Source organism: Bos mutus, chromosome 6 (assembly GCF_027580195.1).
Source record: "Bos mutus isolate GX-2022 chromosome 6, NWIPB_WYAK_1.1, whole genome shotgun sequence".
Taxonomy (NCBI): domain Eukaryota; kingdom Metazoa; phylum Chordata; class Mammalia; order Artiodactyla; family Bovidae; genus Bos; species Bos mutus.
The window spans coordinates 96965894-97110072 of record NC_091622.1 but is presented as its reverse complement, the minus strand read 5'-3'; the positions used below and the strand labels follow the sequence as shown (position 1 = coordinate 97110072).

Genomic DNA, 144179 nt, shown 5'->3' with positions numbered 1-144179 from the left:
AAATGGGAATAGCAAATTTCTTGCTGTTGCCCCAGAGGCAAGTGATCTCCCTTCTATCTCTAGGAGAGAAGCAGGGTCAACTGTGGGGGTTGTATCAGTTATACGTTGCTGTGTCACAAACTATTCCAGAAGTTAGTGGCTTAAAACATGAACCATTTATTTGCTCACCATTTTGATATCAAGTCAGGATTAAGCATAGTCAAAGCTATGGTTTTTCCAGTAGTCATGTATGGATGCGAGAGTTGGACCATAAAGAAGGTTGAGCGCCAAAGAATTGATGCTTTTGAACTGTGGTGCTAGAGAAGACTCTTCAGAGTCACTTGGATGGCAAGTAGATCAAACCAGTCAATCCTAAAGAAAATTAACCTTGAATATTTATTGGAAGGACTGATGCTGAAGCTAAAGCTCCAAAACTTGGCCCCCTAAATCAAAAAGCTGACTGATTGGAAAAGACCCTGATCCTGGGAAAGACTGAAGGTGGGAGGAGAAGGGGACGACAGAGGATGAGATGGTTGAATGGCATCACCGACTCAGTGGACATGAGTTTGAGCAAACTCCGGGAGATAGTGAAGGACAGGGAAGCCTGGTGTGCTGCAGTCCACGGAATCACAAAGAGCCAGACACAACTGAGTGACTGAATGACAGTAACAGAATTAAAGCTGGAACAGTTCATCCTTGCTCCATGTAGCATCTGCTGGGACGGCTTGACTGGGAGGAGGGTTACTCTCAAGCCAGCCTCCTCCCATAGCTAACTGTCAGCAGAGCGCTCAGCCTGGGCTGGCCACCAGGGGCCTCAGTTCTCTTCCAGAAGGACCTTGGCAAGTGTCCAAGCTCAGGCTCCCTCACAATGTGGAGGCTGGGTTCCAAGAGGAAACTGGGACAGCGTCACTTCCGCTATATTCTTTTGGTCAAAACAGCCACAAGCCTGGCCCAGCATACAGAGCAGCAGAGAAATAGCTCCTACTTTTCAGTGTCAGAGTGATAGTAAGTTTCCTGCCTTGTGTGTGTGTGCGTGGCAACACCAGGTCTTAGTTACAGTACAGGATCTTTGCTGTCTCATGTGGAATCTCGTTCCCTGACCAGGAATCGAACCTGGGCCCCCTACATTAGGAGCACAGAGTCTTAATCACTGGACCTCCAGGGAAGTCCCTGCTGCCATCTTTAATGCCCTACATGGACCATGGGAAAGACCAGCTATAGAATGTCAGAACAAATGGCTATTTAAGTAGAACTTCACAGTTGTCTGGTCCTACCAGGAGGATGGAGAAAGAAATTTGGGGACTTCAATATTCCTGGTGATTTGCTGAGGAGGAAGAAGAGACAAAGGCTGGTTTCATTACTTGCTACTGTAATTCACATGCTTGGTCTTATTCCTAAATTTGTAAAGCCAAGGGGAAAAAATATACATATGTATATATATTTATATATATATATATTTCTAAATTTAAGATTGACATATGAAAAATGATTTAATTCAAAACTATTAAGTTAAAATATTTACTCTGTGCAAGATAGTATAATAGGTCTTATAGTGATTATAAAGTTTTACAGGTCATGGCTTCTGTCCTTGAGAAACTTTTCAGTTTATTTAACAAGCATTAGCCAAGCAGGTGCCAAACACTGTCTAGGTACTACTAGGAAACACCATCATCTCTGCCTTCATGGACTTCACAATCCGCTAGAGGTGAGAGATGAACATAAATATGTCATGTGGCAAGTGTGATCCAAACTCTGTAAATGATAAGTAAAATATGTGTATAACAGAAGAAAAAATCAAAATACTCAATCCAAAATGTTAAGAATGAGACGATGAGTGAGCTTTTGTTTTTGCTTTATACTTTTACTTTTTCAAGAAATGAATTTTCAAATAGAAAAAAAAAAAACTTTATTAAGTGCAATGTGGCGCTGTAATAGAGAAATTCCAGGGTGTTCTGCAAGCTGAGAGGGAGTCCCTAGACTCTCCTGGAAGGAGGAGAGAGAAGTTTATACAGAGGGGGGTGACTTCAAAGTCATGGATTGAAGGGGAAATAGAAGTTGTGGTTGACCTTTGTGTTTTGTGGGGTATAACCTTGCCTAGCTCTCTTATTTGAGAGAAAATCTTTATTGTGTGTGCACTTTTGGGTCTTTAGAGCTTTGTCTCCTCCAGGTAAGAGGCTCCATTTAGACTTCTTTCCTTCTTGGAAGCCGAGGCAGGAGCACAAGCCCTGGGTTCAGCCTGCTAGACTCCCTGCCCACAATATTGAATCTGGTGGCAGAGGAGCAAACTGGATAGAACTCATCTGCAGCCAGTGTGGGCGATGGTACCCACTGTGCTGGCTAATGGCAATAGTGCCCAGCAACCGCGATGGCAGAATCCTGTAGCCAAACAGCTGTACTTTTGGGCCTTGGTCCTCCTTGGTTCCCTGCGCATGTCTGCATTCCAATCTTGGTCCTCTAGCTTCCTGTTATTCCATGAGTCCCTGCCAACAAATTCCTTAAGGAAAGCCAAGCTTGGGTTCTGTTGTTTGAAGCAACTGACTGATACAGGTGAGGGTTAGGCAGGCGGGGTGCCAGGTGTGGGGGGGCGCGTGGAGGAGATAGGTGTAAATCACAGTGTGTGCAGAGATGGAGAAAGAACACAGGTAGTACCTTCTAGAAGGAGAGATGAGATATCTACTCAGATACAACCGTGGTAGGGAAAAACGTCCATGTGAAATATTTTGGAGATGCAGAAGACGGCACGATCACTTCTTTTTAAAACAATTATTTAGTTATTTAGGCTGCATCAGGTCTTTGCTGCGAGGAGTGGGCTTCTCTCTGGTTGTTGCACGTGGGCTTAGGGCTCCAACCACCATCACCCCACCCCACCTCCACACTCCCCCACATCCCCCCAAACCCCCTGCCCTGGCACATAGGATCTTGGTTTCTCAATCAGGTTTCAAACCTGAGTCCCCTGGTTTGGAAGGTGGGTTCTTTTTTAAAGTTAATTTATTTTAGTATTATTATTGATATTATTATTTTGGCTGCACTGGGTCCTTGTTGTTGCCTGTGGGCTTCCTCTAGCTGCATCAAGTAGGGGCCTCTCTTGCTACAGAACACAGGCTCTAGGGGCGAGGGCTTCAGTAGTTGCAGTACACGGGCCTAGCTGCCCTGCAGCAAATGGGATCTTCCCCGATCAGGGATAGAACCCGTGTCTCCTGCATTGGCAGGTGGACTCCCAACCCCTGGACCACAGGGAAGCCCTTGGAAGGTGAATTCCTGACCACTGGACCACCAGGGAAATCCCTACAATCACTTCTTACTGAGTTTATTAGCAAAGATGCAGTGGAAGAAATAGAATTAGCATGATCATTGGAGAAGAGGAAAGAAAAGTAATCACTCCAGGCCGAAGCAGAATTATATCCTGATCGAAAAGATTCATGTGTATTTAGGAATCTCATAGTAAAGTAGTTCAATTTAGCTGATGCATGGGAGAGAAGCAGAGAAGCTTGGGCAGTTGGCGAGTACTAAATTCCCTTGGTGTTTCGTACTAGGATGTAGACTTTGGACTTTAGTACATAACAGGGAAGCATGGAAGGTCTGTGAACGAGGAGTGTTATCATGCTAGTGATGCTTTAAGATGCTGAGTCTGGTGGTCATGGATAGAATGGTCCATTGGGGCTGCTGCAGTACCTTAGGATGAGCTGAATGTCCTGAATTAGGCTGACAAGAGTGGGAATGGAAAGGACCAACGTGCAAAATAATAGTTTGTAAACTGATGGATCCTCTGTTTAAAAAAATCTAATTTTAAACATGCATATGCACACAATCATTGTGTTTATAAATGGGCTGTATTTACATATATACAGAGTATAACATACCACATATGCTGGCTGTAATTCTCTCCAACAAATAGCGTGGTGAATTTATTCTATACATTATGCAAAACAAATAAAACAAATATAGCCAGACAAAGATGCTCTGCATCATTTCATGAATGTGTTTAGAATATATGTTAATGTGTGTGTGCACATGCGTGTGGATTTGGAATACAGCAAAAAGCTTTGACAATGGGTGGAATTCTCCAGTTCCTCTGAGGAATCAGGCCGTTTCCTGTAACTGCTTTTATTGCAGTTGACGTGCTTGTGTGCTCAGTCAATCAGTCACGTCCACCTCTGTGCGACCCCATGGACTGCAGCCTGCCAGGCTCCTCCGTCCATGGGATTTCCCAGGCAAGAATACTGGAGGGGGTTGCCATGTCCTTCTCCAGTTGAAGTTGGTGGTTAATACAATGTATTATTGCTGATGTAGGTGGAAGTTCCCTGGTTTTGTCTATAGAAAAAATTCTGGTATTCCCAAGGACAGTGAAGTTGAAAAGTTTCCTTAATAGATAGGATGAGCTAAAGCAATGATGAGATAGACTGAGATTCACCTTACAACCCTCCTTCTGTCATCCAATTGCATTTATTGATTCTTCCTCCTAATTATATTTGAAATCTACATCCTACTCTAGTTTAACCCCTCACTGTCACCCCAAAATTCAATTCAAAAACACCTTCTTGATGACAGCATCCCTAGTCTAAATCTTAGGTCTCTTGCTTTCCAACAAAAGATATGCATTGGTCACTTTGCTTCCAGACACCCCTTTCTAGCGAGGCGGGACCGTGGCCCTTCCTGAGTAGACAGTAGGCTACGTGACCCTGCCCTCTACTGCATTTGGCCCTGATTCAACATTCACCTACTACATTCTTTTTCTTAGGAATTTGAAATTGGAGTCCAATGACTCTAATTACCTGTAAGTGTTAGATCTGAAGGTCACACAAAGTCTAGAGCTTGGTACCATTTGAGGGAAGCCATAGGGGTTTCCCTGGTAGCTCAGCTGGTAAAGAATTCACCTGCAATGCAGGAGACCCCAGTTCAAGACCCCAGTTCAGGGGGCAGGAAGATCCCCTGGAGAAGGAATAGGCTACCCACTCCAGTATTTTCGGGGTTCCCTGGTGGCTCAGATGATAGAGAATCCTCCTGCAATTCGGGAGACCTGGGTTTGATCCCTGGGTTGGAAAAATCCCCTGGAGGAGGGCATGGAAACCCACTCCAGTATTCTGGCCTGGAGAATCCCCATGGACCAGAAGAAGCTGGCAGGCTACAGTCCATGAGGTCGCAAAGAGTCAGACATGTGCGTCATCCATGGTGAACCTTGTGAAAACCAAGTAATGAGGTGAGTCCAGAGAAAGGAATAGATGCACCAAGGGAAGTGGAGACAAAAGACCCCATTATCCTCAAAGAAATGAAAGAGATAGAGATGGAGAAAGAGAAAGAAATGGCGAGACTGCAAGCTGCTCTGGTTCCTAAGGTATTTCAGATCTAGAAAATGGGCTTCCTGAGTCCTAAGGATCCAGGATACACTTCCTTCTTGGAGTCCATGACATTTCTCTACATCTTTACATGCTGCTGCTGTTGCTGCTAAGTCGCTTCAGTCGTGTCCGACTCCGTGTGACCCCATAGATGGCAGCCCACCAGGCTCCGCCATCCCTGGGATTCTCCAGGCAAGAACACTGGAATGGGTTGCCATTTCCTTCTCCAATGCGTGAAAGTGAAAAGTGAAAGTGAAGTCGCTCAGTCATGTCCAACTCTAGCAACCCCATGGACTGCAGCCTACCAGGCTCCTCTATCCATGGGATTTTCCAGGCAAGAGTACTGGAGCGGGGTGCCATTGCCTTCTCCGCATCCTTACATGAGCCCTCCTTGATTTCAGCTAGTCTGAAGCCATTCCTATGCTTTCCCCTAAGGAAACTTCCCACACACCTAGTCCACGCTCTGCCATAGAGATTACCGTATTACACTATAGCTGTTTATTTGCTGTCTCCCTTTCCTGTTGGGCTTTGATCTCCTTTGAGACAAGAACTTCATCCTGTTCTCTGTTCATCCTTTGTATCCCCAGCACTTAGGGGAGTGATGGGCATATTAGCAAATATTCAGGAAATATTTAGAGAGTACTTCAGAGGTGGGGGTCATCCCTTTCACCACTTGTATTGATTCTGCCTTATTGTAACTCTCTTTTTCCACAGGGTTTTGACAGCACAGACAATATGTACGAACAATTGCTTCTGAAGCTGTCCTGGGAGTCTTAGAGTGCAGAGCTAGGAGCTGGAAAATCCCAGACTCCTGGCCTGAAAGAGACCTGAAGAAGCCACTGTTCTGGGAAAACTGAGAGTTCTGCAGTGAAAGATTAGCTACTCTCTTTATTTAAGAACATTATTTGACTTCACACACACACATACACACAAATATTATAGGAAGACTAATGAAAAACTAAAAAATTTAAAAATTCACCCATGATGTCATCATGACCATAAAATAGCCTGTTTTCATATGTCTACATATTTCCCTGCCAGTCCTTGTCTGTATGCATTTATGTAACTTTTACAGAGTTAATGTCATCATTAAGATAAAAGCATGTTTTTCTTTTTACTGAACAATTCATCATAATTAGGGACTTACTTGGCAGTCCAGTGGTTAAGACTCCTTGCCTCCACTGCAGATGGCCTGGGTTCGATCCCTGGTTGGGGAACTAAGATCCCATGAGCCCCATTTGCTCATTCAGTCATGTCTGACTCTTTGTGACCCCATGGACTGCCGCACACCAGGCTTCCTTGTCCTTCACCATCTCCTGGAGCTTGCTCAAACTGATGTCCACTGAGTTGGTGATGCCATCCAACCATCTTGCCCTCTGCCATCCCCTTCTCCTCATGCTACATGGCCCCTAAAAAAAAAATGAAAAAAAACCCCCCGTAATTCATCATTTTTTCCATGTTGTTACAGAGACTTTCTAAGTTTTAATGGATATATATATATATTATAATATCAGAATTGATTAGATATGCTTTAAATTGCTTAAAAATTCCTATCGTGGAATCACATATTTTCTTTTTCTTTCTTTCCTTTTTCCTTCTTTCCTTCCTTCATTTTTTCCTTCCTTTCTTTCTTTTTCTTCCTTCCTTCCTTTCTTACATTGGACATCTTTGTATAAATTCTTTTCTTCTTTGGTTTGAGTCAGAATAATTCTACCCACAGCCCAGTTACTGGGATCAGGCTCTGTTTTCACTGAACAACAAATATTTACTGAGCACCTACTGCTACAGCTGCTAAATGTTGGGGACACAGCGATGCAAACGATGCCTACCCCTCCAAAACCTCTCTTCCTGGTAATGGAGAGACACATTAACAGAAAAATCAGAATATACCACAGTCAAACACTGTAACATAGATAAGAACAAACTGCTGTGGAAGCCCAGGTGGAGTTGTCTGGGAGGTGCTTGATTTGCTGCATTTCTTTCTAAAAGGATGCCCATGGTCCCTGCCCCCAGCATACATGGGTGTGCATTGCAGTCTCTCCAACCACAATGTCTTCAATAAAGACACTCAAAGAAGAACATTTGCAGCTCTGCCAATGTAAGAATCACTTACTAAGCTCTCATCACGTTCTGGGGGCTTATGGACCTAATACAATTCCCTCAACAGCAATATGAGGTCTTTATTATTATTGTCTCATTGTACAGAATAAGAAACAGAGCCTCAAAGGTGTGAAGGAGCCAGTCTATGGATTCACACAATTGAGATGCGAAATCACATTCTTATTAATCGCCACAGTGTGCTCCTGCACCACACCACAGCAGGAGACTCTTTTACCAATGGAAAGCCCCTTCTCATTGGAGATGGGACTCAGCTGAGCTCTATTCTCCATAAATGCAGTTCCTGCTTTCCAACAAGGAGCTTACTGGAAAGCATTGTGCTTGTTGTACTTGGAGGTCTTGAGGATGAGGTTTTTGATTTTGTTTTAAATATTTATTCATATATTTGGCTGCGCTGGGTATTAGTTGTGGTATATGGGTTCTTTAGTTGAGGCATGCAAACTCTTAGCCGCATGTGGGATCTAGTTCCCTGACCAGGGATTGAACCTGGGCCCTCAGCATTGGGAGTATAGCGTCATAGCTACCGGACCCCTAGGGAAGTCCCAAGGATGGAATTTTGAGTCTACTCAAACCGTTCTGTCTTTTCTTTTCAACCCACACTAACAGGCCCTCTTCCCAACCCTCACCCCAACTTTAGGGGCTAAAGCTGTGCTGGTTCAGCAGATGGTATTTGGATGATCGTCCAGAAGCCCATTCTGATTCGGCTGTGCTGCTAGATCACTTGTGTGGATGCTGCGGCAAAAAAAGCACATATTTTTAGCCTCTCATTATGGGTCAAAACAATCTTCATAGGACTTCACAGATGGCACAAGTGGTTAAGAACACCCTTGCCAATGCAGGAGACATCAGAGACATGGGTTTGATCCCTTGGTCGGGAAGAACCCCTGGAGGAGAACATGGCAACCCACTCCAGTATTCTTGCCTGGAGAATCCCAGGGACAGAGGAGCCTGGTGGGCTACAGTCCATGGAGTCGAATAGAGTCTGGCATGACTGAAGTGACTCAGCGCACAGGAATGCACATGATCTTCACAGCAGGTAATATATTTTATCTTTGACCTGTCTATTTCTAGTCACTGCAGGAACTGCAGACAGAAATATATATATGGCAACTTCCTTGGGTGTCCAGTGGCTACGACTCCACTCCCAATGCAGGGGGCTTGGGTTCTATCCCTTGTCAGGAAATTAGATCCCACATGCAGCAACTAAGACCCAGAACAGCTAAATAAATAAATAAATTTTTTTTAAAAATAAAAAATAGTTTTACTATCTTTTTTTCTAACAAAAGAACTTAACTTTATGAACCTAACTTATGAAAACACATCATTGTCTCATAAATGTTTCCTAGGTGAAATTATTAGCAAAAAACTCTGCATCTAAATAGGAAAAACAAGTTGTCCTTGGTTGGGTTCACAAGAAACAGCTCTTGACACAACAGTTCATGAACAAGTGATTTACTAGGGAAACCCTTTCGGAAGAAGCCAATGAGGGAGTGGGGGAAGCGGGCCAGGGATGTGGAAGATGCTGAGCAAGGACCTGATTTCAGACTATGCTTCTGCTCACACCTGATCCCCAGGGGAGCTCAGATATGTTCATTATTCCTCGGAGTTTGTCTCCGTCCAAGCAAGGAAGGTGAACTTTGGTATTCCAGTGCACAGAATCGCTGCCTTTGGGCCAGTTTATGGGGATGTAATAAACTCTGCACACTGTTGGCTCTCTGGGCTTCAGCAGAGCAAACCCTTGGGAGTCTGAAACTCTCTGAAGAAAGTCCCAGATGTGAGATGCTAGATCAGAAGCATGCAGAAGTGGAGGATGGACACACAGAACCTGTACAAATCATCCTGCTTGGAACAGCATCCAGTCGGGAAATCTGACTGCCCAGGAAATCAGCACATTCTCTAGAAGTAGATGTGGATTTGCATCCCAACCTCACTTGCGAGACATGCAACCAAGTCCTGCTAGACTTTAGCTCTCTCCTTCATGAAGCGGGAACAGTATCTTCTGGGGGAGGAGTAAAAATTCAAGGTATTTTATTTGAAGATTATTTTGATGACTATAATAGACAGGTATTCAATGCTTGCATGCAAGTGTGCTCAGTCACTCAGTCATGTCCAGCTCTTTACCACCCCATGGACTGTAGCTCGCCAGGCTCTTCTGTCCATGGGATTTCCCAGGCTAGAATACTGGAATGGGTTGCCATTTCCTTCTCCAGGGGATCTTCCCAACTCAGGAATCAAACTCACGTCTCTTATGGCTCCTGTATTGGCAGGTGGGTTCTTTACCACTGTGCCACCTGGGATGTTCAGGTGCTCAATAAATTGTTGTTGTTCAGTTGTTAAGTTATGTCCAACTCTCTGTGGCCCCATGGACCACAGCACACCAGGCTTTCCTGTCCTTCACAATCTCCCAGAATTTGCTCAAACTCATGTCCGTGGAGTCAGTGATACCATCTAACTATCTCATCCTCTGTCATCCCCTTCTCCACCTGCCTTCAATCTTTCCCAGCATCAGAGTCATTTTCAATGAGTCAGCTCTTTGCATCAGGTGGCCAAAGCATTGGAACTTCAGCTTCAGCATCAGTCCTTCCAATGAATATTCAGGGTTGATTTCCTTTAGGATTGCCGGGTTTGAACTCCTTGCTGTCCAAGGGACTCTCAAGAGTCTCAATAAATGGTAGTTATTAATTCTGATTTAATATAAAGGTAATTTTTTAAATGTATTCAGCCCAGCTGGATCATATACATAAAAATATCCATTCTCACATCATGAAATGAGCATAGATTATATAAAGAGATGATATATTTTTGACACTACTTTACCTGTATAGACCACATCTTCCCTTAGAGAGAGTCATCAGTCAGGAAATTAAAATTAGCTTATTTTAAACATGCAAACAGGAAGAAAATTTATTCTTGCTCACCGATGCTTTTTTATTTTTACTTTTTATGATGAAAATCTTTGAACAGACACAGAAAGGGAGAAGAGAGCATACTGAACCCCTGGAGAGTACAATATGCCTAGTTTCAAAAATTATCAACTCACAGCCAATCTTCTTTTATCTGTAGCTTACCGCTCGCCTCCCTCCCACATTATTTTCAAGCAAATACTGGATACTGTATACTTCAATATGTATCTCTAAAAGGTAAAGGCTCTTTTGAATTTTACTCTTTAAATGAACACGCAGCACAATTGCCTTTTTGCAGTGTGTATATTTCCATGAATTTTGATGCCTGTGTAGATTCGTGTTACCATTATTACAATTATGGTACAGAAGAGTCCCATTACCCCAGAAGGCTTTTTATCTACAACTACAATCTCACCACCACTTCTTTAAAAACAGTAACAAACAGACTTTTTTAAAGATAAACATGATCCTATTTATCTATAATTAAGAGACAACATTCTAATTCACAATGTCCCTTTTACAATAGAAACGTTCATTTCTAGGCATTCAAATGTACCATGAATAGAACATGTTCTAAGCATCCTTCACCCTTCTCTCCAACAAGTGGTCCAATCCAACATGATCCTTTTGTAACAATTCACTCATTCCCTCCTGCATACAATTACATTCCTGCCCAACACAGATCTCTTTCTTGATAGATATTTCATAACACCTTCAGTTCTCCCAGCTACAGAATTATCCACCTGACCATGATTAACTTTTATAGAACTTACCATGATTAACTCATTCATAGAAGAGTGGAGCTGTCAGTTTTTATTGAATGATACAGCTTTATCTGAAATAATTCAACTACATTTCTCAAGAAAATAGTTTAGAAACTAAGATTTGGAAGAGAGTTCAAAAACCACTCACTGGAATCCCTTCATTTCATGGATGAGAAAAAGCAACTCAGAGATATTTTAAAACTTACGCAAGGCACATATTTGATTAGGAGAGGGGCTGGAGCCAGAACGAGGCATCCTGATATTGAGGGCTCTTTCTATTACACCATATTGGTGTCCATCCTTTTTCCTTCACTTTACTGTCACCTGGGTGTGGGTTTCTGTACCATCTGTACATCCATATGTCATTTTATGAAATGTCCAGAAAAGGCAAATCTATAGAGACCAAAAAACAAACTAGTGGTTTCCCAGAACTGTGGGTAAGAATGAAGATTGGCTGTAGACAGGCACGAGGAATCTTCTGGGGGTGATGGGAGCGTTCTAAAGCTGGATTGCGGTAGTGGTTGCACAACTCTGTAACTAGAATATTATGCTTAACATGGGTGAATTGTATGGTGCTGAAATTAAATTATACCTTAATACAGCTGTTTATTTAAAAAAAAAAAGCAAAACAGCTGCCTACGGATATTTAATTATCTCTTATAACTGGATGTATGAAGTAGGTAATTCTCAGCTTTATCCAGCAGCTCCATGATGTCATCAGACTCATGTCCTGATCTCATTGGCCTCTGATCCTCATGCTCATTGTTTCATGGCCCCAAAACGGGAGCCGCAGCTCTGGAAACAAATCCATATATTCAGCAAGAAGAAAAATGGTGTCTGTAAGTTCTTAGCTCCCACCAGTCTCTTTTATAAGAGGATGTCCCCCAGTCGACTCCTCCTGGTCTCTCACTGGGCAGAACCAGGTCACATGCCACCCCCATATGCAAAAAGAGGCTGAGTACATGAGCACAGAGCGAATGGAGTGGAGTTACCAGGACTGGCCATACTGCCTTGCTGGACTAAAGCGGGGTTCTGTTGGCAAGAGTCAAGGGTGCAGGAGGTGGTGGTGGATATTGAGTGGGCGGCTAAGAGTGTCTCCACATGAGAAAACTACAAATGTGCTAAATATGTTATTCTTTGTTCCGAGGTTTTACAGCATATGGGTTAAAAGCACAGACTCTGGAGAAAGTCTGCTAGGCTTCAATCCCAGCTTTACCTAACTCAATGTGTGAACTTAGGGGACTTCAGTAATCAGCCTGTTGACTCTGCTGTAAACTGGAGATAATAATAACACCTATTCAGAGTTATGTGAGAACTGAATGAGTTAACAGGTAGAACATTCTTAGAACAATGCCTGGGGTATAATAAGCACTGTATTTTATGTTGTTGTTGTTTAGTCACTAAGTCATGTCTAACTCTTCTGCAACTCTTTGGACAGTAACCCACCAGGCTCCTCTGTCCATGGGATTTCCCAAGAATACTGGAGTGGATTGCTATTTCCTTTTTTAGGGGATCTTCATGACTGAGGATTGAGGCCATGTCTCCTGCATTGGCAAGTGGGTTCTTTACCGCTGAGCCACCTGCAAAGCTAAGCACAGTATGAGTGATATTATGTGTGCAAATGCATGTAAATGTGTTGTTTTAGCACATCTTTTATTCAACAAATATTTATTGACTATTTGATATGTGCCAGGCAGTGAGCTAGACACTTGGATAAAACAAGATAGATTGCTCCTGAACTTGCTGAGCTTGGGTTCTGAAGAAAGAAATGTATAATAAATATCAATAAATGCATAAGATTTTAGATTGTGATAATGCGATGAAGGAAATAAACAGAGTGAGGAGATAGAGACTAGAAGAAACAAGTATCTTAGAGCAAGAAGGAGCAACTGAGCTGAGATCTGACCAGTGAGAATGAGTAGTCATGCAAACATCCAGGAGAAGAACTTTCCAGCTAGTAAGAACACTTAGTGCCAGGTCCTGGGGAAGGAAAGAATTTAGCTTGTTCTAAACTGGTTCATAGACCCAATATGGCTAGGACAAGATGAGCAAGGGGGATGGGGCTTAGGTGAGGCTGAAGAGGAGGCCAGGGCCCAGACCGCATGGTGCCTTGTAGGCAGTGGAAGGTTCTTGAGCTTTAGTCTTAGTGCAGTGAGAAGCCATTAAAGACAGAAATGATTGGTATAATGTGGTGTTTTTGTAAACTTTTTAAAAATTAAAATATAGTTGATTTATAATTAGGTGTACAGCAAAGTGTTTCAGCATTTCAGATTCTTTTCCATCATAGGTTTTTAAAAGATACTAAATAGAGTTCCCTGTGCTATACAGTAGCTCCTTGCTGGTTATGTTTTAGACATGTGCTGTGGTCAGTTGCTCGGTTGTGTCCGACTCTCTGTGACCCCATGGACTGTAGCCTGCCAGGCTCCTCTGTCCATGGGATTTTTGACTCCAGTCACGAATACTGGAGTGGGGTGCCATTTCCTTCTCCAGGGGGATCTTCCTGACTTCAGGAATCAAACCCGTGTCTCTTGCATCTCCTGCATTTGCAGGCAGATCCTTTACCGCTAGCACCACCTGGGAAGTTTTATACATAGAAGTGTATATCTCAAATTCCTCATTTACCCCTCTCCACGCCTCTCCACCCCCGCCCCGCCCTTTCCCTTTTGGTAACCATAAGTTTGTTTTCTCTGTCTGTGATAATGTTTTAATCACTCCAGCTGCTTTGTGGGTTGAAGGGAGACAACAGTAGCCTCAGGGAGACCAGTTGTAAACAATGATGATAGATTGAATGAGGATGGTGGCAAAGAAAATAGAGAAAAGTCCAAGGAACTGTGTGTGTAATAAGAACCACGTGTTCCACCATTATGCTGCCTCGGTGGAGGATTTCAAACTGTTCCAGATTTTCTCACCTGGGTCAGGGGCCACTGAATGCCTTCTCAACCCACCATCCCTCGACGTATCCAGAGACCCACTTCACCTCTAAGTACCGCTTCTGGGTGGCCAACAAGGGTCCAGGGCTGTTGAACAGGGAGGGAGTTGTCCGCATGAGGCGGTCAGGGAAGAGGCAAGCATCACTGGCTGAAAGGTGGGTGGGTGTGTGCTGATCACTGACAACTGCAAGAGCTCAGGGAAGGCGACCGGGCGCTGACTTGGAGACCCACTGGTGCTGGTGAGCAGTGAGGCTTCCTCTGGAAGAGGACTGACGTTTCTCAGACTTACAATCTTCTGTCCTCATTATCCTTGCCCCTCGTCCTCTTTTTCAGGGAGCCTTTATTTTCACTGTGAAATAAAGTGAAAGTGTTAGTCACTCAGCTGTGTTCAAGTCTTTGTGACCCCATCAACGTAGCCTGCCAGGCTCCTCTCTCTGTGGAATTCTCCAGGTAAGAATACTCGAGTGGGTAGCCATGCCCTCCTCCAGGGGACCTTCCCGACCCAGGGATCGAACCTGAGTCTACCAGATTCTTTACTGTCTGAGCCACCAGCGAAGCCCGCAGGCCCACAGTAGTGATAGGGAACTTGCTGCACAAAGAGGCATTTGAATCTGTTTTACAGGTAGACTTAATGACTAAGTATTTGCAATCTTGGTTTGCTGTTTCAGAAGTCGTTGACGCCTGTCTCTACCCAGGGCAGGGACAGGCTCTCAGCAGCAAATGGGGAAGAATTCCATACCATGGGGAAGGCTGCATTAACTGATACTTTCAAACAGTAAGCAGACACATATATACACACATGATAAGACGATGGTTAGAGCTGCTCTTTTTCTTTCTTTTTAATATCTATTTATTTATTTTTGGCTGTGACGGCTCTTACTTGCAGCACACAGGATCTTTCATTGTGGTGCCCGGGCTCCAGAGCACATGAGCTCTGTAGTTATGGCCCAGGGGTCCTTTAGTTGAGGCATGTGAGCTCAGTAGCCCAATAGCACATGGGATTTTAGTTCCTGGACTGGGGATCGAACCTGAGTCCCCTGCATTGGAAGGTGGATTCTTAACCACTGGACCAGGGAAATCCCAGGCCTGCTCTTATAGAACAAGAAATTAGTTCCATTGCTCTAGTCTGAAAACTTTGGGATTAGGGAGGAAGTAGGAGTGTCTCTACACTCCCAAGAGGATGGTTTGGGTGGAGCTCCACAGGATTCAAAGATAAGGAAGAAAGCCACAGAATGGCTCTTCCAACTGCAGCTAAAAAAAGCCCCAAGCCAGTCCTACCCCTCTGCCAAAAAGGATGTCTGATAGTCATCTGGCAACCATGATGCTCCCTCCCCTTTTAGTATTAGAAGCTTTAATTAATCACCCAAGTTGCTCTTGATGTTATTTCTAATCAAGTTTCATGTGTGTAAATCTATTAATGGCAAAGGACAAGGGATCCCACAGTGACTTACCTCTGCTCCATACCAAATGGGTGACACTAATCTAAATAATGATTTCCTGGTAGCTCAGAGGGTAAAATGTCTGCCTACAATGCGGGAGACCTGGGTTCGATCCCTGGGTCAGAAAGATCCCCTGGAGAAGGAAATGGCTATCCACTCCAGTACTGGAATTTTTCCAGCCTGGAAAATCCCATGGACTGAGAAGCCTGGTAGGCTACAGTCCATGGGGTCACAAGAGTCGGACACGACCGAGCAACCTCACTTTCAATCTAAATAATAGAGAGCAGACTTGTGGTTGCTGAAAGGATGGGAGGTGGGAGGGAAGAACTTGGAGTCTGGGATTAACAGATACAAACGATTATATATGGGATGGATAGAAAAACAAAGTCCTACTGTATAGCACAGGGAACGGTATTCAATATCCTGTGAAAAGGCATAATGGAAAAGAATATGGAAAAGAATATATATATATATATCTCTCTGAGTCACTTTGCTGTACAGCAGAAATTAACACAATATAGAAAATCAGCTATACTTCAATAAAAATGTTTTATTGGACAGCAAGGAGATCAAACCAGTCAATCCTAAAGGAATCAACCCTAAATATTCACTGGAAGAACTGATGCTGAAGCTGAAGCTCCAATATTTTGGCCACCTGATATGAAATGCCAACTCATTGGAAAAGACCCTGATGCTGGGAAAGATTGAGGTCAGGAAGAGAAGGGGACGACAGAGGATGAGATGATTGGATGGCATCACCGACTCGATAGAATTGAATTTGAGCAAACTCCAGGAGATAGTGACGGACAGGGAAACCTGGTGTGCTGCAGTTCATGGGGTCACAAAGAGTTGGACACAGCTTAGCGACTGCACAACAAAAACAAAAATGTTTTAAATGAAACTAATAAAAATAAATACAGTCATAGTCTATAAGACTTTAATTTTACAGCTGAAGCCCAGAGAATTTGGCTGACTCAAGTTGACACAAATAGCTGATGGCCGGAGAACCATCTTAGACTAACTTAGTCTAACTAAGAGGCTGTTGGGTGGAGTTTAATCAAACTGGCTTGACTCCAGTCAGGAGTCTCACCAGGCACTGGGAGCCTGAAAGTGAAAGTGTTAGTCACTCAGTTGTGTCTGACTCTTTGCAACCCCATGGACTGCAGCCCGCCAGACTCCTCTGTCCGTGGAATTCTCCAGGCAAGAATACTGGAGTGGGTTGCCATGCCCTCCTCCAGGGGATCATGGCAACCCAGGGATCAAACTCAGGTCTCCTGCAGTGCAGGCAGACCCTTTACTATCTGAGTCACTGGGGATGAGAACTCCCATACCTGTTCATAATGCAAAATGGCCTTTTGCTAAGTTGTACTCATGGAGAACTGAACTTAAACTTAGTCTCATTGACTTAAAAGTAGCAGGAGAGCCAAGGGGAAGAATTTGTAGAAGATATTAGAACAAGGACAGTTCTGTTACTTCCAAGTACTGTATCTATAGTGACAGAAACTGTTGACAACAACGGGCAGCCAAGGAGAGGTCCAGCCAGCACTCCTGGGGCAATGATGGGGCCAGTCTGCCTCTCCAAGGCTCTGAATTCTCTGAGGGGAACCTGGAAGACTGGTGCTGTGGAAACAGGACCTGAGGAAGCCAGCAGCCAAGACTGCCAGAGGGCCGGGTTGGATACCTAACTTTCAGTTAGCACATGTGCCATGCTTAGTTGCTCAGTCCTGTCTGACGCTGTGACTGCATGTACTGTAGCCGCCAGGCTCCTCTGTCCATGGGGATTCTCCAGGCAAGAATACTGGTGTGGGTAGCTGTTCCCTTCTCCAGGGGATCTTCCCAATCCAGGGATTGAACCCAGGTCTCCCGCACTGCAGGCAGATTCTTTACCATCTGAGCCACCAGGGGAAGCCCAAGAATACTGGAGTGGGTAGCCTATCCCTTTTCCAGGGCTGGGTAGCCTATCCCTTCTCCAGGGGAACTTCTCGACCCAGGTTCCAACTGGGGTCTCCTGCATTGCAGGTGGATTCTTTACTGTCTAAGCCACCAGGATCAGTTAGTACATATAATGGAGCAAAAGGTGAAGGAGATAATTAGGTGTGTATTTGCAGAGCTGAGCTGCATATAAAAACCTGACAGATTCACATTGTGGTAGCTGTGGCCTGAGACAGCATGGTCTGGTTCTCAGGAACCTGTTCTCCAGAAAGGTACAGTCGAAGTTTTGGTAGTAACTTCATCCTAGGAGATGGGCCCTGGTGAGTCTGGAATCCAGGATGAGTCAGATTCTGTGCAGTCTGGACCTGTACAGCTTCTTCCACTGGGCATTGTGGTTCAAATGAATGTAGAGGCAGCCTTCAAGGAGAAAAGGGCAAGGAAAGATGTTGGAGGGGACTTCCCTGGTGGGAAGACTTCCCTTGGTGGGACTTCATTGGTGGTCCAATGGCTAAGACCGTGCTCCCAGTGCAGGGGGTCCAAGTTTGATCCCTGGTCAGGAAACTAGCTCCCACCTGCTGCAACTAAAGATCCCACATTTTGCAATGGAGATCAAAGATCCTGCATGCTGCAGTAAGACCCTGTGCGGCTAAATAAATAATTAAAATAAAATTTTTAAAAAAATATTGGAGAAGGAAACAAATAGCCTGGAGATAAAATAGGGCTTTGTTAGCAAGAGACAGGCCCAGGTTTTTGAGGGGGAAGATAAAAGTGTTTTTGCAATTTGGAGAGCAATACCTGGGTGCCTGCTTTATATATCAGGAGCTGTGCTGAAGCACTGAGGTGTATCGGGTGCCTGAGGTTAGTAAGGTGAACAAAGTAGGGCCCCCCCCCCTTCCAATGGCCCACACTCTACTCTGAATGCATGTGTCTGAGGCATACTTTTTCCTGTGTATCAATTGGTTCTACTCATCTTACTGCAATCTTCAACAATCTGGGGCCTTCCACAGTCCCTAAAGGAAGAGGGGGAGTTGTGATGGCAAATTATGGGATAGTATAAAGCTGTCAAAAAAAAACTGCTCAACTCTCCTTTTTTTTTTTTTTAAATTTGATTCTTTTATTATATTACACAACTACTTTAGCGCTGAGAGTTCACCATGGTGTCACAAGATTCAAAGTTTGGTGTTATTGAAATGTGCTATTAAATGTGTTTAAGGGTGTGTGATCATATCAGATGATGAGAACTATCTCCTGGGAAAATATTTTATGTCAATGGTTCTTTTTTTTAATTTTTAAAAAATTTATTTATTTTTAATTGGAAGATGATTGCTTTACAATATTGTACTGGTTTCTGTCATATTCAACTTGCCTTTCTTGAGGCCAGATTATCCTAACATCAAAACCAGACAAAGACATCACAAGAAAAGAGTTGTAAATGACCATACTTTGTTAAAGGGTCCTATTCATTTCCTATGTTTACTTGGCTTTTCTTTGCAGAATTTTATCTTGACATACATACATCTAATTTTAGGGATCTAGAATCCATGTTTGTGTTAGTTAACAATGCCTTACATCCCATTTTGTTTAGCAAATACTTATTCATCACTACCATACATGAGGTCTACTGAAAGTATCTACAAGAGCCTTCAGCGCATTGTGTGAAAACCATCTGCATGTGAGTCTGACCCCCCCCACAAGGCAGCATTCACGTCTCACTCAGGCCTGTGTCTCCAGCACCTCACACAGGCCATCCCCACAGGACTAGACACTCAATACATATTTGGAGACTGTATGTCAAAATGTGGATACAGTAGGAGGCTGAGCCAACAAGAGTGCCAATAGAGTGATGGGGATTGGGTGATAAATTCTAGATTTAGGTGGTGGGGGTTTGGGGGAGGGACAACAATAATGGGAAAGAAGCCTGGGAAGTGGGATAGAATCAGATTGCAGTGAGGCTGAAAGCCCATGCTAAACAGATGGAATCTAGTCTTGTATCCATGGGGAAGATTGAAGGGTTTGGGGACAATAAAAGATCATTTTCATTTCAGTTTTTAAAAAGAAAATTCTTGTAAAGCCCATATGTGTATTAGTTAGGGGGCTTTCCATTGAGAGTAACAGAAAAGCTGATTCTCATGAACATAAAAAAAAGGGAATTCAGTGGTTTATACGGCTGAAAATTCCAGAGGTAGGGCAGACTACAGGCATACTTTCATTAGACCCCAGTTTTATTTCTTTATGATTATTTTGGCCTTGTCCTCCTCCATGTGCTGGCATCATTCTCAGACTAGTTTATCTTTATGGTTGCGAGACTGCTGCTACTAAGGCTAGTTGCTATTTCTCCCAGAATTTAGTGAAAAGTCCAAAGTTTCACTCTGATTACACAAATACAGTTCTAGTTCTTCCATGAACGAATTCATCATCCAGAGCCAGAGAAACATGATTAAACTTATGCCCTAGAACAACTGAGGCCTCCCTCATGATCAAGAGTGGATCAATCCATCCGAACTTCATGGCTGCGTCCCAGTAGGACAGTGATGTATGGAAAGCTGAGAAGGCAACCAACAATGTTCACTACAATATGACAAAATAAATGTCTAATTACGAGGACAGAATTTATGCAAAAGAAGACAGCAAAGGAGAATTTGCTTTACTTTATTAAAGTGATCAAAAATAGAATGATGCTGGCACAAAGAATGCAGAAATAAATCCAAATTGGTTTTAAAATTAGTCCCATGACAAATGCTGCAATTTGATGGCAGCTTATTTAATGAAAAGTATTGACATAATTATCAGTTGAACTAGAAAGAGATCAAGTTAGATCCCTGGACATTGCAACATAAGTAAGAAATTCCAAGTGTATCAGAAAGCTAACAGTAAGAAACAAAACAGTAAAAGCATTAGAAAAAAATTGGAAGAAGAAAATTCAATCAGCCACCAATGGCCAGTGATATAATCAATCACATCTATGTAATGAAGCTTAAAGAACCGTGTTCAGAAGCTCCATTTTCCTTCCCATACATCTTACTCTGTTTGTCTCTTCCCTACGGCTATTCCTTAATTATATCTGTCCCTGGTGGCTCATAGACTGGTTCAAAATTGGGAAAGGATTATGTCAAGGCTGCATATTGTTATCCTGCTTATTTAACTTATATGCAGAGTACATCATATGAAATGCCAGGCTGGATAAAGCACAAGTTGGAATCAAGATTTCCAGGAGAAATATCAATAACCTCAGCTATGTAGATGATGGAGAAGGAAATGGTAACCCACTCCAGTATTCTTGCCTGGAGAATCCCACGGACGGAGAAGCCTGGTGGGCTACAGTCCACGGGGTCGCAAAGAGTCAGACACGACTGAGCGACTTCACTCACTCACTCTATGTAGATGATACCACCCTAATGGCAGAAAGTGAAGGGGAACTAAAGAGCCTCTTGATGGAAGTGCAAGAGGAGAGTGAAAAATCTGGCTTAAAACTCAACAATCAAAAAAACGAAGATCACGGCACTTGGTCCCATCACTTCATGGCAAATAGATGGGGAAACAATGGAAACAGTGACAGACTTTATTTTCTTGGGCTCCAAAATCACTGCAGACAGTGACGGCAGCCATGAAATTAAAAGATGCTTGTTCCTTGGAAGAAAAGTTATGATAAACCCAGACAGCGTATTAAGTAGAGACACCACTTTGCCAACCAAGGTCCATCTAGTTAAAGCTATGGTTTTTCCAGTAGTCATGTATGATGTGAGAGTTGAACCATAAAAAAGGCTGAGCACAAAAAAATTGATGCTTTTGAACTGCAGTGCTAGAGAAGACTTTTGAGAGTCCGTTGGACAGCAAGGAGATCAAACCAGTCAATCCTAAAGGAAATCAACCCTGAATATTCATTGGAAGGACTGATGCTGAAGCTCAAGCTCCAATACTTTGGCTACTTGATTCGGAGAGCTGAATCATTGGAAAAGATCCTGATGCTGGGAAAGATTGAGGGCGGGACGAGAAAGGGATGACAGAGGATGAGATAGTTGGATGGCATCATCAATTCAATGGACATGAGCTTGAGCAAACTCTGAAACATATTGAAGAACAGGGAGGCCTGGCTAGCTGCAGTCTATGGGGTTGCAAAGAGTTGGACATGACTGAGGGACTGGACAACAATTGCTGGCTCAGATGGTGAAGAATATCCCTGCAATGTGGAAGACCTGGGTTCATTCCCTGGGTTGGGAAGATCTCTTGGAGAAACGAATGGCTACCCACTGCAGTATTTTTGCCTGGAGAATCCTATGGACAGAGGAGCCTGCGAGTCCATGGGGTTACAAAGAATTGGACACAACTAACACTTTCACTTTTTCATAATAACCAATAATCTAGTAAGTAAACTCTTCTCCTGAGTTCAATGAGCAGCTCTAGCAAATTAACTGAACCTGAGGTGTGGGTCACTGGAATCTCCAATCTATAGTTTATTGGTCAGAAGCACTGATAATAACCTGGACTTGAAGTGGGCATCTGAAGTGGGGAGGGAGGACTTTCTTTTTTTTTTAATAAATTTTTATTAGTTTCTTTACAATGTTGTGTTAGTTTCTGCTTATAGTAGAGTGAATCAGTTATATGTATACATATAACCCCTCTCATTTTGGATTTCCTTCCCAGTTAGGTCACCACAGAGTATTGAGTAAAATTCCCTCTGCTATACTGTAGGTTCTTAATTAATCATCTATTTTATACATAGTATCAAGCATGTATATATGTCAGTCCCAATCTCCCAATTCATCCGCACCCTTTCCCCCCTTGGTATGTCCCCTGTAATCTCAATACTCTTCAGCACTATTTCACTTATGATACCAGACATGTGGGTTTTCCACACATTAAATAGTCCTCTGACACCAGTCTTATTAACTCTATTCTTACTCCTTGGAAGGAAAGTTATGACCAACCTAGACAACATATTAAAAAGCAGAGACATTACTTTGTCAAAAAAGGTCCATCTAGTCAAGGCTATGGTTTTTCCAATAGTCATGTATGGATATGAGAGTTGGACTATAAAGAAAGCTGAGCGCTGAAGAATTGATGCTTTTGAACTGTGGTGTTGGAGAAGACTCTTGAGAGTCCCTTGGACTGCAAGGAGATCCAATCAGTCCATGCTAAAGGAAATCAGTCCTGGGTGTTCATTGGAAGGACTGATGTTGAGGCTGAAACTCCAATATTTTGGCGACCTAATGTGAAGAGCTGACTCATTTGAAAAGACCCTGATGTTGGGAAAGATTGAAGGCAGGAGGAGAAGGGGATGGCGGAGGATGAGATGGTTGGATGGCATCACCGACTCAAAGGACATGAGTTTGGGTAAACTCCGAGAGTTGGTGATGGACAGGGAGGCCTGGCGTGCTGCGATTCACGGGGTTGCAAAAAGTCGGACATGACTGAGTGACTGAACTGAACTGAACTGATAGATATACCTGGAGGTAGTGTTAGATCTCACATGTTAAGGGTTTAGTTCCACAAGAAAGTCCCCTCTCCACCTCTCTACAAATGACCCAGTTTGTAGCAACATGGATAGACCTAGAGACTATTATACAGAATAAAGTAAGTCAGAAAGAGAAAACAAATATTGTATATTACTACGTATATGTGGGATCTAGAAAAATAATATAGATCTTATTTGCCAAGCAGAAACAGAGATACAGACAGAGATCAAACATATGGACACCAACAGGGAAAGGGGGATGGATGACTTGGGAGATTGGGATTGACATATATACACAATTGATACTGTGTATAAAATAGATGATTAATTAAGAAGTATTGCTACGATGGCAATATCCCCTCAACTGATCTATAGGTTCAATGCAATTGCTATTAAAATAGTGGCTGGGTGCAAGCTGAGAATAATTTTTACATATTTAAATTTTAATTTAATTTCTATTTTAGATTGGAATGTGGTTGATTTACAATGCTGTATTGACTTTGGGTGTGCGGCAAGGTGGTTCAGTTGTACGTATGTGCTTGCACGCTCAGTCGCTTCAGTTGTGTCTGACTCTTTGCAACCCTATGAACTATAGGCCCCCCAAGACTCCTCTGTCCATATGATTATCTCTGGAAGAATACTGGAGTGGGTTGCCCGTTCCTCCTCCAGGGGATCTTCCCGATCCAGGGATCGAACCCATGTTCCTCCATTGCAAGCGGATTCTTTATCAGTGAACCACCCGGGAGGCCCATACATTCTATCCTTTTCGGTTTCTTTTCTCATATGGGTTATTTTTGAATATTAATAGGAACACTGAGTGTTTTTTACATTTTTTTCAGCTTTATTATCACTTATTTTTGGATCTTTTTTAAAAATGAAAATTGTAGAGGGAGGTCCAAGAGGGAGGGGACATATGTGTATCTATAGCTGATTCATGTTGATGTATGGCAAAAACCAACACAATATCGCAAAGCAACTATTCTTCAGTTCAGTTCAGTTCAGTTCAGTCGCTCAGTCGTGTCCGACTCTTTGCGACCCCATGAATTGCAGCACACCAGGCCTCCCTGTCCATCACCAACTCCCGGAGTTCACTGAGACTCACGTCCATCGAGTCAGTGATGCCATCCAGCCATCTCATCCGCTGTCGTCCCCTTCTCCTCCTGCCTTCAATCCCTCCCAGCATCAGAGTCTTTTCCAATGAGTCAACTCTTCCCATGAGGTGGCCAAAGTACTGGAGTTTCAGCTTTAGCATCATTCCTTCCAAAGAAATCCCAGGGCTGATCTCCTTCAGAATGGACTGGTTGGATCTCCTTGCAGTCCAAGGGACTCTCATGAGTCTTCTCCAACACCACAGTTCAAAAGCATCAATTCTTCAGCGCTCAGTTTTCTTCACAGTCCAACTCTCACATCCATACATGACCACTGGAAAAACTATAGCCTTAACTAGACAGACCTTTGTTGGCAAAGTAATGTCTCTGCTTTTGAATATGCTATCTCGGTTGGTCATAACTTTCCTTCTAAGGAGTGTTTTTTAATTTCATGGCTGCAGTCACCATCTGCACTGTTTTGGAGCCCCCCGCAAAAAAGTCTGACACTGTTTCCACTGTTTCCCCATCTATTTCCCATGAAGTGGTGGGACATGCCATGATCTTAGTTTCCTGAATGTTGAGCTTTAAGCCAACTTTTTCATTCTCCTCTTTCACTTTCATCAAGAGGCTTTTTAGTTCCTCTTCATTTTCTGCCATAAGGGTGGTGTCATCTGCATATCTGAGATTGTCGATATTTCTCCCAGCAATCTTGATTCCAGGTTGTGTTTCTTCCAGCCCAGCGTTTCTCATGATGTACTCTGAATAGAAGTTAAATAAGCAGGGTGACAATATACAGCTTTGATGTACTCCTTTTCCTATTTGGAACCAGTCTGTTGTTCCATGTTTCATTTAACAGAAAATAAACATTTAGAAAACTGTGCATATTTAATGTAAAATATGTCCACATTGATAGATGAAGAGAACGAGCCATTTGAGGGGGAGAGGTTAGATACGCTTAAGAAAGTCTTGGAAGTAGAATAAAGAATAACCAGTGGTAGAGCTAGGCTTCGAAATAAAGTGAGGAATTTCCTTTTTAAGAGAAAACGACGAGGAGAAGAATCATAGAAAATAAAAAGATGTTTTTTGGTGGAGAGAAGTTGAGCCTCCATCCCAAGCGTGAAATTTTAAATACTTAACAATGAGGGCAGGGTGGACCCCAACTGTCCAGACACCACATGGAGGCCCTCCCCTCCATCCGTGTTAACTCTTTAGTTACTGGTCAAAGCGAGGTCTCAGGGTAGAGGCTGGGGCAGCGGCCGAGGCAGACAACAGAACACGGGGGCTGAAGCAACATCTCCTAGTTGGAAATTTAAAAGACTGAATACAAGTGATTAAAAACAGTCACTCGTGACAAAAAGAATATCATACCGTCATATGATTAATCTTTAGCTCTGTGACTGAGGGAGGGTTTTTTGGTTCTTTTTTTTAATCAAATAAATAATGGGTGCCTTTCACAAACACAATGTGTGTTGGCAAAAGGTCTAAAGAGAGAGGATGAATTGAAATAAAAATTGTTCACAGTCTTTTGGCCGATTTTCTCATAGTGAAGGACAGTCTCATAGTTCAAATGGGGGAAATGGGTGAATTTCAGAACGCAAAATCTGGTGTTTATTTGAGGTTCTTCCTCTGAACACCAGACACAGACCTTTTTGCAACTCTGTTTTCCCACTGGAGGAGGAGAGCAAGATGATAATACCTCGCACTCAAGAGAATACAGGAAAGTGCTCGGGAATTCCCAGATCACAGCTGCCAAGCACATGGTATGGAAACCATCACCAAGGTAATCATGGCAACCTCAGCCACACGTTGATCTCCCTTTACTGGTCTGCATTTCAGAAATGTTTCTCCCTCCCTACTCCAAAGCATTGCAGTCCTCTAGCACAAGATATGCTGGCCTGAGGGCTGCTGGACTGGTGCAACAGAACCCAAAGAATTATTTTAAAAAAATATTTATTTTGCTGCATTGGGTCTTAGTTGCAGTGTACAGGCTTCTCTCTAGTTGTGGTGCCCAAATTTTAGTTCCCCCACAGCATGTGGGATTTCAGTTCCCCAACCAGGGATTGACCTTGTGTCCCCTGCACTGGGGGAAAGGGGGGTTTTCTTAACCACAGGAACACTAAGAAAATTTCCCGAAGAGTTACTTGGTCCCTGATCTAGGGCATGCTGTATGTGGCCATAGCCTTTTCAAAACCTAGACTTTCCTGACTAAAAGAGACCTTTTATCGAACCCCAGGTCTCTCAAAGAGGAAATCACAGCAAAGGTTAAACCAACATTTAGATCCATTCAGATCTTTTAATCCAGTATCCTTAATTCTTTCTTGTTGGAAAGCTTAACTATAATTTATTACACATGAAGGGAATTTCTTGACACATATCAGTTATTTGTAATTCAGATAAGATGGCCACTTGAGACATTCCCAGAGGTTTTAAGGCATAATAGGGAACACATTATATTTGAATATATAGCTGATATATTGACCCAGCGGGACTCATGGTATAATCAGAAAACAGCTCAATGCCCGTCTATCATGCCTGCTGAAATCTGCTCTGTGGGGCTGGTTGTTTTCCTGCCCCTTGTATAAATTAATGTGTAGGTCTGGTGACTTTGGGGTCACTCTCAATTAAAAAATAAATTTAAGGGAAAAAAAAGCCTCTGAAAAAGACAAATAATCACATGATATCACTCATATGTAGAACCTTTAAAAAATGATATTAAAAGACTTACTTATAAAACACAAAGAGACTCACAAACATAGAGAACAATCTCATGGTCATCAAAGGGTAAAGGGGGAGGAGAGGGATAAGCTAGGAGTTTGGGATTGACATATACACACTGCTAGATATAACATAGATAACCAACAAGGATTACTGTATAGCACAGGGAACCATATTCATTAACTTATAACAACCTACAATGGAAAAGAATCTGGAAAATATTCATAAATATGTATAACTGAATTATTTTGCTGTACACTTGAAACATTGTAAACCAACTATGAGTGAGAGTGAAAGTTGCTCAGTCATGTCCAACTCTTTGTGACCCCCACGGACTATACAGTCCATGGAATTCTCCAGACCTGAATACTGGAGTGGGTAGCCGTTCCCTTCTCCAGCAGACCTTCCTGACCCAGGAATCAAACCGGGGTCTCCTGTATTGCAGGCGGATTCTTTACCAACTGAGCTATCAGGGAAACCAACCATACTTCAATTTAAAAAACACACAAAACAAAAGGGCTCTCATTACTTATACTCAAAAATAGGCTTATACCAGGACTTCCCTGGTGGTCCAGTGGTTAAGAATTTGCCTTCCAGTGCAGGGAATGCAGGTTCTATCCCTGGTCGGGGAACTAAGTTCTGGAATCCATGTGGCACAACTAGAGTTCAACAAGGATCCTGTGTGCTACAACTAAGATCCAATACAGCCAAATGAATACATATATTTTTTAAAAAGTCATTAGCTGCTAAAACAGATTGCATATGTTGTTTTAAAAAATAGTCTTATATCAGTAATTAATATGTCTGGTATAGAGTAATGATAAAAACCCCACCCTTTTGTGGCCAAGGGGAGTAATGGTAGGCTCTATCTCAAGCCTGGTTTCTCCCCTTCCTGCACCTGAGGGAGGCTGTCTGCCTCCTCCAGGAGGAAAGTGGGGAAGAGAGAGAGCTAAGGAGGCAGAAAGCTGGCTCCAGGTGGGCAGAACTTCCTCTGGCCGCGGAGGTGACACTGTCTCTCATCCATGCTTTCCTGCGTTTGTGAGAACCACCTTCACCACCACCACCCTACTGGGCAGCCTCTCACCACTCATTTCCTTGGCACGGGCAAGTTCATTTTGCTTCTGACTGGTTGCCTGAGATTCTTTTGCCTGGGTTGTGGACTTCCGGAGGCAAACCTCTGGCTTCTTTCTGCTGAGGTCTCTTTGCCCTTCCAAGCAGTCCTCTTGATCAAAGTCAAGCCCACACTGTCTGTCTCACTATCTTAGACTTGTCTTCCGTGGGTGTAAATTACTTCCCTTACCAGAGTCCCTACCCTGTGTTCAGGCCACTTTTGCTAACGCTGGCCCTTTAGATTTCTCAGGCATGAGCCAGACAATGGTCCATGGCGTTCCCCAAATTGCAGGCATCACACCTCAAGCTCTCAGTTCCTCTCATCAGACTCAAGGCGAGAGAAGAGCCCTCTTCGCCTTCCCGCTAGCAGCTGCACAGGAGGGCCGCTTGGGACACTTAACAACTCCTTCCACAGAAACCCTTCTTCAGCAGCTGCCACCTCAACCCTTGCATACCTTCAAGGTGAGTGAGAGGTTAAGGGAACACTGCTTCTAAGCCCTACTTGGTGGTTCTGCACCTTGTCTGGAATATGAGAGTGGTTGGCATCTATTATTTGGGGCCACTGTCCAAGTGGAAATAATAGCTCGCATTTAACATTCTGTCACCCAATGTTTTCTCATTGGCTTTCCAATTACCCCATGAAATTTTCTTTAATAAGCTGTTTCTGTTGTGTCCGACTCTTTGTGACCCATGGACTGCAGCTTCCCTGTCCTTCACTAGCTCCTGGAGTTTGCCCAAACTCATATCCATTGAGTCAATGATGCCATCCAACCATCTCATCCTCTGTCGCCCCGTTTTCCTCTTGCCCTCAATCTTTCCCAGCAACAGGGTCTTTTCCAATGAGTCGAGTCTTCCTATCAGGTGGCCAAAGTAGATGTTGGTAAAGATCAAATACCATTTCAATGAACTTTGTATGGTTGTTTTTCAACAAAGATGACCTGACTGATCAGCAGCCGGATAAGGCTTGGCAATGATTTTGTTATACAGAGATTATTATTATAACGAGATTCACGGCAATTGAACCAGCAGCAGGATTCCCAGAATCCTGGGAGTGTTATTTATGAGTTGTGCTTCTTAAGTCTGTTTTGCCAACTGAATAAAGAAAAATGATCTGAATCTTAAACAACAATAAATTGGCTGGTGAGAGAAAGGAAATGAGAATATAGAATTTTTTTCCCCCTAAATGTTCTGTAGTGGTTTCAGTTAGATAACAAGTTCTCTTGTATGGAAAGCCACCACCCCTACTCAGATGCAGCATGCCTGTGCTGTGAGTCAGGTCAGTGGACTGGTAGAGCACCCTGGGGTCAGAATCACGGTGCCATGCGGTGGCCCTGGGATACGATCCTGTCCCTGAGTACCAATCACCATCTTACTCACCAAGTTTAAGCTGGCCTCTAATTCCTGGGTCTTAAGCCCTGTTTGCTCTGTTGTCAACAGATTGTGTTAGAATACAGGATGGGACTACCCTGGTGGTACAGTGGATATGAATCTGCCTACCAACGCAGGGGGCACGGGTTCGATCCCTAGTCTGGGAAGATTCCACATGCTGCGGGCACCTAAAGCCTGTGTGCCGTAACTACTGAGCCCTCAGACTGCAACTACTGAAGTCCATGAGCCTAGAGCCTGCATTCTGCAATAGAAGCCACCACAATGAGAAGCCTGTGTGAGGCAACAGAGTAGCTCCCACTCACTGCAACTAGAAAAAGCACGCTCGTAGCAACAAAGACCCAGTACAATCAAAAATACATAAATAAAAATAAAATTAATTAATTAACAACTAAAGAAACTTAAAAAAAGGGGGGATACAGGCTGGATTTTTTTTTTTTCCTAGCTGCACTGGGTCTTTGCTGTGGCATGTGGGCTTCTCTTGTGTGGAGCATGGGCTTAATTGCCATGAGGCAACGTGGGATCTTGGTTCCCCAACCAGGGATCAAACTCCCATCCTCTGCATTGGAAGGCAGATTCTTAACCACTGGATCACCAGGGAAGTCCCAAGGATGGATCTTTAAATACATTTTAAAAAAAGAGGACCAGATCCAGGATAGATTTTTACTTGTATACCCATAGATGATTTAATATATCTAGATTATATTGAGTACATTGTGGATGAATTTTTCACAGGTGAGATGCCAAGACCAATAAAAGAAAGATCAAAGCGTGGATAAACTTCTACTTTGTTTGTCTTCGGTTCTCTTGAAGCTTCACTAGAACTCTCGTGACATTAATGGAATCTGCTTATAACAACCAACTCTCCTTCATAGCCAGCATCTTAACATAATATTTCAGCTGTCAATATCCCAGTCTGGAAGGTAATTTATTCCACTCTTTGAGTTAACATTTGGATGGATGTTTTAGAGGTGAAACTGGCCATGATTTAGTGCTGCTGACAAATGGTGCTGAGCCTGATGCCACAAATTCAAGTTTGTTTCTTAAGCACAAGTGGGCCTGGCTTTAAGTGAAAATGAAAATGTTCAAATAACTTTAACGTAGTGCAAGGGTTCTCAATCCTTCCATAAAGACAAAGAAAAGTCAAGACATTTTACAAATAGGGAACCCTTCAAAGAAAGGCAATAACTTGGTCTTGGGCATGTCAGAATCGCCTTTGGCTCTTTTTAAAAAAACATAGCCTTGCTGAATTTGCTCTTCTTTGCTCAACATTCCCCACCCCAGGTTCAGACTTAGGGGAGTCTGAGGCAGATCAAGGTGTTTCTGTTTTTTACAGTTCCCAATGGTGATTCAAATGTGCAGACAATGTTGAAAGGGACCACTAACTGGATGGATTCAGAAGTTTTCAAAGAAGGGACTGGAATCAAGTGTAACTAGAGGGTTCCTTGAGTTATCCCAGAGAGAAATGATTGGCATTAGGAGAGATGAAATTTGGGGAAGGTCCTCCCTTCAGAGCTGGGGTTCATTCAGGAACTGGCCTCAAGCAATTCTGAACTCTGGAGAGAGATCACTGAGGAGCTGATGAAAGCTACAATCACTCTCCTCAGAAAAATGGGCAGCCTCAGCCTTACAAAATGCAGCAGAGGATTTCAAGTTTTTGGTTTGGCTGTTTTAACTTTAAGGGAAGGGAAAGAGAAGAGGCCAGGTTCCTGGCCTCAAGAAGCTCACAGTTTAGTAGCCAGGAGAAACCAGCAAAAACAAATCAATACACGGATAGTGGTGTATTGTGGGGGAATAGTATATCATGGGGGAAGGAACAGTTCTGGAAGGTTGAATTGGAGGATTTAAACTATGTGCTTTGAGAGGCAGCAGCGAAGAGGCAGGTGTGGTAGGGAGCGCCTGGGGAGACCCCCTCCCCCCGCAAAAGAACGGAGGTCAGCCTATGGCAGGTTAATAAAGGGGGTTCTCTTGTGGGAGCACCGGAACGATGCCTTTGGAAGAGAAGTTAACCCGTGAGCGTGTGATAAAAATAGTTGATCACGCCGCTGCCAGAGGTCAGCGATATGGTACCCTGATAGGCTGCGATCCCGGGTGGGGACAGCTATTCAAACACCGATGAAGACAGTTTTCAAAGAGACGAGACTCTGGGAGGAAGACAGCAAGCTGTCGCTGGGAGGGCGCCCTTGGAGTGCCGCTCATCGCCAGGGTCAGAAGTTGGCCCTGTGTTTGTTCTTCCCGATGAAAGAAAACCGCGGGAGAGCGCCGAGCGGCGGCGAACTGCATTCAGCCGATGGGCACGAAAATGAATTTTAGCTGCTCTGTGCAAAAGCCCTAGGTGTGTGGACCGAAGGGAGCCGGCCAGAAGGTTACAACAGGTCAGAAATAAATAACCGCGAGGCGGAGGATCCCAGATTCCGTCCTTCCTTTTGTTGGGTGAGCGGCGAGCGCCAGGCAATCGCGTCCACAAAGGCGAAAGAAGCGGTCCCACCGGCGCCGCTCGGCTCCAGCCCCGGGTAACTACGCGGGGCCCCTAGGGGTGGTGGGGGTCTGAGACCTCGGGGTGGGGAGAGCGGGGGGTGAGGTGAGTCTCTCCCGGTGGCCTGGCAGCCGGGACCCCAGAATAAGTCGGGGGCGGGCCGCGGTGCGGCGCGGCGGGCGGGCGGGCAGATCCCACCCCTTCCTGAAGGAAGCGCCCTCCTCGCCGCGACTGCTGCTGCCGCCGCCGCAGGTCACGGCCCCGCCAGGCGACCGCGGCCCCGCCGCACCGGGAGCAGGTAGGCGCGGCGCCCCCTCCTCCGCGCGGGGCCGCCGGGCAGCCCGGGGTCATCGTGCTCGGCTCCGCGCCCAGCCCCGAGGCGGAGACCCCGGGAGCGGCGGGCGCCGCAGAGGGGCTCGGGCGGCGGAGTCCTCCCGGCCGCGGGGCCCTGCTCGGCTAAGCCCCCTCCCCGGAGCGCCTTGGGCGCGAGGCCGCCCCCCGACACCCCGCGGGCGCACACCCCGAGCGAGGCGCGGTGGCCGCCGGAGCTCCCGGTCCCGCCGCCGCCGCCGCAGTGCCGTCCGCCGGGCCCCGGCGCCGCCCGCCGGCTGCGGCTCGGGTCCGGTTCCTTTGACAGGTGTCCCCGCCCGCCGCCCCATCGGGTGCCCAGGCCTTCGGTGGTGGTCGGGGGCATGCGGGTGGGAAGCGACCCCAAGTTCGGCCTCCCGGGTCTCCGCGCCGCACGCCGTTCTTCACTTTCCCGTTCGCCGCGGCGGGCTGGCGCGGAGAGCCGGGCAGGGGCTCTAAGTTGCCTTGCCCTGTGCGCAGCCCTCCACTCGAAAACCAACAGTCTCGCCGCCCTTCCCCGGGTGCGCCCTGAGAAAGAAATGGGATTTTCGGTTTCTCCGGCGAGACGCCGGTGAGTGGGTGAAGACCGAGGCTGTCTGATCATTCGCTGCAATAAAAGAGTGATTAGCTGTGGATTATGGAGAGAGCCGTTGTGGAACGATTCTCTCCTCCTTAAAGGAATCCAACGGAGAACCAGAGGGTTATTTTCCCATTCGAAACCCATATTCCCTTTCTCTACTCATCCCTCTCCTCCGTCCACCCCTACCTCCACAGCACTTTATTATATTCCCGACACTTCCCCGATTTTTTTTTTTTTTTGGTCAGGTTTTTTTTCCAACCAGACTGTCTTTCCCGGTCGAGCCAGGATTGCGACTGCAAATGTGAGAACACAGCCCAGTTGGGATGGAAACCCTTCTCCTTGAGTGAACCGGTTCCCACTTCCTGTGGGAGACCAGGAGAGGTCCTGTTAGGCAACCCAATATACTAATTTGTTCTTTTTTTTTAAGTTGTTGGATCAGTTACAATAACACAGCCTAAACGGTAATATTAATTTCTGCTTCTCCGTTTCTGTGCTTGAATCAAAGGCAGATTTTTTAATAATGCAGGGCTGTAACTCCATCCTGGGCTGCAGTTCATCAAAAGGATAGGCAAATGTGAATGTATAAACTCCATGGCAACAGTTAATAAGTTGACCTACTTAAAGTTTTCAAGGAAAAATTATTAGTTTTTTAATCATAAAAAAATATGATATTTGCAGGTCAAAGAATTTTACAATTTCAGTTCTCATGCATTAAATCCCAAACTTTCTCTTCTGTGTGTCCCAGAAACACCATGTTTCAAAGATTAACTATAGCTACCATCTCTTAATGAGCTAGAAATGTGAGTTTAATCTTCGAGGCATAAGCATAAGAATTTTAATGGTGGTTTTTATTTATACAGTATTTAATAAATATTTTGCAAGCTCCCCAGGTTGCAAGTTCATAAACTAGACATGGTAAATAAAATGATAAAGAAGTTTTGCTAACAATAATGACAGTTGGTAGATGTTATGACATTGAATAAACATATTAAAGTATTTGGGAAACGCATGTTTATTATAAACTGCCATTGTGCTGAAGGCAATTTGTTTGGATTATTTAATTGACTTTAAAGTGTCTTTATAGCAGTTGTTTAACTCATGTATTTCTCATCAAATGCCTTTCACCAGTTGCTTTGTGGGGGAGATAGGTTACTCTGTAGTCTTTTTTTTTTTTTTGCATGAACATAGTAATGCCTTATGTTTAGGCTTTGTTCTAGAACTACCACGGTCATGCTTATGATGACCTTGCAGGGTTTTCTTGTACTCATTTTACCTGCTTGTGATCATCAAGAGTGATGGCACTCGACTTGACACTCCTGTGTGTCTTTCTGCTTTGTTTTCCTGTGACCTAGGCCTACCTGTGCAGTACAGTAGCCAGATTAGCAGGGCAGCCTGGAGACACGAAGGACGAAAAGCTAGCTGGCCCCTGCAATCCTAGCCATTTGGTTTCAGCATAATCTGGCCGCTTGGGATCAGTTCAGTAACTGACTAAGCAAGACAGACACTGACAAGATAATGCATGACCTCTGTTTTCCCCTTCAGGAGAAGAATCTACAACATTCAGAGTCCACACTAGAGTGCTGATTAGGTGCTGTGAAGCTCAAATGATATATGAGCTAAATTCTCAACATGTGATGCAAAAACCAAATGTTACAGAATCTGAGTCTAAACTCATGAAAAGGCTAGAAACACACCCATGTGTGTAATAAATACTTTCTTTATCCTAAGGGCATCCCTACTTGTTTTAACTATAAACTTTTATTCTGAGAGCTAATGGTGCCATGTATCTTTATGGTTTAATTTTTTTCCTTCATAATTTGCTCTTAGCACTAGCTCATAAATTAGTAGAACTTTAACAAGTTGTTATTATCACCAAATATCATTTCCTGGCATGTATGTATGAATTTTGAAAGATAACTTGTGGAAGTGGAAAATCTTAATGCAAAGAGATATTTGGCCAATTGGAATGATACTTTGAAATAATAATGAAATCTTTGGCAGTAGCCTTCACAGTCAACCTCACAGTATTTTAAGTCATGCCAGCTCCATTAGGTAGCACTTGGAACTCTTTATGAAGGGAGAAATGAATAATTTTCTTTTTAACATCTGCGAATGGCCTTTCTCTAGATCAGTGCTGTCCAATAAAACTTCCCACAATGATGGAAATGTTCTATAGTCTGCCCAACATGGTAGCCAAGAGCCCCATGTCGCTGTTGAATCCTTGAAATGTGTCTAGTATAATTGAAGAACTGAATGTTAAAGTTTATTTCATTTAAATTAATTTAAATAGGAACACGGGGCTTGTGGCTACCATACTGGCCCTGCAGCTTTAAATTCTGCCCCACTCCTATTTCCTGCAGAGATAGTACTTAATGGCAATTACCCTTAATTAGAAGAAAGTAGAGATCAACCTTAATAGAACCAGGACTTAAGATTTGACTCTAATCCTGTTGTTATGAAAAAATACTCAGAGTTACCCTGAAGAAGGTGTGTCATGCTGAAGTTCAACTCTATTCTAAAAGTAGTTTTTCTTTTTTAATTTCCATATGTCTGCTGGCCACAAAAATAAGCAGCACTCAGATTTGTTTAGATGCTTGGCCCCGTGTGTCTGAGTTCTTAAATTTGTTTTATTATTTGCTTGTTTACCCATTATGGAATCATTCATTCTTAAAGTCAGTTTCTATACTTTTCAGTGTTTCAAGGTGAGGGTTAAATAATTTTATTTATTGCTTTATTTTTGGCTGCGCTGTGTCTTCAATGCTTTGCGCTGACTTTTCTCTAGTTGTGGCGAGTAGGGGGCTACTCTTGTGGTGTGTGGGCTTGTCTTGTTGGGGAGCATGAACTCTAGGCACGTGGGCTTCAGTAGCTGCTGTACTGATGCTCGGTAGTTGTGGCCCACGGGCCTAATTGCTTTTAAGCACATGGAATCCTTGAACCCCCATCTCCTGCAGTGTCAGATGAACTCCCATCCACTGCACTGTCAGGGAAGTCCAAGGGGAGGGGATTTAGAGAGGCAGAAAGTCGCTGCCTCACCCAGCCTAGGTACCTGGAATACCTCTCCCCAGGCCAGAGCTCAGGGTCCTGGGTGCTCCCCTGCTCTGGAAGGGACTCTCCTTCAATCAGTTATTTTAAAATGTGACACAAATGTTCATGCATAGAGATGGCGAATCCATCTGCCATGCAGGAGACGCGGGTTTGATTCCTGGATTGGGAAGATCTCCTGGAGGAGAGCATGGCAACCCACTCCAGTATTCTTGCCTGGAAAATCCCATGGGCAGAGGAGCCTGGCAGGCTACAGTCCAGGGGGTCACAGAGTCAGAAGAGACTGTGTGACTAAGAATGCACAAAATATAAAGTAAATTAACCCCCAATCTTAACACTATAGGATAAGATTTCCCAAATTAGTGTCCATTCCACGAGAGGGTAGAGATGCTCGAGTGAATTTAGGAACTGTTCCATATAATCCACCCCCTTTTTGGAGATTTTCAATGCACTACCTCATGTTAAGTTTCTAAGATGAGATGCATATACTTATTTAACTTTTTTATTGTTGAGGTTTTTCAAATAAATTTTTCATACAGCACTTACCATAGTATTTTTCAAGCCACATGTTCTGAGTCAGAAAATTGATTTAACAGGTTTGTATCAGCATTTAAAATATTTATTTATTTATTTATTTATTTATTTGGTCAGGCCTTGGGCTTCCCTGGTGGCTCAGCTGGTAAAAAATCCGTCTGCAATTTGGCAGACCTGGGTTCGATCTCTGGTTTCAGAAGATCCCCTGGAGAAGGGAACAGCTATCCAAGACAGTATTCTGGCCTGGAGAATTCCATGGACTGTATAGTCCATGGGGTTGCAAAGAGTTGGACATGACTGAGTGACTTTCAATTCACTTCACTTCCCGTCAGGTCTTAGTTTCGGGATACAGGATCTTCCCTTGTGGCTCAAAGGCTCTAGAAGACACAGCCTCAGTAGTTGCTGCGCTCGGGCTTAGTTGCTCCGTGGTATGTGGGATCTTAGTTCTCTGACCAGGAGTCGAACTCACATCCCCTGTGTTGGAAGGCGGATTCTTAACCACTCAGCCACCAGGGAATGAGATGGGATATACATTAGAATAGGAATTATCACTGTGCATCCCTCTTAGTGGGAGTTACTAGGGTTTGATGACGTGTTTGGTTCCCTCATGTATGTAAGTGCAAGGCCATGAGACAATGGAGAGTGGTGGTCAAAAGCACTACAGAATCAAGGCCCCTGGGTTCCAATTCTGACTCTGTGCAGTAAGCACCATGTAAACCTACTCATTGTTCATTCATTTATTTATTTTTTGCTGCACTGGGTCTTCGTTACTGCCAGTGGACTTTCTCTAGTTGTGGCTACCAGGACCTACTCTTGGTTACGGTGCATGGTGTTCTCATTGCAGTAGCTTCTCATGTTGTGGACCACGGGCTCTTAAGAGTGGTCTCAGTAGTTGCGATGCCCAGGCTTCATTGCTGCTTGTCATATGGAATCTTCCACCATCACGGATCAAAGCCCTGTCCCTGCATTGCAAGATGGACTCTTAACCACTGGACCACCACGGAAGCCTTCAGTTCAGTTCAGTTCAGTCACTCAGTTGTGTCCGACTCTTTGCGACCCCACGAATCGCAGCACGCCAGGCCTCCCTGTCCATCACCAACTCCTGGAGTTCACTCAGACTCACGTCCATCGAGTCAGTGATGCCATCCAGCCATCTCATCCTCTGTTGTCCCCTTCTCCTGCCCCTAATCCCTCCCAGCATCAGAGTCTTTTCCAATGAGTCAACTCTTCACATGAGGTGGCCAAAGTACTGGAGTTTCAGCTTTAGCATCATTCCTTCCAAAGAAATCCCAGGGCAGATCTCCTTCAGAATGGACTGGTTGGATCTCCTTGCAGTCCAAGGGACTCTCAAGAGTCTTCTCCAACACCACAGTTCAAAAGCATCAATTCTTCGGCGCTCAGCCTTCTTCATAGTCCAGCTCTCACATCCATACATGACCACGGGTAAAACCATAGCCTTGACTAGATGGACCTTTGTTGGCAATGTCATGTCTCTGCTTTTGAATATGCTGTCTAGGTTGGTCATAACTTTCCTTCCAAGGAGTAAGCGTCTTTTAATTTCATGGCCGCCGTCACCATCTGCAGTGATTTTGGAGCCCAGAGAAGTAAAGTCTGACACTGTTTCCACTGTTTCCCCATCTATTTCCCATGAAGTGATGGGACTGGATGCCATGATCTTCATTTTCTGAATGTTGAGTTTTAAGCCAACTTTTCACTCTCCTCTTTCACTTTCATCAAGAGGCTTTTGAGTTCCTCTTCACTTTCTGACATAAGGGTGATGTCATTTGCATATCTGAGGTTATTGATATTTCTCCTGGCAATCTTGATTCCAGCTTGTGTTTCTTCCAGTCCAGTGTTTCTCATGATGTACTCTGCATATAAGTTAAATAAGCAGGGTGACAATATACAGCCTTGACGTACTCCTTTTCCTATTTGGAACCAGTCTGTTGTTCCATATCCAGTTCTAACTGATGCTTCCTGACCTGCATACAAATTTCTCAAGAGGCAGATCAGGTGGTCTGGTATTCCCATCTCTTTCAGAATTTTCCACAGTTTATTGTGATCCACACAGTCAAAGGCTTTGGCATAATCAATAAAGCAGAAATAGATGTTTTTCTGGAACTCTCTTGCTTTTTCGATGATCCAGCAGATGTTGGCAATTTGATCTCTGGTTCCTCTGCCTTTTCTAAAACCAGCTTGAACATCAGGAAGTTCACGGTTCACATATTGCTAAAGCCTGGCTTGGAGAATTTTGAGCATTACTTGACTAGCGTGTGAGATGAGTCGTGCTTTATTATTAGGTAAATGTCTATATGTATACTGGATTGTGATGTAAAATACTGCCTCTGAAACTAGGGTGTTTCACTTTGGGAAACACCCATCTAAGACAGGACTCCACGCGAAACGCTGAACCTGGGTGTCTGGTGACAGAGTCCATAAAGCTCAACTGTTTTGGCTCACATGTTGCAATGTAGTAGGGATACATAGATGCACATCTTGCAGAACTGTGAGACTCCAACATTGTACAGCATTGCACAAGCACGGAAACGAGCTGACGGCAGTTGTTTTCTGTGTAAGATGAGGCCTGATGAGTGAGAGGGGAGTCGTTGTACATTTTGGCTGGAGGAGACCTCACTGCTGCCGGCCTGTGGCCTCTAAAGTTGAATGCTCTTTAAAGGACAGGCAGTCTGGGGCCCAAAGAAACCCAGATGTCCCAGAAGCTAAGAACTCAGTCTTCTGTCCCTCCTGATCACTTCCTCACTTCTACACACTGCTTTGTAGCAAATAGTCACAACAGGTCTAAATATGTCCGTTCCATACACCCCCCACTTTTTTTACTTGATTCTAAATTATTTCTTTTTCAAAATCACTTTCTGCCTGTAAGTGCTTCATGACCTAGTTTTCAATATAATAAAAGGAGAACAATGTTGCTTTAAGAATTTCATATAAAAGGAGATGTCCTAAAACTGAGGCTAGGAATCTCCTTGTACCCTTCCTTGGCTCCAGAACAATCTGAAAAGTAAAACTAATTTTGCTTTAGAAGCAGAGTTCAGTTTTTCTTAAAGGTCAAACTAAATATGAGCAATCACTTGTTCATAGACTTTGTCAGGTCGAATAGAAAAGGCAACAGCTTGTCATCATGGTTACTTTTCTTCTTTAAAAACTACAGAGGCTGTGTCTAACATCGTGAAAACCCATAAGATATGCAGATTTTGTTCAGGGCTTCAGAACTGTCCATCTCCGAGAACAGTGATACAGGCTCTATCTTTGGAATGCAAAGGAATGAGATGAAGTGTCTTTGACAAGACATTGAAAGTCATGTAATATTTTTAGGCTAATGTAGACAAAGCTTAAGAAGTAATTGTGATTAACTATGGCAGTAGCGGAAATTAGCCTGTAGTTTAAATGGTGTTATTTAACTCTGAAGTAATTATAATGAATTATAATGGCTTTCAACTAAATGTAAACATAAATGTCTCCAAAAATAGCATAGCCTTAGTATTCATCAAGCATTTCATGTATTAGCAAAGTAGATGTCTTCCTGGTTTTTTTACACTTACGATGACTTAGCTGCCAAAGAGATATTTTAAATGGTAGTAACTGGAAGTTTTGAAACATAAATTAAAACTGACTGGCATGCTGCGATTCATGGGGTCACAAAGAGTCGGACACGACTGAGCGACTGAATTGAACTGAACTGATACATAGCTAAAATGAGTATTGTATTTTTTTAAACTGGGCTGGTTAATAAAATAGTCTTCAAGTGATTTTTCATTCTATCGATTCATGAGTGAAAGGTGTTAATTAAGAGGTGTTGATACCATGGTAAAGCAAACCAAATAGAAATATGATTTTTTTTTTACTGAACTTGGAGTGTTTTGTTTGTGAATTATACTTAGAATTATGAAATGTAATTGTTCTGGAATTTCAATGGCAATCTATCTCCTGGAATTTGTAAATTCTACTTTTCACTAAAATTTAAAGTATATTTACATAAACAATAGTATCTAAATTATGCCAACTGTTATAACAGGAATATTAACTTATGGATGACAGTTTTTCTTCTTTGTGGTATTATGTTCCCACATAGCCTAGACTTTAAAATTATGTCATTTTGATGACAGCACAGTGTTTACAAGAATCATATTTATCTCCCTATAATTTTTGCAGCTAATAGAATTGTTCTTGAGAAAGCGATTATCTTTTCTGTGACATTTTGATTGGTGTTTTTCCATTTTAATTTGAGCTTATATGTGACATAAAAATTGATTCTATGAAAAGTAGACCACTTGTATGCCAAAATTTTGATTGTATGAATAAGAAAAATATAACAACCTAGTCTACCATCTAAGAGAATTAGAAAAAGAAGAACCAACAAAATTTTGATTGTATATGTATGCATGTAAAAATAAAGACAACATTTTCCAGTAAACTGATTTGGGGAAAAAAATACCACTGTGATCAAATAGTCGCCCGTTGCGTGTGTGTGTGGTTTTGTTTTTTTTTAAGATCAGGCCACGTGAGTGTTCACTCACTGAGCCATAAATTTTGGCAATTCAGAAATGGTATTCTTTATTGGTTATTGGGCGTTATTTGTGAAATCCGTAGAATGGACCCTGGCCCAGAGTACCTTTTTTTTTTTCACTGTTACTTCCCCCTTATTCATAACATAGGTTTTTTAACTGATGTCATCACATGGAAAATTAAAGAGGATTGTTCTGGATGATAACTGCTCCCCTCTTGAGCATCAAAGAGCTAGAAAAAGCCTTTTGAAGTCACATAATTTATTTCTTAGAGTCTTGGCATGACCGCAGTCATCACAGAGAGATGATGTGTAGATTTTGCATGTGTGTGTGCTCAGTTGCTCAGCGATTCTGATTCTCTGTGACCCTATGGACTGTAGCCCGCCAGGCTTCTCTGTCCTTGGGATTCTCCAGGCAAGAATACTGGAGTGAAAAAAAAAAAAAGAATACTGGAGAGGATTGCCAAGCCCTTCTCCAGAGGATCTTCCCGACACAGGGATGGAACCCGCATCTTCTATGTCTCCTGCATTGGCAGGCGGGTTCTTCACCACTGAGCCACCAGGGAGGCCCTTGTGTAGACTCTATTCTACTTTTAATCTATGAATATTTTACGTTAGTTCTTGACATACTGTTTATCCAGGCTGACTTAAGAGGGCTCCAGCATAGAAGCCAGGCTCGCTTCCTTTCCATATGACTCTTGGTTTGCTTGCTTGTTGCTTATTTACCATCTTTTTCCAATTAAATCATTGTGTGTAGAAATTACTATGCAAATTTTTTTGTATCCCACTGAGCTGTCTGAGAACAGGAGTTAGCAAATTGCACTATTTTGAAAATAGCCACACCCATTGGTTATGAATTACCTGTGACTACTTCTGTACTCCCTCTACAGAGTTAAGTAGCAACTGAAACAGAATCCATCTGGCCCATAAAGCTGAAAATCTCTACTCTTTGGCCCTTTCATTTGATACTCCAAGACTTGTTTATTTGATATTCTTCCTATGGGATTCTGGAAGAAAAGATGAAAAAAAAAGAGCTTATTACAAATTATATATAGTGAATTACTTTCTGTAGGGGCAAATTTCACAGCTGCATGACTAAATGAATGACATCTCTTCTCTCTTCCTGTTTCACTGTCAATGGCTGCGAAAGAAGGTGTTATCAGCATACACTTAGATGTCAAGTTGACCTGTGTAACCTTAAATAAGCTACTTAATCCTTTTAAAGTCATTGTTCCCTCGTGTACAAAGTGGGGATAAGTACGGTACCTGCTGTTGGGAGACAGTTCTTGCGTCCCATGCATTTTGACAGGACTTACAAAGTGAGGCACTGACTCCCCTTTCAGTCTAGATTGTCTTTACAGGGATGTTTATGTAGTAAACAGTCTTGGATGATTGAGATACTGTTTTCCTCAGAAGTGCAGAGCAGGCTTGCTAATATTCAATATAATGGATTTGAGTTCTTGCAGCTCAGATTTCCTCTCCAGTAAAGCTGCTCACTGCTTATGCAGGTGTTATGGCCCTCTCTGAATGCCCTAGGAACTGGAGCTGGGGAATTAGTGCAAGGAAATGCTGGTGCTTTGGCTACTGCTATTGCTATGGATGCTAAAGTCCTTTGTCTCCACCCTGGGAGTCTTGTGTCTTCTGCTAACCTCTGCAAGTAAAATCTCAGTTCTTTCATGGTTCTTGGACAACTGTTCTATGGAGTTATTATGAGAATTGAACAAAGCAATAAATATAGAACATTTAACACAGTGCCTGGCATATAGTAAGTGCCCAGTAAATGTTAACTATTATTATCCAGGTGGCTATTAACTCTGCAGTGTGAAATTCAGTCCCAGTTTTGTGTGGACCACTTATGTTTTAAGGTAGTAGTTTTTCAAACTACTGGCCACCAGAGCTATGAGAACAGTTAAGTAGGTTTATTTTTTTTAATAAAACAGAAAATAGAAAATAATAGAATAATAAAGTATCCAAGTGAAAAATATGTAGTAAGGATAAATACTGATTTGTAAAACTTAATTTCTGTTATATATGTATATACCTGTATACAAGATTATGATGTAAAATATGTATTTTTTACTGTCAGTTGCAGTCAAAAAAGTTGGAAAGCCATTGCTGCCCTAATACATAGGTGGAACTGTCCAGAAAAACTTTTGTTCAAGAGAGCATAGAACTCCTTTCTTTGTGCTTATTCTCGGAAAGGGGTGGACTTCCCTGGTGGTCTAGTGATTAATCCTCCATACTTCCACTGCAGTGGCCATGGGCTTCATCCCTAGTCCAGGAACTAAGTTCCTACAGGCCACATAGTGTGGCCGGAAAAAGAAAAGAAAAGAGGTAAAGGGCCACTGTCGCGCATCTGAAAAGGAATGGCCAGAGATCCAGTGTGTTCACACTGTGCATATTGTGTGGCTCATTTTGCCCATGATTAGCAGATGAACATAACCACATAGATCATTTTCTGAAGAAAGAAATATTTTCGTATCAGCATTTTCCAACAGAACTTTCTACAGTAATGGAAATGTTCTGTTTCTGAACGATCCAGTACAGCAGCCACTAGCTACTGAGCACTTGAATGTGCAGCCGAGGAGCTGGACTTTTAATTAGAGCAATTTCAAGTTTGTATTAATTTAAATTTAAGTAGTCACGTGTGGTTCTTGGACAGCCTAGTTTTAGTTTGAACACCCAGCGGTGGCCTTGTCCAGCACAGCTAACTGTATAAATTTGGCTTGTGTTAAGTCCTAAGGTGCAGCGCCCCTCCCTTGGGTTAGTCAAAAGACCACTGACCCTTGCCCATGGCTGGTTTGGGCAGACATTGGGGTGAAGAAGCGCTTGGTGAACTGCTACCTTGGACAGCGCCACAAGCCAGGGGGAAATGGCAAAGAACCAGAGGGTAATGGTTCTCAACTCTGGCTGTGCAATAGAATCATCTGAAAATCTGTAAAAATGCAGGCTGCACCCCAGATCGTTAAAGCAGACATTTCTAAAAGGCTCACCGGGTCTTCTACCATACTCTTTCACTTGGGAAGCATCACAGATGAGCAAGGCAACCCATAGTATCACAGGGATGCCCAGAATCAGATAGAGAGGGGAGCAGATGCATGAAAGACAGTGGAACTCCATCTTACCTTAAACAGAAAGGCTCCAGCTTACTTTTAGTGTTGGGAGTTGAGCTGTTTTCACACCTGGATGCCCTGGCAACAAGGGCCCTCTTGTTCAGTGGTGTCAAAGTATGAATTTGTGTGTGGCCGAGTTGAACTTCAAAGGAGGAAAAGTACAGGCTTTTACTGACCAACTCACATGTCCAGTACTTTCCATTTGTATATTTGGCCCTCGTGTATGGAGTTCCTACTGAGTGTATGAGATTTGTATCCTTGCTCAGTTTAGTGGGGGAGACCAACAGGTAAACAGTTATCATACAGGAGGGTAAGCACAGCAATAGAAGAATTATAGGTAGCCTTGAGAGCACCCAAGAGGAGACATCAGGGAGGGCTTCCCTGAGGGGTGACACCAAGCTGAGTCTTGGAGGATCAGAAGTAGTCATGAGAAGAGGAGGAGATGGGAAAAAAAGAGAAGATAGAGTTTGGGAGCGGAGTTTGGCCAACATTTTCTGTCCCTTTAGGACTAAATACCATAAGATGGCTTCCTCCTGGCAGAGACCCTACCTGCTATTTTAGCAAACCTCACGGGATATCCTTATCCTAACTGGCCTTTATCATTTATTTGTTCACTCATTCATGCATTCACTCAACAAGTGTGACCTATGGAGGCATTATTTGTGCAGATATGACCTAAGTGCTGGTGAAAATACAGTGAACAAAGCAGACAGCATTCCTGCCCTCGGGGAGCTTTATATGCTAATGGAGCAAGCTAGCCAGAAATAAACAAGGAAATGGTATAGTATACAGCTGATGTGCTAGAGAGAAAAAATAAAACATGGCGAGGAACTTGGAGATTCTGGAGACTGTGCTCTGAGAACCAGAAGTCACATCACATTTCTCTATGAACTTAGTAGCAGCTTGCTCTCTCTCTCTCTCTCTCTCTATATCTATATATATCTCTCTATATATGTAGAACCTATTGCTCAGTTGTATCTGACTCTTTGCAACCCCATGGACTGTGTAGCCTACCAGGCTTCTCCGTCCATGGGATTTTCCAGACAAGTGTACTGGAGTGGGTTGCCATTTCCTTCTCATATGTATATATATATATATATATACGTACATGTATATATTTGGCTGCACTGGGCCTTAGCTGTGGCATTAGAGATCTTTAGTTTCGGCATGTGGGATCTAGTTCTCAGACCAGGGCTCGAATCCAGGCCCCCTGCTCCACAGCGTCTTAACCACTGGACCATCAGGGAAGTCCGTTAGTAACAGCTCTTACCACTTTTCTGAGACTGGATTCCATAGTCATTTTCCCTCCTTTGCTCAAGCCTGGCCATCCACCTGTGTCCATAACCCTATGTCCTTCTGCAGGACCGTAACTTGTGCCAACAGATCAGATCAGTCGCTCAGTCGTGTCTGACTCTTTGCGACCCCGTGAACCGCAGCACACCAGGCCTCCCTGTCCCTCACCAACTCCTGGAGTTCACTCAGACTCACGTCCATCGAGTCACTGATGCCATCCAGCCATCTCATCCTCTGTCGTCCCCTTCTCCTCCTGCCCCCAATCCCTCCCAGCATCAGAGTCTTTTCCAATGAGTCAACTCTTCGCATGAGGTGGCCAAAGTACTGGAGTTTCAGCTTTAGCATCATTCCTTCCAAAGAACACCCAGGGCTGATCTCCTTCAGAATGGGCTGGCTGGATCTCCTTGCAGTCCAAGGGACTCTCAAAAGTCTTCTCCAACCCCACAGTTCAAACGCATCAATTCTTCGGTGCTCAGCCTTCTTCACAGTCCAACTCTCACATCCATACATGACCACAGGAAAAACCATAGCCTTGACTAGATGAACCTTTGTTGGCAAAGGAATGTCTCTGCTTTTGAATATGCTGTCTAGGTTGGTCATAACTTTCCTTCCAAGGAGTAAGCGTCTTTTAATTTCATGGCTGCAGTCACCATCTGCAGTGATTTTGGAGCCCAGAGAAGTAAAGTCTGACACTGTTTCCACTGTTTCCCCATCTATTTCCCATGAAGTGGTGGGACCAGATGCCATGATCTTCGTTTTCTGAATGTTGAGCTTTAAGCCAACTTTTTCACTCTCCACTTTCATTTTCATCAAGAGGCTTTTGAGTTCCTCTTCACTTTCTGCCATAAGGGTGGTGTCATCTGCATATCTGAGGTTATTGATATTTCTCCTGGCAATCTTGATTCCAGCTTGTGTTTCTTCCAGTCCAGCGTTTCTCATGATGTACTCTGCATAGAAGTTAAATAAACAGGGTGACAATATACAGCCTTGACAAACTCCTTTTCCTATTTGGAACCAGTCTGTTGTTCCATGTCTAGTTCTAACTGTTGCTTCCTGACCTGCATACAAATTTCTCAAGAGGCAGATCAGGTGTTCTGGTATTCCCATCTCTTTCAGAATTTTCCACAGTTTATTGTGATCCACACAGTCAAAGGCTTTGGCATAATCAATAAAGCAGAAATAGATGTTTTTCTGGAACTCTCTTGCTTTTTCGATGATCCAGCGGATGTTGGCAATTTGATCTCTGGTTCCTCTGCCTTTTCTAAAACCAGCTTGAACATCAGGAAGTTCACAGTTCACATATTGCTGAAGCCTGGCTTGGAGAATTTTGAGCATTACTTTACTAGCGTGTGAGATGAGTGCAATTGTGCGGTAGTTTGAGCATTCTTTGGCATTGCCTTTCTTTGGGATTGGAATGAAAACTGACCTTTTCCAGTCCTGTGGCCACTGCTGAGTTTTCCACATTTGCTGGCATATTGAGTGCAGCACTTTCACAGCATCATCTTTCAGGATTTGGAATAGCTCAACTGGAATTCCATCACTTCCACTAGCTTTGTTCGTAGTGATGCTTTCTAAGGCCCACTTGACTTTACATTCCAGGATGTCTGGCTCTAGGTCAGTGATCACACCATTGTGATTATCTGGGTTGTGAAGATCTTTTTTGTACAGTTCTTCTGTATATTCTTGCCATCTCTTCTTAATATCTTCTGCTTCTGTTAGGTCCATACCATTTCTGTCCTTTATTGAGCTCATCTTTGCATGAAATGTTCCTTTGGTATCTCTGATTTTCTTGAAGAGATCCCTAGTCTTTCCCATTCTGTTGTTTTCCTCTATTTCTTTGCATTGATCGCTGAAGAAGGCTTTCTTATCTCTTCTTGCTATTTTTTGGAACTCTGCATTCAGATGTTTATATCTTTCCTTTTATCCTTTGCTTTTCACTTCTCTTCTTTTCTCAGCTATTTGTAAGCCCTCCCCAGACAGCCATTTTGCTTTTTTGCATTTCTTTTCCATGGGAATGGTCTTGATCCCTGTCTCCTGTACAATGTCACGAACCTCATTCCATAGTTCATCAGGCACTCTATCTATCAGATCTAGGCCCTTAAATCTATTTCTCACTTCCACTGTATAATCATAAGGAATTTTATTTAGGTCATACCTGTATAGTCTAGTGGTTTTCCCTACTTTCTTAAATTTAAGCCTGAATTTGGCAATAAGGAGTTCATAGTCTGAGCCACAGTCAGCTCCTGGTCTTGTTTTTGCTGACTGTATAGAGCTTCTCCATCTTTGGCTGCAAAGAATATAATCAATCTGATTTCGGTGTTGACCATCTGGTGATGTCCGTGTATAGAGTCTTCTCTTGTGTTGTTGGAAGAGGGTGTTTGTTATGACCAGTGCATTTTCTTGGCAAAACTCTATTAGTCTTTGCCCTGCTTCATTACGTATTCCAAGGCCAAATTTGCCTGTTACTCCAGGTGTTTCTTGACTTCCTACTTTTGCATTCCAGTCCCCTATAATGAAAAGGACATCTTTTTTGGGTGTTAGTTCTAAAAGGTCTTGTAGGTCTTCATAGAACCGTTCAACTTCAGCTTCTTCAGGGTTACTGGTTGGGGCATAGACTTGGATTACTGTGATATTGAATGGTTTGCCTTGGAAATGAACAGAGATCATTCTGTCGTTTTTGAGATTGCATCCAAGTACTGCATTTCGGACTCTTTTGTTGACCAAGATGGCCACTCCATTTCTTCTGAGGGATTCCTGCCCGCAGTAGTAGATATGATGGTCATCTGAGTTAAATTCACCCATTGCAGTCCATTTTAGTTCACTGATTCCTAGAATGTCGACTTTCACTCTTGCCATCTCTTGTTTGACCACTTCCAATTTGCCTTGATTCATGGACCTGACATTCCAGGTTCCTATGCAATATTGCTCTTTACAGCATCGGACCTTGCTTCCATCACTGGTCACATCCACGGCTGGGTATTGTTTTTGCTTTGGCTCCATCCCTTCATTCTTTCTGGAGTTATTTCTCCACTGATCTCCAGTAGCATATTGGGCACCTACTGACCTGGGGAGTTTCTCTTTCAGTATCCTATCATTTTGCCTTTTCATACTGTTCATGGGGTTCTCAAGGCAAGAATACTGAAGTGGTTTGCCATTCCCTTCTCCAGTGGACCACATTCTGTCAGATATCTCCACCATGACCCGCCCGTCTTGGGTTGCCCCACGGGCATGGCTTAGTTTCATTGAGTTAGACAAGGCTGTGGTCGTAGTGTGATTAGATTGACTAGTTTTCTGTGAGTATGGTTTCAGTGTGTTTGCCCTCTGATGCCCTCTTGCAACACCTGCCATCTTACTTGGGTTTCTCTTACCTTGGGCGTGGGGTATCTCTTCATGGCTGCTCCAGCAAAGCGCAGCCATTGCTCCTTACGTTGGACGAGGGGTATCTCCTCACTGCCACCCTTCCTGACCTTCAACGTGGGATAGCTCCTCTAGGCCCTCCTGCGCCACAACCTCTCAAACCCACCTGCCCCCCACCATGCGTCATGTCTTGTATTTTCACAGTCTCTTAGCATCATCTCTTCTGGTCCTCTGTTGATTTCCCTCCCTCCCTCTTTTCCTCTTTGCCCCAGGGTGAGTAAAGTTCTCAATCTTTTGGCTGATTGCTCTGTCACCCTCTTCCAGAGGTCACTGAATGAAAAGGCTTGTTGTCTTCAACTTTGAGGCTAAATGTGGTCAATCACCTTTCACTGTTTCTCACCACTACTCTCCATCCAGCTTCCAGTCACTTTCGTTTGTTGCCTGAAAAACTGAATACCTGGTCTTCCCGTACCTCCCTTTCCTGACTGGTCATAACCCTTGGGGACAGCACTATCCCAGGTGATCTAGTTGTGAATCTGGCCTCAAAATCACTAGACCTGTTCAGTGAGTTCCTGAGAACCTCAGCTACTCACTCCCAACCCTCCACCCAGATCCTTGTCCAACTGGTAGTTTTTCACCTTCAGGAATTTTAACCTCAGTGTCTTATTTCTGAACATAGCTGTGTATCCTTCCAACTCTTTCGCGCCCTACTTCTCTACCTCTTTATCTTCATTAAGATGTTACCTCTTGACTTCTTCAGTTACCCAGACTTTTCTCTACACGTGCAAATATATTCGTGGTGGTGGTTTAGTCGCTAAGTCATGTCTGGCTCTTGTGACCCCATGGACAGTAGCCTGCCAGGCTCTTCTTTCCATGGGATTCTCTAGGCAGGAATACTGGAGTGGGTTGCCATTTCCTTCTCCAGGGGATCTTCCCAACCCAGGAATCGAACCCAAATATATATATTCGTACTCATCTTCATTTCCTTTCCTCAAGAGATGTGGTCCATTTTGACCCATGTTTAAGGTTGGCCCAATACTTGAACCCTGAATGCCATCTCTTCATGCTATCTTTGTGGGGTTTTTTTTTTTTTTTGGTAGTTGTTGTTTCACTTTTGTTTTGTTTTTTTTAATAAGCATGGTCTTTAAAAAAATTTATTTGGCTGTGCCAGGTCTTAGGTGTGGCACACAGGTTCCTAGTTGAGGCTTGCAGGATCTGGTTCCTTGACCAGGGACAAACCTGTGCCCCCTTGCACTGGGAGTGGGGAGTCTTAACCACTGGACCACCAGGGGAGTCCCCTCATGGTTTCTTTGGAACTTTTGCTCTATTAATATTCCTCTCTCTTCTGTGGTCTTGCATCTTTCTTAACGCTTTACTGGCTCCTTCCCATCAGCCGTCATGGCTCCTTCCTATCAACCAAGACTTTGCAGGTTTCATCCATCTTAAAAAGTAATTCTCCTGGGTTAAGTAAATTAAGGTAGATCTCTACACTAGAATTAAAAGCAGGAGGAGAAGGAAATGACAGAGGACGAGATGGTTGGATGGCATTACCGATTCAATGGACATGAGTTTGAGCAAGCTATGGGACATGGTGAAGGACAGGGAAGCCATGGGGTGAAGTGTGCTGCAGTCCATGGGGTTGCAAAGAGTCGGACACGACTGAGCGACTGAACAACGTTAGAATACTATAGAGTTATCTGAAATATTGATAGCGATATACACTGCTGTTGGTATTTCCAATAATCATGTGGAAAGGTGATCACAAAAAAATGAGTGAAAAAAGTATTAAAGTAGCTTAATGAGTGAATTTCTTTGTCACATTTTATTTATTTTTCTTTTGTGTGGTTAAAAAAAACACATAAAATTTACCATCTTAATTGTTTTTAAGTATACAGTTCAGGAGTGTTAAGTATATTCACATAGGTATAGCCAATCTCCAAAATCTTACCGTCTTACAAAACTGAAACTCTACCCATTAAACAACTGCTGACTTTCTCCCCCTTCTCCCCCAGGCGACTGTCACCACCATCTACTTATGCCTCTATGAATTTGACTACTCTAGGTACTCAGAGAAGTGGAGTTGTACAGCGTTTGTCTTTTTCTGATTGGCTTATTTCACTTAGCACAACGTCGTGATGGTTTATCCATGTTGTAGCATGTCAGGATTTTCCTTTTTTTCTTTTTTAAGATTTTTTTGACTTGGACCATTTTTTTTTAAAGTCTTTATTGAATGTGTTATAGTATTGCTTCGGTTTTATGTTTTGTTCTGTTGTCCACGGAAGCCTGTGGAATCTTAGCTCCCTAACCTGGAATCGGACCTGCACCCCCTGCATTGGAAGGTGAAGTCTCAACCACTAGACCACTAGGAAAGTCCCAGAACTTTCTTTCTTTTTAAGGCTAAATAATATTTCATTGTATGTATATGTGTGTGTGTGTTAGTCACCCAGTCATGTCCAACTCTTTGCAACCTCATGGACTGCAGCCTACCAGGCTCCTCTGTCCATGGGATTCTCCAGGCAAGAATACTGGAGTGGGTAGCCATTCCCTTCTCCAGGGGATCTTGTTGACCCAGGGTTCAAACCCAGGTCTCCTGAATTGCAGGCAGATCTTTTACTGTCTGAGCCACCAGGGAAGTCCACCACACTTTAAATGATTTCATTTTTAAAGAAAAAAGTATTTGTTAGTATAGGTAAATATGCGCTTCCCAGGTAGCTCAGCTGGTAAAGAATCCACCTGTTGTGCAGGAGACCCCGGTTTGATTCCTGGGTCAGGAAGTTCCCCTGGAGAAGGGATAGGCTACCCACTCCAGTATTCTTGGGCTTCCCTGGTGGCTCAGACTGTAAAGAATCCATCTGCAATGCAGGAGACCTGGGTTCAATCACTGGGTTTGGAAGATCCCTTGGAGGAAGGCATGGCAACCCACCCCAGTATTCTTGCCTGGAGAACCCCAGGGACAGAGGAGCCTGGCGGGCTACAGTTGACAGGGTCACAAAGAGTCAGATATGACTGAGCGACTAAGCACAGCACAGCATAGGTAAATATATAATATATAAACATATTAATACATACATATATGTATAAAAGATTGTACATCAAAATGTTAACAGGCCCTCCTTACAGTGGCCCAGTGTAAATGATTCCCCCAAAGTATCTGAAATGTTTAGCCAAAATGATTGATGACAGGGTATTTAATATTTGAAATGATTGGTTTTTCAGTTCTAGACTATGGGATTTGGAGCCCTTTTCATCTTCTTTTTCCTGATGTGCACCTTTTAAAGTATTTGCAGTGAGCACACTTTTCTGTTGTAAATGCTGAAGGAACCTTCAGTGGAGCCACATCAGCTCACTGTAGCCGTCCGCCTTGCCAGGTGCTGCCCTCCTCCCAGGGTCTCATTCACCACTCGCAGCCTGACCCATTCTGCTCTGAGCACCACGGAACTCTGCTTCCTGTGCCCACAGGGGTGGGATGACCTGCACGGGCCTCCACAGCCGCATGGGAACCCCCTGCATCCCTGGAGACAGCTCAGAGCCATTTCCTCCTCACCTACCCTCCCCTTGCCCTCAGTGCAGAGTCAGCTTTCTCCCTTCAGGGCTCCCTAATCCCTGTTCCCATCTGTCACTGCACTTGTTTCCTGATTGCCTGTGGGCCGCCTGGGGGTGGGGACTGTGCCTTCATCTTTGTATCTGCAGCCCTTAGCATGGAGCCTGGACAAAGACGCTGGGCAGCCTGGGGAGCCACTGGTTGTTCAGAGGGGCTGGCTCCCTGGCTGCTCAGAAATGAGGCTGCAATAGTAGGTGGAAGACTCCCTCAAGGCCCTTCGTGCTACTATACCCTTCGTGAACAGTGCAGAAGACATAGGAGTTGTGGGTTCAGTCCCTGAGTCGGGAAGATCCCCTGCAGAAGAAAGCGGCAACCCACTCCAGTATTCTTGCCTGGGAAATCCCATGAACAGAGGAGGCTGCTGGGTTACAGTCCATGGATTCGGAAAAGAGTCAGACACGACTTAGCGACTAAACAAACAACAACAAAAATAGATATTAAAATTGTTGAAATGCACTGCATTTATGTCTTACTGATATTGGTCTCCTGTTGTCTTGGGCTCATAACACACATTTGGTAAATACCTGTTGTTTTTCAGTTGCCCAGTCATGTCCGACTCTTTGCCACCCCATGTACTGCAACACACCAGGCCTCCCTGTCCCTCACCATCTCCCGAAGTTTGCCCAAGTTCATGTCAATTGCATCAGTGATGCCATCCAGCCATCTTATCCTCTGATGCCCTCTTCTTCTTCTGCCCTCAATCTTTCCCAGCATCACGAACTTTTCCAGTGATTTGGCTGTTTGCATCAGATGACCAAAATACTGGACTTCAGCATCAGTCCTTCCAACAAGTATTCAGGGATGATTTCCCTTAAGATTGACTGATTTGATCTTCTTGCTGTCCAAGGGACTTTCAGGAGTCTTCTCCAGTATCCCAAGGACAAATACCTGTTAACCTCCTTAATAACCCTAGTAGCTCCCCGTGATCAAACTTCTCTTCCTTAAATTTGGCTACTTTGAGAGGCTGGGAGGGGGGTTATTTAGGGGCCTGGGAAGCCATTATTATCACCCTCCAAGTCATATGGTCGTGACTAGCTGCCTACACCGCATGTATGATTGATCCCAGTCAGGACGATTTTGAGAAAAAACAAAGAAGTTAAAAGATCTACTACTGGCATGGCTTGAGTGCAGTGTTTAAACATCCTGTGTGTAAAAGCAGCTAATGAATCCTTGCTGTACTTGCTGTTGCCAGTTACTCCTGGGCCAAGAGGGGCTTAAAGTCTTACTGTGTAATGTTCACTCTGAAAGCTGTAATGGGCCAAGTTTTGTGAAACAGATTTTGCAGGCTGGTATAGTTAGGTCGTTTGGGACAATTCTCTTACATATGAAAGAAAGGTTCTAGGCCTCCTTTAGGGAGCATTAAAAGAGCAGAAGGAAAAATGAAAAAGTTATAATTACTGTGCAACTGACTCTTTTGGGGTCATCTTTAGCTTCACAGACCACAAAAATTTACCTTGATTTTCCTTGAGAAAAGTGGCCCAATGTAAGCGATTCACCCAAAGTATCTGAAATATTTTTAGCCAAAATGTTTGATGATAGGACAATTAATGGTTGAAATGATAGGTTTTCCAGCTGTTGAAACAATTTGTAAATTGGCATAGGTGGTCTGTGCTGTTTGCATCAGAATCACAATAGCTTGGTTTAATGTTACCTTCTTACCAAGATCAGGCTCTTTTTATAAAAGTTGAGTTAGACTAGATTGGCTTGGTTATGATATTGTTGTTTTGTTTTCTTTTGTTTTTGCCTAGTAGGCCAGCAAAGGAAGTAACATCATTACCTGGAGTAATTAGACTCAGAGATGTGATGTCAGCATTTAAACCCTGGCCTGACCACTCTCCAGCCGGCTGTGTGCTTGGATAAGATATTTAATTTATGGAAGCTTAGAGTTTCTGTTGTTCATCAGGAAAATGGATTATCTGTCAGTTTTGCTTAGTAGACTGTAAGCTTCTTCAAGTAGGGGTGGTATGGTTCATCCATCATTGGAAACTCAGTGTGTGGTATGAGGCCTGGTGAGTAAGAACTCTATAAATATTTTTCAAACAAATCAGATTCGTCTCACTTATTTCATAGGTTGTTTGAAAGAGCGAGTAGGATGAGCAGCAGTAGAGTGTAGTGTTAAGAGCACAGTCCCTGGGCCCTGGTTCTGGCCCCAGGAAGTAGCAGTAACTCTCCTCTGGGCATCTGTGAAAGTGGATGATGCTACCTACTTCCTAGGGTTGTAGTCAGTGTGCCTGAACACTGTAAGTGCTATATGAAAGTGAAAGGAAGTGAAAGAAAGGGAAAGTGGAGTTGCTCAGTCGTGTCCGACTCTTTTCGACCCCATGGACTGCAGCCTCCCAGGCTCCTCCATCCATGGGATTTTCCAGGCAAGAGTACTGGAGTGGGTTGCCATTGGCTTCTCCAGGGGATCTTCCCGACTCAGGGATTGAACCCGGGTCCCCACATTGCAGGCAGACGCTTTACCCTCTAAGCCGCCAGGGAAGCCCCTAAGTGCTATATACGTACCAGCTATTGATATAACATGTGAATGGGCTTTGCAAAGTGCTGCTCACATAAACGTGGTACTTATTTGCTGAAGTCTTAGCAAGTGTTTGGCACACTGTGAAATACTTGTAAGTATTTTACACCAAAGAAAGTACTGGGTCTTTCTTTACCTTAACTGAATTAGTGGGAATTGTAGAGCAAGGCAGGGCTACTATTGCTATTATGGGACTCATAAGTCTCTAGTTCTTGACTTTTATAATGCATGAAACTTTGACTATTTCTGTATATCAGCATTTCTTCATTATTAAACCATGGATAGGCAATAGAATTAAGAGCCAGAACCCTGAAATCATTGAAGTACATAGTTGGAATTCAATAATTATTATGGACAGATCGGTTTGTAGTTTATTTTTGGCTCCTCAATGATTTAGTCTGATTTAAAAAAAAATTAGTTTAATGCAGGTGGCTCATTTCATAAAGAATTTCACAGGCACTGAAGACAGGGAGCAGTTTTGTGTCTGCACAACTGCGAACCTTATGCCTGCTGCTGCCTGAGCCCTAGAAAGGTCAGTTCACCTTTCTGTACTCACATAAAGCTACTACTTATTTGATAATGTCTTACCAAGTGTTGGGGGCTTCCCAGGTGGCTCAGTGGTAAAGAATCCGCCTGCCAGTACAGGACACACAGGAGACTCGGGTTTGATCCCTGGGTTTGAAAGATCCTCTGGAAAAGAAATGACAACCCACGCCAGTATTTTCACCTGGGTAATCCCATGGAGCTGGGTGGGCTGCAGTCCATGGAGTTGCTTGACATGACTGAGCATGCATGCATGCTTACCGAGTGTTGGACACACTATGAAATACTAGTACTGGATCTTCCCTTATCTTAACTGAGTTAGTGGTCATTCCATTTCACATTTTCTAAAGCCCACTTAGGGTGTCTTTCACCTGGACCCTTTTAGTGACACACATGACCACTGGATGCAAAGTACAGGTTCAGAGAAGGCCTGACCTGGGGCTTCCCCGGCCTGGCACTGCTGCCTGCTCTGTTTTTCCACTGTTAGCTTTGTGGAAAGTGAGTGAAAGTGAAAGTCACTCAGTTGTGTCCGACTCTTTGTGACCCCATGGACTGTAGCCCGCCAGGATCCACTGTCCATGGAATTCTCCAGGCAAGAATACTGGAGTGGGTTGCCATTTCCTACTCCAAGGGATCTCCCCAACCCAGTGATTGAACCCAGGTCCCCCACATTGCAGGTGGATTCTTTACCGTCTGAGCCACCAGGGAAGGGCTATGTAGAAATAACTGGTCAATTCCTAGGCAATAGGATTTTTAAGATGATGTTAAATAATACTGATTTCTTATGTGCAAACACTGCAGTAGCTTCCACTTTGGTTTCTCTGCCTCTTGGCCATTAGAGTCTCCTTCACACAGCACTGTCTTCATCTCCCCATTATTTCATTCTTGCCAGGTCTCCCCAGGCCAAGAACTCTCTTGAGATAGTATCTTACTGCAGGATCAAATCCAAGCTCCCTGTGTTGCCTTTCAAGGCCATGCATAATCTGAGCCCATTTTATCTATCCATGTTTCACTTCCAGTTTCTCTCTAATGTAGAATTTTACTTCCCACTCACTGGGGTCTATCTTTTTCCTGGTGGCTCAGACGGTAAAGAATCTGTCTGCAATGTAGGAGACCCGGGTTCCATCCCTGGGTTGGGAAGATCCCCTGGAGAAGGGCATGGCAACCCACTCCAGTATTCTTGCCTGGAGAATCCCATGGACAGAGGAGCCTTGTGGGCTACAGTCCATGAGGCCGCAAGGAGTCAGACACAACTGAGCAATTAACACTTTCTTTCACTTTCGCTTGTGTTCTTTTGTTTTCAAGGTCCCCACACTGAAATGCCCTCCCTGTCCCTTCTATTTACACTTAAATAGCTTTTAAAATTTTTATTTTGTTTTTATTTTTTATTTTGGCCATACCACTCGTCACTTGGGATCTTAGTTCCTTGACTAGGGATCGAACTCATGCCCCCTGCAGTGGAAGTGAGAAGTCCTAACCACTGGACCACCAGGGAAGACCTGACACGTGCCTGTAGCTTTAAGGCCCTCCCCCCACCTTTTCCCTAAACCCTGTCTCCTCCTGAACATTGATTGGCATCTCCTGTATTTTTGCATTTGATTATATTTAATTTAGAGCTTTCTTCGGTACCATTTTAAAAATTAGTATCTTCTCATAATGACTCAGATAATATTAAAATTATTGTAAGCTTACCAGTTAGGCATTCAGGAAAATTGTACCTGTTTTATATGTAGTATAAGTTTTTAAAAAATGTAACCTTCTCCTCTTGGCAGCTATAATTCCACCCCACTGCTCATAAATAAAGCCCTGGAGTCCAGGCCATATGCAGGAAAACAAAATAATATTGTAGAGCAAGGCAGGACTACTATTGCTATTATGGGACTCATAAGTCTCTAGTTCTTGACTTTTATAATACATGAGACTTTGGCTGTTTCAGTACATCAACATTTCTTCACTATTAAACCACGGATAGGTGATAGAATAAAGAGCCAGAACCCTGAAATCACTTAAATACGTAGGGGAGTTCCATAATTGTTATGGACAGATTGGTTTGTGGTTTATTTGGGGCCCTTCAATGATTTAGTCTGATCTGTATATGTCCATTTACCTTTCCATACTAATTTAGTAGATCTGCTAAAATATTAGACTTTTATTAAACTTAAGCTGTAATGTGTTGGGAAGATCCACTGTAGAAGGAAATGGCAACCCACTCCAGTGTTCTCGCCTGAGAAATCCCACGGACAGAGGAACCTAGTAGGCTACAGTCCATGGGGTCACAAAGAGTCGGACACAACTGAGTGACTGAGTGCCATGCACCACCATAATGAAATAAAATTTATTGCTGGAGTGCAAACATGCTACGTACATTGTGAGAATCAACTTCATCTTCTGTCCTTTCTCCCTCCCTCATTTTTCTTTTCTTTCAATCAATGGGCATCTGAAATGCAGACAGCATTGGTCTCGACGGAGCTCTGCAAGTAAAACATGGCCTTCTCCTGCTAAGAGATCACAGCCTAGCACTGGAAACGTATGTGAACAACAGTGGTCTAACGATAATGAGATTGGATTAAATAAGGGTAAATAGTTACATTTGAAAACTGGGTAAATACAGAGATAGAAGGCCAAGCTTAGAAAGTATATAAACATAGTTAATCACACTTACTAATTTTCTAGTGTGTGCCAAGCTCTGTGCTAGGTTGTAGTTATGTTCCTATTAATATATCCTCCCGACAAATATTTGAGTTGGATATATTAATCTACTTTTCAAAAACAAATAAATTGAAGCAAACTGTGAAAGAAGCAGAGCTGTGATTCAAATATAGCCCAGTCTTTTATTATACCAGCCTGTCTTTATGCCAGTATAAAAATAAAGTTTAATATGTAAATAAAAATGTTTTGCTGGGTACTTCAAAATGACCACAAAGCTTTGCAGAGGTTGGCATTTCCCAGAGGAAATTAGCCAGGATAAAAGGGAATAAAGTTTAAGATATAATGCACAAGGGGAAAAAACTCTTTAAAGAAAATATCCTTCAGTTTTGAAACCTCCTGAGTAATGAATGGTAATATCTTCTCTATTAATTTGACACTAAAAGAACAGGTAGAGATGTTAAATGATTATTTTGTGAATCTTCAAATAAAACTAACTTTCTCTAGGCTTATTAAGTAGATTGCAAAAGGGGACTTAGACACGGTTTTTATATATAGTTGTGTATTTCAGCAGTTATTCCGGATGAACATTAAAAACACTGTCAAATTCCAAATTAATCCCCTTGCATTTTTTTCTATTGAATTCTTTGATATCTCTAAATTAATTTGGTGAGAGTGACTTTCTTCACAGCGTTCTAATTAACTCTCCAGCAGCGTTTATTCAAGCTTTTCTGTCTCAGAATTTTGTGAGTTTTTTTCATGTACATTTCTCATCACAGATAGTTCTAGATAGTTTATGGGTTTTGTTGCTATTGTAAACCTATTATGTTTCTTTCTTTACTGTATAATAAAAAACTTTGGATTTTCATCTTTTATCTAACCCTTTATATGAATGCTCATAAATTCAAATAGTATTTTAATCAATTCTCTGGCTTTAGTGTTGCAGATAATTCCATTTCTGCGTGTCTTATATTGAAGCCCCTTATTTCTGTTTCTTTTTTGATGAATTGGTAAAACCTGCCCAAGCAGTGTTGATAGTTGTTTTCTCAAAAAAACAATTCAACTGAGTAAAATTTAAAGACCTTGCTGGCTTTATTTAATGCTTCTTGAGTTGGGCATCATCCCATTTAGGAGATAGAAAGGAGTTGCAAGAAGCTGTACAAAAAATGGAAGACTGTTATAGGCAGAAGGAGGCAGGACACGAAATTTATTCCAGCACAGGGTGGATTGTTTCAGGCAGTGTCCCCTTCTCTGGGGAGAAGACAGGGGTCTGTCAAGCAGATTACTGTGCCAGTGCTAACCAAGTAATTCCAGACTGACTGGTTAAAGGTTATGTTGTGGGAGAGGCTGAAATAGCAGCTAGCTTTGGTATTAACTCTTGGTTTGGTGATGTGGGCTTAGTACAAGAGACTCCATTTTGGGACTGTTGTCTCTTTTTTAGCATCATCATCGATTCATCCTAGTTTTAATAGGAAAGCTCCCTTTTCATGCCCAAAAAATAATATTGGCTGTTGGCTTATGAGAGATATACCCATTATAAAATCCTTCTAACCCTAGTTTTCCTAGATATTTTGAAAGGGATGAGCACTGAATTTGGTCAGCCTTTTGAACATCCTTATAGGGTTAATCTTATTTGACTCAATAGTGTACTGCATTATCTTCATAATAATAACTATTTATTTCCTGAGATAAACTCCCCTAGGCCATGATTTGCTTTTCTTTTACTTTATTGTTGACTTTATGTGCTATTTTCTATTTAGGACTTTTTACTCATGTTGTTCATCACTGTTATTCAAAAAATAAATATGTGTATTATATACAGTTGTATTTGGGGAATGACATTGTACATATGCTTTTGTATCCTGAATTTTACACTTAAATACAATAGCATTTTCCTATGGCATTAGAAGTTCTTCAAGACATATTTCAATGGCTGCACAATATATTACGGTTTATCATAATTTCCTTAATCTTCCTGTTTTTTTCATTGCTTTAAGTTTTTGCTAATTTTGGACTGCTACAAACTGTGGGAGATAGTGAAGGACAAAGAAGCCCTTTGGGCTGCAGTCCATGGGGTCACAAAGAGTTAAACACAACCTAGCCACTGAACAACAAAAGTTTAAATCATGCAAAGGTGAGCATCTTTATGTGTAAACTTTTGTTCTTACTGCTGATTGTTTCTGTAGTGTGTTCATTTCCAAAGGCCACCACTACAAATTATACAAACCTACTAGCTTAACTAGGGCTTTTCAGGTGACGCTAGTGGTAAAGAACCTGCTTGCCAGTACAGGTTTGATGTAACAGACATGCATTGGATCCCTTGATTGGGAAAATCCCCTGGAGGAGGGCACGCAACCCACTTCAGTATTTTTTTTTTTTTCACTTCAGTATTCTTGCTTGGAGAATCCCATGGACAAAGGAGGCTGATGAGCTACACTCCATAGGGTTGCAAAGGGTTGGACTTAGCATGCATGCACAGTAGCTTAATCCAGCAGAAGTTTATTTTCTCATAGTTCTAGAGACCAGAAATTCAAAACCAAGGTGTTGGCAGGGCCATGCTCCCTTTGAAGGCTCTAGAGGGAGAATCACTCCTGGCTTCTTCCAGTTTCTGGCAGCTCCTGGCGTTCCTTGTGGTATCATCACTCCAGTCTCTACCTGTCTTCACATGGCCTTCTCTATGCATGTCTCTCTGTGTTCCCTCATTTTCTTATAAGAACATCAGTCACTGAATTTAAGCCATGTTTTAAATCTATGATGATTTCTTTCTTTTTTTAATTTTTGGATCATATGATAGCTTTATTGTCAATTTTTTGAGAAATATCCATAGTTGTTTTCCATACTGATTGCATCAGTTACCTTCCCATCAACAAGGTACATGGATTCTTTTTTCTCTGACACTCCAACATTTGTTATTTCTTATCTTTTTGATAATGGCCATTCTAATGGGCATAAGGTGAAATCTCATTGTGTATTTTGATTTGCATTTCCCTAATAATTAGCAGTGTTGAACAATTTTACATTTGCCTGTTGGCCATCAGTATGTATTCAAGATGATTTGTTTTTAAGATGCTTTGTTAATTATACCTGCACAGGGCCTGTTTTTAAATAAGGTAACATTCATAGGTAACTAGGGGTAGGACTTGGGCTTATCTTACTTGAGAGGGACAATATTTAACCCACTACACCTTTTTTGAGTAGAAATACAAAGGCAAAAAACAAGTATCAAAGTATCTCTTGATACTTATTACCAAATTGTTTTCCAAAATGCGTAAGATGGCCTGGTTCATCAGCATTGTAGAGTACTCATTTACCTACAGCTTTGCCCAAATTAAGTATTACCATTGGAAAAAAAAAAAAACCTTTTTTGGATTGGATACAAATGGAAACTGATTTTTTAAAGTTCATTTCATGAATTGTTCATAAATTTGACAAGATTCTGTGTACTTAACATGGAAATTTCTTTTTCTGTAAAAAAAAATTTTTTTGGCCAAGTGGCATGTGGAATCTTAGTTCCCCAACCAGAGATCAAATCTGTGTCCCTTGCACTGGAAGCACGGAATCTTAACCACTGGACCACCAGAGAAATACCTCTGTAAAATCTTTTGTAATGTCTTTGCCCATTTTTATTTTAGTGCATTTGCTGTTTTCTCATTTATACAGTCATTATACATGAAGAATATTATCCTTTGGTTGCACTGCTTGTAAATATTTCCCCAGTTTGTCAGTCAGTTAAGTCTCTCAGTCATGTCTGACTCTTTGCAACCAACCCCATAGACTGTACCATGCCAGGCCTCCCTGTCCATCACCAGCTCCCAGAGCTTGCTCAAATTAATGTCCATAGAGTCAGTGATACCATCCAACCATCTCATCCTCTGTCATCCCCTTCTCCTCCCACCTTCAATCTTTCCCAGCATCAGGGTCTTTTCCAATGAGTTAGTTCTTCGCATGAGGTGGCCAAAGTATTGGAGCTTCAGCTTCAGCATCAGTCCTTCCAATGAATATTCAGGACTGATCTCCTTTAGGATGGACTGGTTGGATCTCCTTGCAGTCCAAGGGACTCTCAAGAGTCTTCTCCAACACCACAGTTCAAAAGCATCAATTCTTTGGCTCTCAGCTTTCTTTGTAGTCCAACTCTCACATCCATACATGACTACTGGAAAAACCATAGCTTTGACTAGATGGACCTTTGTTGGCAAAGTAATGTTTCTGCTTTTGAATATGCTGTCTAGGTTGGTCATAGCTTTTCTTCCAAGGAGTAAGTATCTTTTACTTTCATGGCTGCAATCACCATCTGCAGTGATTTTGGAGCCCAAGAAAATAAAGTCTCTCACTGTTTCCATTTTTTTCCCATCTATTTGCCATGAAGTGATGGGACCAGATGCCATGACCTTAGTTTTCTGAATGTTGAGTTTTAAGCCAACATTTTCACTCTCCTCTTTCACTTTCATCAAGAGGCTCTTTAGTTCTTCTTCGCTTTCTGCCATAAGTGTGGTGTCATCTGCATATCTGAGTTATTGATATTTCTCCCTGCAGTCTTGATTCCAGCTTATGTTTCCTCCAGCCCAGTGTTTCTCATGATGTACTCTGCATATAAGTTAAATAAGCAGGGTGACAATACACAGCTTTGACATACTCCTTTCCCTGTCTGAGGTGTACTGTGTTGTAAATGTTAAAAATTTCATGTTTTCCTGGTGCCTCAACATCCCACAGGCAGGCTGTGGGCACCCTGCCTGGATGACCAAGTCAGTGTGATAGGCTGGTGGTGCCACAAGCTCCCCTCTGACCCTCCCCTGACTGTGACCTCGTGACCTTCAAACACACCAGTGAAATCCCCTGGCGCCTTTGGCATGTGCTCTTTCCCCGAGCCCCTCTGAAGGCACTGCCCTCAATGGCTCATTGTCTCGGCTGCCACCTGCCTGGTTGAGCCGCTACCTGGGCGCTCGTCCCGCGTGGTCCCCTCCGTGTCCTGCCGCATCTGCCTCTTCTAGGACTCCTTCGTCTGACCAAGCTCTTTCACTTTCATACCCCTCCCCGTGATGGTATTCCATGTCCTTGTCAGACCGATCCTCCATAAACAAAAAACACCCCAACAACAGTTTAAGTAATGTTATGACTCCTTGCAACACAATTGGCGTAGAGGATGGGATGATCTAAGCCAGGGATGGAAAGCCCCACGGAGATGTCCCGGGACGGCTCTGGCTGATGAATGGGCTGTGGCACCTGGGCTCAGGCATTTGGAAGGCTCTGTGTCTTGGCATTCAGGCACCACCTAGACTCCAAGAATCCCCATGCTAAAGTGCAGACCGTGCCCTGAGCCCAGTAGAACGTCCCAGGATCTCGTTTCTCAGTCGCGAGCCTCACAGGAGAAGGCTGGTCATCGTGGGGCTGCAGGTAAGCAGAGCCGCTGGGCAGCTAACCTGGCATTTTGCCTGTATCCTGGTGGTGGTTGTTCAGTCACTGTCGTGTCTGACTCTTTGTGACCCCATGAACTACAGCAGGCCAGGCTTCCCCTTCCTTCACTATCTCCCTGAGTTTGCTCAAACTCGTGTCTATTGAGTCAGTGATGCCATCCAACCATCTCATCTTCTGTTGCCCGCTCTTCTCTTGCCCTCAGTCTTTCCAGAAATAGAGTCTTTTCCAAAGAGTAAGCTTTCTTGCATCAGGTGGCCAAAGTGTTGGAGCTTGAGCTTCAGCATCAGTCCTTCCAATGAATAGTGAGGATTTCCTTTAGGATTGACTGGTTTGATCTCCTTGCTGTCCAAGGGACTCTCAAGAGTCCTCTCCAATACAACTGGAAAGCATCAATTCTGCGCTTAGCCTCCTTTATTGTCCAACTCTCACATCCATATGTGACTACTGGAAAAACCATAGCTTTGCCTAGACGGAGCTCAGACTAATTAGGGAAGGGCTGTGCTGTGCTCAGTTGTGTTTGGCTCTTTGCGACCCCATGGACTGTAGTCTGCCAGTCTCCTCCATGAGATTTTCCAGGCAAGGATACTGGAGTGGGCTGCCATTTCCTTCTACTGCCCGTATCTTGGTTAAGGCACCATGAATGGCTGTGTCAGCGCCCACAGCCGAGGGGTCACTGTGTCCCATGGTATTGGCCCATGACCCCGTCCACACTGCCCTTGTGGCTTTGAGTGACACCGGGAGTACCCCTCCCTTCTCATTCGGTGTTGGGAGACCCTCCACAGAGTGTCAGCCATGAGGTCCTGTAAGGATCCGCCCTGCTGGGGTTGGCAATCCCGTCTGCAGTATCCCTCTTTCAGCCCCCAAGCCCATAGAGTATGAGGGATCCTGTTTATGCAGACAGGTGGCCCAAGTGGGAAAAAAAAAAAAGGCTGTGGGGTGTGTAGGGGGAGGGGAGGAGCACTTTAATCCTGCCCCGCCCCCAAAATATCTGAGGCTGTTCCTCAGTTTGCCTGAGATCTCTGGGTCCACTTAAGTGCTATTGACATGCTAGTAGTCTCCTTAGAATTAAATTGCACAAAACTAAGAAGTTGAGGCCATTCCAGATCTCCTGCTTGTAGACCCCAACCCCTCTAGAGGGAGGTAGATGGGGACCCCCACCCCAAGAGAGGACATCTCCCATCCCCTTCCTCACAGCTACAGTCACTGGAGACCACCAGGAATTTGTCCAAAGACAGGGGGAAAAAAAAATAGCTGCTGGGAGATACAAAACACTCAAAAGATTTTAACAAAACAGCAAAAAAAAAAAAAGAGGGAACAAAAATGGGTTGATTATCCTGTGGTTGGTTGGGGGCGGGAGGGGAAGGCTGTCCCAGAGAGCGGCTTCTGCCTGGAATTAAGCCGGTCCTTCCCCTTCTCCCTTCCCCTTTATCTCGACTAAAGACCCGTGCTAGCAGGAAGCTAAACAAATAGTGTTGGGTAGACAAACTGCCACTTTTGGTGGCTGCAAGCCCAAGGGAAAAGGAAGAAAGGGAGGAAACGAGGGAGGGAGGGAGGAAGGAGCTGCAAACCTTACAAACCCAGCAAAAACCAGAGGCAGCAAACATCATCCTAGTCCAAGAGTACTTACTGATTAAACCAACAGAACTAAGCAGAGGAAAAATAAGAAATCACAGCCTCCTCCAAGGACATGCATAGGACATGCATTATAGTGTATGTTAATAACTAAACATCATCTCATCCTCTTTGGATTCTGATGACAACATACTTCTCATTTATGAATTTTACTTACAAATTGAAATCTACAGGCACTCCTACTGGTGTCTTCAAAAATTCCTTCACTGTAGGGGCTTTGGCAGCCTCTTTTCATGCCTCTCAAAAGTCTCCAGACCACTTATTAATATAATGGCCATTGGTTGCCCCAGGGCTTCTGATGCAAGAAACTGCCCCTTGGTCTCATGCTATACACCATTAAAACAACAAGTGATGCCTACTTACTGAGCTTTCCTGAAAATTGAGGCTCTCACAGACCTCGAGCCTGTGACCCTCCATACCCAGCTGTCCCTTCTGCTTTGTATGTGTGCGTTAGTTGCTCGGTCATGTCTGACTCTTTGTGACCCCATGGACTGTAGCCCACCAGGCTCCTCTGTCCATGGGATTCTCTGGGCAAGAATATTGGAGTGGGTAGCCATTTCCTTCTGCAGGGGATCTTCTCAACCCAGGAATCAAACCTGGGTCACCTGCATTGCAGCAGATTCTTTACCATCTGAGCCACTGTGAGTGCTTCTGCTGTGGATCCTAAATCATGCCACAAGCTTAGCACGGCTCCCAAGGCCTCCTTAAGACAAGATGGAGCCCCACCTGGGCCCTTTGGTGTATTCCACCTACAGGAGTGGGTGGTTTCCCTAGACCGCTGTCCATTGCCAGATGCCAGGGTACTGGAGGAGGTCACCCCAGACCACTTGGCTACCTGAAAGGCATCTTTGGATTAACTGAGAGATGAGCAGTGGGATTTCACGTACTGTACAGGTGGCACTTCTCGCTTCAGACAGGATGGAGTTCAGTGGGATGCTGCTCCTTTCCAGATTGTCCTGACCCAGACTGTCCCCGATAAAGGAGGGGCCCCAAGCAACAGCATACTCAGCCACACTCCAGGGGTCATCTTGCTGTCTCGAAACCCAGCCCAACAATGGCTCCACCTTATATTTATTACAAATTGTTGGGCTATAGCCTAAAAATTATCCCCTTCAGGGTAAAATAGTTTAGAAATCTCTTGCCTCACTGATACCCAGAATATAAACCACAATTATACAGGTCTCTGTATATACTAAGAGGCTTCCCAGGTGGCACTAATGGTAAAGAACCCACCTGCCAATGCAAGAGGCATAAGAGACATGGGTTCGATCCCTGGGTCGGGAAGATCCCCTGAAGGAGGGCATGCAACCCACTCCAGTATTCTCACCTGGAGAATGGGGAATCCCATTGACAGAGGAGCATGGTGGGCCACAGTCCATAGGGAAGCAAAGAGTCTGATGCGACTGAAATGATTTAGCACACGCACACACTGCGTATACTAAGGCCACAGTACAAGGCTTTGCCAGGACACTCTTTGCCTTCAGAGTTACAGACGTTACTGGCAGTAACCAAGATGCACATTCTCACATTTCAGAATTCGCAACATGGGACACTTGGAAAACTAGCCGATAGTTCCTTTTTTTGGCTGTCGGATCTTAGTCGTGGCACATGGGATCTTCATTGCATTGTATGGGATCTTTTCAGTATGATACACAGACTCTGCTTGTGGAGCACAGGCTCAGTAGTCACAACTGGCCAGCCTAGTTGCCCTGCCGCACGAGGGGTCTTAGTTCCCTGACCAGGGATCGAACTCAAGTCCCCTGCATTGCAAGGAAGATTCCTTACCACTAGACCATCAGGGAAGTCTCCCATAGAACGTTTATGTCCCTGAGAGATTTCAAATAACAGTTTAATTGAGAGACATTTGGTCTCTCAAATGGGCTTCCCAGGCGGTATTAGTGGTAAAGAATCTGCCTGCCAATGCAGGAGACACAAGAGACTCGAGTTTGATCCCTGGGTTGGGAAATGGCAACCCGCTCTAGTAATCTTGCCTGGAAAATTCCAAGGACAGAGGACCCTGATGGCCTACAGCCCACGGGGTCACAAAGAGGTGACACGACTGAGTACTCAGCTTTTGGTCTCTCAAACAACCCCTTTTCAAATTCTAGTACAACCAATAGTAAACTGTCAAGTTCTCTATGTTACCCCAAGCCTTAACTTATTCTTTTTTTTTTTTTTTTTAACTTATTCTTATAAATGTTCAATCTACCTCTCACCACTTCAGGCTGGAGGCCAGATCAAGGGCACGTACTTTCCTAGGAGTCATTCAGATCAGATCAGATCAGTCGCTCAGTCGTGTCCGACTCTTTGCAACCCCATGAATTGCAGCACGCCAGGCCTCCCTGTCCATCACCAACTCCCGGGGTTCACCCAGACTCAGGTCCATTGAGTCAGTGATGCCATCCAGCCATCTCATCCTCTGTCGTCCCCTTCTCCTCCTGCCCCCAATCCCTCCCAGCATCAGAGTCTTTTCCAATGAGTCAACTCTTCGCATGAGGTGGCCAAAGTACTGGAGTTTCAGCTTTAGCATCATTCCCTCTAAAGAAATCCTAGGGCTGATCTCCTTCAGAATGGACTGGTAGGAGTCATTAACCACAGCTTATTCCACAGGCCAGGCCCCTGCTCACCTGATATAGGACTCATTTGAACCAAAACTTTCACCAAAACTAAAACAGCCACACACCACTCTGTTGACTGTTGGTCTTATTACTACTGGCCTAGGCATTTCCATTGGTTTACAGTCTGGAAGTTCTCAGCAGCTCAAATGGGTACCCACTTGGAAAGAGCCCCCCGAGTCCCACATCCCAGACAACATTGTCCTGGCCCAGAATCTCATGGTTGGAGATGACATCACCCCAACCCAAGACCACAGCATTGGAGACAGCTTCACCCTCGGTATCTGAGATATCTTCACTTCTTACACTAAAACCTCCACCCCAGGGGCACCCACGGACCACCTCTCCTGTGGCACAAAGTGGACATGGGACATTTCTTTCCTTCCTGAGCCTGTTGTCTGCTTAGCCCTCAATTCTAGTATACTCCTTGCTCTCTATTAAAATGCACACCCCGTGCCCCCATGGCTAAAGGACGAGATCGAGGTTACTAATATAAACAGAGAGACTTCCCTAGTGGGCCAGCGATTAAGACTCTGCACTTTGAATGCAGAGGTTTTGGGTTTGTTCCCTGGTCTGGGAAATAAGATCCCACAAACCAAGCGGCACAGCCAAAAAGAGAATCTTTGGATTTCCCTAGCGGTCCGGTGTTAAGACTCCATGCTTCCACTGCAGGGGGCTCGTGTTCAATCTCTGAAGTTCCACATGCTGTGCTGTGCAGCCAAAAAAAATTGTTTTTAATTAAATTGATACTGCTACTGCTGCTAAGTCACTTCAGTTGTGTCCGACTCTGTGTGACCCCATAGACGGCAGCCCACCAGGCTCCTCTGTCCCCGGGATTCTCCAGGCAAGAATACTGGAGTGGGTTGCCATGTCCTTCTCAGATTGTTGCTTTCTCCAAGAGGCACTTGTCTCATGTCAGCCAGCCCTTTGACTTCCTGGGGAAAGGACCACTCACTCCCTAATGCCTTTTCTTATACCCTCCCCGCACCCAGCTTGCAACCAGTCTCTTGCCTTCTTTTTCCAATCGTGACCTTCTTTCCCTTCCCCATCGGTTAAACACAGTACATCGTGCTCTAAATAGTGGCACCTTCAGGTATGATTGTGACCTGGACTCAAAGGCACAGCACCTTATATATTTTTCCTGGTTGGCTCCCCCACCAACATTTTTCCTAAGGAAACCATACCCCAGGGTGCAATGGTTACACTAGAGTTTCCAAGTTCTTTACCCACCGGGTGTTTCTGGCTTCTGTCAACCCAAGAACGATATTGATTCCTATCCTGATAAGGTTTGTCATCGCCTCAGGAGCAGCCAGCCTTGGCACCAGTATAGGGACCATTCTCAAACAAAGTCAAGTCCTGACTGCCACCCAGCACCTTTCTGTGGCCTTTTCAGATCACTCAGAGGCTGGACAAAATACTGTCCCTTAGGCAACAAGCCCGTAAGTCCCTAACCCACATGGTGATAGATGACAGACTGGCTCTTGACTACTTACTAGCCAGGAAAGGGTTTCTGCCTTTCTTCCCACCTGTTGTCTTAAATTAAGAACATGCAGATCAGGGACTTCCCTAGCGGTTCAGCGGTTAAGACTCCATGCTCCCAGTGCAGGGGTCCGGGTTCAATTCCTGGTCAGGCAACTAGATCCCACATGCCGAAACTAAAAGACCCCACATGCTGCAGCTAAGACCCAGCGCAGCGAAATAAATAAACAGAAATAAACAAATGCTTTTAAAAGAAACACGCAAGTCACGAGGAGGCACAGGCCACCCATACCAAGTTGACGGGTGACTTCCTCAGCGTCTGAGCTGCCATGTTGGGAAAGTGAAAGCCTGGGTTTTTTTGTTTGATGGTTCAGTTTCAATGCACTCACACAATGAAAGTAAAGTTACAAGCTTTATTACTTACAGATCCCAGAAATGGGGGCATTTGAGGGGGAGGGGAAGGGCAGCAGTGAGCCAGGGGAAGGGCAGCCCTCCATAGTGGGGTGGTTGGGGAGAGCAGAAGATAGAGAGCAGGGTAGCAAGCACCTTTTACTGATAAGATGATTGGGGCCAAGGTTACTAACTTTTCTGGGGGCTCAACTCTAAATGGTTATTTATTTTTTACTGCAGGATAATTGCTTTGCAATATTATATTGATTTCTGCCATACAACAATGAGAATCTATTGTAACTATATATATATTATATATATATATATATCCCCTCCCTCTTGAGCCTCTCTCACACCTTCTCCACATCCCACCCCTCTAGGTCATCACAGAGTGCTGGGATGAGCTCCCTGAATTATATCACAGCTTCCCACTAGTTATCTGGGGCTTCCTTGGTGGCTCAAATGGTAAAGAATCTGCCTGCAGTGCAGGAGGCCAGTGGGTTGCCATTTCCTTCTCCAGGGGATCTTCCTGACCCAGGGATCAAACCCGCATCTCCCTGCATTTACAGGTGGATTCTTTACCATTGAGCCACCTAGGAAGCCCCAAATGCCTACTATCAGTATATAAAATATGCTATAAAATGCCTGAGCAGCAACTCAAAATAGCTGTTTTCTCATCACACGTAGTACCTCCTACTGTATGGCATTATTAACTCAGATACAGGCCAGACTACAAGGCTTGGGCCGAGAGGTAAAGCTCTCTCATACCAGCATCTTCTAAAAGATTTCTTTAGAATCAGAAATGTTGTCCTGTTCTCTTCTTGGCTATTGCCAACAAAGTGACATGCCTGGTTGTGGGACTGGGTTCCGCACTCTCATCATATATCGTCACCTATAGCAGAGTTAGCCTTCCACGGCCAAGTCAAGCTGTCCCACTCACTTTAATATCTCCACAGCCCAGGTGGCAAACGTCATCCATCCTGCCTGGTATTGTCAGTGATGTTGCAGCGTCACAAGGCCGATTGTATACTATTATAAATTTGTAAAACTTAACATTTTCCTACCACCTCAACATCCCCACAAACAGGTTATGTGCACTCCCGGCCGGGTGGCCAGGTTAGAAATAGGCTGGTGCCTACCACAAGTTTCTTTCTTCCTGTTTTCTTCTGATTTCATTTTGTTTCTTTTTAAAATTGTATTCATTTTCTTTATTTTTGGCTGTGCTGCATTCTTCATTGCTGCACGCATGCTTTCTCTAGTTGCGGCGAGCAGGACTGGTCCCCAGTTGTGGCGTGCACGCTTCTCATCACGGTGGCATCTCCTGTTGCGGAGCATGGGCTCTGGGTGCATGGGCTTCAGTAGTTGTGGTGTGTGGGCTTACCTGTTCCTTGGTATGTGGAATCTTCCCGGAGCAGGGATTGAACCCGTGTCCTCTGTATTGCCAGGCGGATTCTTAACCCCTGAACCACCAGGGAAACCCTCTCCCCTGCTTTTGGCCTAGTGACATTCAAAAGCACCAGTGATATCATGTCTTTTGCTTGTGCACACTCCCCTAGCCTCCAGTGAAGTCATCTGCCAAAGGTCTCCTCTTTCTTGCCCCTTCTCTGCTCCCTACCCGGCTTGACTGAACCCACTTACTGACTGCCGGCCCCTTCTCCCTTGTAGTCCTCTGCCATGCCTCCCCCTTCTAGAACCTGTGAATATAATCCGTCTCTTTCACTTTCGAACACTTCCTTGTGGTGTTATACCAGTTCGCACCAGCAAAAACTGGTGCGAACTGGTATAACAGCAGTTGGCACTGATCATTGCCAAAAACTCGTTTTAAGTCATATAATTCTTCCTTACAACCCAGGTACCTGTGGCCTCCCCAACCAAGTCACTTCTTCTGGATGTAGCATCGGATCATTCCAAACAAAACCTCCAAAGTGGGTGGGGAAAAAAAAAAGATGCAGCAGTTTTCTGGTGATGTAATCATTTAACGCAGAGAAACAGTTAAACTTCTGTAACTTAATGCAGGAATTTCTCTTGGGACTGCTCTGTTCAGTTGATTTGTTTGTTGTTTCTTGCAAAAGGCCACATTATTTTTATTATTGAAGTTTTTTATGCTTTTATATGTATTTTTAAGTTTGTAATACACTGTAACATGTCAGGGCGTCCCCTTCTTGTCTCTCATTTCAGATGAAGTTGGAATCTTCTTGAAGTTTTATGAAACCTGCATAAAACTGTGGTTGGTAAACTTTAATATGTATTAGAATCACTTGGCGGAGAAGGCAATGGCAACCCACTCCAGTACTCTTGCCTGGAAAATCCCAGGGACGAGGAGCCTGGTGGGCTGCCGTCTATGGGGTCGCACAGAGTCGGATACGACTGAAGTGACTTAACAGAATCACTTGGGGCTTGGTAAGAAGATAATTTTCTTGAAAACCTACTCCTCTTGTTTTTCTAAGTCTGGGCTCAGCCCAGGAATCTGAATTTTAATAAGCATCTGAGGGATTGTAAAGCAGTAATCCCTAGACCCCAGTTAAAGATACACTGCTGGGAGTAATTTGCACAAAATTGACAACTTTTTACTGTCTCTCCCTTTATTTGGGTCTTCTTTTTATCTTTTAGTCAAGTTTTCGCTCCATATGTTACATCTTGCTCATTATGAGTGGGGTTTTTTTTCCTATTATATCTTGTAATTGTTATTGCTAGTACACAGGAAAGCTGTTGATTTCTTAGATGTTTGTTTTTTATCCAGCCACCTTGCTGAGTCCTCTTGTTAAGCCTAATAGTTTTTCAGTTAAATCTTTTATAAGGACAAGGGGAGAGTGAGATCGGTAAACCAGCCCAGCACCTGGGAACACTTGATTTTTTCTTCCTTCTTTACGTTAAATTTAGCATAAACTATTATATCTAGTTTATGTGTCACTGCATTGTCTAGAGTTTCTAGAACAATGCTGAATGAACACTCACAGGTGGCGGTTTAGTCACAAAGTCATGTCCAACTGGAGTGGGTTGCCATTTCTTTCGCCAGGGGATATTCCTGACCCAGGAATTGAACCCAGATCTCCTGTTGCAGACAGATTCTTACCAACTGAGCTACAAGGGAAGCCGAACACTCATAGGATTCACCCTTAATTTATTCCTGATTTTAAAGGGAATGTCTCTACTATGGTTTCATGGTTAAGAATGGTTTTCGCCATTGCTCTTCTGTGTGTTAGCCGCTCAGTCATGTCCAACTCTTTTCGACCCCATGGGGTTTAGCCTGCCAGGCTCCTCTGTCCATGGCATTCTCCAGGCTAGAATACTGGAGTGGGTTGCTATTTCCTTCTCCAGGGAATCTTCCTGACCCAGGGATCGAACCTGGGTCGATCCCTGGGTCTCCTGCACTGCAGGCAGACTCTTTACCATCTGAGCCACCAGGTTGCTGTTCTATGGACCTTTACAAAATCATGATAAGGAAATAGCCTTCTATTCCTACTCTTCTTAAAGCTGCCTTTTAAAAAAATGAAGAAATGGGTGTAGAATCTGTGGGAAGGAAAAATTCTTTTTCCTTCTATCCTGCTAGGTTCCAGCTGAGGCCTGATAAATGGGACTGACAAAAGGCAAATGAACAAGAGAAAACCAACAAGCTTATTAGCGTGTGCATCCTGCTTACACATGGGAGTGAGCAGAGATGAATAACTCACAAGGGTGGTTAGGTTCTAGGGACCAATGAGCCAGACATCCTGGAGTGTGAAGTCAAGTGGCCTTAGGAGACATTCGTGCTGCTCTGCTTAGTTGCTCGTGGGTAACCATCCCCCTTTCCAGGGGATCTTCCCATCACAGGGATTGAACCTGTGTCCTCTGCATTGGCATCCAGATTCTTTACTGTCTGAGCCACCAGGGAAGCGTAAGAAAGCATTAATATGAACAAAGCTAGTAGAGGTGATGGAATTCCAGCTGAGCTATTTCCAAAGATGATGCTATTAAAGTGCTGTACTCAATATGTCAGGAAGTTTGGAAAATTCAGCAGTGGCCATGGGACTGGAAGAGGTCAGTTTTCATTCCAATCCCAAAGAAGGGCAATGCCAAAGAACATTCAAACTACCATACAGTTATGCTCATTTCACATGCTAGTAAGGTTATGCTCAAAATCCTTCAAGCTAGCAGTACCTGAACTAAGAGCTTCCAGATGTACAAGCTGGATTTCAAAGAGGCAGAGGAACCTGAGATCAAATTGCCAACATTTGTTGGATCATGGACAAAGCAAGGGAGTTCCAGAAAAACTTCTGCTTCATTGACTGTGTGGATTACAACAAACTGTGGAAAATTCGTAGAGGTAAGGAATACCAGACCACCTTACCAGTCTCCTGAGAAACCTGTATGTGGGTCAAGAAGCAACAGTTAGAAACGGACATCGAACAATGGACTGGTTCCAAATTGGGAAGGTTGTATAGTGTCACCTTGCTTATTTAACTTATATGCAGAGTACATCATGTGAAATGCCAGGCTGGATGAAGCACAAGCTGAAATTAAGATTGCCTGGAGAAATATCAATAACCTCAGATATGCAGATGACACCACCCTTATGGCAGAAAGCCAAGAAGAACTAATGAGCCTCTTGAATGTGAAAGAGGAGAGTGAAAAAGCTGGCTTAAAACACAACTTTCAAAAAACGAAGATCATGGCACCCATTCCCATCACTTCATGGCAAGTAGATGGGGAAACAATGGAAACAGTGACAGATTTTATTTTGGGGGGCTCAGAAATTACTGCAGATGGTGACTGCAGCCATGAAATTAAGACACTTGCTTCTTGGAAGAAAAGCTGTGACAAACTTAGATACCATATTAAGAAGCAGAGACATCATTTTGCTGACAAAGGTCTGCATGGTCAAAGCTATGGTTTTTCCAGTAGTCATGTACAAATGTGAGAGCTGGACCATAAAGAAGGCTAAGCACCAGAGAATTTATACTTTTGAACGGTGGTGCTGGAGAAGACTGTTGATGGTCCCTTGGATGGCAGGGAGATCCAATCAGTTAATCCTGAAGAAAATCAACCCTGAGTATTCATTGGAAGGACTGATGCTGAAGTGAAGCTCCAATACTTTGGCCACTTGATGTGACGAGCCGACTCATTGGAAAAGACCCTGATGCTGGGAAAGATTGAAGGCAAAAGGAGAAAGGGGCTGGCAGAGGATGAGATGGTTAGATAGCGTCACTCAATGGACATGAATCTGAGCAAACTGCAGAAGATAGTAAAGGACAGGGGATCCTGGCATGCTGCAGTCCATGGGAATCAGATGCAACTTAGCAACTGAACAAAAGCATTTTGTTGTATGTCAATTACACCTCAACTTAAAAAAAGAAGAATTTGGAATATATACCTAACTTCCAAGGGGAGGGGGGAAGGGGAACTTAGGGAAAAGCAAATGACTCTGGCTGAATCAGCCCTTCCTTGGGAGAGCAGACGGTGTGACAATGCCTGACTTTTCTACTGTGCATAAAGAAGATTACAGTTGCTTCTGAGAGGATTTAGGACAATCGAGTTCTTTGGGAAATCCCTTAGGCAGATGAAGGAACTCCAAAACCTTCACAATAGTTCTATGTCAAAGGGGTAGATTTGGGGGTGGCATATCCTGATCCCCTCAAATCTCACACAGTGCCTTTTTAGTGTCTATTTAAGTGATAATATTATTTTCTCTTTTTTTTTAAAGAAAAAGTATGTTAATATAATTCCTAAGGCATCCCCACTCTTCCGAAATAATTCATATCTAATTGTAGCTTATTCTTTTCTTGCACTCTGAATTTTATTCCTTACAAAAGCAATCTCTCCAACAGTGAGAATTTTCATTGCCTGGCACAACTACAGTTGTCAAGACCAAGGTTTAAAAGCAGATTTCAGTAAAAAGTAAATAAAATAAAAGGGGTGGGGGTTAAAAAAAAAAGGGAGGTTGGAGCAAGGCACCAACTTCAGTTTTGAATATGGAGCCAAATTCAAAGGGAAAGTTCTAGGTGGTAACCTCTTCTAACACAAACCAGATTTGTTGATGCTAAAACCTGTGTTGATAAACCTTTTTCCTGATTCACATTCTTTGTGTGTGTTTGTGTGTATGCTCAGTCGTGTCCAACTGTTTGCAACCCCGTGGAGGTTGCAACCCCGCCAGGCTCCTCTGTCCGTGGAGTTTCCCAGGCAAGAATACTGGAGTGGGTTGCCCTGGCCTTCTCCAAGGGATCTCCCCGATCCAAGGATCAAGTCTGCGTCTCCTGCATTGGCAAGTGGATTCTTTACCACTGTACCATCTAATTGATCAGAAAACATTTCTGTGGTTTCCTGATTCATTGAGAAACTAAGTGTGCTTTGGACTTGGAGTCTCCTTTGTTTTTGTAAATTTAGCTAAATACTTCTTAAACTGTGGTCATTTGAGAAGATTATCAGAATACTTACTGGCATGTTTTGGGGTGGTTCCCTAATGGTCAATCTGTGGATTGGGAAGATGGAGCCAAAGAGATCTTTCTGGTCCACTCAGGAGACTCACACACAAGGTCCAGGGACAGAAATGATTATTGTCTTTTCTTTTTTTCCTTTTTTTCTTGTATAAGGGCATAAACTGTAGATATGTGGAAAAATGAAGAATTTATAATTTTTTGTAAAGAATTATAAAATTTCATCAATTCAAAACTGAGAGTTGATACCTTTTGTTTTTATTCAGAAATGAAATTGGTCTATAGTTTTTCTTGGAGATAATGTTTTTGGTATCAAAAATACCCAATTTTCAAAAAACTTTGAGTAGTTTCTCATATTTTTCATGTTCTGATATAATATATTCAGCTTTAAAATTGGCTTTTTCTTAAAATTTTGCAACTGTTAAAGGGATAATATTCAGAAAAAAGGAAAATTTTGACTCACACAGATAGAAAAATGAACATGTGTTATTTTATTATATTCCTGCCTTGTTATAAAGGGGGCTTCCATGGTGGCTCAGATGGTAAAGCATCTGCCTGCAATGCAGGAGACATGGGTTTGATCCCTGAGTCAGGAAGATCCCCTGGAGAAGGAAATGGCAACTCACTCCAGTATTCTTGTCTGGAAAATTCCATGGACAGAGGAGCCTGGTGGGCTACAGTCCATGGGGTCTCAAAGAGTTGGACACAACTGAGCGACTTCAGTCAGTCACTCACTCATATTCAGTAGTCAGTGAGGGAGCTGGGCAGATGCTATAACCAGTTCAAAGTGAACTTTTTCAAATGGACACATTTACAGATCAATACTGAATATTGAAATAAATGTATTGAATATTGAATGAATATTCAATATTGAAATGAATGTATAAATGTACAAATGAAAACACAAAGTGTTTTTTCACAGATAAGAGGGGAATCAGTTGAGCTTCTTCCAGACACAACAGAACATGCATGTCTGTTGATAAGAATTGTTTTGTGTTACTCTTAATTACCTATAATTTACAATTATAAAATAGCTTTCATAGAATCAGATAACCTGGAAGGCCGTCCTCTAGATGATACAGGTTTCCACTGAGCACAACTTTTTTCCTACAGAAGTGACCCATTAGTAAAGCTAAAGAAATGCATTTATTCAACAAAAGTTTAAATTTCTATCCAGTGTCAATTTCTTTCTAAATTTGATCCATTTGGATTGCCTACATTTAGATTCAGTTTTAGAAATTCATGTATTTCCAGAATATAGTCCATTTCATTGAGATTTTCAAATGTATTAGTATTCAATTGCTTACAGTATTTTCTTCTCTATCTTCTAGAATTTTCTTTTAAATTATTTTTGAAGTCCTGTGATTCAAGTATCAAAAATTATGAAGTTATATAGTGAAGTATATTTTTCCTAAACGTTTATGCATGGGTGCTAAGTCACTTCAGTCATGTCCTACTCTGTGCGACTCTATGGACTGTAACCTGCCAGGGTCCCCTCTCCATAAAATTCTCCAGACAAGAATACTGGAGTTGGTTGCCATTTCCTTCTCCAGGGGATCTTCCTGACCCAAGGATCGAACCCGGATCTCCTACGTCTCCTGCATTGGCAGGCAGGTTCTTTACCACTAGTGCCACCTGGGAAGCCCTCTCATCTATGTCCTCTATCTGCCTAATTCCCACTCCTCCCAACAAGTAACTACTATTTGTTTTGTATATGGTGTGTGTGTATAAAACTATAGACACACATATATACACAGTGTAGAGTGGGAAAAGAGACGCACAACATGAGAGCTATGACTTCAGTTTTATTTGGGGCTGACAGCCTCTTTAATAGGTCCAAGGACCTGCTCTGGAGAGGTGGGGGTGGCGTGAGGTCAGTATATATATGACTTTGGCAAAAGGGGGTATGTGCAGTCAAGCACACATTTTGGCAAAGGCTTCCTGCTAGTCACAGGGAGCAGATGTCACCATTAATGATTTTAGTGCTTTTCTATGTGTGAGAAGGTGAAAGAATTTGGGTTCATAAAATTTTCTTCTGAACATATCCAACTCTCCGAAGGCCTGTTCTGCCAGTTTCCCTCCGAACACAGAATGAGCTGATCTCTGCCCTGAATTCCTTTCAGGATGTGTTGGAGGACAGAGCCTGAACTGCTTAATAGAGCTACAGGATGTAGAGCCTGGTGGGAAGTGATACTCTTATAACACCAGCCAATGTAAATACATATTGTAGACATTTTCTAGCAGTATTTTGCATATTTTTATTCTTAAGATATTTGATTTATTTAATTTTCTGCGGGGGAAGTAGTGGTGGTTTAAGAATCAGCTCTTGGATTTTTCTTTGTGCTAATTTGCTCTTTTTTATAATGCATTGATTGTTGCTCTTAGTTTTATTATAATTCTCCCTCTTAGTTTCCTTATATTTGTCTTTTTTCCTCTAAATTCATGAAGAGACTGCTTCTTTTATTCTTTCTCCAGTTTGTTATTATAATGAAAATATTTAAGGTCACCCATTTATTCCTGAGTATAACTTGACCTGCATCTTCCTACATACAATATTTGAGAAATTCATAAAGATTATGCCAGTATGCATTATCACCAGCACTAATTCTTGTCATTTTTATTAAAATTTTTCTGACTTAAGAAGCAAGCATGTTATCTCACTGTCTTAATTATACTCCTCTTTTATGTTCTCCACTGGCTTCTTATTCTCAGCTTATATAATCCATTGTGCTGATCTTGCCATAGTTCCCATCCCAAAAAATCTTTGATTCTGGCTTTTCTTGGAACTATTGCTCCATCTGTCTACTTAGAGCCAAACCTCTTGAAACAGTACTCCCCACCCCACTCCTTTCTCAACCGAATTGTACTCTAGCTTCTGAGCCATACTCTGAATACCATTCATGCCAGTGTCATCAATGATTTCTGAACCGTCAGATCCAATAATCTCATCTTGTTTCTTGTCTTTGCTGAGCTCTCAAAACATTTGATGTTGTTGCCCATCTTTTCTAGCAATATATTCTTTCTTCCTTTTGCTCAGCCTCCGTGACTGTTTTCTCAGCCTCTCTTTCTCTGTGTGTGTGCTAAGTTGCTTCAGTCGTGTCTGACTCTTTTCAACTGTGGACTGTAGCCTGCCAAGCACCTCTGTCCATGGAATTCTCCAGGCAAGAATACTGGGCTGGGTTTCCATGCCCTCCTCCAGGGAATTTTCCCCACCCATGGATCCAACTCATGCCTCATGCATCTCCTGCATTGAAGGCAGATTCTTTACCCACTGAGCAACCTTCCCTTCCTCCCTTGCCTCTAAACATGAGTGTTCTGCAACCTTTTTTTCCATAAAATAAAATTCATATTTTATAGCAAGACAAGAAAAATTTAAACATGAAACATTTTGTCCGCCTTTTGGCCTCCTCTGTTTCCCCTACCATACCTTTTATATCTGCATTATACAAGGACCAAACCTCCCCCATTGGCAGAAATACCCATTCAACCATAAACAGGAACCTTTTCCCAGCATCAACAAGACAACTCCTTAAAAAATAACATTCCTTCTTGAACTTGTAAGAGACCACAATGATGCTTAGATCTGGATTGTGCAAACTGTTGATATGTCATTAATGTTCAGCCTTCTGTCTCAGAAAACTTCCATAACTGTGTTTGTTATGTGACTTGTAAGGGGTGGAACAGTTATGGGAGCTTTCTGAGATGCTGTTCCTGGATTTTAATCCTCAAATTAAAAATTTCATTTCTTTTTGATAGACCAGTTAATTTTCTGTCGACTCTTCTCATCCTACGCCGTCTGAATTACTGCAATGGCTGCCTTGGCTTGAACTTTGAATCTTGACTTGAACCTCTGTGGAACGGACTCCCAAACCTCTTGTCTTTAACATCACCCTCAGTTCTGAGCTGTGTATTTCTTTTCTGAATGTCCCAAAGGCCTCTTAAACGCAGCTTGTCCATATTATCATACTTTTTCGTTTCCTCGGGCATTTTGATTTTCCTTCAGCTACTCTTGTCTGATTCACTTTGTACACCAGAAACTAACACAACATTGTAAAGCAATTATACTTCAATAAAACAACAACAACAAAAACCCTTTCCCTGGCTTCTGCAACAAACTCTCCCTTGTCCTCTTGTCTGGCTGATGACTCACACTCACTCGCCTCTGCAGTATCCCCTTTGTCCTTGCCTCCTGATGTGCCGGGGTCCTGTCTTTGGCCCTGCTGAGCTCTCCCTCTGCTCTGCCCTCTTCCCGCTCCCTCCCCGCTCACTCATCCCCTGCCCTCATCCACACTCTCCTGGAGTGATCTCTCCCCTGCACTTTCATGGCTCCCCCATCACCAGGAGGCTTAACTCCCACATCAGTATGTCCAGACTGCCTGCTTTCCTGAACGCCAGGCCTGTGTCATCTCCTGCCTTCTTAACAACTCTGCTTTCATCCCTCAGAGACACCATAAAACTTGACTTGCCCAAGATAATGGGCCGAGAGGGCAAAGACAGTAGAAATAGTAAGAGAAATGGGAGAACAAAAGGAGGGTCTTGGGAAGGAAAAAATTGTCAATGAATTTTTATGCCTCTCCCGCCTTGCCCCAGCTGTGTTGGGGCTGCTCACCATCCCACCCACTTTTCCACACTAGAGCCATGGTTTTTAGCATCTAGTCTCCCGGCCAGCGTTACCTGGGAGCTTGTTAGAAATACAGATTCTTAGGCCCCACACCAGGCCTACTGAATCAGACACTCAGAGGTGAGGTCCGAAAATCTATGTTTTGTGTTTGGATAAGATCTCCAGGGACTTCCCTGGTGGTCCAGTGGCTAAGACTCTGTGTTCCCAATGCAGGAGGCCTGGGTTCAATTCCTGGTCAGGGAACTAGATCCCACATGCCGCAACTAAAGATCCCGCATGCTGCATCCAAGACCCAACGCAGCCAATAAATAAGTAAATTAAATATATTTTTTTAAAAATAAGCTCTCCAGGAGATTCTGAGGCCTGCTAAGGTTTGAAAATCCCTGACCTAGTGAATTCCCTATTCATCCTTCATGGCCCAGCATCAGTGTTACCTCATCTGCAGAGCCCTCCCTAATCCTCTTAGACAAAATTAATGACTTCCTCCTCTGTTTTCCCATAGTACTTTATCCATGCCAATTATATAGCACTTATTCTATTTTAGTTAGCTTTTTAAGAATCCTTCCTCTCCAACAGATGATAAGGTCCAGGGTTATTATTGATCTTCATATTTCGAGCACTAGGCATGGTGCCTGGTATGAAGTAGACATGTTACTTGATCACAAATTACTTTTATTCATTCTGCCCTGCATGACATCCTGTCCCTCCCTTCTTACCCATTCTTTTTCTTCCCTCCTTGCCTTGAACCTGGCTTCTGGGTATGAATAAATCATTACAGTGAGATCTTACTGTTTAAAAGCAATGTTCTCATTGGATTCAAAGGTTCAACCTGTTCATATCTATCAGGTGGAGTTCGAAGAGAGCAGAACCACAAATAGAGATATATAGGGGTGTGTGTGTGTGAGTGTGTATGTGTGTTTGGATAATTGTTACAGGGATTTGAGCTCATATGAGTATAAGCTAATTAAACTAACTGTCTTTACTTGCATGCTGGAACTTGAGTCCATTTGGGCCAACATTTGGGAAGGGAGAGAGAGCTGTAAAGGGAGTGTGTGGGGAAAGTGAAGGAAAACCAGACCCCTCAAGTGCACGGTGGAACTCATAAGCATGAACTTGAACCCAAGGACAGACTGGAACGGGACAGTTCTGCCTCAAACCTTGATGATATGGATGTCCCACGTGTGTAGCAAGTGCCGCTGCCATGGAGCTAAACACACTCCCAACCCAGCAGTTGGAGGCGCTAAAGGAGAATCCGGGAAAGGGGGGCAGCTTTAGCCAGTGGATGCCCCTCACTGAAGAGAAGGCCTGCAGATAAACAACCTCAAGTGGGAGCTGTAAGAGCACCTGCCTCAGGGACTGCCCTGGTGGTCCAGCACCTCCTAGCATGGAACTAAGATCCTGTATGCCACGCAGCGGGGCCAAAAATAAAAAAACGAAACACCTGCCCTGACCTTCCGAGAGTGAAAATAAAATGCCTCTGTGCTTCTAAAAGTACTCCAAAATAAACTTTTTTTAAATGGCTGCTGCTTCACTTTCGCCTCCAAATCTCATGTGAAAATTTGCCTTGTGCCCCATTCTCACCAAGAACAGACCAGGAAGAAATTCGGGAAAACTTAGTTTAGGCTAACAAGCTGACACCTTATAAAGTCACCACAATATCCATGAGTCTGATTCTGAAATTGTTATTGTTCAGTTGCTAAATCGTGTCTGACTCTTTGCTGACCCTGTGGACTGCAGCATGCCAGGCTTCCCTGTCTTTCACCATCTCCCAGAGCTTGCTCAAACTCATGTCCATCGAGTCGGTGATGCCATCCAACCATCTCATCCTCTGTCACCTCCTTCTCCTCCTGCCCTCTATTTTTCCCAGCATCAGAGTCTTTTCCAGTGAGTCATCTCTTTGCATCAGGTGGCCCAAGTACTGGAGCTTCAGCTTCAGCATCAGTCCTTCCAATGAATATTCAGGACCAATTTCCTTTAGGATTCACTGGTTTGATACTCTCAAGAGTCTTCTACAACACCACAGTTTGAAAGCATCAATTCTTCAGTGCTCAGCCTTCTTTATGGTCCAACTCTCACATCCATACATGACTACTGGAAAAACCATAGCTTTGACTATACAGACCATTGTTGGCAAGGTAATGTCTATGCTTTTTAATATGCTGTCTAGGTTGGTCATAGCTTTTCTTCCAAGGAGCAAGCGTCTTTTAATTTCATGGCTGCAGTCACTGTCCACAGTGATTTTGGAGCCCAGGAAAAATAAAGTCTGTCGCTGTTTCCATTATTTCCCTATCTATTTGCCTTGAAGTGATGGGACCATATGCCATGGTCTTAGTTTTCTGAATGTTGAGTTTTAAGCCAACTTTTTCACTCTCCTCTTTCACATTCATCAAGAGGCTCTTTAGTTCCTCTTCGCTTTCTGCCATAAATGTGGTGTCATCTGCAAATCTGAGGTTACTGATATTCCTCCCAGCAATCTTGATTCCAGCTTGTGATTCATCCTGCCCAGCCTTTCACATGATGTACTCTGCATGATTCTGAAATATCTGAGATTTACTCTCTGAACTGAAAGCTCTGCAATATAGGCAATATTTTGTAAGAAAAACCACACTGTGAGCTGGGTTATAAAGGAAAACCCTGCTTAGATTGGCTGGCAGTGGAACTGGTCCCAGAAAGATGGATAAGAATTACACAGGGGAAGATGAAGACATCCCAGGGGAGACAAATCATGATTCTCAACACAAGATCCTCAGTCACCAGTGAAAGGCATGATTATGCTGAGGACATTATCTTTACTGAGGAAGAACAGATTTTAGAAAGATTATCAGTTAAAGTTAAAACAAAGCCATCTAAATTTAACTCATTAGAATATCCTTTATGCATTATAGTTTAGTGAGGTTTTTTAATACTAGTGACTGTAATAAAGGATAATAGAGTTCAGTAGAATATAGTGGGTGAGAGCTTAGACTCCCCACTTAATAGCCCTGTGACTTGAAGCAAGATATTATACTTTTGTAAGCCTTTGTATTCTCATTTGTAAATTGGCACTAATAATGGTCTCTACCTCACAGAGCTGTTGTGAGGACTTAATAAGAGAATGCATGTCGAGTACTTGGTTGGCAGAATATTAGGCACATAAGTATGTTAACTGCTGCCGGTATCTCATTGTCATTGTTGGTGCTGTTATTACCAATACTGCTATTGTTTTTCTAAGAAATACTTTCCAGGCAGGCTGGTTCCAAAGATTCAGTGATACCTTTGATCTCAGCAGACAAGATCGTTGTTATCAGAAGAAATTTGCTCTTGTTATTTTTATCTTTCCTTTGAATTCAAATATTGTTGCCTTTGTCTCTTCAGCTCAATCCCAAAATTCATCCCTCTGCTTTCCTGTAAATCTTCTCTTTCCTTTGCCTAAGTCATGGGCTTTGCAACTTTTCTCTACTACCTGCTCTACAAAGCCTTGGGCAAGGATGGTTTGAGAGCCCAAAGCGCAGCAGTTAATACAGCTAGAGCCCCAGCCTCCGGGCCTGTTCACGACCTACGTGTCCATGTGCACACTTCCCAGAGTTGGTCACTTGGCCCACCCTCAGGTGCTAGCAGAAGGGAATGAGATGAGGTTAAAGCTATTGAAGGGCAATGCTCTGTGGCAGCCTGAATGGGAAGGAAATCCAAGGAAGAGGGTGTATATGTATATGTGTGGCCGATTCACTTTGCTGTACAGCAGAAACTAACATAACATTGTAAAGCAACTACACTCCAATTAAGAAATAAAAAAACTAAAAATTAAACAAAAATAAAGCAATTGTAGGTCTTCCCTGAAGCAGAGTGTAGAGACTTGTTCTGTGGAGCCATGGAGAAATAGACTGATGTCCGCCCACAGCCGTGGGTTTCAATTTACAACCATAATTAGAAGCTGTTAAGCCTTTTTCTGCCTGAGAGAAAGACCTGCATATTTCTTTATCTTTGTTAAACAATTAAAAACAACAAACAAAATGTTATCCTTTAATTAAAGAGCTATCCTAACCTCTTTCTTTACTTGATTATCATTGAGTTTTCATAAATCTTTATCTCCTGCAAATCTGCAGTCTCATCCGCTCCCTCCACCACCACCGCCTCCCTCACCATCTTTAATTAGATTTCCTGGTTTGTGACCATTTTAACTGGAGAAAAATCACTGCACTGGAATTTGAAATAATACAGTCCCTTCTGGCTTTATTACTTAGTTTCAGTATTAATTCAGTTCAATTCAATTCAGTCACTCAGTTGTGTCCAACTCTCTGTGACGCCATGGACTGCAGCACGCCAGGCTTCCCTGTCCATCAGCAACTTCCAGACTTTGCTCAAACTCATGTCCATTGAGTCAGTGATGCCATCCAACCATCTCATCCTCTGTCATCCCCTTCTCCTCCTGCCTTCAATCTTTCCCAGCATCAGGGTCTTTTCCAGTGAATCAGTTCTTTGCATCAGGTGGCCAAAGTATTGGCGTTTTCAGCTTTAGCATCAGTCCTTCCAATGAATATTCAGGACTGATTTCCTTTAGGATTGACCGGTTGGATCTCCTTGCAGTCCAAGGGGCTCTCAAGAGTCATCTCCAACACCCCAGTTCAAAAGCATCAATTCTTCAGCATTCAGCTTTCTTTATAGTTCAACTCTCACATCCATACATGACTACTGGAAAAACCATAGCTTTGACTAGATGGACCTTTGTTGGGAAAGTAATGTCTCTGCTTTTTAATATGCTGTCTAGGTTGGTCACAGCCTTTCTTCCAAGGAGCATGCTTCTTTTAATTTCATGGCTGCAGTCACCATCTGCAGTGATTTTGGAGCCCAAGAAAATAAAGTCTTTCACTGTTTCCCCATCTATTTGCCATCAAGTGACAGAACCGGATGACATGATCTTAGTTTTCTGAATGTTGAGTTTCAAGCTAACTCAGTATTGATTGGATCCCCAAAATGTATTTTCATTTATATACTTCTCCTTTAAAACAAAATCTATGGATCCTTTCAAAGAAATCACTTTTTTCTTCTTTAAAAAAAATCACGTTTTTTCTAAGCCCAAATTGATTTGATTCCAATTACAAAAATTCCCTCAGTAGAATAAAGGGTTCCTAGTCATTGAAAGGTGTATTTTGCAGACCCCATCTCAGCTGTTTCCAAGAATGAAATGCCTCAGGCATTCGTTCTGCTTTCACCTTCCACCTTCAAAATATTTCTCAGACTTCCCTGGTGGTTAAGAATTTGCCTGCCAATGCAGGGGACATAGGTTCAATCCCTGGTCTGGGAAGATCTCACATGCTGTGGGGCTACTCAGCCTATGCTCTGGAGCCCATGCTCTACGAGGAGCCCTCGTACTGCAACTAGAGAAAACCTGTGCACAACAATGAAGACCCAACAGCCAAAAATTTTATTAAAAAGTCTCTTGAATTGGTGTGTTTCACAATGTCCCAGCTGCTACTGCTTTGGTTCAAGATATCTGTGTCTCCAGCACAAGCTCTAGGAGTTGGTGATGGACAGGGAAGACTGCTGTGCTGCAGTCCATAGGGTTGCACAGAGTCGGACACAACTGAATGACTGAACTGAACTGATCCGTATCTCTCTTGGAGAGACAAGTGCAAGAGCTTTCGGCTCCCCCAGTACCACAGCCATACCGAAATCCTCTTTGGTGGTAAAACAAGTTCATTTTCTAATCCTGTTTCCATGGCTTTGTTCCTCTGCCCAGGATTCCCTTTCAGCTTTGTCTGCCTGGTGAATTCCTTCCAGACCATCTTAAATGTCACCTTCTCTATTCATCTCTCCCTAGCTTCCTCCGGGGGATTAGGCATGCCTGACTTTGGGCTTGTAGAGCTTGTTTGTATTATGAAAGCTATGACATTTGCATGTGTAATTATCTGATGCTGTCCCACTCCTCCTCTAGACACCTTGATAACAGAATCCTTGCCTTCTTCATAAATATACCCAGGGAAGACACTTGGTAAATACTTGTTGAGCAAATGAAAACAAAATCTCCTTTAAAAAAAAAAAAAACAAACTCCTTTTTTTAGGTTGGTATATAAATAAGAAAGAATAAAGGAGACAATTGCTTGTATGTTTTTCTGAAGAAACTAGAGAAAGCTGCAAGTAACTTGTTTGCAATTTAAAAGAAATGGGTTATTTCAGTCAGAGGATAAAAAGCAGGGCTCCCAAGATATACTTCACTCTTCTTAGAAATGGATAATATCTGCCTAAATATACAATGAATGTCTTTGTAGAAAGAAAAAAACAGATTTTGTTTTTGTTCAAAAACGATCAAAGAATAAAATAGTACATCTGAGATAATCTTAGTTTCTGCGACCCAGTTTTGAATTATGGTCATGTTTTTAGGTGTTGTGTTTTAATAAAGTAGGTTATTTTGACCCTACCCACTCTTTCCTCTCTTTAAAAAAATTTTTTTATTTGTTTGGCTGCACCGGTCTTAGCTGTAGTACGCAGGATCTTCGATTTTCATTACCGTGTGCAGGGTCTTAAGTTGCTGCATGTGGGATCTAGTTCCCCGACCAGGGATTGAACCCAGGCCCCTGCATTGGGAGCTTGGAGTCTTAGCTTCTGGATGTGAGAAACACGCTCACCAGCCCAAACTCAAAGAATGGACTTGGAGACATGAGCTGCAGCGAGAAGCCAGGCTTAAATGATGGTGTTGCAAGGTCAGGTGTCTGATGGGCAGGCACACCCAGAGTGGTTCCACAGAGCATCTTATCCCTAGCACACAGGTCCCTCCCCTAGTTCCTCAATGGCTGAATTCTATGGGGTGAACAATCTTGCCAGACATTGCATAAGTTTGTTCCCTCCCTCTTTATGGGCTGCCCCCTGCCTGACATCCTGTTTCCCCTTTCCTGCGCACCTATTCTCCTTCTTACATTTTGAATTCGCCAATAGAATGAACCCGCACCAAAATCCTAGGCACCCCTCCCTCCCTCTGTTTGCCCGGACTTTCCAGTTTTGTAAGCCTTATGGCTATCGGCTATTACATCAGCACGCTGTCACTCAGAGCTAGCTGTTCTTGAAAATGAACCACTTTAAGTTTTTTATTTCTTACATGGACCACCGGGGAAGTCCTTCCTGCCACTCTGTCATCATCATAGAGAATGCTCAGGACCCTACAGTTGGCTATCTGATGCCTCTCAGGACAGTACACGTTTTGATTTCATGCACTAAGATGCCAGATTTTCTTTGCACCCCAAATAAACCTAGAGGCACCTCTTTATCTTTGTAAATCCAACATTTAATGCAACAGGAAGTAAAAGTTTATGTGCTATGACCCCCACTAACTTTCAGAATATATTCTGGGGTGTTTTGTTGGTGCTTACTTCCGTTATATCAGAACTATTTCAAGAATATTTGATGGTTTGATTTCTCCACATTGTTTCATTTGGTCAGTTACGGACTTTGGTAACAAGGACAGGGTATGCCTCACAATTCTTTTTTTTTTTGAATTTGTTACAATATTCAGTTCAGTTCAGTTCAGTTGCTCAGTTCTGTCGGACTCTTTGTGACCCCATGAACTGCAGCACGTCAGGCCTCCCTGTCCATCACCAACTCCCAGAGCCTACCCAAACTCATGTCCATTGAGTTGGTGATGCCATCCAACTGTCTCATCCTCTGTTGTCCCCTTCTCCTCCTGCCCTCAATCTTCCCCAGCATCAGGGTCTTTTCAAATGAGTCAGCTCTTCACATGAGGTGGCCAAAGTACTGGAGTTTCAGCTTCAACGTCAGTCCTTCCAATGAACACCCAGGACTGATCTCCTTTAGGATGGACTGGTTGGATCTCCTTGCAGTCCAAGGGACTCTCAAGAGTCTTCTCCAACACCCCAGTTCAAAAGCATCAATTCTTTGGTGCTCAGCTTTCTTTATAGTCCAACTCTCACATCCATACATGACTACTGGAAAAATTACAATATTACTTCTGTTTTATGTTTGGAGTTTTTGACCCCAAGGCATATGGGATCTCAGCTCCCCATCCAGGGACCCAATCTGCACCCCCGGCATTGGAAGGTGAAGTCTTAACCACTGGCCCACCAGGGAAGTCCCTAGCTCACCATTCTTAACCAGACAACTCCCAAGGCAGAGAAGTGTGATTAGAAATGGGAATAGCAGCCCTTCCTATGGCCTTCTAGCCTTTTTCCCATGTAACTGTGAAAACAAATAACTACACTCTACGGAATAACCTGATCACTGCTACACACAAGTTGAAAACAAAGATCTACACCTATACTACAGTAAAAGTGTTTCGTGCTGACTGTAGTGATCAAGACCATGGTAGAGAGGGAGGCATTTGAGCTGGGTCTTGATGGGGCATAGAACTGCAAGATGCTGGAAGGAAAAAGGTTATCAAGCATATGTTTCTGGAGAATATTGTGGACAAATAGCACACGTCATCGTCCTAAACCACTGTCAGAAAGATCCCTTAGAGAATAGAATGGCTATGCAATCCAGTATTCTTGCCTGGAGAATCTCATGGACAGAGGAGCCTGGTGGGCTACCGTCCATGGGGTCTCAAAGACTGACATGATTGAGTGACTAATGCTTTCACTTACCATATTATTGCTAATAGAGGACCCACCATTGCCTCCCCATTACCCAAGAATGTAGTCCCCTCCCAAGTGTGCCTTCCAGCCCACACAGCCTGGCTGCAGACCCTCCCGGACCCCACTTCCCACCTCTCTGTTCCTCAGCCCCACTGCCTCACATGTTCTTCTCCACAAATATTTTCTGTCCTTTTTAGACAGTTTATCTTGCTTGATAACCTTCCTTTTCCTTCCAGTATCTTGCAGTTCTATGCCCCATCAAGACCCAGCTCAAATGCCTCCCTCTCCACCATGGTCTTGATCGCTATGGTCAGCATGAAGCACTTTTACTGTAGTATGGGTATAGATCTTTGTTTTCAACTTGTGTGTAGCAGTGATCAGGTTATTCCTTAGAGTGTAGTTATTTGTTTTCACACTTACATTTCTTGGGCCAAGGCTTCTGCTTTTTGCCTTTTTAAATTTTGTATTTCCCATTTCCTAGCAGACTGCCTTTCATTCACTCTTTACCAAGTATTCACCCCACCATGGGCCAGGCCTTGTTCTTGACACTGGGGATGGAGCCAGAAATAAAATATAAAAGTTCCTACCCTCATGTTTGGGGTTAGTAGATACAAACTATGACATATGGAATGAATGGGTAAAAGGTCTTACTGTACAACACAGGAAACTATATTCAATGTCCTGGAATAAACCATAATGGAAAAGAATATCTTAAAAAGAATATATATATATATCATGTATATGTAGAACATATATGTACATAGAACATACATATATCTGAGTCACTTTGCTATACTGCAGAAATTAACACAACATTGTAAATCAACTATACTACTATTATAAAAAAAACACCCAGGCCAAAAAGACAAAAAAAAAAAAACCTACCCTCATGGAGCTTATATTTAGCCAAAGAAGAAAGTCTATTAATAAAACAGATAAATTATCACTCTGGGTTCTGTTGAGAAAAATAGAGCAAGGTGATTCAGGGAATTCTGGAGGTGAGGCGTGAGGGTAATTTAAAATGGGTTTTCGGGGAGGCGGTAAAAAATCTGCCAGCAATACAGGAGACCAAGGTTCAATCCCTGGGTCGGGAAGATCCCCTGGAGGACAAAATAGCAGCCCACTCCAGTATTCTTTCCTGGAGAATCCCATGGACAGAGGAGCCGGGCTACAATCCAGGCTACTCTCACAAAGAATCAGACAGGACTAAGTGACCAACACTTGTACTTTTTCACTTTCACTTTCTCCCCAAGGAGGTCCCATTTGGGTGAAGATTTATGGGGGTAAGAGGGCAATCATGTCCATTTCTGGGGGGTAGCGCAGGAAATGCTGAAGGTATCCACGGTTCACCTGGAGGCTGGCATGTCTGGAGCCAGGAGAAAGACATGGACAAAGTCAGAGCAGAGTGAGCATTCAGAGGTAGGGGTCGTGTTTACCCTGAGCAGGAGTTGAGCTAAACAGTGATCTGATCTGTTTTAAAATGACCAGACCACTGTGGAAAGAAGTGGCTAGGTTTCGGATCAGGATTTCCTGGCACACTGAGTGTAGTTCAGTTCAGTTCACTTGCTCAGTTGTGTCCGACTCTTTGTGACCCCATGAATTGCAGCATGCCAGGCTTCCCTGTCCATCACCAACTCCCAGAGTTCACCCAGACTCACGTCCATTGAGTCAGCGATGCCATCCAGCCATCTCATCCTCTGTCGTCCCCTTCTCCTCCTGCCCCCAATCCCTCCCAGCATGAGTCTTTTCCAATGAGTCAACTCTTCACATGAGGTGGCCAAAGTACTGGAGTTTCAGCTTTAGCATCATTCCTTCCAAAGAACCTCCAGGACTGATCTCCTTTAGAATGGACTGGTTGGATCTCCTTGCAGTCCAAGGGACTCTCAAGAGTCTTCTCCAACACCACAGTTCAAAAGCATCAATTCTTCGGTGCTCAGCTTTCTTCACAGAGTGTAGGGTGGGTGAGAAATTGAGCCATTGAAGGAGACCCTGAGGATTTTGCCTGAGAATCAGAAAGGATGGAGCCACCATTAATGAGGAGTGGAGACTGTAGGTTTGGGGGAACAAGGTCAGAAGGACATCTATGTCTACTGATGTATAAAGCTGCCCACAATATATTAAGTAAAAAAACTTCACACTTAGACGTATGGAGGTGGGGAGCCTGGGAAAACATATGTTTAAGAGCCACCAATTAACTGATTAGGATGTGGCATTATTGGGGAATTCACCTTCTATTTTTCATGTGCATATAATCCACAAATCCAGCGATATGAGGAGTACAAAATGCATGACGTGGCCCCTCCGTCAGTGCATGTGAGAAGGCGAACAGCAAAGACGGATAAGGTAGGGCCGTCAGACCAAGGTCTAAGCTCTCAGCTTTGCAGGTTTCCTTCATCATTCACCAGAAAGTGCTCAAACCTGGAAACGTTTCTAAATGTATGGACAGTGCAGTGAAAGTGGCATTAATTGTTTGCTTAGGAAAATTCTTTCTTGTAACTCCATTCAGAATACCATATTCTAAGCCGCAATGTGACTTGGTAAATATAGATTTAGAACAAGAGATGTGAGGATATTTCTATCCAAAAAGACTACTTTGGCAAATTGCTATTTTTTTCTGTCAAGCTGTTTCTCCCCAGCAAACTAATCACTTTTAGAATCAAAGAAACTTTGACGTACTGAGACATACTGAGAATTCTAATGGTTCAAGTTGCTCAGTTAAAGAATCTGTCCTTAATTTACACCAGGCAAGGAACAATTCAGGGTATTAAGGGACATATAACTGATTTGAAAATGTGAATAATATGCTAGAAATTAGTTATATAAAGAAAGAATAGATTGTCTATTTGCTGATGAGCTCTTTGTAAAAGAAAACTATTTTTTCAATCTGTTTTTTCTAAGAGGGCCAAGTGCTGCAGAACCTTCCAAGGAGAATTTTGCAGATACCATAGCAAAAGGAAAAGTAACACAGGCAAGTGGCGCATCCTAAAAGACAGAACAGTACTTGTCCAGAAACTGAGCAGTCAAACCACGGTTGGGAAGAGACTTGGTCTACGTATGGTAAAGGGAACTGTCCAAAGTTCAGGCGGGAAAAAAACAGAAGTAAAACCAATGAATCACTGAAGCAGTCATTAGCATGTTTATTGTGTACACACCACAAAAATATAGTTTGCAAGACACGAGCACACAAACCAAGACTTGGAATGAGGCTCCGAGGTATATTGTTATTAATATAAAGTAGCTTATACAGTGTGGAGGCAGTGATTGCTTATTCTTCACAGTGTTTCATGACAATATTAGAATTTCCTTAAATGAAAGAAATTGGTTCATGATGATCTCATATCAGTTTAGGGCAACAGTTTTAGTTTTACTTATTGTTTCCAGAGGCATAAGCAAGAAGTGACCCAGATCAAGTTAGCGTCACTCATCTTGCAAAATGAGGTAAATTAATCTTTGCTTTTATAACTAAACGGGTTTTGTCCCCTCAAGGAATTTTCAAGTCTGGTTTCCATTTGTGTTTGGTTTTAACAATTACCTGCTTTGTTCTTTCTCTCAGCAAGCTCAGAGTCTGAGCAACTTGTCTAGCAACTTGTATGCCATAGAATGTGAGCAACTTGTATAGCACAGCTGCTGCTAAGTCGCTTCAGTCGTGTCCGACTCTGTGCGACCCCATAGACAGCAGCCCATCAGGCTCTACCATCCCTGGGATTCTCCAGGCAAGAACACTGGAGTGGGTTGCCATTTCCTTCTCCATTGTGTGAAAGTGAAAAGTGAAAGTGAAGTCACTCAGTTGCCTCCGACTGGTAGCGACCCCATGGACTGAAGCCTACCAGGCTCCTCCATCCATGGGATTTTCTAGGCAAGAGTACTGGAGTTTAGCACAGAGTATGAGCACATTGGTGACTTTTGATTACCACTCTTGGTGTAGCCAGGCTGAAGAGTCACTGAATCTTTGATTCACATATTCACTGAATCCAGTAGTCATCAAAATTGAGTGTCCTGTATTTGCTATTACCAACAGTTGCATCAACATCACAGACCTGGGAGGTCAGATCGTTGCGTTCCTCAAGTTGTCTAATTCTGATGGATATCGCTGATGTGTGTGTGGCTGCTGAAAAGTTTTTTAAACCCTTAAGAGGATACAACACACTAGAAAGTTTAATATGATGACAATACGGAGGTCAGTAGCCAAGGATTGAAAAATTCCCCAGAGCAGATTTTCAGAGGCCAAGATTTCACCAATGAAACAGCTCGAATGGGTTATAATCAGATTCAGACTTTACCTTTCTAAGTCAATCTAACTTTTTTGAATGATTCACACAGCCCAACATAATGTATGAGCAATCACATATTCTCTTGACTGCGTAGAACAGGATGAATGTGAGGGTGTTTTATTTCAAGAGGGTGTTACAGGTGAGTCTTCACCTAACTGGGCGTCTGTGTAATGTGAACTATCAGGTAATTTAATAAGAAGTGTTTCTATGGAAACAGAAAGAAAACCAAGGGTAATAGTTTCAGCAAATTATACATTCAGTTTTGAAATTTGGAGAACAGCTAGTTGAGAATATTTCTAGGTTTGAGTTCAAAGCATCTTTAGCAGATGGAATGAGGGTGGCAGTCTCAGTTGGATGGATTTCTCTGGTTTGCCGTTTGACTATATATATATGTTAATTGATGGATGATTACAATATTGTGATGGCCTCTGCCATATATCAACATGAATCGGCCCACAGACATACATTTGTCCCCTCCCTCCTGAACCCCCCTCCCACTTCCCTCCCCACCCCATCCCTCCAGGTTGTTAGAGAGTACTGACTTGGGTTCCCTGCATCATACATCAAGCAGTTTGACTATCTTTGATGAAGTCGTCAGCTGTTCTGTTGAACATTCTTGAGTGGCCCACACAGCAACAGGCCTGAAGGTTGTCCGTGTGAAATTTACTGTGCTAATGTCTCTGAAGTTTAAAGTCAATAACACAGCCCCAAGACAACAAACTGGACCAGAATCTGAGAATGGGTATGCTACAGTTTTCTATTGAGACACAATTTTTATAGTTACCCATTTCTGCCAAAGATATTGACAGTGAAACTAACTTGTTAAAACAAAAGGTCTAGTCTTAATATTCATATCAATGTAGTAACAATAGTAATCCTATGCATATTCTCAAATATAACATTTCAGCCTAAGTTTTATTGATTAAAGTCAACCTTAGTTCTTTAACACTGTCTGGTAATAAGGAATCTCAGATTAAATTTTTAAAGTTTCTTTAGGATAAGAAACCAAGCTAAGAACTTGTCTAATTGTGTCCTGCTACAAGAAGAAAAGATTCTTATTGGACTTATATAAACACATATATTGTCATGAAAAAAAATATATTTAATAAAGGTTTCTGAATTCTGGAGGGATTGGATAGAGAGAAAAAAATGTTTTAACTCGTGTTTACAGAAGTATACTTTATCAAACAGGTATGAGTATAAATAGCTTTTTTAAGAGAGGAGAAAAAGGGCCCTTCAAATCTGGAAAATAAAACATTAAAGAACCAACAGTGTTTTAAATGAAGTCATAAAAATTATAATCATCTTCATCAGTTCATTCAGTCTCCTGTAATTAATTTTTGTTTTACTTCATCTTGGGTTTGAAGCTTTATGATTCTATCAGTTTTCCATTAAACTTCAGAAATTCTTGCCCAGTTCAGTAGTATGATCTTAAAGTTATCAGAAACCTGTATTCTAAAGTTCTTGCCAGCGTCTTTTCCATGAATCTGTTTGCAGATTCATTTTGCTGTAGTCGATTGTAAATGCTTTCAGAGAAGAATAGAGCATAAAAAGATTTAAAAACACCATCGTTCAGGATCTGGTGAGAGAAAGTTCACCTGAATGATACAATTGAAAAGCAAATTGTTATTTTTATAATATACAGTATTATAAAGTAATAACTGGAATTATGACTAAGAGCATTGTACCAGGACATATCAGATTTTTAGGAATTTTGTGTAATTTCTGGAGCACTTATATAGCCATGTAAATGTAATCTAAGATGTAATCTAAAAAAACATTACTTTTTATTTTACCATGTTTTCCATGCAACTTAACATATCAAATAAGCGTAAATAAACTAACATTTTTCTTTTATAAGGAGAGAGAGAGTATCTCTTGGGATCTTCCATGGGCCCTCTCTGGAAAATCCCAAAGTTAGTTTAAGGTCAAAAAGATAATTCAGAATTTGATTTGGGGAAGTTTGTCCAAAATGTCAAAAGGTTTAAAACACTTGAACAAATAGGATTACAGGTCATTGTAAACAATACCTAATCTATTCAACCAGAGTGACAAAGGATTTCAAAGAATAATCGAGGAAGGTATATAGTTATAAAAAACCTTAGCTCTTTTAATAGAGAGAACTCAGTTTTCTTAATCAAAAATGTGATGAAGACAATGTGAAGCCCCAGAAAGTATTTTGATAAAACACAGAGTCCTTGTTTTCTAGGCAGGTTACTTTAAGGATAAGGAAGACCTTGCAGAGCTTATTAGGAGCAGACCAATGGTCTAATACCATTTTGTCCTTTTAGCAGATGAAAGCATGTTAAGTTTTAGTTTTACATAGGACACTACTTATTAAAGATTATTTTAAAAACCTTTATAATAAGTCCATTCAATTTCAGCCAGCTTTCACTTCACAACATAAAATTCCTTTCCACAAACCTGTGACTTTCTATATTCATTTAGGTTTTGTCTTATTCTTTTCCTTTCTTACTCTAGAACAAGTAGTTACTATATTTCAGACACCTTTACCCTCTTTTTCCTTAACAAAAACACATTTTATATCCCTTGCATACTCTGCATATAAAAATACATCCCATTTTCTTCCCATATTTTGTATGAAAAGTTGTTTCCCTTCATTCATTGTTTCTTATAGTTTTGTCCTATACATTAATTATAAAATTTAACCTTTAGTAGCTTTTGCCTTCCAGTGAAGGCTAGGAAAGAGGTACTTACCAATTGTCTATCACATATTAGCATCCTGTGGTGGATTAGTTTCCCAGGTGGCTCACAGGTAAAGAACATGCCTGACAATGCAGGAGACAGTCAGTCAGTTCAGTCGCTCAGTCGTGTCCGACTCTTTGCAACCCCATGAATCGCAGCACGCCAGGCCTCCCTGTCCATCACCAACTCCCGGAGTTCACTCAGACTCACGTCCATCGAGTCGGTGATCCATCCAGCCATCTCATCCTCTGTCGTCCCCTTCTCTTCCTGCCCCCAATCCCTCCCAGCATCAGGGTCTTTTCCAATGAGTTAACTTTTCGCATGAGGTGGCCAAAGTACTGGAGTTTCAGCTTTAGCATCATTCCTTCCAAAGAACACCCGGACCGATCTCCTTTAGAATAGGGGGGACAGTAAGAGACACCAATTCGATCCCTGATTTGGGAATGATTTGGGTAGATCATTTGGGTAGATTCTACCCAGATCATTCTGGAGGAGGAAATGGCAACCTGCTCCAGTAATCCCATGAACAGAGGACCCTGGCGGGCTACAGTCCTTGGGGTCACGAAGAGTCAGACATGACTGAGCATCTGAGCACCACCTCCAGTAGTTTAGCAAATTTATAAATGTATAATTATGAAAACTTGTATTTTTTAAAGATATGTTTTTTATAGTATAACTTTTACTATGGTAAAAGACATTTATTAATAGACCCAATTACCTTTTGTCTGTCTGTAAAATAAAAATTAAAAAGCCAAAAGTAGATGAACATGTTTAATGATCAATGTCTCAGTATATTATCTTATTTGGAAATAATCTAGATATTCAATGAATATCTGTTATTTAGTTTAACTTAGTATAAACTTTTATCTTGTTTATTTAAATTACTTGTTTTTAACAATCATTCTTAGTTGTTAGACATCAAACAACTAAACGTCCTCTTAAGTTATTTTTCTTATTGACAAATTTTGTAACATAGAGATAGCATGAGCTTATGTGACAGAGCAAACCCAGGTAGGAAAAATTGTGTTTTTATTACATTTAATGTCAACAACTCTGAAGACATGTTTGTTTTTATTGAACCAATAAACTTAAACTACATTTTTTTCCAAAGTATTCTTTTATTAAAATTTTTTTTTAGTTTTATACAATTTTTAAAACTTGCTTTCCATTTACAGTTATTACAAAATGTTGACTGCATTCCCCAAGTTGTACCATACGTTCTTACAGCCTCTCTTACACCTAATTGCTTGGACTTCCCACTTCTTCACCCTGATGTTGCCCCTCACCCATGCCCTGGTAACTGCTAACTTGTTCTATCTCTGAGACTCCTTTTTTTCGTTATATTCACTGTAACAGTTCAATACAACTGTTTTTGTTGTAGTTTTTAGATTCCACTTATAACTGATATAATATAGCATTTGCCTTTCTCTGACTTATTTCACTTAGCATAACGTCCTCTAAGTGCATCCGTGTTGCTACAGTGGGTAATATTTCATTTTTTATAGGTGAGTAGCATTCCACTGTATGTGTACACCACGTCTTCTTTATCTGTTCATCTGTTGAGGGACAGACACTCTGCTTGCTTCCATATCTTAGCTATTGTAAACCATGTTGCTATGAACATTGGGGTGCATGTTGTCTTTGAACTGGTGTCTTTGGTGTTTTCTGATATATAGCCCAGGAGTGGAATTGCTGTGTTATACGGTAGCTCTATTTTCAGTTTTTTGAGAAATCCCCATACTGTTTTTCCACAGTGGTTGCAATAATGTATGTTCCCATCAGTGAGTCCACCAGGTTCCCTTTTCTCTACATTGTCACCGACATCTGTTACTTGTGTTCTTTTTGACGATAGTCGTTTTGACAGGTGTGAGGTGGTATCTCATTACGGTTTTGCATTTCCCTGTTAATTAGTGATGTTGGGCATCCTTTCATGTGTCTGTTGGTTATCTGCATTTCTTCTTTGGAAAAATGTCTACTCAGTTCTATGCCCATTTTGTAATCAGATTGTTTGCTTTTTTATGTAGAGTTGTATGAACTGTTTATACATGTTGGATATTAATCCCCTTTCAGGCATATCACTTGCAAATATTTTTCCCATTCAGTAGGTTACCTTTTGTTTTGTCAATAGCTCACATTACTATGCAAATGCTTTTAAGTTTTATTAGGTCTTTTTTTTTTTTCTTTTATTTCCTTTACTTTAGGAGGTGGATCCAAAAAAAAATATTGCTGTGATTTATGTTAAAGAGTGCTCTGCCTATGTTTTCTTCTAGGAGTTAAACTAGCTTCCATTTATCAAAGATTATCTTCAGTTCAGTTCAGTGGCTCAGTCGTGTCCGACTCTTTGCGACTCCATGAATTGCAGCACGCCAGGCCTCCCTGTCCATCACCAACTCCCGGAGTTCACTCAGACTCATGTCCATTGAGTCAGTGATGCCATCCAGCCATCTCATCCTCTGTCGTCCCCTTCTCCTCCTGCCCCCAATCCCTCCCAGCATCAGAGTCTTTTCCAATGAGTTAACTTTTCACATGAGGCGGCCAAAGTACTGGAGTTTCAGCTTTAGCGTCATTCCTTCCAAAGAAATCCCAGGGCTGATCTCCTTCAAAATGGACTGGTTGGATCTCCTTGCAGTCCAAGGGACTCTCAAGAGTCTTCTCCAACACCACAGTTCAAAAGCATCAATTCTTCGGCGCTCAGCCTTCTTCACAGTCCAACTCTCACAACCATACATGACCACAGGAAGGCAATGGCACCCCACTCCAGTACTCTTGCCTGGAAAATCCCAAGGACGGAGGAGCCTGGTGGGCTGCAGTCCATGGGGTTGCTAAGAGTCGGACACAACTGAGTGACTTCACTTTCACTTTTCACTTTCATGCATTGAAGAAGGAAATGGCAACCCACTCCAGTGTTCTTGCCTGGAGAATCCCAGGGATGGGGGAGCCTGGTGGGCTGCCGTCTATAGGGTCGCACAGAGTCAGACACGACTGAAGCAACTTAGCAGCAGCAGCAGCATCTCATATCATGTTAGCTTGAAAAACATTTGGGTTAGATTTTATATTCTGAGAAGTTTAGGAAAATTTAATTTATATAAACATTACTTTTCTTTAACTCAACTAAATATAACTCTTTTTAAAATATCACACAAAAATAATATACACGCACACACACATAAACAAAGACAGACGTGAATACAGATCTTTTAGCCTTCATTTAAAATTTTTAGCCGTGTCTCAGATACAAAACTCAAAAGAAAAACTGGATCCAAATTGTGTTTCTGGCAGGTGGACTAAGTTAAGATAACCTGCTTAGATGGACAAAGTCTTCTTTTACAAAAGGTTTCTGGGGCATCCTGTAAGGATTCTTTTAGAGAGGATACTTTTGGAGTCATCTTGTCTTTTAGTCAAAGAATGCATTCCATTGTCCCTAAGAAGTTTGGGATTTTCTCTTTTCAAGAGTGTCTCTTAAGGTGGCCTTATCTAAACTGAAATTTCCCCACAGTGGCCACTATCATTCTCAACCATCTAAAAGTCCACTCATTTTTCCGGAAAGGCACAAGATCCCGATCCACAGTGGGCATACATATAAAAGAGGGAGTCGTTAAAGGGAGAAGGAGGTCAGAGCAGGTGGAACTTATTTCTACCTTTAGGTTTCCTGAAACAAATAATCTATGTGGAGCCCAGTAATCCTGCTGCTGCCTAAACCCCAGGGGAATCACAGGTTTCTCCCCTCCCAGGCAGACTTCTAAAGAAGCTTACACATACAGAAACAGAAAGCAATAGTGCACAGTCAAGTTGGAGAACTCAGAATGCAAAGAGAGGAGAGCTCAGATCCAAGAGGCCTACCCCTCAAACTCCAGGGCCATGAGAAAGGAGCAGACAGGGTGGGCTCTGGGTCCCGGCACCTGTTGCTCATCGACCTTGGAGTCTTTGGGGATCTTCTCTGGATTCTACTTCTGATGCTGTGAACTGTCAAAAGTTTAGGAAAAAAGCAGAAGTAAAACCAGTGAATCACTGAAATAGTTGTATTAGTTTAAGTTTATTGTACACATACCACAAATAAAGAGTTTGCAAGACAGGAGCCCTCAAACCAAAACATGGAACAAGGTTCCGAGGCAGATTGTTATAAAGCAGCTTACACAGTGTGATGTGTGTGCTCAGTCATGTCTGATTCTTTGGGACCCAGAGGGATTGTAGCTCGCCAGGCTCCCCTGTCCATGGGATTTCCCAGGCAAAAATACTGGAGTGGGTTGCATTTCCTCCTTCAGGGAATCTTCCCGACCCAAGGATTGAATCTGATTCCTCTGCATCTTCTGCATTGGCAGTTGGATTCTTTACCACCATGCCACCTGGGAAGCCCAACTTATATAGTATTTGCTGTTTATTCTTCACAGTGGTTGTTTACAATATTAGAATTTTCTTAAATGAAAGGGAACTGGTTAGTGATGACCTCATTATCAGTTTCAGAGAACGACTGAAGTTTCACTTTTGACTTTCCCAGAGGCAGAAGCAAGAGGTGACTCAGGTCACATTAGCCTTGCTTGTCTTGCAAAACACACCAAATTAAGTTCTGCTTGTATAACTAAACTGATTTTGCTCAGGGCATTTTCAAGTCTGGTCCCATTTGTGTTTGATTTTAACAAAACCAAAAGGAGGCACTTGGGAGGGATGGTGTGAGTGTCATAGGGGGTGATTCCCCTCCTTCACTGCGCTCCTCCCTCTCACTGTCAGGAAATGGATAGCATGCAGGACCCATCTTCACAGAGAAGTAGAGATGGACCACAGAAGGGAGCTGGTATCTGAGCTGGGAAGGGGGCAGCTGGGAGAGCACTGACCTGAAAAAATAACCCAGGACCCAAGCCAAAGCATCCTTGGTGTGGTGACGGACATCGGTGCCTTTGGAGAGCTACCGAGGGGCACGACCAGCTGTTGGGCCCAGCATACTGTGCAAGTTAGGTAATTTGAATTTTGTTTGTTTGCTTGTTCTGGCTGCCCAGCATGTGGAACCCTAGTTCCCTGACCAGGGGTCAAGCCTGCGTCCCCTGCACTAGAAGTGCAGTTCACTGGACTACCAGGGGAGTCCCTCTTGAGCAGTTTAGAGTTCCAATTGCATGCCAGTCGTTACTTTCTGAGAGTTGGGAAGTGGACCAGTCTCCTAGCAGATGCCTCTAGGCTGTATGGATTGTGTATGGATTGGACAGTTGGACGGATGTGTTACTCCTCTAAATGCTAAATGTCACTGTTCACTACGGAGCCACGTTTGTTGGTGATTTTCCTAATTTTGCTCTGAATTCTGCGATCATGCCCCTTAAGTATACCCTGTAGCCTTCTGAATGTGAAAGTGTTAGCCACTCAGCTGAGTCTGACTCTTTGCGACCCCGTGGACTCTAGGCCGCCAGGCTCCTCTGTCTGTGGAATTTTCCAGGCAAGAATACTGAGGTGGGTCGCCCTTCCCTTCTCCAGGGGATCTTCCCAACTTGGGGATCGATCCCAGTTCTCTCGCATTGCAGGCGGATTCTTTACCGTCTGAGCCACCAGGGTAGCCTTCTAAGTGCTTAAAATTCACAGAGGATGAGATGGATGGATGGCATCACTGACTCAATGGACACGAGTTTGAGTAAACTCCAGGAGTGGGTGATGGACAGGGAGGCCTGGCATGCTGCAGTCCATGGGGTCGCAAAGAGTCGGACACGACTGAGTGACTGAACTGAACTGAACTGATAATTTTATATATTTATTTATTTTTGGCTGCACTGGGTCTTCATTGCTGCACAGGCTTTCCTCTAATTGGGGCAAGCAGGGGCTACACTTCGTTGCAGCACGCAGGCTTATCATCGTGGTGGCTTCTCGTCATGGAGGACAGGCTCTGGGGCGCACGGGTTTCAGTAGTTGCAGCGTGTGGGCTCCGTGGTCATGGCTCCCATGCTTTACAGCTCGGGCTCAATAGTTGTGGCAAACAGGCTTGTTGCTCAGAGGCATGTGGGATCTTCCTGGACCAGGGATCAAACCCGTACCTCTTGCATTGGCAAACGGATTCTTTACCACTGAGCCACCGAGAAGCCCCAAGGTTGATGATTTTTTAGGTCTTTTCCAGGTTTTTTTTTTGTGCAGGGGAACTGTATGAAATGAGAAACTGCCTTAGGTCACCTTTCACGCAGTGTGTGTGTAACACCAGCTGGCTGTGGAAGACTAGGCATCAGGCAAGTTACCAACATTTTATAAGTCCTTGGTTTCACTGGTTTTTATTCTGGTGATGTAGCGGTTCTGGTTCAGGTTCTGAGTTGCTGATTAGTTCCTCTGGCCTTGAGAAAGATGCAAGATGATATATGACCTTTACCGGTGCCTGTCTGAACTCTGCAAAGCAACCTCTGGTCTCAGATATTTTATGTTGCTTTTTTTTGTCCTTCCAAAGAAATCATCAGCATAATTTCTAAGAGACTGTTTGAAGGATTTTTGTACAAGGTCATACCCTGCTCCACTGAGAGAACATCAAAAGCCTATCTTCCTTTCTCTTTCAGTTTCCTCATTGAATTCCTAAGCAGTCACTGTTAAGCTGGAATAAATCTGCATTTCTGCTTTCTTTTTCTTAACCACAAATGGGTGGGCTCTAGCGACAGTAAGACAGCAATTTATAAAAATGGGCTTCCAGTTATTGAGCTCTTGCCATATACTTATCAAAGAGCCTGATGTGGATTAACTTCCTTAATTATCATGGCAGCGCTAGGAAGGAGGTACTATTATGATCCCATTCTATAGATGAGAAAATCAAGGGTTAGATAGGTTAAGGGGTTTGCACAGCATCACCCAGCAACTTCATGGGGAAGGAAGAGGCTACCCACTCCAGTATTCTTGCTTGGAGAATTCCATGGACAGAGGAGCCTGGTGGGCTACAGTCCATGGGGTTACAACGAGTCGGACACGACTGAGCGATTATCCCTCACTCACCCAGCAACTCAGTGGCAGAGCCTAGATTTGAAACCGGAGTCTCTGGATCAGGGACACATTCTCAGGGATCCAGCTCAGTTCTGTGTCCCCACTGTAATGGAGAGTGGAAGAAGGACCGTTTTGACCATCACTTTTGGTCTTAGCCTATGAGCAGCTTGTCAGTTTGTTGGAGGAAGAGATCCAAGTTCCGTGCTTAGGGCTTGACGATCATGTGCAGTAGTAACCTAGCATTTCTTAGCCATAGCGTCCTACCACAAGCCACATAAGATTCTCCCTGCATTTCCTTCTCAGATCTTGAACTTCCTGAACTTACCTATCTTCCCGGATTTCTTTTATGCTCTGGTTTGTTTCACATCTATTTCAGACCTGAGGAGTTGGTGTCAGAGCTTGGCAAGAGAGTGCCAGCATCATGAAAAGTCGTTTGTTTTGGGTTCTTGGAGCTTCGACTTTGGGTTAGAAAGGCTTGTTATGATGCTATTTCAAAGCTCTGAATCAGGGACTTCCCACCACAAGGATTTCATTTTCAGTTAGCCTGTGATCAGACTGCTTTACAGTTGTTTTTTTTTTTTTTTAATGTGTTTGTTTTTTGCCTTTAGGGACCGAAAGGCTCATAAAATAATTGCATGTGGCGAAAAGTCTAGAAAAGATTCTTTAGAACTGGTGAATCACAAGTGTTAAAAGCAATCACTTCATTGTCATCTATAAAATTAATAATGTTACCCAACCTTTATTATACCTCCCAGGATGTCCTGAGGATTCATTTCATTTCAGATCTATAAAGTACAACTAGCTCTTTAGGAAAAACATATGTTTTGAGTATTTGTAAGGTCTTAAAAAAAATTATATATAACATCAATCACTGCTAAGTGAGGAAGCCGTTCCTTGGCCTTAATTATTTCCCATACTTAGGGCAAACACCTGGAGCTCACTTGGAGCTCTTGGGTATGATCTGATTCATCAGGGCAGCTTCTGTTAAATGATCATCACCTCAGAATCCATGTGCTTCTCCAGGAGCTCTGGACAGTCACTTCATTATTTTTGTGGGAAATAATGGCAGGTATCAGATAAGATATTTGGGCTGTGGTTAACAGAGTATCTGAATGTATTAGCTATAGTAAAAGATTCAGCTGCTGTTAAAAGAAACCCAACAATAATATGCCTTAAAAATGAAGGTTTGTTTCCTCATGTATCAGTCCCTGGCGGGTGTCCCACATCAGTGGGAGAGGAGGCTTTCATGACAAGCCATGCTCAACGTAACTTCTTTCTTCTGATCCTCGCCAGCTCAGCCCACGGGAAGTGAGTGTTTGAGAGGTGTGCACTGGGCCAGGAGTGGCACACACTCCTCTATTCACATTCCATTAGCAGGAATTTCATCTGGTGGATAATTCCCAGTGCAGAGGAGGCTGGGCAGCCAAACGCCTAGCTCTTCTAACGTGATGGAAGAAAGGGAGAATGGATTTTCATAGACAGCTAGCTAACAGTCTTCTAAAAAATTTTATTGAAATATAGTTGATTTACAATGTTGTGTTTCATGTGTACAGCAAAGTGGTACAGATATATATATATATATATATTAGTGTGTGTCTGTGTGTATTCTTTGTTAGATTCTTTTCCATTGTAGGTTATTTCAAGATATTAAATATAGTTCCCTATGCTTTACAGCTATGGCCCTGATGGCTCAGACGATAGTCTCCCTGCAGTGTGGGAGACCTGGGTTCGTTACCTGGGTCAGGAAGATCCCCTGGAGAAGGGAATGGCAACCCACTCCAGTATTCTTGCCTGGAGAATCCCATGGACAGAGGAGCCTGGTGGGCTACAGTCCATGGGGCCGGAAGGAGTCAGACATGACTGAGCAACTAACACTTACTTATATGCTATACAATAGGTCCTTGTTGGTTATCTATTAATATTTTAGATACAGTAGTGTGTATTTGTTATTCCCAAACTCCTAATTTATTCCCACCTCCGCCAACCTTTCCCCTTTGGTAACCATAAGTTTGTTTTCTATGTCTGTGAGTCTCTTTCTGTTTTGTAAATAATTTCATTTGTATCTTTTTTTAAATGTTTAACTTTTATATTAAAGTTGATTAATAATGTTGTGTTAGTTTCAGGTGTACAGCAGAATGATTCAATTATACATGTACATGTATCTATTCTTTTTCGAATTATTTTCCTATTTAGGTTGATAATATTGAACAGAATTCCCAGTGCTATACAGTAGGTCCTGGTTGGTTATCCACTTTAAATATAGCAGTGTGTACGTATCCATCCCAAACTCCCAATCTGTCCCTCTCTCCCATCCTTCCCCCCTGGTAACCATACGTTCATTCTCTAAGTCTGTGAGTCTGTCTCTGTTTTGTAAATAAATTCATTTGTATCATTTATTTAAATTCCACTTATAAGTGATAGCATATATTTGTCTTTCTCTGACTTACTTCACGTAGTATAATCTCTGAGTCCATCTGTATCGCTGCAAATGACATTTCATTCTTTTTTATGGATGAGATAATATTCCACTGTGTATATATACCACATCTTCTTTATACATCCCTCTATTGATGGACACCTAGGTTGATGGCTAAAGCCTTGCCACAGTCAGTCCCTCTCTCCACCAAGTATCATGAATACATGCCGGGAGCCGGCGAGAGACATTCCACTCGTGACAAAGGTCATGAGGAAGGAGGCTCGGCATACGCAAAGGCGGGATCGAGCCTCAGGAGTCCCCCCGGATATTCTCGAGCATTTACCCCCAAAAAACCAGAGTCTGCCTACTTTATTGCTTTGTGCTCTCACCTCTGACTTTACTGGGGGCTGTCCCCGACCACCATCTCGCTCTCTCTGTCAAAGAGTTAACTTACAGCTCCAATTAATAAAGTTCCTGGGCAATTAGGAGTGTTTAAATCCAAACCCCTCAGATGGCTCTCTAACTCGCCTGACAAGTTTACCCGGACTCCTACAGCTATGCATACGATTGTTTACAGTCTCCCAGCCTCGAGAGGCATGGGAAGCTTAAGATATTCAAATAGCTTAGAGCCTCTCAGAGAGTTAGAAACTGTCAGAATAAAACTAGTAAAAGATTTCATTGATGAGCCAATGCTTGTTGCCAAGTTTCCACATCCCCTGAATTGTATCCTTGAATATGTATTAATTAATAGTTGGTATGTAGAAAAAATAAGTAGTGGCCTTGGTGTTAGTAACTTTAGACCCTTAAGGTAATAAATTCTTTCCTTTTTTGTAAACCCATTACACATCCGCCCTATAGGAATGCAATTTTATCTTCGGAAGATGGCGACAAACCTTAAAATAATTACTCTTAGAGAAAATAAGTCTTTGTTGATAAGTCCTTGTCAAAAGTCATAAAATGTTAATAGGCCTTCTGGCCAGAAGATGATGTAAATCACCTAAACCATTTGTATAGGATAAATTTGCAGGAAAGAAACCCTGGTTTTTGATAAGGATCAAAATCTGCTGACTTTGCATCCCCTATTATCCTCTATGTGTAACTTAGGGTATAAAAGCCCCTGTTGAAAATAAAGCTACGGGCCTTGTTCACCAACGCTTGGTCTCCCCATGTCATTCTTCCCCTTAACTTCCAGCTGAGTCTCCATCTGGAGCGTGGATATCCTCTGCGACCATTTATTTGCCTGGGCTTCTAAGACCCACTCGAGAAGGTGTCTAAGGTGGGGCACCTTCCGCTATTCGAGAGGGCGCCTGCAGCCTCCGTGGTCAGAGCTAACCTGGTGTCATGGGTTATATTGATTTTCCGTGTAAACCAAGCTACTCAGCTTTTCTCCACTGAATTTTCCTACTGAGCTATCCTCATTCTATTACTCTTTATATCTTTGATAAATAAATAAATAAATAGGTCACCTAGGCCATCTCTCCTTCGAATACCCTGGATCAGCCGGGGCTGGACCTCGGCAAATACCCTCTTTCCAACACATAGAACCCAACTGCTCCATCCCAAGGGAGACAGACAAGAGCCCATACAGTAAACATACCAGCTCAAAGTCCATGGTTTCTGGGGAATGCACAGTCGCTTCCATCAGGTTTGGATATGCTTCTAATGGCCTGGCCACCTGTGAACTCAAATACAAGTTACCTCCTCTTGTACACTCATACTCACACTTGATATACAATGATGGAACAGTGATTAGAAAACCGCAGTTGGAACTCCCATTTGAAAAAGAGGAGAAAGAAATGCACGTAGCAGCCCCTGGCCCATAGCAATGCTGGTACCATGGAACAGGCGGTGGGCAAGACCCCTGCCCTGGCAGAGGAGGGCGTTCCCTGATTAGACCCTAGCTCTCTTCTTCAGGAGGACCCTCTTGTCCATGGCTGTGTGTGTCCCTTGGCCTCGTCTTTGAGGGAGGGGAGGCTCTTCCTATTCAGTTTCCCCTTTAGCCATGTCTGAAGCGGGCATTAGAGACGTGCCCTTGTTAGTGGCTCTACTGTTTTATCTACATGCTGACAGCCGGAGGTCTCAGTACAGTGGTCACAGGGTTTATTGGCTTGGCTGTAGTACGTTTGCAAATACAAATCCCTCTGAGACTCAGCTGCCTTCTGATGTATTAACTTCTCGGCAGTTCACAGACCAGAGGTCTCTCACAAATCCTTTCCAAGTCCTGGGTCTTGAGCCTTATTTCTCTACTTCCTTGCCTCCCACACTGAAATCAGTGGCAGCTCTATGCAGGCCTCTGGAACAGTAGACTTCAGGAGAAATGCAACGTGCATTTTCTCATCTCTAATCTCCTGATGTCTGAGATAGAGAAGCCATTGGCATTTCCCACCTGTCAGTTCAGTTCAGTTCAGTTCAGTCGCTCAGTCGTGTCCAACTCTTTGAGACCCCGTGGACTGCAGCACTCCAGGCTTCCCTGTTCATCACCAACTCCCGGAGCCTACTCAAACTCAAGTCCACTGAGTCGGTGATGCCATCCAACCATCTCATCCTCTGTCATCCCCTTCTCCTCCTGCCTTCAATCTTTCCCAGCATCAGGGTCTTTTCCAATGAGCCAGCTCTTTGCAACAGGTGGCCAAAGTATTGGAGTTTCTGCTTCAACATCAGTCCTTCCAATGAACACCCAGGACTGATTTCCTTTAGGATGGACTGGTTGGATCTCCTTGGTGTCCAAGGGACTCTCAAGAGTCTTCTCCAACACCACAGTTCAAAAGTATCAATTCTTCGGTGCTCAGCTTTCTTTATAGTCCAACTCTCACATCCATACATGAGGACTGGAAAAACCATAGCTTTGACTAGACGGACCTTTGTTTGCAAAGTAATGTCTCTGCTTTTTAATATGCTGTCTAGGTTAGTCATAACTTTCCTTCCAAGGAGCAAGTGTCTTTTAATTTTATGGCTGCAGTCACCATCAGACATATCAGATGATTTTTGTTTTCTTTTTCTCTTTAAAAGAATCAAGGGACTTTCTTGGCACAGACCAAATTTTGGAAGACATTTTTCTTGTGTCTGTTCTTTTTTTCTTAACAGTTTTATCTAATTATCTTATTTTATTTCTATTGAAGTATGGTTGATTTACAATGTCATGTTAATTTCAGGTGTACAGCACCTGAAAATGATTCAGTTATTGCAAAATATGGAATACAGTTTCTCATGCGATACAGTAGGACCTTGTAATTTATCTATTTTACATATAGTATCATGTATGTGTTAACCCCAGTCTCCTAATTTATCCCTCCCCCATCCCCCTGTGATGACCGTGTTTGTTTCTATGTCTATGAGTCTCTTTATGTTTTGTAAACAAGTTCACTTGTATCTCTTCTTTTAGATTTCACATATAAGTGATATCATATGATATTTGTCTTTGGCTTACTGCACTTAGTATGGTAATCGCTGGGTACATCTGTATGGCTGCAAATGGCATTATTTCATTCTTTTTATGGCTGAGTAATATTCCATTATATCTATGGACCACATCTTTATCTATTTGTCTGTCAATGGACATTTAAGCTGTTTCCATGTCTTGGCCACTTGCCTAGCTATAATGAAAGAAGGGAGGGTAGATTTTGACGCTATACCAGCCTATAGTAATAAAACAATAAAGACTTCATTGATTCACATTACAAAAAATTTGGAAGCTGGTGATAGCTAGAATCTAGTGCAGTGTCTCAATGATACTATCAAGGAGTCAGTTCTTCCCATCTGCTACTCTGCCATCCTCAGCATGTTGGCTTTGGCTCTTTGGATTTGTGGTCTCATGGCTACATGATGGATGCCATAGCACTAGGTATCAGTCTTTCACAACAGCATCCCAAATGGGAAAGGAGGAGAGTGGGAAGAAAAGAGACTTTCCATTATCAGGGATGCAAATCCTTCCCATTTGCATCTCATTGGCTAGGTGCAAGAGAGTCTGGAAATATATTTGTCTAAGGAAAATGAGATACCTGTGATGGGCTTAGACAGGTCATGACTTATACCCTTGGGTTGAACACATTGCTGTCCTGAGTAGAACGAGATTGTGTTAGCTAAGACAAAGCAGAGAAATGACTGTTGGGTTGGCAATTGTATCTGTCACACATGGGGAATATTTTTAATATTATTGAAGATATAAATGGCCTCTGAGGAGGCTCTTGGCATAGAAACTCTAAGAGGATGTTGTTGAGTTGAAATATTGGAAGAAGAGACTTCCTTCTGGGATTATTTCTTGAATGATGTGAGGTCAGTACGTTCCATCTATTTCTGAGAAAAAGAATCATTTGGGCCACAGACATGAAAGGATCCCTATAAGTCATCTGTCAATTGAATGAAAGTGATTGACTATCTTTTATAATATTTCTTTGTTAATATTTATTTAGGCTGCACTGGGTGTTCATTGCAGCTTGTGGGATCTTCACTGTGGCATGCAGAGTCTTAGTCGCAGCTTCCAAGATCTAGTCCCCCAACCAGGTGACAAACCCAGGCCCCCTGCATTGGGATCTTGGAATCTTAGCCACTGGACCACTAGGGTAGTCCCAAAGTGATTTATTTTAGAAATCAAGAGTACATTGGGGAGAAAAACCAATCACCATTGGTTCTATATCGAAATTATCCTATTCTTTTGGAGATGGTAATATTTCACAGATTTCCCTTTTTAACTAATATATTGTTTCTTTCCAGTGCTCAGAGAAATTATTTTGGAAATTGACCTCATAGCCTGAATAGTATTGTTTATATCTCTATGATTAGAGGAAGTCATGTATTTTTAGGGTGACACCAGGTCACTCAAGCTATCATGCTTTCCCAGATTTAGAATATTGAAAGCAGAATTTTAACCACCAGCATATTGAGATTGTTGTTTTGCAGATGTCTCTCTATGCTGGCTTATATCTGAGACTCTGTAAACATTTTAAGGACAAAACAAAACAAATAGTCCTTGTCATTACAATTTGTAAATGAATTATAAAATAACACAAACCCTCCACATTTGTCTATGACACATGTGAAAAATAACTCAAGATTCCATGAAGGTTAAAAAAAAAATCAAGGATGCGCTTGGTTCATAGACACTGTGACAATCCTGGTCATTAGTAATGACTTGTTAATCTTTCTTGCTCCATGCCAGCTGGCCCTAAGAGCAGAATGAAAAATTGCTTTGGCAGAGAGCTTACTTCCTGATAAATTACAAAATTAAAAAAAAAAAAAGATAACTGAAGACCCCAAATATCACTTGCAGTAGCATGTAGTTAAGACATTGAAAAGACATCAAATTCTAGGCACTGCTATCAGAGCTTTAGATGTATCTTCAATCCTGATAAAAACCCGATGAAGTGGGTGCCATCATTGTACCCACTTTACTGGTGAAGAAACTGAGACACAGGGGGCTGAACATCTGAAGTCACACAACCACTGTAACAAGTGGCAGAGCTGGGATTCCAAGCTCTGGTATCTGGCTCCCAAGTCCATGAATTATAGCTGCATCTCTCCACTAACCTCCGTTTTATAAAATCCTTCTAGTTCATAACAAGAAAATTGTTTCCAGCTCCAGAAAATATTATCTTAACTTTTGACACATTTCCCTGTCGTAAGTAGTTTCTCATTAAGTAAAATTATAAAATCCACAAATGAAGGTGATCCAGTAGGCTTTACTTTTTCCCATTCGTGGCTTGGAGAAATTTTACCTCCACTTGAAAGAGCAGAAGGCTTGTCTTCAAGGGTTACCATGGTAACAGTACACTATAGTCTTTGACTTGGGTAGCTTCAGTAGATAATACTGTATGAGCCATCTGTCTGGAATTCGATGATAAAAAATATGAATATATGACCATTATCAAGACCCCCTCTTCAGATCATGTTCACATAGTTGGAGGCTTGGGTGCCAAGCTGATTTGGGCTTAAGGTAATGCTTTATTTGCTTCCATGAGACTGTAAATGTTCAAGTGATCAGATGTTCTCTTGAGCATTAAAGCTAGAAGACTTAGGACTTCCACGGAGGTCCAGTGATTAAGACTCTGTGCTGCCAATGCAGGGGGAAAGGGTTTGATTCCTGTGGTAAAGAATCTGCCTGCCAATTCAGGAAACTCAGGAGACATGGATTCGATCCATGGTGGGGAAGATCCCCTGGAGGAGGAAATGACAACCCTCTCCAGTATTCTTGCCTGGAAAAATCCCATGGACAGAGGAGCCTGGCGGGCTTCAGTCCACTGGGGCGCAGAGTTGGACATGACTGAGCACACACGCAGGGAATTAAGATCCTGTATCCTGCATGCCCTGGCACAGCCAAAAGATTTTTTTAAAAGCTATCAGATTTACGGAGGAATAAAAGTAGCGATGGCAGAGCCACTGCAGACCTTTGACAGAGTTCATTTTTCTCTCTGAGGAAGAAGGAGAGCTTCAGGGGATCAGGGAGCAGATTGAAGTGTTCAGCCTCTGACTCCAAGTGTTCGACGGTCCCCACTGTGCAGTCCCACTCCTACCACAGATGCCATGAAAGACAGTGAAGACTGCTCAGACTTGTGTGCTAGTCGTTCAGTCGTGTCTGAATCTTTGCAGCCCCTCTGACTGCAGCCCACCAGGCTCCTTTGTCCATGGAATTCTCCAGGCAAGAATACTGGAGTGGGTAGCCTTCCCCTTCTCCTGGGATCTTCCCAACCCAGGGATCAAACCCAGGTCTCCCACATTGCAGGCACATTCTTTACTATCTGATCCACTAGGGAAGCCTCAGACTTGAGGAATTGCTATTTACTGAAGAAACAAACACCCAGTAGAAATGTACAGAGGATTAGCAGTACTGGCACGCGAGGAGGATTTGACCGTCTGCATAACAGTTTCGCAAATCATTTGGATAAATGACACCATTTGGAGGAGAATCTTCCAAACCAAGTCTAAATGCCAGAACCCTTTTGAGAAGGTTTACGCAATTCTGGTTCTTTTCTTCCTTTTGTCAGAAATGTATTGGGTGACATTGTTCCAGATATAGTTTACTATTTGGGACATGGGAGAAATTATCCTGTTTTTTCCTGTGAGATATTATTGGAAGATTAATATCAATGGAGTAAATATTACATTAAGTAGAAACATAATTCAGAATGCAAAGATAAAGCTATCTTAGAAGTATGGCGTAGTCCTTCCTTCTTCCCCTCTTATCTTTAAAAAGGCAAAGAAAAATGTGGCCTCCTAGTACTCTTGCCTGGAAAATCCCATGGATGGAGGAGCCTGGTAGGCTGTGGTCCACAGGGTCTCTAAGAGTCAGTCATGACTGAGCGACTTCAAAGACTTCACTTTCATGCATTGGAGAAGGAAATGGCAACTCACTCCAGTGTTCTTGCCTAGAGAATCCCAGGGATGGGGGAGCCTGGTGGGCTGCCGTCTATGGGGTTGCACAGAGTCGGACACGACTGAAGTGACTTAGCAGCAGCAGCAGCTGGTAGGTACCACATTGATGCAACTCAGGGAAACAGTGGAACTTGTCCTTACTAGGAAATGTAAGTAAACTTTGTGTGACACTTGCTTCTGTGACTGGAAGCACTGGGCCAGTTTATTTTAATGGTGTCAGGAAAGATGGGAAAAAGAGAACCACCTCTCAGGTAACACTGAGGCAGTGAAGAGACTTAATTGAATAGACCTATTCATTTTTTTTATTTTAAAAATATTTGCAGTCAATATCTGAACTTACCAAGTCAGAACAGCTTATAAAACCAAACCAGGAACTATCCTTGTTGTCCAATGTCTAAGACTCTGTGCTCCCAGTGCTAGGGGCCCAGGTTCCATCCCTGGTCAGGGAACTAGATCCCATATGCCGCAGCTAAAGATCCCATGTGCCGCAACTAAGACCCAGTGCAGCCAAATAAAGAAATATTTTTTTAAAGAAATCACATTTTCATCTCTTGGCACCTCCAGGAATCATCTTCCAGCACAGAAACAATAGAGCACATCAGTGTTTTTTCTATTGCGGGTTCTTTTGGTCACATTATCAGCTAGGTATGGGCTAAGAAAAGACAGGTTATTTTGGACAAAATGGGACTTAGAGTCCCATTCTTTGGGTGTGTATAACACAGCCCCTTGTGATTACAGAGTGGAGGTGACAAATAGATTCAAGGGGTTAGATTTCACAGACAGAGTGCCTGAAGAACTCCTGATGGGCACAGTAGGTAACAGTTACCTCCTTTACGACAGGAGGCTTGTAACACTGTACAGGAGGCAGTGACCAAAACCATCCCAAAGAAAAAGAAACACAAGAAGGCAAAATAGTTGTCTGAAGAAGCTTTACAAATAGCTGAGGAAAGAAGAGAAGCAAAAGGCAAAGGAGAAAAGGAAAGATATATCCATCTGAATGCAGAGTTCCCAAAGAATAGCAAGGAGAGATAAGAAGGCCTTCTTAAATGAACAATGAAAAGAAATAAAGGAAAAATATAGAATGGGAAAGACTAGATATCTCTTCGAGAAAACTGGAGTTATCAAGAGAACATTTCTTGCAAGAAGGGGCATGATAAAGGACAGAAACAGTAAGGACCTAACAGAAGCAGAAGAGATTAAGAAGTGGCAAGAATACATAGAAGAACTAAACAAAAAAGGTCTTAATAACCTGGATAACCACAATACTGTGGTCGCTCACCTAGAGCCGGACATCCTAGAGTGTGAGGCCAAGTGGGCCTTAGGAAGCATAACTATAAGCAAAGCTAGTGGAGGTGACGGAATTCCAGCTGAGCTATTTCAAATCCTAAAAGATGATGCTGTTAAAGTGCTGCATTCAATATGTCAGCAAATTTGGAAAACTCATCAGTGGCCACAAGACTGGAAAAAGTCCGTTTTCATTCCAGTCCCTTAAAAGGGCAATGCCAAAGAATGTTCAAACTACCAAACAGTTGTGCTAATTTCACATGTTAGTAAGGTGATGCTCAAAGTCCTTCAAGCTAGGCTTCACAGTATGTAAACTCAGAACTTCCAGATGTGTAAGCTGGTTTCAAACAGGCAGAGGAGCCAGAGATCAAATTGCCAACATTCACTGGCTCATGGAGAAAGCAAGGGCATTCTAGAAAAATGGCTACTTCTGCTTCACTGACTATGCTAAAGCCTTTGACTGTGTGGATTACATCAAACTGTGGAAAATTCTTAAAAGAAATGGGAATACCAGACCACCTTACCTGCCTCCTGAGAAACCTACATGTGGGTATCTTGTGCTTAGTCACTCAGTCGTGTCTGACTCTTTGCACCCCATGGACTATCAGGCAACAATTAGAACTGGACATGGAACAACTGACTGGTTCAAAATTGGGAAAGGAGTATGACAAGGCTGTATACTGTCACCCTGCTTATTTAACTTCTATGCAGAATACATCATGTGAAATCCTGGGCTGGATGAGTCACAAACTGGAATCAAGATTACTGGGAGAAATATCAACAATCTCAGATATGCAGGTAGTACCACTCTAAAGGCAGACAGTGAAGAGGAACTAAAGAACCTCTTGATCAGGGTGAAAGAGGCAAGAGAAAAGGCTGGCTTGAAACTCAACATTAAAACTAAGATCATGGCATCTGGTCCCATCACTTCATGGCAAATAGAAGGGGAAAAAGTGGAAAAAGTGACAGATTTTCTTTTCTTGAGCTCCAAAATCACTGCAGACGGTGACTGCAGCCATGAAATTTAAAGACGCTTGCTCCTTGTAAGGAAAGCTGTGACAAACCAAGACAGTGAATTAAAAAGCAGAGGCATCACTTTGCTGACAAAGGTCCATATAGTCAAGGATGTGAGGACTGGACCATAAAGAAACACTGAGCACCAAGGAAGGATTGATGCTTTCAAATTGTGATGCTGGAGAAGATTCTTGAGGGTTCCTTGGACTGCAAGGAGATCAAACCTATCAATCCTAAAGGAAATCAGTCCTGAATATTTATTGGAAGGACTGATGCTGAGGCTGAAACTCCAGTACTTTGGCCACCTGATGCGAAGAGCCAACTCATTGGAAAAGATCCTGATGCTGGGAAGAATTGAAGGGGCCGGCAGAGGGTGAGATGGTTAGATAGAATCACCAACTCAATGGGCATGAATTTGAGCAAACTCTGGAGATGGTGGAGGACAGAGGAGCCTGGTGTGCTACAGTCCATGGGGTCACAGAGAATCAGACAGGACTTAGTGACTGAACAGCAACAACAGAGTTGTTCAGTTACCAGGTTCAGTTACCACAGTTGTTCTCTTCCCAGGGAAAGAGAAAGAGGGAAAAGGATCAAGATACATGAGATGGGGCACTGGTAGATTAACAAAACCAGAAAGTGGTGGTTGCTCAGTTGCATCCTACTCTTTGCGATCCCATGAACTGTAGTAGCCAGGTTCCTCTGTCCATGGAATTCTCCAGGCAAGAATACCAGAGTGGGTAGCCATTTCCTTCTCCAGGGGATCTTCCCTACCCAGCAATTGAACCCAAATCTCCAGCATTGCAGGCAGATTCTTTACCATCTGAGCCACCACAAAACTGAAGCTGGTCCTAAAAGAGCTTTTTACTTTGATCTTCTGGCCTCCATGGTAACTCAAAAGTGGGTAGGGAGGTGAAGGAAGGAAGGGGGCTTCCGCTGTCTACACACATATACCTCACTGTTGTCCTTAAGCTCGTATTCATCAATTGCCAAAGAACCTAGTGACGTTGGGATATATTATGGCTGAAGTAGATGTTCTTCATTGTAAGAATCTTCTTTGTGACGTATTACTAGGTCAGAAGACTGATTTAGCTCATCACCTATTTCTTGACTCCTGTCAAAGTGATTTTGGGAGTCTAATCCAATTGAATAAGACAGTAAAGATCTATAGTTTTAAAGACATAACTAGGTCACAGATTTCTATCTAAAACTATACATATTTCAGAAAAAACTACAGGAGGAGATCTTCTATATTAAGCACTAAACAGAGAGTTCTTAGGCTTGACATCGGAATGATGATCCACACAAGGAAAACTTGGTAAGTTAGAACATATCAAAATTGAAAAAGACTTTCTTTTAAATACATGGTCCTGGATATTTACATGCAAAAAAAAGATGAAGTTATCTTGTACCACATACAGAAATTAAATCAAGATATAGCAAAGATCTGAATAGGCAGAGATAAAACCATAAAACATTTAGAATAAAGCATAAGGAGGAGGTCTCATGACACTGGATTTGACAGTGGTTTCTTGGATGGAACACCAAAACCACAGGCAACAGCAATAACAAAATAGATAAACTGGACTTCATGAAAATTTAAAACTTCTGTGCATCAAAGGTCACTATCAATAAAGTGAAAAGGCAACTCACATAATGGGAGAAAATTTTGTAAGTCATATATCTGATAAGGGATTAATGTTTAGAATATATAAAGAACTCCTACAACTCAACAATTTAAAAAGATTTTTAAATGTGCAGAAGACATGAATAGACTTTTCTCCAAAGAAGAGATACAAATGGCCAGTAAGCAAATGAAAAGATGCTCAACATCACTAATCATTAGGAAATGCAAATCAAACCCACAGTTAGATACCACTTCACACCCATTTGGAGAAGGAAATGGCAATCCATTCCAGTATTCTGGCCTGGAGAATTCCATAAACTGTGTAGTCCATGGGGTTGCAAAGAGTCAGATATGACTTAGCAACTTTCACTTCACTTCACACCCATTAGGTTGGCTACTATCAAGAAACCAGAAAATAGCCAGAGTTGGTGAGGATATGGAGAAATTGGAACTCTTGTGTATCACTGGTGTGGGTGTAAAATGGTGTGGCTGTCACGAGGGGTCCTCAAAAAATTAAACATAGAATTACCATGTGACCAATTTCATTCCTAGGTAGATACCCCAAAGAATTGAAAACAGGGACATGAGTTTGTTTATATGTAATATATAGCAGCATCATTCACAGCAGCCAAAAAGTGGAAGCAACCCACGTGTCCATTGATAGATGAATGGACAGACAAAATATGGTGTGTGTGTATATACATCCAATGGGGTGTTATTCAGCCTTAGAGAGAAATGAAGCTCTGATACACACCACATCAGGGATGAACGTTAAGGACTTTATACTAAATGAAGTAAGCCAGACACAAAAGGACGAATATTGTATGATTTCACTCACATGAGGTAGCTATACTAGTAAAAATCATAGAAATAGAAAGTACAATGGTGGGTACCAGGGGCTGGGGCAGGAGGAAAGAGGGTTATTGTTTAACAGGTATATAGTTCCAGTTTGGGAAGATGAAAAAATTGTGGAGATGAATAGTGGTGATAGTTACGTAATGATATGAAGGTACTTAAAAAGTTCTGGAGATGAATACTGGTGATGGTTACGTAATGATATGAAGGTCAGTTCAGTCAGTCAGTTCAGTCGCTCAGTTGTGTCCGACTCTTTGCAACCCCATGAATTGCAGCACGCCAGGCCTCCCTGTCCATCACCATCTCCTGGAGTTCGCTCAAACTCACATCCATCGAGTCGGTGATGCCATCCAGCCATCTCATCCTCTGTCGTCCCCTTCTCCTCCTGCCCCCAATCCCTCCCAGCATCACAGTCTTTTCCAATGACTCAACTTTTCTCATGAGGTGGCCAAAGTATTGGAGTTTCAGCTTTAGCGTCATTCCTTCCAAAGAACACTCAGGACTGATCTCCTTTAGAATGGACTGGTTGGATCTCCTTGCAGTCCAAGGGACTCTCAAGAGTCTTCTCCAACACCACAGTTCAAAAGCATCAATTCTTTGGCGCTCAGCTTTCTTCACAGTCCAACTCTCACATCCATACATGACCACAGGAAAAACCATAGCCTTGACTAGAGGACCTTTGTTGGCAAAGTAATGTCTCTGCTTTTGAATATGCTATCTAGGTTGGTCATAACTTTCCTTCCAAGGAGTAAGCGTCTTTTAATTTCATGGCTGCAATCACCATCTGCAGTGATTTTGGAGCCCCCCAAAATAAAGTCAGCCACTGTTTCCCCATCTATTTCCCATGAAGTGATGGGGCCAGATGCCATGATCTTCATTTTCTTAATATTGAGCTTTAAGCCAACTTTTTCACTCTCCTCTTTCACTTTCGGGTTCTTAATGCCATTGAATAGTACACTTACAATGATTAAAATGGTTTAAAAAAAATTAGTGTTATGTATATTTTACCATACATACATAAAAAAACTTAAAATAATTCTTTAATAAGAGATTTTGTTCAAGGGAACGAAGATGCTACAGCCTTGAAGGTTTCCAAACCATGTATCCTCCCAAAAAAGATTAGTATCTAGAATATATGAAGATCTCTCAAACTGTTTTTTTTTCTCAACTGTTAAAAAAAGAAATCCAAATTGAAAATGGGTAAAAAGAATAGACATTTCACTGAAGAGGACATCCAGATGGCAAACAAGCACAGGGAAAGATATTCAACATCACTAGCACCAGGGAAATGCAAATTAAAACTACAATGAAATATCAAATATATAACTATCAGAATGGCTAACATAAAAAATAGTGACAGCACTGGCTAACACCAATTATTTAATGATAACACCAGATAGTGATATCACCAGTACTGATAATGATATGAAGACCTTGGATCAATCATACATTGTTAGTAAGAATATAAAATGGTACAGCTTCTCTGGAAACAGTTTGACCAAGTCCTTAAACTAAACATGTAGGACTTCCCTGGTAATACAGTGAATAAGAATCCACCTGCCAACGCAGGGGACATAGGTTCGATCCCTGGTCTGGGAAGATCCCATATGCCGCAGAGCAGCTAAGCCCGTGCACCATAGCTACTGAGCTCGTGCTCTGGAGCCTGTGTTCTGCAACTACTGGAGCCCGTGTGCCTAGATCCTGTGCTCTGAAACAAGAGAAGCCACCGCAGCAGAACTAGAGAGTAGCCCTCATTCGCTGAAACTAGAGAAAAGCCTGAGCATAGCAACAAAAACCCAGCACAACCAAAAATAAAATTAAAATAAATATATCATTTTTAAGAAAGAACTAAACGCTTATTAGCTTTGCACAGTGGCAGTTTTGTAGGCAATGAGGTTTATCCAAGGTGTGATTATTGCTAATTGAAAACTTTTCCCAATACCCTACCATGATGACTTGAAATATAGTCTGCAATGGCAATTTTTGACAGTCTCATGGAGACCGAATTTTTTTTTTTTAAAGGCTAGACATGTATTATCAAATGACCCAGAAATTGCAATCTTGGGTGTTTATTCCGAGAAATAAAAACTTATGTTTGCACAAACACCTGTAAACTAATGTTCATAGCTTCTTGATTTGCAATGGCCAAAAACTTGAAATAAACCAGGTGTCTTGTAGGGGTGAATAAACACACTTGGTCCATCCATACCATGGAATACTACCCAATAATAAAAGGTACCAAACCATTGATCAACACAAACCTTAGATGGTCTCCAGGGAATTATGCTGAGTTAAAAAAAAAAAAAAGTCAGTCCTAAAGGCTCCATTCTACATGATCCCATTTGTATAATATTGTTGAAATGATAAAATTATAGAATTGGAGAACAGATTAATGAGTGCCAGAGATCACTAAGAAGGATGTGGAGGAGAGAAGTGCGTGTGGTTATGAAAGGGTGGCACTAGGGCTCTTTGAGGTGATGGACACTGTCTGTCCTGCGCCTTGACTGTAGTGGTAGTCATATGATCTACACATGTGAAATTGCATAAACTAAATACACAGAGTGAAAAAGCTGGCTTAAAACTCAACATTCAAAACACTAAGATCATGGCATCTGGTCCTATCACTTCATGGCAAATAGATTGGGAAAAAGTGGAAATGGTGACAGACTTTATTTTGGGGGGTTCCAAAATCACTGCAGATGGTGACTGCAGCCATGAAATTAAAAGACGCTTGCTCCTTGGAAGAAAAGCTATGACAAACCTTGGCAGTGTGTTAAAAACAGAGACATTACTTTGCTGACAAAGGTCCATCTAGTCAAAGCTATGGTTTTTCCAGTAGTTATGTATGGATGTGAGAATTGGACCATAAAGAAGGCTGAGTACCGAAGAACTGATGCTTTCTAACTGTGGTCATGGAGAAGACTTGAGCATCCCTTGGACAGAAAAGAGATCAAACTAGTCAATCCTAAAGGAAATCCACCCTGAATATTCACTGAAAGGACTGACGCTGTAGCTGAAGCTCCAATACTTTGGCCACCTGATGTGAAGAACCAACTCACTGGAAAAGACCCTGATGCTGGGAAGGAATGAAGGCAGGAGGAGAATGGGATGACAAAAGATGAGATGATTGGATGGCATCACCGACTCAATGGACAAGAGTTTGAGCAAACTCTGGGAGATGGTGAAGGACAGGGAAGCCTGGCGTGCTGCAGTCTATGGGGTCACAAAGAGTCAGACACGACTGAGTGACTGAACAACAACAAAATACACATACACAGAAAGGAGAGCATGTAAAGCTCATGGAATCTGAATAAAGTGAAAACATTGTATCAGTGTCAGTATCTTGGTGTTGATATTGTACTGTGGTTATACAGGATGGGGATAAAGAGTGAAGGATATACAGGATCACTTTATTCTTTCTTACAACTGCCCGTGAACTTGGAATTTTCTAAAACAAACAAAAAACATAACCAAAGTAAACATTATGAAGAAGCACAAAGTAGTTCCATTAGGAGCTAATAAAACAATTATCCATAAACTTATTCTTATCACCTCGCAAGGCATCTCTTTGGTTAAGAAAGGGAAATTTTCATTTCTCATTAGACAAAGGATACAGTCTGGTTTTTTCCTAATTTGAACATAAGGTTTTCCTGTGAGAATTAAGCTAGTAAAAATAGAACATTTCAGGAGAGTAGCCATTAGCCACCTTAACTGCTTTCAAAACAAAATAAGAAAAGCAATGCTTACTTAAAGATAACCAAAGAGTAAACACTTAGAAAGGTGGGCCCTGAATATATATGTAAGGAAAAGGTATTAACTAGCTTTTGGAAAGTCATCTGAAGAAAGAAACTATTACTACCAGGAAGGGTGTCTGTATTGTCCTAGACAAGTATGAGCCCAGAGCAGAAAGCATTAACCCGTCCTCAGCCCAGCCCTGGAGGGAGAGTACTTTGTCCTTATAGGAGCACTGGCCTGCTTGGCAGTTAGAGTTGACAGAGATGCCACTTACAGAACACACATTATGTACGACGTACTTTGCCTGCCTTGTCATTAATGCTCCGAACAACCCTACAAAATAGTTATCTCCATAATGAAACTAAGGCTTAGGAGATGAAATAACAGGACTTCCCTGGTGGTCCAGTGGTTAAAACGTCACTTTCCAATGCAGTGGGCACGAGTTCGATCCCTGGTTGGGAAAACCAAGGTCCTGCGTGCCTTGGAGTATGACCAAAATTTTAAAACGAGAGAGACGGAAAAACTTGCCAGAGATCACACGGCTACAGAATGGCAGGCCTGGGCTTCAGTCCCCTGCCTGGCCATGCCACCTCCTGCCCACCATACTGCCTCTCTCGAAAGGCAGTGAGCGCACAAAGCCATTGTGCTTAATGCCATAGTCCTAGAATCGTCCTGGTAACTCTCTTCGCTCTTCTGTCTTGCAAGTTTTGATTTCTCATGTAGATGTTCCTAAAAGGGGGTCCAGTGCGAGTGTTTGTCCTTCTGGCAGTTGTGTCTCTCACTGTACATGAATTGGTTGACATTGTGATTTTGTCGCCAGTCCATTTTAAAAATGGTTAATAGGCATGCGTTCTTCTATGGCTGATAATTCTGGGTATACTGGAGAATTCTGTTACTGTAAAAATATAAGATACTGAACTTGGGTTAACTTCCAAGGTATTCCACCCCCCTGTAGGGCCTCAGAATTCAGTCTTCAAGATGGAGAGATGGTGTTACTGATTTAAGGAACTGTCCCAGGCTGACAGCATCAGTTATTGGCAAAGCTAAGGTTGAGAACTAGGTCTCCTACCTGTTACTCTGGTGTAACCATTTCAGCTCTACTTATCCTGACGGAGCACCCTATTTCAGGGGCAGCTCCAGAAAAATGGGTTTACATGCTCAATTAACATCCTTATTTTCTGTACTCCCTCTGCATTTTGAGTACTGGTGGAATTATTTTTGTTAGCATTATTTGTAGCTTTATTATGAGCCCACAATATTCTGTACATAAATTAATGAATGGATACTGAAAAACTGTATTGTGAATGTTTAAAATGTTCTTCATTTTTCACATTAACCGGATAGCACCACTGGCTCATAGAACAGCTTTTATATATTACACAGACTACTACCCATAAATAGTTGTATTCATCAGAGTATTTCCACCACCTGTTATAGTACCTGTCACAAGTAGGTTGTCAATAGTTATATACGGGTTTGGATTGGATTCGATTGAATTAAATTGATTGAAAGTGGCTCTAATGTGTTTCAACTTCTAGATTCTATAATTTATTTAACACCCCTACTCAGATAGATGTTCAGACAACAGCATGATTGTTCACTGACACAGTGTTAGGTCCAACTGTCTGTGCCTTAGTGTGAAAGACGTACCGAATCAGGTAGGTCAGTTCTGAGAACTAAGATCTGAGTCCTCGCAGGTTAGCAGCCTGGAAGGGAAGTCTATGTTCTCTCTCTGTTTTCAACACTCGGAAGAGCCAGGTAATCTCAGCACATGAAAGCAGGTATCATGGAGGTATCAGAAATGTGGCAGCACTGGTTCAAACCCAGTAAGTAACTTTTTGTGGTTAATTATAAAACCCGAAATATTAATAATGAGCAGTGATATTTCCTTGTGAAAGTGTTAGTTGCTCGGTCGTGTCTGACCCTTTGCGACCCCGTGGGCTGTAGCCAGCCAGGCTCCTCTGTCCTTGGGAATTCCCAGGCAAGAATACTAGAGTGGGTAGCCACTACCTTCTCCAGGGGATCTTCCCAATCCAGGGATTGAACCTGGGTCTCCCGCATTGCAGGTGGATTCCTTATTGTCTGAGCCATCCACTCTTACTACTGGGAGACTTTTAGTTGTCATCATGTCTTCTGTACAGTGTTGCTAAAGCAGGCGAAATGATGGTTGTTGAAATTTCCATTACTTTCTTCTAGTTCAAACAAGGGACCTGCTTTCAGAGCTTTTAGCTCCCTGTGAACATATCCTTCCTTGCCAAACAAAAATAATAGCCACTGTTAGAGGTGCATTTAATCACATTATCCTGTTTGTCAGGTCACCTGTGGAGGTCACTTAGGACATTTTAGTTGCTTGGAACAAGCTTTCCTTTTTGCCTTAAGGATTGTTGGCATCCAGTGTCTCAAATCAATTTCATCTGATAGCTTTGGGCAAAGAAGGAAACTGATAATTAGTTACTTCTTTCTGTTCTATACCAATAACTTTTCACAGATGTATCTGAAGCTTCTGGTTTTCATTTCATTTTTGTGGAGAATTTTTTGTTCACATATTTTTCCTTTAAAATACAATATCCAAAATGCCTGACATCTGTATTCTTTTTCATTGTGTTGGTTGAAGCAAATTGAAAGTTATCCACAACACATTGTTTTCTAGAGCATTCGTCTCCAGAGTCTTCTGAGATGGTTGCTCAATAACATGTCAGGAGGAAAGTCCAGATTTGCAAAGCATTTGTCATTCCTTTCTGTGCTGCTGATTTGTTTAGTAACCATTTCTCACACTCTTGTCTGCCAAGTTGCAGAAATATGTACAAGCCAGGTCCACAGATCTATAAATCCATAAGTATTAATAATAGTACTAGGACTTACTGGTGGTCTGGTGGTTGAGACTCTGCACTTCTGATGAAGGGGGCATGGGTTTGATCCCTGGTCAGGGAACTAAGATCCCACATGCCATGCAGCCAATAAATAAATAAAAAGATGATGAATGTAGATAGTTTCAAAATGTCAGATTACTAGAAAACTATGTTAGGGACTTCCCTGGTCATCCAGTGGCTAAGACCCCATGCTCTCCATGCAGAGGGCCAGGGTTCAATCCCTGCTCAGGGAACTCGATCCTACCTTCTGCAGCTAAGTGTCTGCATAACTCAACTAAAGATCCCACATGCTGCAAGGAAGATCAAAGACCATACATGCCACAACTGAGACCTAGCACATCCAAATAAATACATAAACATTTTAAAAAAGAAAACTATGTTAAGTAATATTAATAGCACTACAAGTAGGTTGTATGCCTTTGGTATCTAGATTTTCTCCTGAAAGTCCTAACCCAAACTCTTTGGTCCTTTCTTGAATACACTGATGCTTGTATAAGGATGCACATCTTTAGGAGAAATTTTCCATCAATTCTCAACTAAAATTTTGGAATATTTAAGGTAATGATAGAAAACAGTCTAACATGTTACTTGCTCAAGGGATTTCCTGCATGTGTAGTTGACAGTAATGATACTCATTTGAATCTTTGTTTCATAAACTATGCTTTTGTTTTTTTTTTTTTTTCATTAAAGTAAGCTTCCTTTCTATCTTGAAAGGGTGAGACCAAGTTTTGCCTTAGTTATTAACACTTGTTGATTTTATTTCAGGGGCACAGGCATCAGGCATGGATGGGAAGAAATGCAGTGTATGGATGTTTTTACCTCTTGTTTTTACCGTGTTTACATCTGCTGGGTTGTGGATAGTGTGAGTATTCTCTTATGTAAGGATTCAGGTGTAATGTAGATAAAAAAGTAAAGTCTTGATAGTACAGCCCCCCTTTTCTGTGTCTGCAGGCTCCACACCCTCAAAGTCAACCAACTCCTAATCAAAAATATTCAGGAAAAAAAAAATTCCAGAAAGTTCCAAAAAGCAAAACTTGAATATGCTGCTCACTGGCAACTACTTATATAGCATTTTACTTTATCTTTACAACTATTGTATTTAGTGTCATCAATAACTTAGAAATGAAAGTGTACAGGAGGATGTGCAGAGAGTACAGGTGACCCTTGACCAGCAGTACTTTGAACTGTGAGAGTCCACTTATACGTGGATTTTTTTCAATAAATACTACAGTACTATGTGGTCCATGGTTGGTTGAGTTTGAGGATGTGGAGCTGACTACAGGATGTGAGAATCCACAGATTCTGGTATCCACTGCTTCTCCTGGAACCAGTCCCCTGCAAATACAGATGGACAACTGTATATGTCATATTCTCGTGAATGTATTTGTAAATACTTTAAAATAATGTTGGCTAACTCAACCTTGCTGAAGTCCCCATTTCCCTGTCTTTGTTCTATCACCCAAAGTAAACAATAAGTATGAGTAATAAATTTTGCAAAGCATATATTGCATACTGGTGATATGGACTCACTATTTGCAAGATTTGCTAATTTGACGCTAACGTGCTACAGATTTGGGCTTCCCAGGTGATGCAGTCGGAGAAGGCGATGGCACCCCACTCCAGGACTCTTGCCTGGAAAATCCCATGGACGGAGGAGCCTGGTGGGCTGCAGTCCATGGGGTCGCTAAGAGTTGGACATGACTGAGCTACTTCACTTTCACTTTTCACTTTCATGCATTGGAGAAGGAAATGGCAACCCACTCCAGGGTTCTTGCCTGGAGAATCCCAGGGACGGGAGAGCCTGGTTGGGCTGCTGTCTCTAGGGTTGCACAGAGTCGGACACGACTGAAGCAACTTAGCAGCAGCAGCAGCAGCAGCAGCAGGTGATGCAGTGGTAAAAAATCTGCCTGCCAATGCAGAAGACTCAAGAAAGGAGGGTTCAGTCCCTGGGTGGAGGAGATTCCCTGGAGAAGGAAATGGCAACCCTCTCCAGTATTCTTGCCTGGAAAACTTCATGGACAGAGGAGCCTGGCGGACTACAGTCCATGGAGTCACAAAGAGTCGGACTCAACTGAGCACACATACATACGTATATTCGAACATTTGCTTGTTTAACGTTATCGAATATATGGACGTCCTTATTCTCGATGACTGTTAAACAAGCAAATATGATTTAATGTGGTTAGTCCAGTAATATTGGGAAACAGATAATTCTTTTTTTAAATTTCTTTGCTTTATAAAGTTTATTGTTTTTTCTTCATAGATACTTCATAGCTGTGGAAGATGACAAAATTTTCCCATTAAATTCAGCTGAAAGGTAAAGTTTATCTCTGGGTAACTCTTTGTTCATCAGTAGATTTAGCAAAACTTTGCCACTGGTAAAGTTAAACTATGCAAAAGTAACTGTGTGTTAACCTGAGCTTCTGGGTTTTTTCTGTCATCCAGGAAACCTGGTGTGAAGCATGCACCATATATAAGGTAACTTGATCATTCTCTTCTGATCTGCTGTATCTTAGGCAACGTTAGCAGGGTGTATTAGTTCTGACTATTAGGACAAAGTAGCCTAGACTGGGTGGCTTACAAACATCAGAAATCTATTTCTCACATCTCTGCAGGCGGAAGTCCAAGATCAGGGTGCCAGCGTGGTCAGGGTCTGATGAGAACCTCTTCCGGTTTCAGCCTGCTGCGTTCTCATTGTGTCCACACATGGCGGAAAGAGGACTAGAGAGCTCCCTGGGGCCCTTTTATAAGGGCACTAACCCCATTCACTGGGGCTCTACTTTCATCACTTAATCACCTCCCAAAGGCCCCGCCTCCTAATACCATCACGTGGGATGTTAGGATTTCAGCATATGAATTTTGAGGGGACATAGACATTCAGTCTATTGCAAACAGTCATAGATTTTACTATAGAAATAATAAAACATTTCATATTTTTCAAGTATTGCAGGTGATGAACCTCCTGCAAGCTGTGTGTTTAGTCAAGTTATGAACATGGCAGCATTCCTAGGTAAGAAGAACATGAAGAATGCTTTACGTGCTTTGGGATATTTCTTTTTTATTTTAAATTCTCCAAAAACTCATATCAAAAGTATGGTGGGCTTAGTGGATAATTTAGTGTCATATCATGTCAGTATGCTAAAGAGGGCTTTTTTTGTTTTGAGGGTCCTTTTTTTTCATAAATCCCTTTCACCTGCTTACCTTCCGTTTTCTTTTCCCTTTACCATCTTCAATCATTATAGCAAATTCTTGACTTTATTTCTTTTGCTGCATGAAATAATGTATTTCATGTGCCATAAAAATCCTGCATGAGACTATAATATTGTGCAATATGTTTTCTTTAAAAAGAATGCTTTATATATTCTTTCACGGGCAAGCATGAAAAATGCATAGGGTCTGAGATAAATATTGATGTGTATAGACATCATCTTTCAGTCTAAAGGTTGGCATTATCATTAGGGTCATGCCCTCCCCTGTTCCTGTACACATATCAAGCTGGCAAATGGGAACACAGGTTTATAAAAAACAGAAAGAAACCTTTTGTACTCATGTCCGGCCCTAATTCCCTTTTCCTTTAGGGACTAAAGCTCTCATTTAATATCCTGTCCTCTTTGTTCTGTGAGTGCTTCTCTCCGGGGGCTGTGGGAACCAGCCATACTCTCTGTCTTCCTCCAAATCAGCCTTATTGTTGTTCAGTCGCTCAGCTATGTCTGACTCTTTGTGACCGCATGGACTGCAGCACACCAGGCTTCCCTGTCTTTCACCATCTCCCAGAGTTTGTTCAAACTCATGTCCATCGAGTCAGTGATGCCATCCAACCATCTCATCCTCTGTCGTCCCCTTCTCCTGCCCTCAATCTTTCCCAGCATCAGGGTCTTTTCCAATGAGTTGGCTCTTCCCGTCAGGTAGCCAAAGTATTGGAGCTTCAGCTTCAGCATCAGTCCTTCCAAATGGTTTAATCTTCTTGCAGTCCAAGGGACTCTCAAGAGTCTCCTCCAGCACCACAGTTCAAATTGCGGAGCTCATCTCCTCCAGGCCAAGGACTGCTCTGTGTCTTTCAACAGGTTGGGACTTCCCTGGTGGTCCAGTGGTTAAGACTCCATGCTTTCCATGCAGAGGGCACGGGTTTGATCCTGGGTCTGCGAATTAAGATCCCACATGCCATGCAGTGCACCCAACAAAAGAAAAAAGTCAACCAATTATCAGCATTAGTATTTTGTTGGGTCCAGTCAGTGATGGCTAAATCCTTCAACAGCAGTTTTCTGAACATGGTCCTTTTGGATACTGAGACTTTCACTCCAAGTGAGAGCTCATGATGATGTTTATTACTGAGGGAGTATTTGACCTTTGTAGCACCTGTCCTCCAAAGAGGTGGCCTGTTATTTCAACTATTTATAACTCTCCTCCCCCTAAAAAATTTCTCTGGCTCTTACATGTTCTTTTTAAATTTTTGCTGTAGGAAAAGGGAAGACCTATAAAATTCCCTGGAAAATCAAGGGAGATGGTTGGTCCAACCTGCACCACAGGCAGAATCTTAGTTGGTTCAGAAGGCAGAGAAACATGGGGAATGTTCCCTTGAGCCCCCAGGGGAAACGCTGGGCAGTCTGGTTTTGTCCTCACTGCCTTCAGTCTTCGTGTTAGTCATTCAGTTGTGTCCAGCTCTTTGAGATCCCATGGACTGTAACCAGCCAGGCTCCTCTGTCCATGGAATTTTCCAGGCAAGAATACTAGAGTGGGTTGCCATTCCCTTCTCCAAGGGATCTATGTGACTCAAGGATTGAACCTGCGTCTCCTGCATAGGAACTCAGTACTCACTCTTTTTTCCTACTCTTCATACCACTCTTCTGAAAAGATGTAATAAATGTACTCATACTAAGGCATAAATGACCTCTAAGGAGATATTTGCATCTAATAGAACACAAAGTCCCAAGAATGACTCTGGACTTGCAGGATCAGAGACCTTTCCCAGTCCATCAGCAATCACACCACGTAGGCAGGTTGGTACCAACTCATACCATCATCCCCACGGAGCACAGCAATAACAGTAATTAATGACAGTCCCTTAACATTCCAGGCACAATGCTAAGTGCTTTGCAAACATTACCTCTTTTAATCATAACACACTGGAGACTTCCCTTACGAGGAAATGTCACAGGATGTCTGTCCGCCATGGGGCTTTAAAGAAACCAGTGAACATGTTAGAAGCCACATGTTACCCTTTGTATTCTTAAGACAAATTGATATGTCCCAATAGTCCTTAGCGCAGTATCTAAAATATGCCAGTTTTCCCAGCCCACAAATTTATCCCTTTACAAAGCTGATGATTAACTCAGTATAAAAGCAGTTCCAAAAACACAGTCATGAGAACAAGTTCCCCTCTTGCAGATGACATCTGTCAGCATCTGATTCTCCAGTCCTCCCCTGCTCCATCAAGAAGCAATTAGGTTTTTACTGGCTTTTGCTCTAAGGTATTGCAGCATCCGGTGTTTATTATATCTCATCACTTTTAGTGCCAGCTGGTAGACACAAAACTGAGTAAGATTAGTGTTCAGTGAGAGTGAACCATCTATTATTTACTTATCCAGGAGTGAAAATGAATCATTTTCCTAATAATTCTTGCCTTACACTGTGGTCACTTTTGTCTCCCCAGGCCTGTCCCTTTTAGATCTCAGACTATCATTTCAGATGACATAACTAACTATAAGAAACAGCCTGCATGCTGTGTGTTCACTCAGTTGTGTCTGACTCTTTGTGACTCCATGGACTGTAGCCTGCCAGACTCTTCTGTCCATGGGATTTTCTAGGCAATAATACTGGAGTGGGTTGCCATTTCCTCCTCCAGCAGGTCTTCCTAACCCAGGGATCCAACCTGTGACTCCTGTGTCTCCTGCATGGTAGGCAGATTCTTTACTACTGAGCCATGGAAAAAGCCCTAAGAAACAACAAAGACCTCATCTAAGTCACTGCTTGTTGGCAGCCATATAGATTATAATTTACAACCTACAAATGCGTTGGTGTGGTATTTATTAAAATCAGTTAGCAAAAATCTTGTGTTTTTTTGATGGACTAATCAAAGATCCAACCAGTCCATTCTGAAGGAGATCAGCCCTGGGATTTCCTTGGAAGGAATGATGCTTAAGTTGAAACTCCAGTACTTTGGCCACCTCATGCGAAGAGTTGACTCATTGGAAAAGACTCTGATGCTGGGAGGGATTGAGGGCAGGAGGAGAAGGGGACGACAGAGGATGAGATGGCTGGATGGCATCACTGACTCGATGGATGTGGGTCTGAGTGAACTCCGGGAGTTGGTGATGGACAGGGAGGCCTGGCGTGCTGCGGTTCATGGGGTCACAAAGAGTCGGACACGACTGACAGACTGAACTGAACTGAACTGAATCAAAGATCAAATAACTGCTCAGTGATTTTCTTTACAGAATTATTTATATTGTTTGTTCTAAATCTGTACTTTTATGATCTAAGATACATTTCTTTTCTAAAAAATTAATGTATTTATTTTAATTGGAGGCTAATTACTTTACAATATTGTGGTGGTTTTTGCCATACATTGACATGAATCACCCATGGGTGTACATGTGTTCCCCATCCTGAACCCCCCTCCCACGTTCCTCCCCATCCCATCCCTCAGGGTCATCCGAGTGCACCAGCCCTGAGCACCCTGTCTCATGCATCGAACCTGGACTGGTGATGTATTTCACATATGACAATATACATGTTTCACTGCTATTCTCTCAGATCATCCCACCCTCGCCTTCTCCCACAGAGTTCTTTACATCTGCATCTCTTTTGCTGTAAGACACATTTCTTAATAGAAATATTTCTGCCCTGGAGAGGTTGTGAGGATAAAGTTAATAGCTGAATGATTTTGGTCACCTAACAGCAGCCTCTCTCCCTCCTTCAGCCAAAATATATTGATTGTTGTGTTCTACTGCTGTCATAAATAGGTATTATTGATGCATAAACAGCAAAACTAAACAAAATGAAGAAGAATTTGGCCAGGCACCAGTCTACAACTGCAATGAAGAGCTGCTATTTTGGGTTTGAACTTGAAGAACCCTATCAGCTTCAAAATAAAAAATTTAACAAAGAAAATAGGCAATTACTCTCTAATATTTGTATTTTTTAACACAGAGATAAATTAAAAAGAGCATCTGTATAGCAGATGTATAGCAAAGAACTGCTGTAAGTATCAAAAACCACAGATGGGTGGGTTTTTTTAAATCTTTTCTAAAACTGTAAGTAAAATTTTAAAAATCTAAGGAAACTTTAAAATGATCTGTTGAACAGAATGTTAATGTGGTAAAAATTGGTTTGCACATGTAAAGATAGCTTTGAAATTGCCCTACTGCCCAGAAGACCCTTTCAAGAAGCTATAATTAAATCACTACTTGGTTGTAAGTGGACTTCATAACAGATAGTCTGAATCTGCCTCCATTTAAACCTTTTAATAAAACTGTTAACAGACCAGAAACTTTATTATTTCCACAACCATAAGATTTCAACTAGATCTTATTTTAAAAGGAAAGTATGCCTTGTCTCAGTTGATTTTTTTTTTTAAAGATTTGTTTATTTATTGCCTGTGCTGGGTCTTTGTTGCTGCTCTGGCTTTTTCTCTAGTTGTAGTGAGCAGGAGCTACTCTCTCGTGTGGGTGGGCTTCTCATTGCAGTGGCTTCTTCTGTTACAGAGCACAGATTCTAGGTCCATGGTCTTCAGGAGTTGCAGTATGTAGGCTCAGTAGTTATGACACAGAGGCTCAGTTGCCCCATGGCATGTGGGATCTTCCCAGACCAGGGATCAAATTGGTATTCCTTGCGTGCAAGGAGTATTCTTAACCACTGGACCACCAGGGAAGCCCTCAGCTGATTTATAATGGAGTTAATAGGTGAAAAGGGCAAAATGTGGTGTTTGGAATGCAATTCTGGAAGTTAGGCATTTTGGGTTGATTCCTGTCTTCAGGAAGGTTTCTGCTTCCTGTTTAATTTCATTATCTGTTCTTGATGAAATGATTTACCATGCAGATTACAAATGAGAAGGCTAGAATAACTGGAGCCAGGGGGATGGTACATGTCCAGAGTTCGCTGGCGAGAAATGAGGAACACAAAGAGAGACAGTAACTGTGTCCCTGGGAGTACAGTGGCACCAACTACGTGGATGGCCAACGTGAAGAACCATCTTGGTGTCTGCCTCAGCGGTGTGAGTCAGGGCTTCGGCCAGAGTTCCAGCACCGTCCTAGCCCTCCAAACTGAATGACAACCAGAGAGTTCCCAGAGTCATACCCCACACTAGTCATTTTTAAAAGCACATTTGAAATGTATTTCAAACGCATTTTGTCATATTTGCCTCGGTATTTTGTCATTCAGTTCAGTTCAGTCGCTCAGTCGTGTCCGACTCTTTGCGACTCCATGGAGTGCAGCACGCCAGGCTTCCCTATCCATCACCAACTCCCGGGAGCTTGCTCAAACTCAGGTCCATCGAGTTGGTGATGCCATCCAACCATCTCATCCTCTGTCATCACATTCCCCTCCTGCCTTCCATCTTTCCCAGCATCAGGGTCTTTTCCAGTGAGTCAGTTCTTCGCATCAGGTGGCCAAAGTATTGGAGTTTCAGCTTCAGCATCAGTCCTTCCAGTGATTATTCAGGACTGATTTCCTTTCGGATTGATTTTGTCATTATGCCCTGACTAATATCCACACACACGTAACTAGCAAGTGTCTCCCCGATGGCCTGTGTGGAGATTTCTGGTCTAAATCTAATGGCTTCCTTTTCTGAAGATCACTTTGTGTTGAGGTGCTTGTAGTGAATTTCTCCTCTCCCCACTTCTTCCTCCTATTTCCATCCCCAAAGTAATAGAAATTTTTTCATCTCCTAATGTGGACAGAGGAGCCTGGTGGACTACAGTCACAAAAGAGTCGGACACAACTATTCGACTAAACAACAAGGAGAACTGTTGTCACTGTTAATAGACTTCTGAAAATATTCCACTGTAGCTCCTAACTGGATCCCTCAAACCATTAGGTTAAAACACTATTATCAACTAAAGTATAATCTATTAATCTGATGATAAATCGTGGGCTAAGTATACTAAAAGCTAAATCAGAGCCAAACAATTTACGATTTCATAAATTATGGTTTATTTCTATTTTGCTTCCCAAATCCAAATGTTATCCAAGTTGTATACCACTCTTTCACCAGAGGTACTTGGAACTGAAAGTCAATTCAATGAACTAACTTCGTAGCTTGAAACTGTTAAATTCGGCAGACCTGAGAAATGCAAATTTGTGGATGGTTTCTTATTAATGGCTACTATATTGGCCAGTAATCAAGGTAGACTTTTAGCAAATAATTACCTACTGAATTGCTGTATAAATAGGATAATTCCTGAATTCCTAATCATCTTCCCTGCTAAACCTTAATGTCAAAATAAATTGCCTTAGGAAGTAGTAACTGCCTTTCCTTATATTAGCTATAACATATTAACTGCAAGTGCTTTTTAAAAATCATTTGTAGACTAGGCTCTCCCAGCTTTTTGTATAAATATGAAAATATCCCTGCAGTAAGCAATTAATAAAAGGGGATTCTTAGATTAATGGCTTGAGTATGGACTAGCCTCACGGTCACTATTAGAAGGCAGATTTGAAATCTAAGTAACTTCCTTCATTCTCTCTTCAGATTCTCCGATGACAATTTGGTTGAAAAGAGTGGGCTTTCAAAATGAGTAATTAACATCATTTGGAAGAACTGAGCTTTCTTAATATAATCACAGTATGATTTTTAATACATACCAAACCCCCAGATCTGCTATGTTAAAATACAGATTCCATGATTTTCTTAGTGCCCTAATTTAGATGAACTATCTTTGTCCTTTGACAATGAACACCCCCAAGTAGAATCAGAGGAGAGAGGGAGTGAACTAGTAACAAAGGGATTTGTATACGTGCTTTATCTTCCTTCGCATACCCAGGGATGATTTCTGGCACAGGCACCAGCAGGTTTGTCTAGACTGATAACCATGTCTTCTTCCCCACGTTTTCTTGCCCCGTCTGTCCTAACACTGTTCTCAATTAAAGGGTGATTGAATCAGTGAATTCTCGTGCCATGGGCTGACTCTCTGCATCTGATTTGTCGTGTGCCAAGCCTCTGCAGTGCTCTCCTAAGCCAGTCTGTCCTGTGCTAACCTTGTTTTTGAAAACTCTGGGAACAACACTATTACCAGTCTATCATCTTGCATCACCCAAGTAACATGTAACACTGCTGCTCCAGTTCCTCTCTGCTTTCCCCGGGTTAGCTAGAATAAAACATCTCAATAATCAGAAACATTGCCTGCAAGTTTTCTTTTAAAAATTGTCGTTTCAGAGATTTAAAAATGTACGATGGCAAGAAGTTTACTTTTGCAATTGTGGCTTTAGAGTGCTATTTCCTAGTCTGGCTGCGTGATTTCAATTTTCCAATTATAACATTTTGTTTTATTCCCAGCTCTTGTGGTAGCTGTTCTGCGCTTCATACAACTGAAACCAAAGGTTTTAAATCCGTGGCTGAATATTAGTGGCTTGGTGGCTCTCTGTCTGGCTTCCTTTGGAATGACCTTACTTGGTAATTTTCAGGTACTTCATTTGGCCTTTTTCATCTCCATCTCATGCTTCACCTATATGATTATCACAGCCAGTGAGGTATAGTCACTATGTGGCCCATAAAATTCTCCATGGACTTTTAAAAACATTCTAACAGTGGTTCCTAATATGCACAGGTTCTCCAGCAGTCAGCCTGTCTGATCATTGAGCCTCACCTCAGTCAGTTCAGTCGCTCAATCGTGTCCAGCTCTTTGCAAGCCCATGGACTGCAGCATGCCAGGCTTCCCTTATCCATACATGGGAAAGTCCTCACTGTAATTGGACATATAGCACAGCTACTGGGAAACACAGCTACTAAAATAGCTGTGTATTTTCTACAAGGGCTTTCAAAGTACTGTACACTTTTTTCATAATAAATTGTATCCAAATCTATTTTTCTAGAAAACTAATAGGACCATTGCCTTTCTATAATTAAACATTGAACATCCTTATTGGATGAAAGCTTGTGTTTCAGATTAGCAGGCTCACATGGGAGTTAGTTTGAAAATCAGAATTTCTTTAGAATGTGACTTGTATAAAGATGTACTAACCCTAACTCTTCTTCCCAGAAATATAAAAGTGCCAGGTCATTTAGGGACTTTCCTGGTGGCTCAGGTGGTAAATAATCTGCCTGCAATGCAGGAGACTCAGGTATGATCCCTAGAGGAGGGATTACTGGAGGAGGAAATGGCAACTCACTCCAGTATCCTTCCCTGGAAAATCCCATGGACAGAGGCACCTGGCTGGCTACAGTCCATGGGATCGCAAAGAGGCGTACACGACTGAGCGACTGACACACACACCCAAGGTCATTTAAGCATCATTTCCCTTGTCAGCACCAACTCTTGACTTCAGTTTTAAGTCATGGAGACCACTGCACTGTTGCAGTGGTTGTCTGTTTTCCCTGCCTCCATTTCCTCCCCAGCATCCTCCAGCCTCTGCTAAATACTGCTACTAGAAACCTCCTTCTTGCAATTAAACGCTGATCCTAGACTTCTCCCTTGTCTACTGGGTGAAATCCAAATGGTGAAGGCATTCCAGACACTCAGCACTCCAGTGAGCATTTCGTAATGTTCTCACTGAAAATAGGGTAGTGGGTTTTCTAAGACTGACTCTTGCCCTGAGTCCTCAGTGCTGATAATCCATTAAATTAGTATCTCATTCCCCCGGACACCCCCTGGTACAGTATTTTTTTACTTAATGGGTCGTCTGAAGACAGGCATGCAATCTCACCAGTTCCTCTAATTATCCAAGGCCTCATTCCATATCAACCCCAATAATGAGAAAGCTGCATTCTTAGAACCTATTGCCTTAGACAATGAATTATCAGGAGAATATTTGAGAGTTTATCTGTTGAGCTCCAAAATGTTAGGGCACAGAGCATTTTTTATTGAGATTTTGGTGGGAATCTTCCTTCCACTTATGCTTCTGTGCTACAAGGGCTGGCATGTTGTAAAATGCTCAATAACTATCATTTCTTTCAACTGGGTCTTGGATGGAAGTTACTGAGTAGACATTTTGTCTTTCATTTAAGTTCCCTAAAGAATCCCATTGATGGGATTGTTTGATTGAACCACAAATATTCAAAACCATCAATGATGACACTACATGCTCCTCATAGAACATTTTCTGGAGTATCTACAGAGATTACACAGGGAACAAATAATGCAGTTGCCTATACTCATTTCATAATTTTTTTAAATTTGACCCATGTAACTAAATATACCATCTATTTTTAAAATTAGATTTAAAAAATAAATAAACAGATTATGTATAGCATGGAAAGCCAGTTTTCTAGAAGTAAAATTTGACTTGGGGAATCATTATTTTAAATGTTTTAAAAATATGTGTTTTGACCTGTGGGGTGGTGGTTTTTTTCAAAGAAGAAAAAAATCCTACTGTACTACTGTATATTTTTTAAATCAGTGGGCAGTGATTTGAGCAGTTTACATCTCTGACTTCCAACTGAAACAACCCAAATGGGTCTCCTTTAACCTATTAACTGTATGAAGGCCTTGACCAGGAATCTTCAAACACTGTTGCCTTTTAATGGGTCTCCAGATATGGCAAAAGCTCATAAGTGTATTTTTCTTACTATAATGGGAGAGAAAAGGGAATTTCCTGGCAGTCCAGTAGTTAGAACTCCATGCTTCCCCTGCAGGGGTCACGGGTTCAACCCCCTTAACAATAATTGGCCATATTACAGAAAATGGACAATTCTGTAAGAATAGATGACAACCAGCATTGTTAGTTGTCCAGGCCAATGAAATCTTGACCTGCTTAGAACTGACCATGCTCAATAAGTAAATACACAGCCAGATTCTGGTCTCATTTCTTAATCTGGAGAACAGAGTTCAGGGTTTATGTCTGTAGAAACTTGACATTTCTCCTTTTATGGGTAACTTTCCTGTTTTTTTCTTTTACTTTTCTCCAAAGCTTTTATGGAAAACAAATTCAAAAACTAAATTACCACTGCTTGTTCATTCATTGGTTCATCTTAGCAAATGTTTTGAGGTTTGAGGGTACTAGTCATTTCCCTTCTTTCCCTCAGAGTTCAAACCAATGGAGAATAGACACAAAGAGCTGGTGGAGATAAAGATTGCTCTTTCTACAATCTGTTAGCCCACTCTTAGAACATCTCTTTACCTATTTCTTTCTCCTTCATGTGTTCCACTGGCCTGTATGTATTTTCTGAACGGGCCTCCACAGGTCATTATCTGTTCATCCCTTAGCTCACAAATGATGAAGAAATCCATAATGTCGGAACTTCCTTGACTTTTGGATTTGGCACGTTGACCTGCTGGATTCAGGCAGCATTGACACTCAAAGTCAACATCAAGAATGAAGGACGGAAGGTTGGAATTCCACGAGTTATTCTCTCAGCGTCTATCACTCTCTGCGTGGTCCTCTGTATCCTTTGAGTGTGAAAAGGGTCTCTGCCCGTGAGATTAAAACACAGATGACTTGTCCTTGTAGAAGATGAGAACACTGCCATTCTTAGTTACTTAGGATACTGTCAGATCATCTCAGAATGTTAGAAAAAACGAAAAGTAAAAGTAAAAACTGAAAACTCTCAGACCTCCTTTTCGTGCCAAAGAGGAGATGGAGAACTAAAAATAAAACAAGCACTGCCTGCTCAAAACTGTTTCAATCTGTAGGAATGGTGTCATGCATTCTCCTTATCACAAATGACATAAGGCTTCCTTTTGTGAAATAGACAGAATGCATAATCCAAGAGAGAATTGTGCTTTATTTCTTCCATCTTGACAATTTTTTTTCATTTGTGACTTTATCATGGCTCTGTTATTTCATTTAATTTATTAAACTGTAAAAATGAATTTCAAGAGACAAAAATACATTTCTAAACAAGTAAGCTTTTCTGGAAAAGAAATTCAAGAACTAGATTACCACGGCATGCACTGTTGTCCCAAACAAATAATTTTGAGGTTTTGATGTGCTATTTCCCTTCCTCCCTTGGAGTCTGAACCAATGAAGAACAGTCACAAGGAGCCAAATGGGTGTGAAGAAATCAGCCTTTATTCCTAGTAAACTTGGAAAGGAGAATTGTGCAGGCCTCCTCTCTCACACCTTAGAATTCAACTTATCCACCCAGTAACAAGTAGAGAAATCAGGGAAAGACAGAGAACAGCACTTCACTCAGTTGAACCCCAAACAGATTGCAGAGGGACTAGTCTAGGGTGGAGAACAGCGACCCCACCTACTATAGCAGAGCCCAGTGGAAGCAGGCCGGTTCCGAGCCCACCAATCAGATCAATCATTCCTAAGTGTTCACTCTAATAGGTCCTCTGGAAACCATGGAGAAGAAGGGAATAAGGTTCCTAGATGGCAAACTGTAAACTAACACTATTACAGTCTTCATGAATAGCCAGTATTTATTGGGCACTTATAATGTGGTAGACATTATTCTAAGCAACTTTAAATGTGTCTACGTTTTTAATCCTCACTTAACAAGAATAGTAACAGAGGTTAGTTACCCAAGATCACACATGGAATGTGTCAGTTTGTTTTAAACTCAGGCTCAGTTCTTTTACTTAGAGTGGCTTTAAAATATGAAAACATTTAGTCTTCAAAGACATTCTTTAGTTAGTGGATTATTTAGAGGTGTTTATTTCTTCTTCCTTTCCAAACTGCCATTCAGTCATTTTAGGGGTTTTCTGAAGTTCTATGGTCACATTAGATAGAGAACATCAAAGGACTTGAAATTCAAGTAATCTGAGAAATACTAGTAATCTGAGTAAACAAGTCACAATTATTTTATGAGTAAACAGGTCAGAATTCTGCCAGTGTGAGATCTGAAGATGTATCCCTCCCCTATTAAGCAATAATAATATTGTTTTGGCAATATTTTGAACTGTCAGTCAGAAGAGTATGTGAAGGTTTTGAATTATTTTTAATTTTGAGCTTATACTAAACAATTCTGATCCATGTTATTTCTGAAGACTTGGAACCATTTCTTGGTTCCCTGATGAATGGATCCAAGTCTAGTCAGGAGAACAAAGTTTAGCTGAAGTAGTTCTCACGTACTTTTTTGCTCTCTAAAAATTACCCAAGATTTTAAGTCTAAGTTCTGAATGTAGAACTAATTCTAAGGGAACATTTCTGACTTTCTAAATAACTTTATTTAGTCCTTGACCTCTTAGCCTTTCCCTAGAGCATTGGTCCCCAACCTTTTTGGCACCAGGGACGTTTCATGGAAGACAGTTTTTCCATGGACTGGGGTGGTGGGGGAGAGGCTGATGGTTTCAGGTTGTTTCTCATCAGTAGTGCCAAACCTAGATGCTTTGGACAGGCAGTTCACCATAGGGTTCATGCTCTCATGAGAATCTAATGCCTCCACTGATCTGATAGGAGGTGGAGCTCAGGTGTAATGAGAGCAATGGGGAGCAGCTGTAAACAAAGATGACGCTTCGCTCCCTTGCCTGCCACTCACTTCTGTTGTGCAGCCCCGTTCCTAACAGGCTGTGGACCAGCAGCAGTCCATGACCTGGGGTTGCAAACTCCTGCAATCAAAAATATTGTGAACCTTTCTTCTTCCAAGCTCCTACCTTTATATATCCTGAAGTGTGTGTGTGTGTGTGTGTGTATACATATATGCATATACTTCATATATATTCATGCATAGACATATCATCTGTTCCGTTGGTTTCTTAAGTTGCCTATTTTTATTTGGGCGCAAGTTTAAATGCAACACCAGGAGTGAAACCAGCCTATATAATATTGTCTGAAAAACAATAATAAAAATTAGAGAGAGGAAGGAGTGCCACTTAAACATTGTTAGTAACATTGCAAAAACAAACACAGCTTATATGGATGTGGTTCACTATTTGGTAAGTACACATTGTTCCATAGTCATTTGCAGTGTCTTTTAAAAATATAACATTATTTTTCTGGCCAAAGAATTACTTTGGAATTATAAGTCTTTAGCTAGTCTCACAGTTTATTAGGTCACCATGGAGAATAGTGGTCAAATGCATGGGCAAGGAGTCAGAGTTCTTGTGTTTGAGCCCCATTTCCACCAGTTAATACGTGTGTTACCCATTTGGCCTCCATTTCCTTATGTTAAGGGCTTCCTTGATGGCTCAATAGGTAAAGAATCTGCCTGCAGTGCAGGAGACTTGGGTAGGAAATGGCAACCCACTCCAGTATTCTTGCCTGGAAAATTCCATGGACAAAGGAGCCTGGCAAACTACAGTCCATGGAGTCGCAGAGTCAGATGTGACTGAGCGACAGAGGGCTGCAGTCCATGGGGTCTCAAAGAGTTGGACGCAACTGAGCATGCACACGTGCCCCTGTACTCCCTAATTTTTTAATTACTTATTTTTAATTGATAATGAATTAATTATAATTGCTTTCAACATTATGTTGGTTTGTGCCATACATCAACATGAATCAGCCATAGGTATACATATGTCCCCTCCTTCTTGAACCTCCCTCCCACCTCCCACCCCATCCCACCCCTTGAGATTGTCCCAGAGCTCCGGTTTGAGTTACCTGAGTCATACAGCAAATTCCCACTGGCTGTTTCTTTTACATACGGTGGTGTTGGTGTTTCCATGCTATTCTCTCCATTCGTCCCACCCTCTCCTTCCGCTTCCCCCGCTGTGTCCACAAGTCTGTTCCCTATGTCTGCGTCTCCTCTGCTGCCCTGAAAATAGGTTCATCAGTCTGTGCTCCCTATTTTAAACAAACTGAAGACAATAGGATGTTGTGAGGATCAAGCTAGGTGCTCCATGAAAGCACCTAGAAGCATGTCTGGCACAAAGGAAGGGCTGCATGACGTGGCCTCGTATTATTTATGTAGATAGAGTTCGGCTGGCCCTGGCAAGTTCTTTGGCTCTTTCCTGTAACCTGTCTCTGCCCAGAGAAGAGCCCAACCTTAACGTGGCCGACAGAGGTACTTTCCTTGACCACTTCTCCCCAGACTTCATCCTCATGGCGCAAGGCATCCACATGTACGCCGCCAGGGTCCAGTGGGGCCTGGTCATGTGCTTCCTGTCTTACTTTGGCACATTTGCTGTGGAGTTCCGGCATTATCGCTACGAGATTGTTTGCTCCGAATACCAGGAGAACTTCCTAAGCTTCTCAGAAAGCCTGTCTGAAGCTTCCGAATATCAAACCGACCAGGTGTAACCCTTCAGCTTTTCCTTGCTGGGCAGGTGGGTGTGGCATCGAGGGAGGGGCCAGGACACACCCATAGGACTTGACACACAACCTCGTGACACACCACACACACACATTCGTGGCCACATTTGCCAAATGAGCTTTTCAGGGCGAGTTATTTAACAAAAAAGCACAAGCCCTGTGTGTCGAAACACATGCTGTTACACTGAAAATATAATGCACGACAGAGCAAGAAGCTTGTGCATGATCACGTCTTTTCCCCTCTCTCCCAACACCCTTATTGTCCTCTTCATGTACTCCAGCCACCGTGATCACCCTACCTTGGGTAGGGCAGGCCAAATGTGACGTGGGAACAATGCCAACTCCCAACGTTGCCTTCAGATCCAAAGGGCTTGGAACCAGCTCATGAGGAAATTGTGAATCTGGCTCTTGAATGGACCGAGTATCATTTACTTGGACAGGCACTGTATAGAGATGTGACCCCTCGTAACCTGTGGACGATGTGGGATCAAGGATGGAACTTTCCCAAAGAAACTCCCTTCATCGTCGTTCAGCGGTTGGCTGACCAGATTCGACGCTATAAGCTGTGAGAGGGAAGTCCACCACGTGATTTGGACTTTCCTGTGACTGAGAAATATTCCCCAGTGTGAATATTTGCAGGACCAAGGTCTGCCAGGCATGGAGAGATGGGGGCAGCCAGGGTGTGGTTTCGTTTTTGCTTCTATAGTACGCTATGTTTGGTTTTTATTTTCTACTTCATGATTTGCCTTTTTTTTTTTTTTCGTAAGTAACTACCATGGGTCTTTCGAGGTCTCATGGATAAAGAGGATGTAGACCAAATGCAAGAACTAAACTTGTCTGGGGTTTAACCATGATAAAGCGGGGAGGGGAAGGTCACCTGTAGGCTCAATTTTATGTTTGAAGCCAAGAAAATATTCACAGAAAAGCACAAAGGTAATAAAAAGAACTCCTTCTGGACATTTGTCAAAGATAGGAGTTTTAGAGCATCTTGTTGGAGGTTCAAATAAGAGGGGAGTTTCTCAAACGTACCTATCGCTTAAATTTTGTATTGGGGTGGGGGAGGTTAAGGGCTTTTCATACTCAGAATTTGTAGGAGCCAATTAGAAGGGTACCCTCCCCCCCAAAACAAATTGGTTCAGCTGGTCCCCTACAACCCAGCATGCAGTTTCCACCTGCAAAGAGTTTAGAACTCAAACTGTAGGCCTGGGCTTTACAGAGGCTGTGTTTCATAAAAATGAGCAGAATTCTAAATTCAAAATGTCCTGGAGTGGGCCAAGCTGACGCTGTGAGTGCACTTTGTTTCAAGAAATCCCCAAATTCACTTCGCAGGGACTTGAGATTTCAAGGACTATAATGTGAACAATCTTTTTTAATTCAACACAAACTCTGAGCTTCTTGAGGAGGGGGTTCAATGACTTTTCACTTCTGTATTTATCCCCACTTCTTAGCACAGTGCCTGGCACACATTAGGTGCTCAACCAACGTCTGCTGACTAGAATTCCTGGTAATTTAGAGTAGGAAAAGGGTGTATCAGAGAAAGACTCAAAGATGAATGAGAGAGAAGATGACGTTTCCTGCAAGATAGATGGAAGGAATCATGAGGTGGGGGAGGGAGAATACCTCTAACAGCCAAGTAAAATGTGAGAAAAAGAGTGTTCTCCTATTAGAAAGGCATCTTACTGTAAATAGTCCAAGGGGACATTTGTTATTTTTGAATACTGCTTTGGAGGTTTTTTTTCATTTTTGTATTTTAAAAATTTTATCAAGGAACAAAGATTTATGAAGTTTTCTTTTACTCTACACAATCCAAGTTAAATAGCTTTTGGTGATGCACTGTACACTTTTTAAGAGTATATCTAATAGCACATTTTAACAGAATCAAGCAATGACTGGCATTATTCATTGAGATCTGATCGCTAAATAAAATTCTTTTATGCAGAATTGTGATTTTTTCTTTTTGGGCTCTTCAAAGAACATTTCTTCTCTAATACTGAAACATAGGTAAACCCAATGAGACATTATGTTGAAAATGAACTTCAGTGTTACATCGATAGCATATTTCTAGGGTGTTTGGGAACACTAACAACCAAGTCTCAGATTCTCCAGACACCAACTGAGTGTCCTACGATTCAGTTCAATTCTGACACTACCCAACATTATTGCCAGACTCCACCAGCTTAAAGGCTCAGTCCCACAAAACTGCCCTCACTTCCTATGCTGGTCACAAGCATCAGGTCCCCAGATTACCTTAGGTTCAACCTGGTCATAAAATTGGAGGGTTCCCGCAACTCCCTACCCCTCCCTTCAGTGGTTTCCTGAGAACAGCTCACAGAACTTGGGAAGACAGTTTACTTCAATTTGCTGGTTTACCATAAAAGATATCGCTTGGGTTTTCCCGGTGGCACTGTGGATAGGAATCTGCCTACGAACGCAGGGGACACAAGTTCAATCCTGCGTCCAGGAAGATTCCACATGCCTCGGAGCAACTAAGCCTGTATGCCACAACTACTGAGCCCGTGTGCTGCAACTGCTGAAGCCTGTGTGCCTGGAGCCTGTGCTCTGCAACACGGGAAGCCACTGCGATGAGAAGCCCGTGCATCACGACGACAGTAAATCCCAGTCTCCTAGGTGCAGCAACAAAGACTCAGTGCTACCAAAGATAAATAAATCAATTTCTTAAGAAAAGCTATAGCTTCAGAACAGCCAAGTGGATGAAATGCACAGGACAAGGAAATTGAGGGACGCAGGGGCACGCCATCCTCCCAGGGTTCAGTGTGCTCACCAACACAGAGCTCTCTGAATCCCAACTGCTGAAGAGGGTATAGACCTTCCCCTCCAGCTCCCTCCCCCACCCCTGCCTGGAGGTCTGGCAGGACATCTGGCCACTTGGTCTTCATGGTGACCAGCTTCACCCTGAGGCCATCTAGAGGCCCCACCCATAGTGATCTCATAAGCATAAACTCAAGTGTGATCAAAGGGGCTCA

General features: G+C 42.5%; 1 protein-coding gene and 1 non-coding gene across 6 annotated transcripts; both read left to right on the top strand.

The window, feature by feature from the left end:
* Positions 1-31354: 31354 nt before the first annotated feature.
* On the top strand, positions 31355-143136 carry TMEM150C (transmembrane protein 150C). 5 transcript variants are annotated; one of them, XM_070372590.1, is made up of 9 exons: positions 31832-31923; positions 124672-124768; positions 126170-126223; positions 126352-126384; positions 126849-126916; positions 134399-134526; positions 137265-137442; positions 140975-141209; positions 141477-143136. In XM_070372590.1, exons 2-8 carry the CDS (start codon positions 124689-124691, stop codon positions 141181-141183), a joined length of 750 nt encoding a protein of 249 aa, XP_070228691.1. In that variant the 5' UTR covers positions 31832-31923; positions 124672-124688; the 3' UTR covers positions 141184-141209; positions 141477-143136. The 5 variants fall into 5 exon arrangements, with proteins under 5 accessions (XP_005904405.1, XP_070228691.1, XP_070228688.1 ...); XM_070372588.1 differs by adding an exon at positions 71429-71477 and having other exon boundaries at positions 31869-31923; positions 140975-143136; XM_005904343.3 differs by lacking the exon at positions 31832-31923 and adding an exon at positions 31355-31662 and having other exon boundaries at positions 140975-143136.
* On the top strand, positions 119163-119302 carry LOC138988346 (U4 spliceosomal RNA). The gene has a single exon (XR_011464648.1). It is a non-coding gene; the product is annotated as a U4 spliceosomal RNA (small nuclear RNA).
* Positions 143137-144179: the final 1043 nt, after the last annotated feature.

What these genes read in the sequence shown, in the direction of transcription:
- TMEM150C (XM_005904343.3), top strand. Translation starts at nt 124,689, where the DNA reads ATGGATGGGAAGAAATGCAGTGTATGGATGTTTTTACCTCTTGTTTTT. An exon ending in CCATTAAATTCAGCTGAAAG is followed by an intron (nt 126,224 to 126,351) that starts GTAAAGTTTATC and finishes TCTGTCATCCAG; the next exon opens with GAAACCTGGTGTGAAGCATG. An exon ending in GAACATGGCAGCATTCCTAG is followed by an intron (nt 126,917 to 134,398) that starts GTAAGAAGAACA and finishes TTTTATTCCCAG; the next exon opens with CTCTTGTGGTAGCTGTTCTG.